This window comes from Micropterus salmoides, unplaced genomic scaffold, assembly GCF_014851395.1.
Source record: "Micropterus salmoides isolate LMB-PRFRI ecotype aquatic unplaced genomic scaffold, ASM1485139v1 Ms_hic_scaffold_16, whole genome shotgun sequence".
NCBI classification, from domain to species: Eukaryota; Metazoa; Chordata; class Actinopteri; order Centrarchiformes; family Centrarchidae; genus Micropterus; species Micropterus salmoides.
In genome coordinates, this window is record NW_024040707.1 from 9,454,427 (window position 1) to 9,569,540 (window position 115,114).

The 115,114-nt window shown below is 39.5% G+C and overlaps 10 protein-coding genes and 1 non-coding gene across 17 annotated transcripts; 4 read left to right on the forward strand and 7 right to left on the reverse strand.

Annotated features, from left to right (window-relative positions):
* Window positions 1–7,267: 7,267 nt before the first annotated feature.
* LOC119905954 (pancreatic progenitor cell differentiation and proliferation factor A-like) lies at window positions 7,268–9,414 on the reverse strand. The gene is given in 6 exon segments (XM_038723389.1): window positions 7,268–7,732; window positions 7,834–7,927; window positions 8,012–8,067; window positions 8,069–8,090; window positions 8,263–8,365; window positions 9,198–9,414. Coding segments are annotated over 5 exon segments (330 nt in total). The 5' UTR covers window positions 8,318–8,365; window positions 9,198–9,414; the 3' UTR covers window positions 7,268–7,629.
* Window positions 9,415–9,893: 479 nt separating this feature from the next.
* On the forward strand, window positions 9,894–9,965 carry trnae-cuc. The gene has a single exon. It is a non-coding gene; the product is annotated as a tRNA-Glu (tRNA).
* Window positions 9,966–10,624: 659 nt separating this feature from the next.
* LOC119906194 (tumor protein D54-like) lies at window positions 10,625–14,942 on the reverse strand. 4 transcript variants are annotated; one of them, XR_005444941.1, is made up of 10 exons: window positions 14,788–14,942; window positions 14,102–14,217; window positions 13,854–14,002; window positions 13,574–13,621; window positions 13,097–13,198; window positions 12,448–12,450; window positions 12,296–12,322; window positions 11,379–11,424; window positions 11,192–11,240; window positions 10,625–11,102 (listed from the first exon to the last, which is right to left on the reverse strand). XR_005444941.1 is itself a non-coding variant. In XM_038723747.1 (10 exons), exons 1-10 carry the CDS (start codon window positions 14,798–14,800, stop codon window positions 11,025–11,027), a joined length of 621 nt encoding a protein of 206 aa, XP_038579675.1. In that variant the 5' UTR covers window positions 14,801–14,942; the 3' UTR covers window positions 10,625–11,024. The 4 variants fall into 4 exon arrangements, 2 of the variants coding, with proteins under 2 accessions (XP_038579675.1, XP_038579676.1); XM_038723747.1 differs by having other exon boundaries at window positions 11,389–11,424; XR_005444942.1 differs by lacking the exon at window positions 12,448–12,450.
* A 2,472-nt stretch (window positions 14,943–17,414) lies between these two features.
* On the reverse strand, window positions 17,415–21,785 carry LOC119905997 (dnaJ homolog subfamily C member 5-like). Of its 2 annotated transcripts, none has more exons than XM_038723456.1 (5): window positions 21,635–21,785; window positions 20,637–20,765; window positions 20,325–20,538; window positions 20,034–20,205; window positions 17,415–19,924 (listed from the first exon to the last, which is right to left on the reverse strand). In XM_038723456.1, the coding sequence occupies exons 2-5, from the start codon at window positions 20,744–20,746 to the stop codon at window positions 19,821–19,823; spliced, it is 600 nt and encodes a 199-aa protein (XP_038579384.1). In that variant the 5' UTR covers window positions 20,747–20,765; window positions 21,635–21,785; the 3' UTR covers window positions 17,415–19,820. The 2 variants fall into 2 exon arrangements, with proteins under 2 accessions (XP_038579384.1, XP_038579383.1); XM_038723455.1 differs by having other exon boundaries at window positions 17,415–19,927.
* Window positions 21,786–25,192: 3,407 nt separating this feature from the next.
* On the forward strand, window positions 25,193–31,289 carry LOC119905998 (glucose-induced degradation protein 8-B homolog). The gene is made up of 5 exons (XM_038723457.1): window positions 25,193–25,368; window positions 25,684–25,811; window positions 25,919–26,115; window positions 26,976–27,173; window positions 30,148–31,289. The coding sequence occupies exons 2-5, from the start codon at window positions 25,691–25,693 to the stop codon at window positions 30,319–30,321; spliced, it is 690 nt and encodes a 229-aa protein (XP_038579385.1). The 5' UTR covers window positions 25,193–25,368; window positions 25,684–25,690; the 3' UTR covers window positions 30,322–31,289.
* A 744-nt stretch (window positions 31,290–32,033) lies between these two features.
* LOC119904921 (solute carrier family 17 member 9-like) lies at window positions 32,034–43,385 on the forward strand. The gene is made up of 13 exons (XM_038721542.1): window positions 32,034–32,179; window positions 34,628–34,825; window positions 34,965–35,104; window positions 35,609–35,708; window positions 35,801–35,925; window positions 36,685–36,781; window positions 36,884–36,980; window positions 37,154–37,241; window positions 37,345–37,379; window positions 37,862–37,977; window positions 41,247–41,302; window positions 41,400–41,429; window positions 41,584–43,385. The coding sequence occupies exons 1-13, from the start codon at window positions 32,073–32,075 to the stop codon at window positions 41,754–41,756; spliced, it is 1,362 nt and encodes a 453-aa protein (XP_038577470.1). The 5' UTR covers window positions 32,034–32,072; the 3' UTR covers window positions 41,757–43,385.
* A 3,691-nt stretch (window positions 43,386–47,076) lies between these two features.
* LOC119905700 (YTH domain-containing family protein 1-like) lies at window positions 47,077–54,137 on the reverse strand. Of its 2 annotated transcripts, XM_038722974.1 has the most exons (7): window positions 53,768–54,137; window positions 53,385–53,412; window positions 53,131–53,251; window positions 52,644–52,738; window positions 50,904–52,547; window positions 49,767–49,811; window positions 47,077–48,593 (listed from the first exon to the last, which is right to left on the reverse strand). In XM_038722974.1, exons 5-7 carry the CDS (start codon window positions 52,527–52,529, stop codon window positions 48,579–48,581), a joined length of 1,686 nt encoding a protein of 561 aa, XP_038578902.1. In that variant the 5' UTR covers window positions 52,530–52,547; window positions 52,644–52,738; window positions 53,131–53,251; window positions 53,385–53,412; window positions 53,768–54,137; the 3' UTR covers window positions 47,077–48,578. The 2 variants fall into 2 exon arrangements, with proteins under 2 accessions (XP_038578902.1, XP_038578901.1); XM_038722973.1 differs by lacking the exon at window positions 53,131–53,251.
* A 325-nt stretch (window positions 54,138–54,462) lies between these two features.
* Window positions 54,463–61,280, reverse strand: LOC119905702 (sodium/potassium-transporting ATPase subunit beta-1-interacting protein 3-like). The gene is made up of 7 exons (XM_038722975.1): window positions 61,021–61,280; window positions 59,879–60,016; window positions 58,698–58,778; window positions 57,086–57,283; window positions 55,333–55,393; window positions 55,062–55,129; window positions 54,463–54,953 (listed from the first exon to the last, which is right to left on the reverse strand). Exons 1-6 carry the CDS (start codon window positions 61,072–61,074, stop codon window positions 55,077–55,079), a joined length of 585 nt encoding a protein of 194 aa, XP_038578903.1. The 5' UTR covers window positions 61,075–61,280; the 3' UTR covers window positions 54,463–54,953; window positions 55,062–55,076.
* Window positions 61,281–63,552: 2,272 nt separating this feature from the next.
* On the forward strand, window positions 63,553–77,607 carry si:dkey-70p6.1 (uncharacterized protein LOC570575 homolog). 2 transcript variants are annotated; one of them, XM_038721536.1, is made up of 7 exons: window positions 63,553–63,961; window positions 69,537–69,764; window positions 70,900–70,957; window positions 71,132–71,210; window positions 72,270–72,817; window positions 75,276–75,413; window positions 76,231–77,607. In XM_038721536.1, the coding sequence occupies exons 2-7, from the start codon at window positions 69,631–69,633 to the stop codon at window positions 76,768–76,770; spliced, it is 1,497 nt and encodes a 498-aa protein (XP_038577464.1). In that variant the 5' UTR covers window positions 63,553–63,961; window positions 69,537–69,630; the 3' UTR covers window positions 76,771–77,607. The 2 variants fall into 2 exon arrangements, with proteins under 2 accessions (XP_038577464.1, XP_038577466.1); XM_038721538.1 differs by having other exon boundaries at window positions 63,554–63,961; window positions 72,354–72,817.
* A 2,042-nt stretch (window positions 77,608–79,649) lies between these two features.
* Window positions 79,650–92,631, reverse strand: uckl1a (uridine-cytidine kinase 1-like 1a). Its single transcript, XM_038721812.1, has 15 exons — window positions 92,567–92,631; window positions 89,961–90,148; window positions 89,623–89,729; window positions 88,325–88,495; window positions 87,464–87,535; window positions 87,128–87,317; window positions 86,944–87,005; window positions 85,213–85,229; window positions 84,861–84,959; window positions 84,680–84,773; window positions 83,540–83,602; window positions 83,317–83,439; window positions 82,954–83,061; window positions 82,549–82,705; window positions 79,650–81,910 (listed from the first exon to the last, which is right to left on the reverse strand). The coding sequence occupies exons 1-15, from the start codon at window positions 92,629–92,631 to the stop codon at window positions 81,831–81,833; spliced, it is 1,596 nt and encodes a 531-aa protein (XP_038577740.1). The 3' UTR covers window positions 79,650–81,830.
* A 2,998-nt stretch (window positions 92,632–95,629) lies between these two features.
* Window positions 95,630–109,267, reverse strand: samd10a (sterile alpha motif domain containing 10a). The gene is made up of 5 exons (XM_038723694.1): window positions 108,898–109,267; window positions 107,050–107,231; window positions 96,515–96,683; window positions 96,275–96,415; window positions 95,630–96,017 (listed from the first exon to the last, which is right to left on the reverse strand). Exons 1-5 carry the CDS (start codon window positions 108,908–108,910, stop codon window positions 95,995–95,997), a joined length of 528 nt encoding a protein of 175 aa, XP_038579622.1. The 5' UTR covers window positions 108,911–109,267; the 3' UTR covers window positions 95,630–95,994.
* Window positions 109,268–115,114: the final 5,847 nt, after the last annotated feature.

A 115,114-nucleotide genomic window follows, 5' to 3' on the forward strand; every position in this document is an offset into this window, starting at 1 on the left:
GAGTGAAGATCTTTGTCCACAAGAGGGCAGCCGAGCCACAGAAAGTTGTGGGAGAAAGCTTAGATGTAGGTGTGGTGCAGAGGTCACAGACTGTAGACACACACAGTAATTTAAGTTAGTAGTGAATAATAAATGAATATAATAAATGACACAATTACAATGCTCTCCTTGTTATCTGAATAAAAAAGGCTGATCATTAGAAGGCTCATTTTTCTCCACTCACTATCTGCAAAAGCTTTATAGTGAGCTAAACACACTTCTGATAAAGGTTGAAGACAGCAGTTGGCCTTTGAGGTTTTTACAGGAAATGACTGTGAAACTGTTAAAAAACACTAAGTGGACAACAAATTCAATGATAGTGATTACAAATTAGAAAACAATGAGATTCCATTCACAAGAGCTGGACTAAATGTTGTGTAAAATCAGTTACTGTAACAAGGAAACACCTTCACAAAAGTATAGCCTGTCAAAGCAGATACACTGAGTTTCATGGCAGGAAAAAGCAAAGTAACATCGGTGAAAGACTTAACAATAAGTCCACATGTATAACACAGTAAGTAACTAGTAAATGTACATACACAGTCCATAAGAGTGAATGTAAAAAGAGTAAAATACACAACAGTAAATCAACAGAATACTGTATTAGCAACACATTAGCCTCAAATAGCTAGTAGGCTATAATGGTTTGCTTGGTTAGCAGTAAACTGTTCATACTTTCCACCTACAGATAATACTCCAACAAGGACATTTGGAGAGTTGATTATATAAATCAATATTTGTTTGGTTACAGATCTGACAAAATGGTAGATGTAACTGCTGTGGAACCAACTGAAACCAACTGACAGTGACAAGCTAACATTATATATTATACATTATATAACCTTTACCATGTTTACCATTAGTATAGCAGCTGAGGCTGATGGGAAGACCTAAAACCAAACCGGGTGGACATGAATATCTGAACCAATTTTCATAGCAATCCAGCCAGAAGTTGTGGCGACATTGCACTCCAAACCATAAATGTCAACTTATTACATTACATTTATTGACTTACAATTACTATTTATGTCAGAGGTCACATGCTTATGGTGGCACAGACGGCATAGGTTAGTCAGATGATGCAAAGTCAGCTGGATTCATACTCTGGAAACCAGAATCATATCTAAACTCTGTTATTTCACTGCAATCCAGTTTATAGTTATTATTTCATTATTTCAGTCTTGACCAAAGTTGTGGACCAACTGACCACCCCATACTTAAAATGACAAATGTCATTTACAATTTCTATAAATACATAATATACATTTAAAAAAAACTTATTTCAGCATGTCCCATGTGCACTCTATTGTTGGCTCTACTTAGGTTAAAGCAAACCTAGATTAAACGTGTAGTTCTGATGCATGTTCTTCCAGTCTCTTCTAGTCTACTCTAGACTAGCCTGACCTAATTTCACATGGTTTTTTATTTCAGACTTGAAATGGAGTAGTGAGGTTATCAAATATTTTGGCTCGGCTGATTTAGGTCTGGCAAGTTTTGAGTGGTTTCGCAACCTCATGTGAAAATGGACGCTGTGTTCCATCAGACTAAAGTCAATATTTCCGTATAGTAAAAACACAACAAGAAAGACCTTGTTATTTTGTTATCTTGCATTGAAAATGTTACTTAAGTAAAGGTACGCATTATTAGCTAAATGTAGGCAAAGTATCGAAAGTAAAATGCAGAAATTTGATAACCCAAACATGATCTTTTCCTAAACCTAACCCAGTAGTTTTGTTGCCTAAACCTAACCAAATTGTGACGTTTCACAACATTTACCACATGCCATTTCCTGTAAACCACTAGTTGCATATTTATTCTTGCTAACTTGACTGCAGAGCCCTACACCTACAAAACGCTAATAGATACCCAGGGTGTTAAAAAGCGATGCCAAGGGGTCTTGACCAGACGCCCTGGGATAAGAATGGGTTGATTATAATTACTGATGGATTACTGTGTGTGTGTGTGTAGCATTTTAGGTTGAGGTGGAGATCATTTAACAATTTTACATACTGTTGGGTAGTGTAATCAATAATGCATGCATAATATTTCATGAGAAGTTTACAAAACATAAGAAGTTTTTAAATCCTTTACTTGAATTAAGACTACCACAATGTGATAATAATAAACTTCAAGTAAATTTCCTGCAATCAAAATGTTCAAGTCTTACAAAAGATAAGCAAAATGTACTTTAAAGGCTGTAAATGTGTAGTTTTCAGTGGCCTCTAGTGGTGAGGTTTCAGATTGCAACCACTAACACTTTTCTCGAACTATTGAGCGAGCACTCGGCATTGGCCAAAACACATTACAAGATACAGCATCACAAAAAATGAAACTCAGGTACACTCCCACTGCAACATTGCAGTAATACACTCACCGGCCACTTTATCAGGTACACCTGTTCAATAGCTTGTTAAGAGAAATAGCTAATCAGCCCTGCATGGCAGCAACTCAATACATTTAGGCATGTAGACATGGTCAAGACAGCTTGCTGAAGTTCAAACCAAGAATCAGAATGAGGAAGAAAGGGGATTTCAGTGACTTTGAATGTGGCATGGTTGTTGGTGCCAGACAGGCTGGTCTGAGTATTTCAGAATCTGCTGATCGACTAGGATTTTCACGCACAACCATCTCTCGGGTTTACAGAGAATGGTCCGGAAAGAGAAAATATCCAGTGAGCGCTTGTCCACTAAGAACAGAAAACTGAGGCTAAAATTTGCAAGTAAGTATTGTTGCTGACCATGTCCATCACTTTATGACCACAGTGTACCCATCTTCTGATGGCTACTTCCAGCAGGATAATGCACCACGTCACAAAGCTCAGATCATCTCAAACTGGTTCCTTGAACATGACAGTGAGTTCACTGTACTCCAGTGGGCTCCACAGTCACCAGTCACACCTTTGGGATGTGGTGGAACGGGAGATTCGCATCATGGATGTGCAGCAATTGCGTGATGCTATCATGTCAATATGGACCAAAGTCTCTGAGGAATGTTTCCAAGACCTTGTTGAAAGTCTGCCAAGAAGAATTAAGGCAGTTCTGAAGGCAAAACGGGGTCCAACCCGGTACTAGCAAAGTGTACCTAATAAAGTGGGTGTATTTTTATCAGCTTCATGCTGAACCGGGGTGGTGATGGGGCAGTGGATAAGATGCCTACCTTTGGTGTGAGAGACCTGGCTTCAATCCCCCACTGTGACACGTCTACCAACGTGTCCCTGAGTTAACCCCTAGTTACTCCAGAGGTGTGTGACTTCTGACATAATTAGCAATTGTAAGTCGCTCTGGATAAAAAAGCATCAGCTAAATGAATAAGTGTAAGAGACATAGTTAAATTTACTTGATGATGATGATAATGAAAGCGGTTAGTGAGCTACACTACAGTCAGACTGTAGTAAGTAACATTAGTGTAACTTTCTAAATGGGTCTTCCGCTGTATCCTGCACTGTTATATTGCATTATTGTATATTATGTGGGTCACGTAAGTTACGGCGACTGAGACCAGCGAAGAAGCTGTGTACCTGAGTATTGGCAGTATAAGCAAGAAGCAAAGCAAGGAGCAAATGCAAAAAGTCTGACTCGATTCCTTCACATACAATGTAGAACAGTGGCTGTTCCAAGGGACAGAGAAAACAGGCCTGTGGTTCATTTTAACATCAAGTTATGTGATGTCATTCAAAATCTGCAGATAACCCCTTTAAGTATCAAAAGTTAGGTAAGTAAGTAGGCCTACTCATTACAAAGAAAATGAGTATATTATATTATAATATATGATATTATTGAATCATTATTACTGATGCATTAATGTGTGAGAAGCATTTTAATGTTGTAGCTGGTCGCGACGCAACTCATTTGAACTGATTTATTGTCTGGTGGGCATTTCATCTAATCAATAATAAAACATCATATTGGATAGGCTGATCATGATTATTCTGCACACATGTATACATAATAATTTTGTTAATAATAACCACCCCTGCCTTTTTTCATATGCTGCTAAGCAAGCATATTCATTGCTTCAACTTTCAACTTGACTTTGGGTTGTCGAGTTTATAAGTGGAACTGCACTTGCATTTATTTGCATTATCCTCCTTCTTAAAATCACAAACTTGATCCACACAAGAAACACTAATAAACAACTGTGACCTGCAGAGATTACTGATCATGGTGGGACAGCGTGAAACTTTTTGTGTTGACACGGAAAGTCCCCCAGTGTCACGTGGACTCAAGCTTAGTGGTTCACGTTCTCTGCTCGTGCTGCTGATCAAATATCGACCTAAAACAGGATGTCACCTGAGCCCCTGCAGACTGTCTGAACCCATTTATCCCCCTAAGACAAACATATAAAATTATACATAGATGCACCATGTTTGCTAATACTAAGAATTGGATGTATTGTTCCTCTCTTATCTGTGCAGTTTGAACTTGTATGTTTTGTGGAAGTCCAGGGTTGGAGTCTTAGGCAGCACTGAGGCCAGAAACCTTTGCCCCAGATTCCCTATTTATCTTTAAGCTAATTGGTGACCAGGAGAGCTCTGTGTGGCCGACATTTTCCACTGACTATAAGTGATGACAGCGGATCAGGTTTTAAAAAAAACCATCTGACCCAGGAATAGAGTTTCACTAAGCATCACAAAGAAATATGACTCAGGGTAAATTTATTTAAATCTTTAACGAACTGTCACCCCCATGTCTCATTCATAGTGACGTCAATACAGTATGTTTTGATGTAACTGTCCAGCAATATACCTAGAAGTTTGTTTTGTTGAACTTTCTCTGTGGGCACATCCTTCAGATGCAACTTTATGAGTAAAGTCAGTGAAGCAGAACCAAAGAGATGTTTTTTATTATTCTTTGTTGTCAAAACCTGGCGCCTATGTTGCCCACAGTGCAACTCATGTGCTGACAGTTTAGTGAGGGATTTGGGTGTGTTGTGCTAGTAGCACCTAATGTAGCATTGAGCTGCAGGCCTCAAGTAAGGCCAGGCAGCAGGCGACAGAGGTCTGGTAAGCTCACTTCTTTCTAACACAAAACCCCCTGATATTTGTAGTCTTCAGCCCTGCTGACTCATGTGACATCACTTGAGGCAACTTATTAGACTTTGCGCAGCTCTCCCTGGAGCCACAAAAGGCTTAATGGAACTTTTTGCATAAAGGCTTTCAGGCCTTCAGATGATCTGTATTGCTTTTAAATAATGTAAACTCCTGGAGATCAACTTTTCTCATTTATTAAATCTTTTGTTTGGGGATGTAACTCTTTAATGTGTATGTGGCACCTTTTCAGGACAATCCATCCATCCATCCATCATCAACCGCTTATCCTACGTACAGGGTTGCAGGGCTTTTCAGGACAATGATAAATTAATTTATTTTAGTTCAGTTATAAACTTCTGGACTTTAAGGGCTCCTACATTACATCATGTTTTCTGCCCGTGTTCAGATCCCTCATATCTGTGTTCTCTGATATGTCGAGAAAAAAGTCGTAATCTTCTTATCTGATCAGGCAGAAATCTCACCACAAATCCACACAAATGTTAACTTCAGCACCTCTGATAAAGTGCAGCTCACAGTCCCAAACAGAAAAAGTTTGTGCCTCAGTTTTTACATTGCAAAACGTAAAAGCGGTGGTAGCTTGCCTGATATCAGACCCAAGGTAGGCAAGGTAGTAAATTAAATGCCTGGGCCTTGCACTAGGTACCCTATTTTCTTACATGAAAAATAGCTAACCCTTATGAATCCTGCTCCTTTCTGCAGGATTTTACATTTGTTTGTTTGTTTTTTTCCCTCTAGTGCTTTTTTTGGCCATTGCATCTGTACATTCTGGGATTTGTCCTTCACGTTGTTGAACTTTGTACAGAGTAACCCAATGTGTTGTTGGAAATAATAAAAAAAGAAGTGCATGATGGGAGACTCCCATGCCAGTGAAGTGACACATGAGTGTTTGTACTTGGCCGGGATCACAGGACATGTTTAGACCCCGACACGTTTCCTGAATTAGTGCAGCTTTGTAGGGACAGATCCTGTACTTTCTGAATGGGTAGAGATGCTTGAAATTCTGAAAACATGAATCATATCTTTGGTGTTTTAAATGCCAAAATGTTTGTCCCCAGTATGAGGCTCTAAATGCTCCACATATAGCTCTGGAACAGTTTGACTGATGTGTTTGAACAGGATGATTATCTTCAGTCTATTTTTAGATGTGCAGTGTGCACATTGCAAAATGTTCCCTACACATTGATTTCAAAGAAAAGTAATTTCAGAGAACCAGACATTTATTGATCCTTCTAGCAGTTAAAAGTACCAAATGTCATTGCAGTAATTAGAATATTTTAAGGTAAAATAATCCTAAGAAATGGTGCTAAATTATATGAAACCTTCAAGAGATTGTTTTCATTGATGATTTATGGCTCTGGGTTTGGAAACCTGGCCCTACTACAGTAATATTTGGTGAATCAACATATTTTTCTCCACTTATTTTTCTTTAAAGTAGTTAGTCACAAACTGTTGCTACAACACGCATAAAAGATTGCAGGGGAGAATTACATGCTCTCACCTTGAAGTATAACATGAATAGACTGAATCTTTTCCAACTGTGTGCTATGGCATTAAAACATTACTTTTAAAGGCGTGTAAGATTTAATGGCCGCAGTGCACTGCTTTATTTTAATGCCCTGCAGTTGTTATGGAAGCATGTGTGACAAACTCTGCAGCAGGTCTGTGCTAGCAGAAACTGGTAACTTACCAGTGATCTGCTTTCAGAAATGTGTTACATAAATGTTAGGGTCAGCTATCTTCAGCTGCTGTTCCCTGATTCATTTATACATTTGTAGAACTGAATATAACATATGTTTCAATGTATTTGCTCAATGAAGGCCATATAATTGTCCTGACCTTTTCCAAAAGTTGTTGACCCACATTCAAGCTCAGGTGAGACATTATGTAAGCTGTATTAACAACTGAATTAAGCGTTGCTGATCATAAGCTAAACAGATTAGGTCTGTTTGGTAAGTAGGCTGCGTGTGTTCCCTTACAGAGTTATAAAACAGCTGCTCTGCTGTGTGGATCACCTGAAGAGAGGTGACAAGCAATATACTGAAGATGTGAGGTTTATTAAAAACACACAACAGATAATGTCACATTGTTTTCCTAAATAATAACAAGTCTATGTTTCTTTTGGCAACCAGTCTATACAGTTTAAAACAGCTGTATGGAAACAATAAAATGTAAACCAAGTACTGACTTCAAGCATTTTATTTATTATCATCAACAACAGTATCAAGTCACAAGAAGAATAAAATGAAAAACTTTTTACATACTAGTTTTTTTTAAACTTTTGGTCATAATAAAAATATACTATACATAGGCAAATAGGAAAAGCAAACTCCATAGACTAAAGGTAACACACACCATCATCAGCACCACATCATCATCTCCGTCTCCAGTGACAGACTTATGTCCTGGAAGGCAAGCTGAGTGGTGAGGGAGGTGAGGGAGGCGTGGGAGGTGAGGGAGGTGAGGGAGGTGAGGGACAGGCGGCAGGATGGTGTGCCGGTGGCAGGGAATGGAGTCTAGGTGGAAGATGATGGATGTGTGGATTATTCAGACTTTCCATTTTCACTGCTTTCGCTGAGTTGTCTGTTCAAAACCATTTCCCTGGCGATGCAGGTCACCTGACCGTTGGCCACTGTGTAGGTTCCCCTGCAACACAGGAACAGGAGTGTTAGTTTCACCCCACAGAACAACAACATTGAAGGTAAATGCAGCTGGTAAACATTTTGTTCATATATTACGACACTCACTTTTGATTTTCAGAGCCGTTCTGCATGCCGGGATGGTTCGATTTTGCAAAGAAAAATGAAGTCCACCAGTGACCAGAATCTTGCCTTGGAAGTGCTGTGAAGAACAAAATGGATGTTAGAAAGAAGCTCAGATTGGTGCAGGGAGACCTCACTTTCCAAAATAAAACCTTTTTCTTACCTGGGTGGTGTGGAATGACCTCCCCTGTGTACTCGGCACTGCCACAGGAGCTGTTGGCTGGAGGCGGACCCCAGGCGTCCTGGAATAAAGATATAAAGACACTTCCTTTTAAAAAAATCCAAGGAGATCCTTTCAAAGACAGAAACTGACTTCAAAAGAGGAAAAATCGAGATAAACTATCAAAGGTGCCCATTTTTGAGATCCACTGAAATGACTACAGTCTATATGCATATAGGCCACTTCTGACTCACTTCTATAGTAATCATGGGTGGCGATGAGGGAGCCACTTGATGGAATTGCTGCCATTTTCTCCGACCTCAGGTGGAAAACCGCTCAAAGATGGAATATGATAACCTGGAGGAGAGACAGAGGACATTTCATGGTATTATTAGGCTGGAAATAAGCAGCTGTTTCTGAGAATCTGGTTTCATGTGACTCAAATAACCAGTCTGTGTGAGAGTATGCCCACATGTCCAGTTGAACTCAGATAGCTTAGTGCACGATCTGCAGGCATGACTGCATGGCAAAAGGTTATTGGTGTTAAGGTGTTCTTGCTGAAATATTGCTGGTAGACGTTCAAGCTACTACTGTGTTCTGCCAGGAAATAATGGATTGCTCTATTACATTGTTTGTAATGACAAAAACAAAATAATGACTACACTCAACCTTTTTGGTGCCTATGTTTTTGGCCTTGTATTCATATGGCAACAAAATAAACAAAGAATAAACATGTATTATTTGTGTTTGTATTTAATTATTCACATGTATTTCAGTAGAATTATGATATCAGCCTGGAGCCTGAGAACCAGTTAAGCTTAACACCAGGGGAGCAGCAGATGGCTTTGGAGCAGATTACACATGTCTAGATAAACTCAGCAGGTGACACCTAAAAAAACCTAACAATGGTTAGAGGGCAATTTGACTTATAACAAGAATTTACTGCATGTGCTTATACAGCAAGTGGACAGTCAAAATATTAAAATATTGACAACTGTGGGCAAAAGCATTCCAGCACAATTGTGAAAAAACTACCTTTGAATTTTATAATGAAGACAAGCGTTGACAGAAAGACACCTAATGGATTTGACTGTTGTAGTACACATTTTAAGGATGGCAACTGTCTTCAAAATATTAGAATAACTTTTTAAATAACAAAACCTTGACTTGTTGAATTATTTTGACCTACCTTTAAGGTGCGGCTGTAAGGTGCGGATGGCTTGAAGTAGAAGAGGTGTTAGTTGTTCCAATGGCCCATTTGTATATGAACTATCTGTGTTGACCCGTCTCGGTCAATTCGCTGCCGGTCTCGCTGACTCTGTGAAGAGACGATCGGCTTTTATAGCGTCTGCCCTCGGAGCGTGCCGCTGTGGCGCGGGGCGTAGACTGTGGCAGCTCAAGGACACAGAACGTGTTGTGGTCCTTTTCGGTGTTAGGACGAGAACTCGGTGACACGTGTCAAGAGGAGGTTTTAATTAATGACGGCAAAGGCTGATAAGGACGTGATCACACCTCCATGTTCGCCAGCTAACGTCAGAGAGCTGCCAGAGTTTTAGGAGTAAGTCGGGGACAAAATGTTTCAGGAACACCTACGTTTTTTTATCAGAGCAAAATAAAAATCTCTTTACATTCCTCTGGATTTTATGCATTTAACGTTTTTCTCCCGGCAAGTCGCAAAACCGTAACGTAGCCTAAGTTATAGCCTAACTACAAACACTTAAAGTTAATAGGCCTACTACTAATATCTTACATAGCACGTTTGAAGTCAGTTTGCTTTACAAAACAAAATAAAAAGACTTATATGAAGTAGAAAGTTTTACTTCATACATATATCAGTCGAACCGTCTAACTTTATAAAGATATGTATACTAACCCGAAGTATCTTTCCCTGGTGGTCTAGTGGTTAGGATTCGGCGCTCTCACCGCCGCGGCCCGGGTTCGATTCCCGGTCAGGGAACAGATATTTTTGTTCGAAATGTTTGGTTGTGGCTTCTTGGTCATTTTGATATGCCAAACACTTACGTAAGAAATAACAATAATAGTCTATCGGATGTCAGAAGTCACATGTAACCACGTTTGTTATGTTCATGTTCCACACTCATAATGTACATAATTTGTGTGCATAGATGTGCACATTTATATTTATGTATGTATATATGTAAATGTATACCTAATTTTATAAGATACTAAATATTTACTTTTCGCTTTTCTGTCGTCCTTTAGTGCTACTTTTATATACTTTGTTCTATTTTATGTTTTTATTCTATTCTAATTTAAATATATGAATATCTGTTTATACCTTTTCTGTGTGTGTAGTGTAGAGGGGGCTACAACTGAATTTCATTGCTCAGTCCTGTATTGTATTGTAATGAAAATAAAGCTGAAATCTGAACCTAATGGTTTTTTTTTTATAAAGTTATAGTCCCTCATAAGGCCTAGGAGATCTCCATGGATTTTTTCAGCTTCCACCTTTTGATTTCAGTAAAAACTGATCAAGTATATAGTAGTAGGGCCACTTGCATCTACTGTCCACCTAGTAAAACAACACTGAAAATACATTTAAAGCCTCTAGCGCCACCCAAAGGCTTGATATGAACTGAGGCCACCACTGAAACATTTTCTCTGAGAACAGTAGGAAATTTAATTAAGAACACAAATCTGAGTAAATAAAGGTATGTAACCATCAATGACAAGAGATAACATAGCATTAGTACAAAAATACTTAATGTTAGTGATATTCTGTTTTGTACATTTGTCAATGGGTTTCACATTCAAATAAAATTACATGTATCCAACATGCAGAAATATAACATTTAAAAATTAAAATACTTTTTTTAAATTGAAGTTTGAAATAATATTCTATTGCAAATTTTATACATTCTATTAGTCATATTGTTTTAATACAGCAGTTAGAAATAACAGTGGACAGATGCACACACAGGAGCAATATAACATTCTTTCATAACTTTACAAGGTATGAAAAATAATTAATTGTGATATGTTCAAAGGGTCCATCTCATGTGCTGTGGCCTGAGGATCTTCTTTCAAACCCAGAGGTGTCTCCATTACTTGACAGATTGCCAGTCACCTTGTCCTGTGTGACCCAAGCAGTAAATAAATGATCAATACTCATATACAAAGTACTGGAAGAACACTGTGTGCCTGCGGCTTTGACAAACTCACCTTCACGTTGCCGACCATTTCCTCCAAAGACTTGAATGTAGAGGAATGTCTGCAGAGAAACGTGACAACAAATTACACTGCTGCTTTTTTCCCCCTGTAAGTCAAATCAAACTGAACTCCAACTAGTTGAAAGACATAAATACAACACTAAGTAGTAAATATAAGAAATGCAGTGACAAACACTCACTGTGTTTTACCTCATAGCCGGCACACTCATGGTGTGGCTCAGGGTGCTGGGCAAGACAGGATGAAAAGGGGATTTGAGCATTATACAGATACAGAATCAAAAAAAAGCACAAAAATATAATCCTTTAATTTGCTCTAAAGTTTATATATATATTGTGTAGGGCTGTAACTAATGATTATCTTCATTATTGATTAATCTGTCAATTTTTTGTCTTTATTGTTTAATTTCATTTAGGGCTGAAAACTTTTGAAAAAATATGTAATTACGATTATATTGCGATACGATTTGCAATATTATAGGGGATTATGGTTTGATTTTTGAGGGGGTTGGTAGCCTGTAGGTATTTTTACACACTTTTCACCTTTAACAAATATTGCACCTCCTGCGATATGAAAATTGCTGTAGAACATAAAATTTTAATGAATTGTTTAATAAAATTTCTATTAATTGTTCAGGCCTTATTTCAATGTGTTTTGTATGAACAAAAAATATACATGTTTGATTTTAAAGCTTTTAAAACTGAGAAAAGTTATTATTTTTCCTTGATAATTAATTTGATACAATTGATTAATCCATTGTTAAAATAGTTGACATTATTGGCAATTAACTAATCAATTAATCGACTAATTAGACTAATATGGTTATTATACCATAGTCATGTGAAGTGGATGATCTTCTAACAGATACCACAGCTGTACAAAGATGAAACTCACTTTAAAGTCTTTTTATATACAGTCTATGTTTAAAGTCACTATATTGTTCTTGTCACTCATGTTCTGGTCAGGACACACACACACACACACACACACACACACACACACACACACACACACACACACACACTGGGGCTCATTCAGCACCGTCTTCGGACCATTCAGCTTCACAACAACGGGCTCAGTTCAGCTCACAGATCTTACCGTGGTGGGCTCGGGAGAGGCAGAGCTCTGTTGGGACAAAGACAGACAACGTCACACCAGCTTCTGTTTCCACATGGATGAGAACAACAGACTTATCAGCTACTGCTGCCGATGTCCAGCTGTACTAGTGTGATTGGATTATCGTTGCTTACCGGCTACAAAAAAACACAAGACAGGAGGTGCTTCATAGTGATACTCAAGTGAATCAGTGGTAGATAGTAACTAAATACATTTACTTAAGTACAAGTGATATATGATGTATTTTTATAGATTAAGTAAATAAAATTAGCCACACCTTTACTAGCTGCAACAAAAAAATTACCCTTACACATTAATGCATCTGTAATTATAATCCATTAATAGAATATTATTCTGAAATGGGCCATTCTGTACTGAGTACAGTTTTATAATATTCTTTTGTCTGAGAATATGTGTTAAATGTATTAGATTGAGATATGGAACCTGCCAACCTGTAACAGTAACTTCAGTTTGCATTTTAAAGCATCTTTCTGACATGTTGCCCCCTAGTTGTGATTCTCTGTTGGTCTCCTGCCTATCCATCTGCCTGTCTGAATTAGACAAAGACAGCTTTCTTTTTCCTACCAGTCACCTCAATGGAAGCTTCTGCGCTATAACCATGAAGAGTTTGGTGTTTTTATTACCAAATGTATTTCACAGACAAAAAACCCTAATATTTCAAGCTAATTTCTTCTGCTAAGTTTGGTTTGTTATGACTAAATAATGATCAGTTTTTTAAAAACTTTTTCTATTCAGAAATTAGGAGGGAGGAGCCAGGCCTACCTCATCTCTGCCAGTCTCCTGGTGAGGGCCACGCCCATATTGGACAGTGCAGAGGACGTCACCTGGCCTGCATGAGAGAGACTCTCCCGTGTCCTGACATATCTACAGGTAAAAAGAAGCAGTAGAAGTCAGAACCTGAATGGGGGGAAGTCTCCTGTTTGCTGTTTGTCACACACAGAGAGCACAAATGTATAAATCCACACACACAACAGAAAATAAACAGTTAACAAACTATTCGTCAAATGCTTCAGGCTAGTCCTGCAGTTGTCTGTTAATACTACGGCTCCTTGTGCTAAGTCGGCTGTAAGGCTATTACCAGGCCATCAATCCTATTTGACCTGGAAAATCCCATCACTTGTTTCTAAGAAGAGATCCCCCTTTGAAAAGCACAAAAACATAGGGATACCCCTGCTCATTGAAATGCAGAACAAATGTTTATTAATAGGATATGATGCAAACATGGTGACCAACACTCACACGCTGGAGTGGCTGATGTCCTCCAAAGTGGCAGAGGCTGTGAGGTATCTAAAACAAGAGCAGAACATGCACAAGTTGGCAGATTACTCAGGCTTAAGAGAGAGACCACGACAGTCATTAGTGCACTTTCCACGCATTTATGTAACCATGACACACAATGATGATGCGCGGCAAATGTTCTGCCAGTGGAGATGTTAGTGTCTTCCATCCAACAGACCAACTATTTAATGTAACAATGACACGTAGAAACCTATACTACCAGTCTAAACATGCAACTTACGGGCCCGAGGTCTGGATGTCTTGCCAGCCTTTGGACAGGTTCTGTTTGATGTTACTGAGAGGACTCATACCCAGCTGCCTCCTGATGTCCGAAGCATATTTTTCTTTGACCAGAAGCACCTGCCGCAAGGTCTGAATTTCATCCTCCATCTATGTGGGAGAAAAACAAAAAGGGTTTCATCAGTGTCAACATTTTAAACATATTTACTTTTTCTGTTTTGTGCGAATAATCCACAGAAGCTGCATCACCTTTGCAAGTTCAATTCGTAGACTCTCTAAGTCCTCCTCGGTTAGATCTGAGGCTGAGCATCCATTATCTGTTATCCTTGTGGAGAGGTTATTGAATGATGGAGCCCCACCAAAACCTTCCAAAGAAGCAGGGGTGAATAAATATTTGATAGAAACAAAATATTAGATAGATAGATAGGTAGATAGATAGATGCACCCTTAAATTCCAGTATGTTTGTGTGTTAATTTGAATATAAATATAATTTTTAGATATGTTCATAAATTCAGTATTCCCTCCGAAACTTTCCAAAGAGGCGTTATTAGAAAATATTAGATATAGTCTTAAATATTAAATAGATAAAGTATGTAACTAAGGCAAGGCATATAACTGTTGCATAAGATATATGTTCGGTTAACATTAGGTATAAGTTTCGAATAAACTCCAGTAATTATGCCAACAGATAACAGTATCGTCGGTTTTATGTTTCATTACAGAGTGAATAACGTTGCACACAATCGGAGCTGTCCTGAGTCCTGAACTCAGCTGGCTAACAGCTAGCTAACGTTACCTGTTGCTCACGGAGCTAACGTTAGCCAGCGTCGACCAATAACGGCAGCATAAACACGATAAACACGTTAGCTGCCGACTAAAACTACCCAAGATATATGTGGAAATGAATTGTAAAACCAATGTGAGGTGGTCTTACCTGGTCGGTCCATTGCTGCCACTTTCACCTTAGAGTGTAACGTTAGCTAGCTAGTTGTGCCCTCCAGTCCCCATCCAGTCAACTGAAGTCAGAGACGAGCAGCAGGCAGACTCTAGCAGCACAGTCAGGATCTCTGTCATAGGGACTGGTGTTGTTTACACTCACACACACACACACACACACACACACACACACACACACACACACACACACACACACACACACACTGAAGCACCATCACCACCAAAATAAAACTAAAGAATGTTCTTTATTTATTTAACCAGACTTTCCTTATAAGGGTTTGAACGTTTTCTTGCACAATATTTTCATCAATATATTTCTGATAATAAGTTATGAATATTATACTATCTTCAAGATTAAATATAGGGTTCAGCTAATTGTTCTTTATAATATCCAATTACATGCATGTGATCCCAAGAATACTTAAAAGTAGTAATACCACAGTAGACAAATACACTGCCATAGATATACTGTACTGTAGTATTATACAGACATAATGGCTCTTTTCACTGTTACACTATAATATATCATAGTAATGGATTGTTCTCACCAGTGCATTATATGTTAGTGACACTAATTTTAACTACTATTTTCCTTTATTGTATATACTGTTGGGAAGTTTAATCTAAAGGCTAAAAATGATTTTATCAGATGAGTATATAGTTTGAATGTAATTAATTTTGTTTGCATGTTAATCTGAATAATTGCTAGTGATTAGCTGTCAAGTAAATGTAGTGATGTGAAAGATGTGAAATTACTTCCCAAGGGGAGAACAAAATCCTCATAACACTCCTAAGACATTATGTGTTGAAAAGTCAGATATGTTTGACAAATAATGTTAGTATACACAATGTGGACTTTTAAGTGGGCGTAAGATGTTAGAGGCAACACATTAAAATTAGACAGTCTGTGGTAGTGTCTAATGGAAACGAAATAGCTGATAACATATTTTAATATTACCAAGGAAATCTATTCCTATAGACTTAAAATCTGAATGGTTTATGTAAAGCACCTGTAATGTTGGTTATACAAGCTTTTCTTTGAACTGAAGCTGTAGTAGCGTCATACAGAAAGGCATCTGGATTCACAGAGAAAGGAGTAAAACAAAATGCCATTTGAATTGTTTTAATGTTGTAAATTCCCATTTATAACTAACATCCCACAATGAGATGGTAAAATGGCTTGTCTCCATCTGCTGGCAAAACTTGACACCACACTGCAATGATGAGTCTCTAGAAATGAACAAAAAGTTGGCTTTTTTTAGTTTTCTGTTGCCATTGCATTAACCAGGGTCCCTGATACATTCCATCATGTTACATTGAGATAAACAACAAAGCAGCAGTAAATCGAGACATTATGTAAATGTAGGATGATTATTTAGGAATGTGTGTGTAGCCCAGTACTTGGTTTACTTACATTCCTGTGTATTTGAAACCTTTGACAGTGAATAGATTATCAGTTGCATTCTGCCAAATGATATAAATGAGAATGAATGCAATGTAAAAAATATAGATTACAATATTTCTAATTGTAAAAAGTGCTGAATTCTGACCACAACTAAAAGTTATACATACACCGCAATTAAAGTTCTGGGGAATAGAAACAATTTCACCCTTTCTCAGAGGTGGAGGGTCCGTGTACATTGAGGCACACTGGTTTCACACTCTTAACACATTGGAGCCTTTTGGCTTAATTAAGATGTTTCCTCTAATTTATTACACTTGATGGATGCATACTTGTACTTTTTACACTTCTAACTTTGTAACTTTAAGATACATCTGCGTTCTTTTATTTCTGATGTGATTATACTGTACAGGGTGTGGCACTTGGATGTTGGCTATGGCAAGTCCCAGCCTTGGATCCATTATGCAATAGATTTGAAATCCTGTTCAACCAAATATTGAATGACAATTGTATACTCTCCTAGGTTGACAATACATGTGTTTGCCTTATGTCTGTGCCCATTTTGACTCTGATGCAAGGCACAGTAGTGTTGAAATGTCTTTCTCGTTTGCACAAGCTAATTAAGTTATTTATTACCCCGGCCTTTCTGTGTGGAGTTTGCATGTTCTCCCCGTGTCTGCGTGGGTTCTCTCCGGGTGCTCCGGCTTCCTCCCACTATCCAAAGACATGCGGACTACGTTAATTGGTGACCCTAAATAGTCCTTAGGTGTGAGTGTGAGCGTGAGTGGCCCTGCGATGGACTGGCGACCTGTCCAGGGTGTACCCTGCCTTTTGCCCGATGTCAGCTGGGATTAGCTCCAGCCCCCCGTGACCCTGTGTGCAGGATAAGCGGTTGATGATGGATGGATGGATGGATGGATGAATTGTGTTATATCGTTGTAATTTGATTACTTAATTATTATGTTGCGAATTGTTTAATATTTGTTTTAAATCCATGGCAGACTGGGTTGTATGTTTATGTGCAAATGTGCATGCCCCATGCTTCTTGCCACCAATGTGCATGTCTTTTGTCTTACTTTGTATGTAATTTTGTGTTGAACTCATGTCAGATCTGAACCTTCTCCAAACTGTATAAACTGAGAGTGTTACACGAACTACGCCATGTAGTTATTATCCTCACATGAAATACCTTGAGAAAGACACATTGTTCAGGAACATTTATTCAACAACAGCAAATCAGATCAATGATCCACTTGTTTTCCTCCACACACACAATTACCATGCTACAACATAAACGTTAAGGTTTATACTTTATATGGGACAAGTGTATGTACAAGCGACCTTAACCATTAAACCATTCCTTGCTAAATTTAATGGTTACATTACAACACCATACCAGTTGAAATTATAGCCAATCATCATTTGAAACATGACAAAGTATGAAATAAATAAAATTCCCAAAAATGCATCATATAACCATTTCACTATAGTTACACTATATACTATGTTGTCTTTTTATGGAGTCATTTCCTGATCATTGATCCATTATAGTTTTTTTAAACACACAGTGCATTCAACTTAGAACAATTTACAGTAGCATTTTTCAGTATCTCAATGAAAAAGCCATGACAGGAACACCTATGCTTCATCAAGGGTTACAGGAAACATCATACAAGGGCCACAGAGGTCAACATCCATACCATTAATAGCAGAGGGTGGGCAACAGGGGCTCACCAATTGTAAACCATTGAAACACATAATCAGTGGTAAAGATGTTCATGGCAATTTATGGCAATTTGCAAATGTGTGGCAATGTTTGCAAATTCAGTAGTATGAAAAATCTAGAGTAATTTTACTAGGAGCTGCCTGTAGCACTGGTTCACAGAAGATATGCCTTATAAGCTTCTTACTCTACATGGATTCAAAAAAGTCAACAATGATAAACGATCACAGCATTGGACAAGATGTCAGAGTCATCAGACTTCAGTTCAAAACACAAGGACTAAAAACATAATGGAAGTCATATTCCTCCCTATCTAAAATATTCTCACGTGGATGTCAGTTTTATTTCCCAGCTATGACGAGTGTAACATGTTTTTCTACATCACATTAACTACTTAACATATTCAAGACAGCTCAGAGTTAAAAACATGTCACCCTCTGAACCAGGGCTGCTGCTGCTGCTGCTAGAGGTCTGATTTTTCCACCTATAAACAGCTCTGATCAGAGCCAGCTGCATTACCTGGAGCTCCTTGGCTTCATATAGCACAAGATCAATAAGTAAACAAAAAAACTGCAATAATTGGACGAAATTAATATCTTTCAGCCTCAATTGGTATAAACAAACAAACAAATAAAAAAGAGCAGACAGCAGAAATTCATCATATTATACCAGTAACCTCGATGCTTTACCATATTAAAATAAAATGTCCTCCACTAATGAAAAACTACAATTGTCAATTATGAATATTCCTTTAAAAGTATAGTTTTTTAATCTATGAATTCAATTTTAACATTTTTTATTAAATCTGATGTAACTCCTGACATGAAAAAAAAAATTAAAACAATGTTTGGCTGAAAACAACACATCAACATAAAATCATAACATCATAACTAATCCACTAGGGCTGAAACGTGCCACAAGAGATGCATAATGCAAGAAATTATCAACCAACGTAAAAGTTACCTTGACAATAACTGTCACGATGATGTGTTCAGCGCTGGAGGAAAAACAGGAAGAATGGACTGAAATAAAGCTGAGGCAGAGGAATGAAAAGCCAATTCTAATTAATAACTAAGGTAGAAATGTCACGTCAGCAGGCATTCATGAAGTAAAGTCTGCAAATAAAGCTTTGTGCCTTAACAACCTCAACAACAAGTCATGTTAAAAACACTCAGGGGAGCACACTAAAGATACACAAACACAGTGCCAAAGATGTTCTGTAGGTCTGATGACGGCAGGTGGCATTTTCAACAAAAATAGAATTGATTGCAAACAAGAAGTAAAATCTGCTCTTTAATGATGGCACTGACCACCTCTGCAAATAAACACACCTCTCTAACCAGCACCTCCCTGAGCCATGGCTCTCCTTTCCTTTAGCATAAAATATCACGTAAACTTTACCCCAATCTTCTCCTCCTCCCCCTCCTTGTGAATTGTCCTCATTTGAACATATTGCACATACATATGCACTCACTTTATGAGTATTGCAAAGTAAAAATGCAGCTAAAGATAAAATAAAATTTGGAGACCATGTTTTATAAACAGTGCATGCTACACCATGATGCAAAATATGGGAGAGGGAAAGTATGGCAGGCGACATGTGTGGTTAAAGGCCAAGAAATACAAAAGAAGAAATAAAAAGGAAACAATTTAGTTGTTTCTCTTTTCTTCTCGTACTGGGGGAAATAAGTTGTGGACCAATCAGGGAGGGGTGTAAGGGGTGTGATGTTATTAGTTCCTTTCATGGGCCATGCTTACTAGTCCCTCTCCTCCGCATTAGTTGTCTTTCGGTAATGGAAAGATGGATTGCCCCTTTCTTTCATCTCACTGAAGTGGAGCAGGGAAGCAGGCAGGACCGCAGGCCAGGATTGATGGGAACGGAGGGTTAGTTAAAGCCGGTGTCAGTGTGGTAGGAGTAGTGCCCATCCGATGTTAACTGGGTTGTCTCTGTTGCTGATGGTTGCAGCATTATAGGGTCACCCCCAGCCTCTGCTTGACAAACAGAAACAACATATTTCAGTGTTTGCATTGAGCCCCCCTCCCTCCTCCTGTTAGTAACCCTAATATTCAAAATGGGACTCAGGTGATTCAGTCTCACCTCTCTCGTCAGATTGCAGCTGAGCCTCCAGGTCCTCAGGGGACACGTAAAATTCCTGTTCCTGTCCTTCCCGAGGCCGTGGTTTACATTTTCCACAGCAGCAGTTACAGCAGCAACACAGGCAGCAACAGAAGTAGCAGCCGGTGGCCAGGCCGCAGAATACAAACAGAGCCTGCAGGCAAGCAGCGGAAGTGAGCAGTCAGTGTGTGAGCACAAAATAAGAAAAGTATAACCAATAAAAATGAATCACAGAGCAAACAGTAATGGGCCTAAGCCGTATCTCAGTCTTACCTTTGCCCACCAGCTTGAAAGGACAAAGTAAGTGTTGACATTCTCCTCTCCAAACTGCTCAGCTACATATAGTCCCAGAGAACCATACTTGTCATAAATATTACGTTTTGTGGGGTCATTCAGAATCGCATGGGCGTTGTTGATCTCCTTGAACTTATCGGATGCCTCTGGATTGTCAGGATTCTTGTCAGGGTGGAACTTCAACGCCAGTTTCCTGTGTAGAAAGTAGGCAAAAAACGAAACGAGAGACACTAAAATAAAAACAAGCAGTGGTCTGTGCTGATTACGTCAGGTAAGAGAGGGAAGCCTCACCTGTAAGATCTCTTAATGTCATCCGTCGTGGCCACCTTCTCAACTCCCAACACGTGGTAGAGAGACTCACCAGCGGTGGACAGAGAGCGCTGCCTCTGTTGCTCAGTCATGATGCCTCACGTCCACAAGCTGGGCACAGAAACAGAAAACTAAACGCACTGCTTGGGGCTGTATGCAATGTCAAACCTAGGGAACCAGACCTGCTTTAGACCTGCTTTATTAAGACAGCCTGTTTATCATGATATACATCTGTTAAAAAAGGCCTTTAACTAAAGAGAGGCCTGTGTGATTGAAGCCTCCTGACTGCAGGCAACAGCTGGGCTGTCTAGATTAAATGTCCTGCACAAGCTATACGTGGAAACACACAGCTGTGTTTGAAATATAGGGAAAATAAGTTAACAAGCGACGGGGGCAACACACTGGATTTCTTATATTTTGCTGCTCTAATTCAATTTCTACAATTTTTCAGTGAAATTGGCATCAATGATGTCAATAACAGCCTACTGTATCTGTGACATCTTGGACTACTGACTGTCTCTGCTGCTGTAAATCAGTAACTGACATCCATACAATTAACCATGCTGCAAGAGAAAAAAGATAAAGCCATTCCTAAGAATATAGCTGGTTCCAAATGGGTGTCATCATGACATAAATGAATAGCCACTGGTACATTTGAAGCCTTACAGCTCAATTTAATATTTTTTACCAAAAACGGTCTGTTCTGACAAGCAGGGTGTCAAATTTCCCTCTGATGCGAATCGCATCCCGTTGTTAATGTGTCTATAAGAAGGATTAGATTCTGTGATTTCGATGCTAGGAGCATAATCTACGTGCAAGCATCCTCATCAGCACTGCTATAGCGCACAGCATCCATGTTGGTTTGCTTCCTGGCCTGTACTTCATGCAAGGCAGGGATGTATCGTCAGCAGTAATTTTCAAGGGCGAGGGGCAGTTTTTCGAGGAAAAATAAAAGATCGAAATGCACGTTACAGGCTCACCTTTCAGTCGGCTCTGATGCGCTGCAAAACGAACGATCCCAGGAGGATATAATTTTAGACAGTGTAGCGTGACTATGGCTGCATCTCGCACGTACCCGGACCCTCTCTGGCTCCCACTACGCAACCATGGACAGCTGCAGCAGTACGCAGGCTCCGCCCCCAAACACCCCTTGGCGACCCGACGTGCGCGTGCACAAACGGACTGGGATGATGGGGAGAGGATGCTGGTCCTGGATGCAGAGGCGCGCACCTATTACACCGTCAAGCACGGCAGGAAGAAAGCAACGTTTTGCTTATACAGTCACAGAAACTGTCACATGGTTATTTAAGACCACTTCAGTGATTAGAGGACTAAAAGCAAAAGTCCCACATTATGGGAAATATCCTTATTCGCTTTCTGTTGGAGAGTAATTAGACAAGAAGATAAATACTACCCACAACCATCTAATTAAAGCGCTATGTTTTACATATTTTCTATAATCTGTAAACAAACTGAACTCAAAGTGGGTATGTGTGTCAAACTATATCTTGGCCCTGAGAAATAGTCCAGCACATCACTGCCCATAAAGACCAATTAACAGCTTACATTTTTTAACAACTAAACAAACAAGGTGAACTTTAGAGATAGAGACTTTGTTGCCATTTGACAGAGCCAGGCATTTCCCTGTTTCTAGTCTTTATGCTAGGCTAACCAGCTTAAGATTTACTGTCACTGACATTAGAGTCTTATCAATTTTCTGATTTAACTTTCCACCAGAAAGGGAATAAGTGTATGTTGAAGTGTTCTATATGTTGGGTTTCTAGTCTTTTGCCAAATGCATGACTGCCTAACTGATTTTACACATGACCTCTGCATTAGGGCTTGAGAGATAATATTTTTAACATTTCCATTTAGCTGCTTTGGTTTCAGTGTCCTGGTATTGGTACGGTGCATGTTGGCTCACTGTCACTTTCATGGCTTAAGGGGACACTTGAAGACAACATATCTAAGGCCTGCGCTGATTACAGAATACAGAAGATATGCCTACATGAAATTGAGACCAACAATGGAATCAACCACATTCCTTCACCAGTTGAATGTTGCCTGTCCTAAAAGAGGATGTGCTAATTTGAGATGTGGAAGCGATTCAAGCCACAGTTATTGCCACCGAAAGGAAACATGGAATCCTAAGTGATGTCGTCTGTGCGTGTTCCCACAGAAACAAATCTTTTCTCTGTATAATACTGGGCGGATGATTCAATCCTGACATCAACCATCTGTGTGTCTAATGTTTCAGCTGTTGTCAAACACCTGACCAACTCTTTGGGACAATCTATATACAGTCTACGCAATCTACGAACTGGGGTGTCATGTCTGGATAATCCACAGAGAAAGCAGGGCAGATCCCTCGGGGCCATGAGCCATCCAGGGGCCCCCAAAAGACACTATTTTGTTCCTTAAACCAAACAGAGAATAATTAATATGCAATAGCTAAGGTTATACCACAGCCACCACAGCCATGATTAAGTTTTATTAGTTCCATGTGTTTATTTCCCTGCAATATCAAATGTCTGCCATGAAAAATCAATATTGCTATTATTTATTCATAGGGCAATTATAATCCCCCACTTCTGCTAGACTCCACTGACATATAGGTAAGAAACCCTCACACTGTCATAACTCCCATACTCCCACACATATTACATTATTTATTTTAACTCCTCCTTTAAGCACACAAACTTTGGTTTAACAGTATATTTATGTAACATTTTAATGAAGGATTGAACATCATTCTTCCAAAAGATAGATCCATCACAGACCTACAGCTAAAGTTTCCTTTAAATTAACTGTAACCACAATGTCATTCTCTAACCTTACCTTTTGTCATCTGTGATGATTTCCGTGGCTGAATCATAATCATTTTATTAAGTGTTTGTGGTTGTAATATTAATTTCAGACACAAGAGGCTGAAGTGCATCACTACTCAATGTTCTAAATGGGACTAAAAGCATGTTTTCTTTCAGATGAAGAGCCGATTAAAATACATTTCAAGCAAAAAGAAGAATATGACAGTAATGTTACGTAACTAGCAAATACACAACATATGTAACCTACATTATGTTTAGAGTGTATGGAGAAATTAAAACTTAAAACATGAATGATTTTAGTCCTGTTTAAAACAGGGGGTTGTGGCACATGTCAGCCTCTTAAGGCTGAAGTGAGTATTACAACAACAAACACATGATCCTGACAAAAAACTATTTTCACCTGCCAAAACCTTCTTTTTTTTAACCTGTTTTCAAAGATGGAAAAAAAGTAACATTTTTTTTTTTTTTACATGTTTCACAGGGAAAGATCTCAAAATCTGTGAGAAATCAATTTAGATCAGACTTTGAAAATGGATCCAGATTTGTTTTTTCACACTGTTTTCTTAGGGCTGTAAGACAGTATATTAGGGACATTATAGATAAATTTATCACTTTAATCTCAGAGAATATTTGTTTTCAAGTTTAGTACTTGAATTTCAGAAATCCTTTCTCTAAATAATGCCCTCTCCCTGCCTTTCTAATTTATTTGTTACCTATGACTTATAATATATATAACATAATACGCCTTCGTACTATTTACATCCTCATCAAACCATTCCCTGAACCCTCATGACCTGCATGGAAGCATCTGGATTTGTTACTCATATCACAATGAAACTTCCCAAGCTAAATGGATACCTACACAAATACAAGCTTTTTTGAATTACAATTTTATGTATTTTTTTATTTTTAATATGCAAATGAGCAAGTACCTCATTAAATGTGTGCTGATTTGCATATCACAAATCCATTTTCCAGCATATTGGTAGGGGTCAGATGGATCTTTTTTATTTATTGTGATAATATACCAAAAGGCCAAACATTTACAGAATGCTTTATCAAAATATAATTTTTTCATGGATTGATTCAAAATATACCAGTCATGTGGATTATGGACTATTTCCCCCCACGTTTACAGATAAAATACTGCATAAAATGAGTATGATAAAAGATATTTAAAAAAATTTCTGGCTCGCTATAAGACCTAAGAAATAGTGTGTAAAATCATGATAGATATGTGATATATGAAGTAGCCAACATTGTGCTCTAGAAAACAAGCATTCAAATGATATATTATTCAATATGGACAGTTTTAAAAAGACCACTTGAACTTTTACATGGAAAATGAAAATTAACAAATATGCATTTTAAGCGGCCTGCGGTTAACAGACTGGGTATAACAGGCAAATAATAATGCTTAAATGTATATTATTCCAGATTGTTTATGTATTTTACGAAAGTAGGCCCTATGGTAATAATAGTTGCAAAATGGAATCTGAAAATTCACAGATTAAAGCAAAATTATGATTTTGGACAATGGTGTCTCGTCTTAACTTAACAGATATATAATATCGATAAACTATATTAAAAAAAATCTATCAGATTGGATTTCACCGATTCGCTGCACTGACTGTTGTTCCTCGGCAACCGTGATGTCACCGTCGTCGTCCAATCGAAGAGCTCGTAGGACTGACTGACCTATCGCGAGATTATCACATTAGCTTGGTTAGTTAGCTAGCCGCGAAAAGCTTGAGCTTGACTGTGTACCCGCAGTTTTACAGTTTTATTCTTCTTAACGCACAGAGAGGGCTTCGCATTTTTGTTTGATTATTGATTCTCACACCTGTAAGAAAGGATAATCGCCGCCCGGACCTTGTGTTTGCACGGTAAGTTGAGTAAACAGTCTGCTAACTAGCCATGGCTGTTGCCCTGAAGGAAATGGGTTTGTTTTGGAAGCCTCGAAGAATTTCCAAATGATTTTTTATCAGTGATAGCAGGCGCTCAAACGCTATTCAAGTACATACATATCGTGTCTATTGTTTTGATATTAATTTGTAATTTTTGTCAGTAGCGTTTGTTTTCCTTATTTTCGCTTAATCCTTAATATCGGTCTCTGTGCGGCTGTAACGTTCATGTAGGTACAAACTGTGACCAAGCTGTGTCAGTCTTGCTCACATTTCGCTGTATTTCCAAAAATCCAGAATCCCAATGATGAGTTATGCTGAAAAGCCAGAAGACATCACAAAAGAAGAGTGGATGGACAAATTAAACAATGTTCATATACAGAGGGCGGACATGAATCGGCTCATTATGAACTACCTGGTGACAGGTGAGGCATGCAGCTTGACCACAGTGATTGTGAGCTTAAAACGACTTGTGCAAGTCAAAAGACATTATTCATAACTATCCTGCTGTATCTCTTTCACATGTTCCAAGAGGGATTCAAAGAGGCTGCGGAGAAGTTTCGGATGGAGTCTGGGATCGAGCCAAGTGTGGACCTGGACTCCTTGGATGAAAGGATAAAGATTAGAGAGATGATCCTGAAGGGACAGATTCAGGAAGCTATTGCACTCATCAACAGCCTACACCCAGAGCTGCTTGACACCAATCGATACTTATATTTTCATCTGCAGGTACATTTACATATACCTTTGTAATCGCTGTCAGTAGTTCTGATTTTTAGTATGCGCCACTGTGAACTGGAAAGTAGCTGGAACCAAATTATGCAGATCATGTTAGTTGTAGACAGCGGATGTTAGCCTCAGATTTATGGGGTGAACTTCACAGACTTTAGAAATGAACAATAACAAATCTTTTCTTAACAGCAGTGAGAATAAGGCACAGAAACACTATTGAAGTGTAGTGAAAGTTAGGGCTGGGCAATAATACAATAATCATAATGATCCTGATATAATTTTCCTCAATAACAGTATAGCAAATGTTCAATAAATGTTTGATTTTATTCATTTGAATCATGAATGAATAAGCACTTAATTTTTTTATCCAGATATTTTTTGCTGAGGGACAAGGGACTTAAAAAATATTTTACTAATGTATATTTGTTGAAAAAAGATTTTATAATTGTTTTGAATGTTCTACCTCAGATTTTTTAAGTGATCAACTGTTTAGCATCAAGTGTTTTTCATGTTCTGACCATAAAAAATAGTTAAAAACCACAATTAACCGTCTTGTTTGTTCAACTTTCACTCAGGTGCAAAAATCAGCTAAATTAACGTGATAATTATCGATATAGGCTGAAATAACAATTTTTTTGTCATGATAACAGTTTTTGACCACATTGCCCAGCCTAAGTGAGAACTGTTAAAATGTGAATAAACATTTAACCCCCTCCCTAACCAGAATGTAAAACCTGTACCTGATGAAATTATGTTCTTTGTTATCTTTCGGTCTGGTTAAATAGGAAAATATTGTGATACTGGATAAAGCTTGATTTTCAACATTCACTGCTTGTACTTCATTTCCGCTTTTGCAGCAGCAACATTTGATTGAGTTAATCAGGCTAAGGGAGACTGAGTCAGCGCTGGAGTTTGCCCAGACACAGCTGGCCGAGCAAGGGGAGGAGAGCCGCGAGTGTCTGACAGAGATGGAGAGAACACTAGCCCTTCTGGCCTTTGACAACCCAGAAGAGTCGCCCTTTGGAGACCTGCTCAACATGATGCAGCGGCAAAAGGTAGATGCTAGCCTGATGACCAGACTGAACTGTTATTTCGTTTCACTTCACTGTTTCATCTCGTGATTTGAATCACGGAAAAAATGAGAGACGTGGGAGGCAATTTTAGGGAGCTTTCACACCTGAAGTTCAGTACATTTGGAAAAAAAGTCACGTTTTATCCTCTGTAATATTATAAAATGTTTCTCTCCCCTATTTGTATCCTAGGTCCTGTGTCTTTTTAGTTCTGGTCTGTGTCATGTTCACAGTAACTTTTTACATATAAACCCAAAAGCTGTAACCATGATGTTTTATCAGCAGTTTTGTTTGCAAATTGACCACATGTGGTCATTATGACAGAGACGGGACAGAAAAGAAGCATCTTGTACAGCAACACTATCGGGGATATTATTGTGGGATCGTTATTTAAAACACTTTTTAATGGAATTGATGAACTACTATAGTACACAGAACAGGATACAAGCAGTGGTGTTTCTTTCTATTGCTGATCTGAGAAAATCCCCGCCTTCACATGCTGATGTCACTACATGTTGTTGTGTTTATTATAAAATTGCTTCCTGAACAGTTCAGCAAATTATTTAATAGTACATTATCTTTTGAAATAATCAAAAAAAATCACCAATCTACTGTGAAAATACAAAGCTGATTGAGACAAGGGATGGGTATTGTTGTGATTTTATTAATACTACTAGTAGTATTGATACTCCTTTCTTTTTCATTACAAAATAATTGCTTTTAAAAAATGTTATTAAAAAATAATACATTCAGAACAGGGTAAGAATTGAATATTTTAAATATAACGGTTGTTTCTAGAGCAGCAACAGTAATCTTTACAATAGCAAAGTCATTATATAAACTAGGGCTGCTTGATTATGGAAAAAATCCTAATCACGATTATTTGGGATGATTACTAATTGACTTAGGAAACTTCATGCATTTGTTGAACTCTGTTAATATAGGCCTATGCATTGCCCCCCAAATCCCAAATTGCCCATTAAATATAACATAGTAATCCAACATTATTTACTTTAAACAGCGTTTTAGAGGAAAGAAGATGACAGCAACGCAGTGTTTGCCCTAGGTTGACTTCTTAGGGTGAGCGGTTGGGCTGCCGAGGTGTTCCATGTGTGGGTGGGCTTAGTAGTGTTAATTTTGTCAGTCGTTGTAAAATTTAGTCTTAGTCCTGTGTCAAATGTCCTTGTTAGTTTTTGTCATATTTAGTCCACTGTATACTTTTTTTTTTTTTTTAAATCAAGTTTTAGTTTACTAAAAGTCTGGAAATTTTAGTCATTAACCATCATTTTAGTCTTTTCTATCTCATTAGTGTAATTTTGAGTAATATTTTGGTCAATCTGCTCTAACCAATCATTTTTGTCTTTATTTCACTTTATTTCACATAGATAATGTTTTGTAAAATTTGAATGTTAGCTTTGTTCTCTTTTTTATTGCAAAGGAGACATTAACTTACTTCAATTGCCAGGTGGTTAGCCTTGATATGCTGTTTCATGTTCGTAGTGTTTTTAAAAAAAATCACTGAATGATCACTGTTCAAGTGAAAATTTAGAAGGAGAAAATATGACCAGTAATATTTTGTCTCCTCATCATACAGAAAGAAAGAGATTTTATTAATGTTTTTATTTTATGAATTACATTTTAGTCTCGTCATTTTTTGGGAACAATATTGCATGTTAAGATAGTCACAGTCAGTGTTTAAGTACATTGTCACCGTCTCGTCATCGTCTTGTTTTAGTCACGGAAAAAAAGGTCGTTGACAAATATATTTCGTTTAGTTTCGTCTGATGAAAGTAACACTAGGGCTTAGCAGGTGACAGGTTAACTTCTTAATTAGACAACAGTTAACTGTTGTGTTCTGTCGGGAGATGCAGTGACTTAAACCAATGGTGAGGAAGAAAGTATAAATTATATGTGATTCGTTAAGCCATGAGTAGAAGAAAAGTCTTAAGTGTAAAATTTCGGATGTTTACTAAGAAGTTATAGTAGTTATAATCCCCGGTCATCTTGGCTTGAGCTGAACTAAACTTCAGCCTGGCTGAATGAGTTTGGGTGTTTAGGGAACGACCGCTGTAGAGCATCACTGCGAAACGGAATGTGGCGCAGTCATTGTTTTATCTCTTTTCACTTGTTTTCGTAATCATTTGAAGCCAAAATTGTAATTGAAAATTAAATTTGATTAATTTCCCTGATATAAACTCAGTATCTCACTGGAAACCAGAATAAATAATTTTCCTGACATCAAAATACTGAGGGAAGTTTAGAAAGAATGAAAAACAGTCAGTATCAGTCCTTCTTCCTGTGGCTGGTTTGTCTCAGCCAGCAGCAAACTAAGCAAATCAGACTAGATACAGCCAGTTTTTGTTTAACCTTGCACAGCGATCGAGCTGTGCTTGTGTAAAACATATTGGTGGTGGATGAGAGACTGCAGACCGAGCAGATTAAAATATCGCTGTTTACATGTTGATGCTTGTTGAACAAGTGTTTAGGCTTTTTACCTGCAAAGGTTTTATTGCACGTACTTACAGTAACGAGCGTAGTTGTTGTCAACTCAAATAATATTGGAGTTATCTTCACTTGACCTGGTTCACTTCACTGTCTCCACCGTGGCTTCTCCGACTTTGCTCTGTGTGTGTGTGTGTGTGTGTGTGTGTGTGTGTGTGGGGTAGTGCCAATAAAAGAACCTTTAATGTTGGAGCAAGACCCTCCCTCTCAGTGTTGTTCAATCTGCACTAGAGATCAATTGACAACTTTTACACCAGACTGGACCAAATGGGCAAAAGCACAAGGGTTTGAACTGAAACCAAACCGGTTAAGAGTGAAAGCACCCTTAGTGGAAACAGGCTTCTAAATTTTTGCTTGTTGTTGAGGTGTTTCAGACTGTGTGTCCACATCAAGAATCAGAGTGAATGTAGGCGATGAATGATTAAATATTAAATTAGTTTATTTCATTTATGCATAGGTATGGAGCGAGGTGAACCAAGCTGTGCTGGACTATGAAAACAGGGAGTCAACGCCCAAACTGGCTAAACTCCTGAAGTTACTGCTGTGGGCGCAGAATGAGCTGGACCAGAAGAAGGTGAAATATCCCAAAATGACTGACCTTAGCACGGGCACCATTGAGGACCCCAAGTGAACATAACAGACAACCACCTTCCATGTCCCCTTAATTTATAATCAGTCAGTGACTGTGTGACAACCAGGTAACATATATGTATAAACAAATGCTACGTTGTTTTTTTTTTTTTTTTTTTTTTTTTTTCATGTTTCATTCATGAGAGTTAAGACTTAACTCATTGTGCAAACTGTAAATTGCTGTATTTGCAAATCGACAGATAAATACTAATCCTGGATTTTTAGATAGATCTCGGAGACAACAAAAAATTAAAATTGCTGTTTTATATTTTTCCTTTCTTAAGCCTAAGCCAGTTGTATTATTTATTGTGACCATTTTCCCCACCAAGACTTCATTTAGCCAGAAAGGGAGATAGTGGTATGAAAAAGTATTAATACTTTGCCGTGTGTGGAGTCAAAAGCTAAGCTCCCCTAAACCAAGAGGAGTTTGACTGTAAAGGTGTAATCTTTGAAACGCGATTGCCCTTTTTTCAGTGACGATATGTTTGGGTTGAGTGCACACACTGCAAGAAATAGGTTTTTAAATTATACATTTAATACACAAAATGCGAGTATTTTTCAATTAAATGGCAAGATACACTTTATTAATGCAATGGACTTTTAATTGATGTAATATTTTATGATTTCATTTTGTATTGTTTGCAGATTTGCTATAGAATCAGCAACTTGCTTTCTTCGCCTTGAAATCTGATTGTACCTTTTACAATACGTCTACGGGATGAACTGCCCTGCAAAATTATAATTTCACAAGTGCGTTTGAGAGGATGAAATATGTCCTGACTGACGGGTTGAAATCAGAGATGGCTTTCTGACTGAGTTTAGCCCCTCAAGGCCTTTTCTAAGCTACAGTATGCTCCGCCCTCAGCATGCGCCATGTGGTTATGTTTGTTTTGATGTTACAAAGCGTTGCAGTTAGGATCATGTTCTGCAAATCCCATTGATGCTTGAAAAAAAAAAATAAAAAAATCAGATCCTTCGGTCAAGAAATGCTAATAAATGGTGGGGCCAATTACAACAACTTTGAAAATTTAAAATCTTTTCATACTGGAATGAATTCTTTTGTTAATTGGCTTTGTTTTGGTAATAAATAACAATGATCAACAGCGACATTTAGAATCTGAACAGGCCTCACTGTTCATTTAGTCACTTTTAAAGCTGTTAGTATTTTTACTTTAACTGCATGCAAGTGTATCTTCTTTTTTTTAAATGGGAAAAGGCACTTGTGCTTGTTTGGTTTGTTTATATATATATATATATATATATATATATAAACTTGCTGCTAGTTGTCCATCCTTAATTTCTTTTAAGGTTGTCTTTATAAATATTGGCTTTGACGAATACTGAGTCCCAGAGAGCTCACATCCCTTTTATTATTCAACATTTTTAAGATCAGATTTGCAATTATTAAAATAAACAAAACTTTTGTGAACCATACAAGAGTTGTTATTCCATTTTCTGAGTTGAGTGTGCAAGTATGCAGATTTTATGGGCTGATGATGGTTTTAAAAACCAAATTCTTGAAACAACAAATACACTCTCTCTCACTCTGTTATTTATAGAGGCAATATGTAAATTTTGTACCCTGTAAAAGGTCAATCTTGCTAAACACAAGCCGGTGCAAATTTTTTGTAGTTTTGTTCAAACAAGTTTTACCTGTTTGGCCCCTCTACTTGAGGAAGTGAGATATAGCTGAAGCACCTCTGAGTGCCAGAGAGTTGCACTGATCACGGAGAAGACACCACTGTTGTCTGAATGGCTGAAAAGCACACATCAGGAGATAGGAATGGCTTGGATCCTAAGGTTTACACAGCCACAAATTCTACTGAAGAAGAGCAAGAAGACCAAAACCTGTGGCCCAGGTAAGAGTGCACAAGATTTTAGATTTAAAGTTTAGTTTATAGGCTGCACTGTCCTGCAGTTCCTAAAAAGTGTTGTGTTAATGTTTAACAACATATTGCCTTCTTATCATCACAGTCTAGGGGTGGCTGGATATGGGTAATAAACAGGATTAGGCTACTGTGGATAGATCAGGATAATTTAACATAATTACTCATGGATTTAGGAAACATCATGCATTTGTTGAACCTTTAAAATCTAATGTTTAATGTTTTTTAAATTATTATATAGATATTGCCCCAAAAATCCTAAATATCCCATCAGGTCAAGTATAGTAGCCTAATCCAACATTATCAACTTTAAACGGCATGTTAGAGCAGAGGAAAACAGCAATGCAGTGTTTCCCCCCAGGTGGACTGCTTGGGGGCGTATTGGGCTTGTGTGTGGAGGTGGGGTTTTAGCAGGTGACAGATAAACGACTTAGGTTGACATCAAGTCGTTACGAATTGAGCCGTGGTGTTCTGTCAGGAGATGCAGGGACTTTAAACAAATAATAGTATAAATAATATGTAATTTGTTAACCTATGCTTAGAGGAAAAAGTGTAAAGCTATTCTGCCCTAGGCTTAAGATAGTAATGTTGACTAACAAATTATAATAAGCCTAGTTAGCTAACCCACGTCATCTTTGCTCGAGTTAAAGATGCCACAGCCTGGAGTGTGAGTTTGGGCTTTTAGGCAGTGTGTGAACGATACCGTGGCTTTCAGGGGAGCTGGTGATTAAGGCTTATATTAATGGGTGTGGTGGGAGTAAGAAAGGGTGTTGGGCCGAAACCAAAAGGGGCAAGCGAGGAGCGACGAGAGGCTGTTTTCACGCAACCTATACCTAACCTATAATGAAGTAGAATGGAGTGAAGTTTATGATGTTGCACCACCAGGATTCGAAGGCGCGACGACAAGAATAGTATGCAGGCCGTGCATCAGTATCTTTTATTACAGTGAATTAGGTAAGTTTATTTGCAGCATTTACAATAATTATATTATTTGAAGGTCTACAGCAAATTAGTGATGAAATACCCACATGCATGAGTTTACTCATGATGATGAAGATGATCAGAAAAATGGAAATGCACTGCATAAATAGCATATTGTCAATAGCCTATTTTAGAGACCCCTCCAAAATTTCACAAATCACTCTTATAGGGGAGCAGGTGGCCTATAAGAGGAACCAATGTCTCCATGGCTCTTCTGTAGTTCGCACCCTGCTTTAAATGAAGACAAGACAAAACGAGAGCATCATTGAAACGCAATGCGACGCAATAATCGTTTTACCTCGATTATATTATTTCACTGATTTTGGCACAAACAATTCCCACTTACAAAACTGCTAATTCCATTGAAAATGAATAACATTTTCTTATTTAAAACAACCAGGGTTGATTATCTCAGGGTCTTCTGCATATTAGTTTATTAAGTTAAGTTAAGTATGTTTTTGTCACCACTGTCAGATGTCAACACCATCAGGTTTCATGTTAGACGGTGGTAACACATATGGTGTTGACAGAAACATCCAAATCATTCACAAAGGAGGCTTGAATACTATGTATGATCATAATAAATAGTAACATGGCTTGTAATGTTTCACTGACATCTATTTATACTACATCATTTCCCCTTTGTTTCTTCAACACATACTGTAGTTCTACAGTATTTTCTTACTATAATGCAATGTCTAAAAACATAAATTGTTCTTCTTAAGAAATTTCTCCTAATACACCCGACAGAACAGTTTGGGCTGACATACACCGCAAAAGAGAAGGACCAATTAATAGGCTACTGCCACCACCATCAGCTCTGTGTCACCACCGTCAGATGGATCTTTCTTTGTTTTAAATTTATATGGTACAATCTGTTACTACAATGCAGTTGATTTATTAAAGTCATGGTCACTGAAATTAAAAATGTGTTTTTTATGCCCCAAATTGTTATTTTGTATACTTAATGCTAATGAGAATGTAACGGACCACCGTCACTATGGTTGAGCATGCGCTGTGACAGCCATACCAACTAGCTCTGGCTCTTTGACGTTGTGGTCAAGTTCCATGTTTGGTACCGGGTACCAAATCCGGGTGGGGTGACTGCCCTTTCCGTCACAGAGAACATTGCATGATGTATAAGTTTGTAATAGAGTTCATGTGAAATAGTATAACAAAAGTTAATATTCAACATTTAATAACATATATGTACCTATGGTGTAGAAACAATGATTTTAAAGCTCTAAATCATTATAAGACTAACTGCAAACAGTTGTAAGGATGTATTTTCCTGGTTCACAGAGCAGCTAGCATGGCTGACTCTCCTTCTTCTTCTTGTTTTATTAACATTGACTACTCACCTGGTTACTGCTCTGTTGTTAGTTACAGTTATTTTGATCCATGTCATTAAGCAGAAACTGTTTCCCTTCATGCTCACAGACCTCTGTCTCAAAAATGGACCCTGACGCTGTTTATGGGCACCTGCCTCCTCTACTGTGCCAGGATGGCAATGCCAATCTGTGCAGTGTCAATGGCAACCTCTTTTCACTGGAGCAAGATCGATTCTGGCCTGGTTCTGGGTGGTTTCTTCTGGGGTTACTGTTTGACACAGATCCTGGGAGGACACACCAGTGACAAGTAAGCAGTTCAAATAGTCAAACAGAATAGCATGACTTCACACGGCTCTCCTTAAACAATGAGCTAGAAATTTCAAGGGAATATTTATTGTTGAATTAGGTTTAGAGTTTCAGGATTTAACTGTTTGTTCTTATATTAGAGTGGGAGGAGAGCGTGTCCTGTTCATATCTGCGGCCTCGTGGGCTCTGATCACAGCTGGCACTCCTCTTCTGGCCCAGATAGGCTCTCACACCCTCGCTCTCATGACTATGGCCAGGTTCCTTATGGGACTACTGCAGGGTGAGTATTGAACCAGTGACATTTCTATTCATATAAGCACTTAGAGGATTGGTTCAACATTTTGGGAAATACCCTTGTTCACTTTCTTGCAAAGAGTTAGATGAGAAGATGGTCACTACTCTCATGTCTGTACAATAAATATGAAGCCACAACTGGCAGCCGCTTAGTTTGCTTAGCATAAAGACTGGACACACAGGGAAAAAGCTAGCCTAGCTTTCTCCAAAGGTAACAAATCCACCTACCAACACCAACAGCTCACTAATTAACAGACACGAGAGCTTTTTAACAAAACCATGCTAGCTGTTTCCTCCGTTTCCAGTCCTTATGCTAAGCTAAGCTAACCAGCTGCTGGCTTTACATTTTTCATGTCATATATAGTGTGCAGACATGAAAGTCCAAACTATTTCTTTAAATAAATGTGCCAGTGCTGCAGGAAATATAAATGCATTCAATTTACCAACGGTGACTGATTACATGAATACTGTGTCTTATAATGCCTTACAGGCATTTTTTTCCCATCTTTGGCCAGCCTTTGCTCACAGCGTGTAGTGGAAGAACAGAGAGGGTTTATAATGAGCACCATGCACAGTGGTAGCTATCTTGGGTATGTTTCTCACACACACACCAATTCACAGATAAACACACGCTCTATCTCTGACAATACCTTTTTAATTTTGCTTTTTGTTGCTCTCTCAGAACATTGTTAGCTGGTGGGATGGGGTCCCTGATGCTGGACCTGTACGGCTGGGAAAGCATGTTCTACAGTATTGGTATCTTGTCCGGACTCTGGGCACTCTTTGTTTGGCTGTTTTTCTTAAAAGGTACAGTAACTACACCAGTCAGTCATGTATCGCTGAATAATGAAGTGACCATAGGTTGTCACTTTGCTGTCCTAAATGAAAAGTACAGCTAAATGACCGTGCCTCTGCTTTTAGCCACACTAGCGGCATAGGCCCACCACTTCAGTCCACACTGTATTTGTGGATGGATAGCCACGCTATTTTGTACAGTTATGGTCCCAAGAGGATGAATCCAATGACTTTGGACTTTTTTTTATCTAATCAGTTTATCAAGTGAAATACTTCAAGATACATTGCCACAAAATTTGGCACAGACATTCATGGTCCCCAGGGATGAAACCTATTCACTTTGGTGATCCCCTGACATTTCCTCTAGTGCCAACATGAGGTTGACACTTCTGGTTTTGAGTGAAATGTTTGAACAACTCTTGGATGGTTTACACATTCATGTTCCCCTCAGATCATATTGATGACCCCTTAGCTTTCTGTCCAATACTTTGATTTATGACCAAATACCTGCAAAACTAATGACATTCCCATCTGCCCCAGCTTTGTGTTTAGAGCTAATTAACAAATGTTGGCATGCTAACACGCTAAACTAAGATGGTGACCATGCTAAACAACATATCTGCTAAACATCAGCATGTTAGCATTGTCATTTTGAGCAGCTGAAGTCACAGAGCTGCTAGTGTGGCTGTGGACTCTTATTTGTACTGTGTTGCTAAATGATAAACACTGTGACATACAACAGTCTAATATAATAAACAATGTGTGGTTCAGGTTACGTTGCTCCCAAGCGGAAAGAAACAAGCAAAGACTCACAATGGAGTTTGTCAAGAACACGCTGGCAGAGTCTTTTGAAGAAGCCACCTATCTGGTACAGCTGTTCTTTAATCCTTCACCGTTTATCACTACATGGTTATTTGAGTTTTCAGCCTAACCCTACCTTTCTCTCTGTCTTTGTAATTTTCTTCCTAAGGGCCATGGTGTTTGCTCACATGTGCATATGCAGCACAAACTACACTTTATTGTCATGGTTGCCAACATACTTTAAAGAATCATTTCCACATGCCAAGGTATTTGTTTTCACCACTATATGTTAGCCAATAAACAGAACAGCTTAACTGTAACCTAGATTGTTCCATGTTGACACTTCAGGCTTTACACACATTCATGTCACTACCACATTGTTTAAATTCCGTAAGAAGACTGGTCAGTTTTTCCCCTGTCAACATGTCTATTTTTGCAGGAATGTGTATATAATGTAACTCCATGGCTAGTTGCAATTCCATCAGCATTTGGTGGAGGATATGTTTCAGATTTTCTTATCAGACAAGGTAACAAACAAGTCATTTTTCTTTTATTGTGGTATCTTTTTTTAGGTTAGTTACTATACTTGTTGAACTGATGTTAAAAATTATGTTTATTTTTTTTCTGTAGGATATCGTGTAGCGTCCGTTAGAAAGATAATGCAGGTAAGTGTGGAAAAACACGTTGTGATTGTACAATCATTCAGTGTGCACCATAGTTGTGTGATTAGAGAACAAGTGTGTTGTCTGTGTGGTGAAAGGTTTGTCCTGTCTAGCTGGTGGGGTGTTCATGTTGGAATTTTTCAAACATGTAATTACAGGCCTTAAAGTTCCCCCAGGGAAAAATATGTACAAGTACAGTGAACCATTGTTACATTTTGAGCTATGTTAAATGTATTCCTTTTGTAAGAAATAAATTAAAAAACAAAGTCATGTATGGTTCATGTATTGACTTATAGATTAATGATGTAAACAAACTGAATCAAACACTTGACTAAGTTTTTATACCCTTATTGGTCTGAATGAATACTAATCTCAATCTAATTGAGAGTGATAGTAAGTCCTGTGTTGTGAATACTACTTGCTATTTACTTTTAGATTGTGGACTGTGCCTTTTGTAAACATCTCATATGTCTTTCCATCCTCAGTTCTTTGCCATGGGTGTATCGAGTATTTTTATTATGCCTCTGTCTGGAGCGGTCACATTTACTTCTGCCGTGATTTGCGTCTCTGGTACCATCGGTTTGTCAACCTTCACCAGCAGGTATGTTAGATTATTAAAATGAGTTTGCCTGTGTGTTTAAACTGTTTAAACAACCTCAAGTATTGTTATGAAAGAAAGATGTGTGTGTGAAATTAAGCTAAGTCAATATTTAAAGGATAATACAGACATTATTTTATATTTCTGTTATTGCCAGTGTTTGAAGAAGTGAAATACCGCTATGGTAAAAATACTCTTAAAAAAGTCTTACAATGAAGATTTCATACGTACAACAGTATTAACAGCACAATGTACTTATGTATTAATAATTTCAGATAGTGTTTTAGATTAGAATATTATTACTGATGCTTTAATACGTAAGCAGCATTTTAATGTTTCAACTGATTGACGTGGAACTACTTTAAATACTGTTGGATATTTTAATCTATACATTAAAATACAGTATGTATATTTTATGAATTGATCCCATGTTTTATTTGTAAAATCTTAATCTGTAAAGTAACTTGTAGCTATAGCTGTCAGATAAATGTAGTGGAGTAAAATGTACAATATTTCCCTTCCCAAAAAGAAGTAGAAAGTAGCATAAAATTGAAATACTCAAGTAAATCCTAACCCAAAAAGCACCTGAGTAAATGTACTTAGTTACTTTCCACCACTGTTATTCATCAAATTCCAATCAAAAGACCAAAACTAATAATGCATTACTCCGTCTCTCAATACTTTCTGACTTCCCTACCCTCAATTCAACTTTTTTTATACAGAACTTTGCACACAGCACAAATGATTCAAAGTGCTTTACAGTAGAACAAAAAGAAAGGAGACAGGCATAAAAAAAACAATGTTGAAACCAGTACAATTGTGGTGGTGTACTTAAGCCTTCAGTGCCCTGCTCACGCTTTGCTTCTGGCACATGGCTCACCTACAGTGGGTACGGAAAGTATTCAGACCCCTTTAAATTTTTCACTCTTTGTTTCATTGCAGCCATTTTCCAAAAATCAAAAAAGTTCATTTTATTTCTCAGTAATGTACACTCAGCACCCCATCTTGACAGAAAAAAACAGAAATGTAGAAATTTTTGCAAATTTATTAAAAAAGAAAAACTGAAATATCACATGGTCATAAGTATTCAGACCCTTTGCCGTGACACTCATATTTAACTCAGGTGCTGTCTATTTCTTCTGATCATCCTTGAGATGGTTCTACACCTTCATTTGAGTCCAGCTGTGTTTGATTATACTGATTGGACTTGATTAGGAAAGCCACACACCTGTCTATATAAGACCTTACAGCTCACAGTGCATGTCAGAGCAAATGAGAATCATGAGGTCAAAGGAACTGCCTGAAGAGCTCAGAGACAGAATTGTGGCAAGGCACAGATCTGGCCAAGGTTACAAAAAAATTTCTGCTGCAGTTAAGGTTCCTAAGAGCACAGTGGCCTCCATAATCCTCAAAAGGAAGACGTTTGGGACGACCAGAACCCTTCCTAGAGCTGGCCGTCCGGCCAAACTGAGCTATCGGGGGAGAAGAGCCTTGGTGAGAGAGGTAAAGAAGAACCCAAAGGTCACTGTGGCTGAGCTCCAGAGATGCAGTCGGGAGATGGGAGAAAGTTGTAGTAAGTCAACCATCACTGCAGCAATCCACCAGTCGGGGCTTTATGGCAGAGTGGCCCGACGGAAGCCTCTCCTCCGTGCAAGACACATGAAAGCCCGCATGGAGTTTGCTAAAAAACACCTGAAGGACTCCAAGATGGTGATAAATAAGATCCTCTGGTCTGATGAGACCGAGATAGAACTTTTTGGCCTTAATTCTAAGCGGTATGTGTGGAGAAAACCAGGCACTGCTCATCACCTGTCCAATACAGTCTCAACAGTGAAGCATGGTGGTGGCAGCATCATGCTGTGGGGGTGTTTTTCAGCTGCAGGGACAGGACGACTGGTTGCAATCGAGGGAAAGATGAATGCGGCCAAGTACAGGGATATCCTGGACGAAAACCTTTTCCAGAGTGCTCTGGACCTCAGACTGGGCCGAAGGTTTACCTTCCAACAAGACAATGACCCTAAGCACACCGTTAAAATAACGAAGGAGTGGCTTCACAACAACTCCGTGGCTGTTCTTGAATGGCCCAGCCAGAGCCCTGACTTAAACCCAATTGAGCATCTCTGGAGAGACCTGAAAATGGCTGTCCACCAACGTTTACCATCCAACCTGACAGAACTGGAGAGGATCTGCAAGGAGGAATGGCAGAGGATACCCAAATCCAGATGTGAAAAACTTGTTGCATCTTTCCCAAAACGACTCATGGCTGTATTAGATCAAAAGGGTGCTTCTACTAAATACTGAGCAAAGGGTCTGAATACTTATGACCATGTGATATTTCAGTTTTTCTTTTTTAATAAATTTGCAAATATTTCTACATTTCTGTTTTTTTTTCTGTCAAGATGGGGTGCTGAGTGTACATTACTGAGAAATAAAATGAACTTTTTTGATTTTTGGAAAATGGCTGCAATGAAACAAAGAGTGAAAAATTTAAAGGGGTCTGAATACTTTCCGTACCCACTGTAAAAGCTATGCTGTCACTCACACCACCTCCTGCCCCGTCGTACACCACCTGTAGGCTCTGAGTCTACCTTCCCTCAGGTTGTATGTGAGTAATGTGGCTCTGAGCTTTGCGCTTCTTTGTGGAGAGTGAAGAGGTCAGAGCCTAGACAGAAAACGTTTAATGCTGTACATATTATACATTCACATATAATCGTGAATGTGAGCCATGTGAGTTTTCTTTTTAAAAACTGGTTCTTACTGAAGATGTATTTAAAAATACATAAATATCTAGGATCATCTTATTTATTTTATATTATAATTTTTAACATTACTCAAGCAGTAATAAATAGTGTTTATGCAGGGGACTGTTTTCAGCTGAGGATTAATACACATTTGGTGCTCTAGTAAGTATTTAGCAGGATAGTGCGTGTAGGATCGACTCAAAATAAACCACAATGCCCTTATTGTAATGAAGAAACATGTCACCCAATGCAACAGTGGGGCTCACTGATGAATAGGTTTTTTTGACCACAATCAAAAGATATATCAGGCTTTGGATACACGGATAACACTTGTCAGAAGGATTTACTTATTTTTTGTTTTGGTCTTTTCATTGGATGTACTGATAATAATACAAAGATAGAATTTCACCAGACTTATTCTTTATTTCCGGTCATATATGGTATAGTGTTGTGAATGAGTAATTCAGAGTTTTCCTGATTGGATGTGCTGTAGATTTAGCTGATTATGTAATGAGTCTCACTGTGTTTCAGTGGAGTGTCTGTGAATGTCCAGGATCTCACCCCATCATGTGCCGGTGCCATCTATGGTAAGTTTGTAGCAGCCCACATTTCAGTGTCATAAAACTGTGCTAATCTTAGTATTTGTAGATGTGACATTTAATCAGTGTTTCTTTTCTGCAACAGGTTTCATGAATATGTTGGGTGCTTTTATGGGTATGTTTCCAAAATGTTTATTAATTTAAATGTTTTATATAGGAACTGTATGTACTTACTAACTATTATATCTGGTACATGAAAAAGTAAATTCTCCGTTGTTACTACTGATCTCAGATTATCTCTCTTGTCATTTTCCCTGGTGCGTGAACAGGACTGGTGTTGGTCTCCGTGTCAGGTTACCTGATTGAGGTCACGCTGTCGTGGGCCACGGTGTTCTCCCTCATCACTTTAGTAAATGCCACCGGCCTTGGGATTTTTGTCATCTTTGGAGATGTTCGTCGGGTTGACCAGGATGATAACAGCCAGCCAATAATTGTGATTTGACCCAGACATTTTGTTGCAAATACCAGTCTGTATCTGATTTGTGAGACTGGACATTGCATGTAAATGTCTATCCAGATTTGATCACAATTTGTCAAAATGAGAGTTAATTTTTATTTATTCTTATTTAAATTGGCTGCAGAAAAAAAAACACACTGTACAGTATAGTGTACAGTATATATAGAAATGACTGAAGTGTTGGAGGGTATGAAGATGTTTTCTTTGTCATTGCTCTGACAAAGGATTCACAATTTTGCTGAAGTATTTGGAAATACTGCAGATCAGATTGCCTCTCTTGAAAATGAAGGTACCACCTTTTTTTGTTTTTGTGCAGTTGTCTCTCTGGATACACTGTCTGCTAAATGTGACTGCATTGTACAAATGTTTATGACTATTCATATTTAATGTAGAAAGTGTAATTTCCACAAAAATGTTTACATTAACAATAGCTACATGCAACATGCAAGCTGCTGGTGACTAAATCTAAAAACATGGAACATGTTAAGACAACAATATAGCCAAACTCTTATCAGGGCAAATTGAGATCTTCACCAAAGATATTTAAAATGAGCTCTGGTATATGTATTTATAATGAAAATAATATAAATATTTATTGAACTCTTTTAGAAAGTGTTTTTTGTGGCATTGTACAGTTTGGCTTTTGTAAACTGTCAAACTTTTGTACATACGTTTTTGATTCATCTAAATGTTAATGACATGGTTTATTCCCAAAAAGACTCTTTTTGACAGAAAATGTTTGTGTTTTTTTATGTGTGTTGCTTTAATCGAGTGAAATGTTTAAAATAATGAATTTGATTGTATTGATCCACCAAACTGTAGTTCAATCTGCTAAAAGCTGTCATCCATGTTTCTTAAAATTTCTTAATTTCCATTGAGTACTCTTAGATAACACTGGAAATCCATGGCACAAATAATTTATTGGTGTAGAAATACAACAGCCCTGAGATGGACTGGTGACCTGTCTGGGGTGTGCCCCGCCTTTTGCCCGATGTTGACTGGGTTTGGCTCCAGGATAAGCGGTTGACGATGAATGGATGGAGAAATACAACACATTACCAAGGAGTATGAACCACAAACCCATCATTTCCCATATAGCTGCATGTACTGTACATACAGAGATCACATTTGCTAAGAAGGAGATGTAGTAAAAAACTAAATAATGTTAAGGAATTACCAAATCATCAATACATGACATATGTACATTACTTGTACAAATAAAAAGAAATGAAAATTAGACATAACTTATAAAAAATCCCTTCCCCTTACCAAGTTAACAATAATTTACTTCCATTATTTTAGACTCTCAGACCATTTACACTGCCCTCTTTTTTGTTAACTTTGAGAGTCCAGTCAAACAAGTTCATACAATATCAATAACAGGGCAAAATACTGAATTAGACTAAAATATTATTCAAATATTTTTTATTATCTGAATAGCGTCCTCCACCGGCACCTGAACATCGGAGTGCTGGTTTACTGTAAAATAAATAACCTGAGTTAGGTCTTTCAAAAGGAGCAAATGCAATCATAAGTTATTCCTCTGCTAACAAATGTGATGAGGAAGGTTGAAACTCCTCAAACAGCAGCGTTATTATCAAGGTGGAGGTCACATTCATACAATGCAAACATGATACAGCAGAAACCTCCGGGTTTACTTTGGGGTATGTGGCCCACTGTATATACGCAGCAGTGTTTCTCCCACTTCCCACTCTACCCATAGACTTTACATTGTAATGATGTCACAGATTTTAAAAACACTTTTCTCTAGTTTTACCATTATAGTTTTACCGTTAGTTTTTATGCTCCATATATCTGGAACAAACTCCCAGAAAACTGCACTGCTGGAACTGTCAGTTCTTCTAAATCAAGACTTAAGACTTTTCTTTTTACCACTTCCTTTAATTAGATCAAATATAAGGCTGTGGATTAATGTTGTGCACATCACTGTGACTTTTACTGTCCTGTTTTACCCTGTTTCTATTTCCTATTTAACTCTTTAAACTGTATTTTACTCTGTTTTATTTTCTATTTCACCCTTTTAAAAATTATAATTGAATGTGGTTTTTTCTCAATATCCCTTTGTTGCTTTTATATTTTATGTAAAGCACTTTGAATTGCCTTGTTGTTGAAATGTGCTATACAAATAAACTTGCCTTGCCTTATAAAACCCCCATGGACCAAAAAATCCTAATAATATTTATAATCGACCATGTTTACAGTTTGAGTTGTTCTGTGAACAGTTTTACAGATGTTTCTTTTATAATGGTGGCCTCTGGGGAAAATGTTTTTTCAGGCGCAGGGGAATTTTTTGCTGCAATACATCAATGAAAAGAGAAGTTGCCATATTTGGACGACCATAATTTAGTGGATGAACATCATGCTGTATTGAAGAAGACTTAAAACTAGCAATTGAGACCAGAAAGTCATTAGGAAAGTGTTTACTGAGGTAATAAATCAGGTGAGCAATTGGGTCATTTTGTCATACACTTCCACAGAATGGGACTTATTTTTGCAACCAGTGTAGCCCCCTGCTGGCCATTAGAAAGAATGCAGGTTTAAGGCACTTCAGCAATGGCTTCACTTTTCAGACTCAGAGGTTCCCATTTGAGCAGAACCACAGATATTGTATTTTTTATTCCACACATATTCCTTCCCTGTCCTGGCGCCTACGTTATGTTACCCACAGCATCAAGCTGCTTGCATCAAGCAGAGGTGAGCTACAGAGGTCACTTCTTTCCAACTGCACACCTCCAGATTTTTTTCATTCTCAAACTTAGTCTTAAGCCCCAACACGTGTTGACTCAGGTGACATCACTTTATCAGATCTTGAGCAGCTTTCTCTGGAGACACAAAGGGATTTATACAACTTTTTCACACATGCAGTAGAGCTCCCCAAGACCTGTGCCTGAGTTCCCCTTTAAGGAGGACATCTTCCACTATTACAATAGTTTTTGCACAGAAATAATGCAATGGGGGAATCCCAAGTTAATAACAGAGGAGGAAGAAGTTATCCTACTTAAGTAAAAGTAACAATATTACAGTTCAAATGTTACTTAATAAAAGTAAATACTTTACTTACTAAAAGTACATTCTTAAAGTACTAAAAGTAAACATACTCATCATGCAGAATGGCTAATTTGAGAATAATGTGTATTATGTTATTGCATTATAGTTATTGATGCATTCATGTGTTCATCACTTTAATGCTGCAGTTGTTAAAGGTGGATCTTAATTTAATTACTTTATATACTGCTGGGTAGCTTGTGAATTTTCCCTCAGAGATCAATAAAGTCTATTTCTAACCTATAATAATACATCAGAAAGTATTTGTTGATTATATGTTGCATTATTAATCAACTAAATGTAGTAGTAGAAAGTAGGCTAGCAGAAAAATACATCACCTCAAAATAGTACCTAAGAGCAGTATTTGAGTAAATATAGGCTACTTAGTTCCTTTCCACCACAACTTAATGACCTATTGAGATTAAATTAGATGAGAAGGAGGCTGGCTCCTGTGCAGTGGAAAATGTCGGAGGGTCCGGTTTCAGCACCCCGGTCAGCGCATCTTGCAGCCAGCAGTCTTTTTCCGTCTGCAGAGATGAAAGAAAGTGCAATCTATAAACATGCTCTGCCAGGTAGGGGCAGCACTCAACGTTTGATAGCGAGGAGTGGATCCACGTCATGACGTTACTCAGCCTATGAGGAGCGGGGCATGAAAGCCGCACACAAATCAGGACGGGGGGCGCTTTTGATGTAGAGAAATGTTTAATATTAAAAAAAAATACCCCAAACAAACCGACGAATAGAAAGTCTGTTAGGTAACTTAACCTGAAGGGGTACTGGAGTGAAGCGCGTCTGGCACAAAGCCTGACTGGACATCATCAGCGGGCCTGTCAGTGTCTGCCTGCCTCAACCGATGCCAGCACTGTGGACGGTATTGTGTGGCCTGCTTTACCTCCATTTCTTTAAATCATATAGGCCTATCGCAGGGGAATTTTCCACTGAGGAGAATCTGCCCTGAAAATAATCAGCTGGTGTGTTGCGGAATGAAGGCACGCAGCTGCTGCACGCACTGGAGCTGGACTGAAGGAATTGGACAGTTAATTATGGCGTGACAAAAGGAGCTTCAGTAAATGGTTACCAACAAGGACAAGAAGAAGAAGCTTATTGTCTTATGTTCCATTTGCGTTAGAGTCTTTTTTTATTGGTGCAAAATACACATCTGAGGGCATTTTAAATAGGCCTAGCCTTGCACTGCGTTTATGGCGCGCAGGCCTATCGAGTCATTTATGTTTTGTGTGTTTCATCTTGTGACGGTCAAATGCTCATAAAGCTTCAACTTTCCTCGGTAAGGGACACGGATTGCCGCTCCTCGTGTTCACGGCGGACCTTGATTTATTAGCCATACAATTAAGGCACGCGGTGAATGCCAAGAGAGGAATCACACTCTCCAGCGTCCTGCATCATTTATGAAGATGGAGAGATTTAAACATCTGCAGACAGAGAGAGAGAGAGAGAGAGAGAGAGAGAGAGAGTACACCTGTCTGTGCTCAGGAACAAAGACTGCCTGTTTTCTTACCGCTCAGGACCAAAACATGACCAAACTATGTTGTTTTTCCTGCAGATTTTGTAATGTTTCCTTAAAGATTACAGTAAGACTGTCGCATAAATCACTGCTTCCGCATTTACAGAACTCTATATGGATAGATTGTGAAGGAGCTCCGCTCATTTGTAAAACTAGAATTCACATTTTGGAAAAAATGTAGCTGCAACTAGGCCTAATTATTGTATAGCCTATAGCCTTGATTTATTAATAGTCAGCATATAGTCCCAGGTTCCAGTTTACTGGGTCCAAGGTAATGAATAGAACTGAAAGGATTCGTCGATTAACCAATCTGTCAAACACACAAAATAACTTACAACAATTTTGATGAACAATTCATAGCTTCAGTCATTTTTTAAACAAAAATGCTCACAAGTTTCAGATTCCAGCTGCTAAAAATAGGAGGATTTGCTGCTATTCGTTCTCACAGGCCTATATCAAAGATAATAGTAGGCTATAGTCTGATTTTATATATATATATATATACATACATATACACAAATTTTGTACTTGAGTATTTCTATTTTATGTATTGTACTTTTTAGTCCACTACATTTGTCTAATAGCTTTACTTCTCAGATTTTCAGAAAATTACCAGTGGACAGATGTTATAAATCAAGGGAGTTGTATTGTACAAACTGTATTATTAAAATTGATCAACGGCATAAAATCATTCAGTCATAAAAAAAACTCCACAGATAACAGATAAGTATATCTTTAATAATGAGCATGTTCAAATCTAAGAATGTGATGGTGACCTCTGATACAATGAATATTTAATTCAGGGATGACTTAAAACTTTTTTTTGCATAAAATTTCTATATTCCAATACCAGTAATATAACTCTGATTGCTCCACAGTCATACTCCCTCTCTTTTCTTTCACTCTTGCATACACACAATACAGCAAGCATAAAAACAAAAGTCACAAACATATACCATATAGGCTAGTTAGTCTCTCGGTTTTCATACACTTGACAATAAATCAGTTAAGTATAATGCTACAGTTAAACATTTTGAGGCGATCTCAGTTAGAAATGCCAGTACATTAAAGCTTACATTTTTCTGAGGATGGCGTGGACAGGTTATAGCAATGAAAATGATGAGAATGTCAAGATTATAATTTTGTTAAGAAAGAACAAGAAACGAACAAACAAAAAAGTGACAAGCCTGGCTTGAATTTTTAAAAGCAGCAAGCATGCTACATTTCCTCCAGAATTTCGTAAACAGAGACCTCTGTTGGAACAGCAGGGAACGGAGGGAAATAAAAGTCACTGTAACAGTATATTTGTATTTCCATTATATTTGTATTTCCATTCTTTAAATAAAAAAAAAGAGAGGGACCACCTTTAAGACCGTTTAAGATCTCTACACATCTTTTCCCTGAATCTCTAGCTGAACATTTTGAGGTACAGTTCTGGGGGTGGGGGAAAAAAAAACAAACAAAAAAAACAACACATTTCATTTATACTAGTGCTGAAAAGAAATGTTAAGGCTCCACTCTGGAAGAGACACAATCCCACATTTTCTCCACTTTAATGCTAAATTTAAATCAGTTGTAAGCCAGGTGTGATACATCATTCAAAATATTTTTTCTAACATTTATGCTTTCTAATGTCACAACCTTGCACGATTAAGTCTACGCATACAGAAACTTTCAGTGTACACATTCCTCCACCAAAGTAAGACACCCCTCACATGAAAAAAAAGGGGGCATTAAAGAAGTTATTTTTCTTCTTCTCATAATATAAAACACAACTGGCCACACAAAGATAGCAGACATTTGTCAATAAAGTGTTGTTCACTCGTTAAGATTAACCAATACAAGCACTTAACATTTCTCCAACACACAAACCACAAAGTGAACAGTCACTGAATATCAGCAGCATGTTGTCAAGAGATTTTTCAAAAACAGACGTGCAGATATTTGTTACTTATATTTAGTTAAGAATGCAAGTTCCGGGGTAGCAATAGAGATTTATAAGGCTAAAAAATACAGAAAAAACAAGAAAAAAAAATATTATTGAAGCGACTCAACTGGTGGAACTAGCTTTATCCCTGCACGCATCTCAAAGACTGGGAACCAGGAGCAATGTGGGTCAAAGTCAACAAAATTAAATAGAAAAAAATATTAGTTTTCAATCTCTTTATGTCCTTGTGTTTTCTTTTTAAATCTAAATTTTGTCGACAGCCGTCTTCTGTTTACTTCTGGCGATCCTGAAAAAGACGAGGAATAAAAAAAACATTAATAATTCAAGAAATTATTAGGCAGATAATATCACATCGCATCAGGGCAGATTATCATTAATCGGTTTTCAGTGGAATTACATTGTGATAATCTGACCATAGTATTTTCACTTTTATCTAAATCAGTGGTTCTCAAACTTTTTCTGTCACGCCCCCCACTTTAGAAGCCAAAAGAAGCTGAAGCCTTTCTGAGTACAGCAAAATTGGATTAAATTATTATCATTAACAACACAGGCAATTCAAATAAAACAAAATATTCAGGTTAGCGAAAAAGCTTTCCTTGCATCAGAGCCCTTTTTTTTTTTGTTTATGCCACCACATGAATCACATTATGTCTGCTCAACATCCATGCCCCCGCTGCAGTGGCACTATGTCCCCCAGTTTGAGAACCACTGGTCTAACTGAATGATTATGAGAAATTAATAGACCAACAAGAGAAGATTGTGATGTTCTTTTACACTTAGGAGTTTTTTTCTGGTGTTATAATAACAGTAACAGTGGAAGTTAAAGGTGCGGTATGCGATTCTAATTCACGTTCCCCTAGCTGTCCATTCTGTGTGCGAGCTGAAAGGGAAACTAACAAAAGTGGCTCAGATCGAGCTCCACAACGCTATTCCAGCCACGACGTGTGTTAAATGACTTGCCCACAGTCATACCCACAGCGGAATTCTAGTTTAGCAAGACATGCTGTTGTGATGTTGGCTATAGTAGCAGGAGAGTTGTGAGTATCACTGTGTTGAGCTGGTGTTCTTGGTCTGGTGCCGTCTCATCCTCTCATGTAAGCTTTGCAGCAGCAACTGTAGCGAGTTTGCTAACCCACAACCTAGCTAACGTTAGTTACACTACTTTCTTTGCTCTACATCATGTTATTTGTCATGGTTTTGGATTTCTCCAGAATCGCATACCCCACCTTTAAATGAATTTAATATCAATTTGATTACTTAATAAATGTGATTTGCATACCTTTGTCATACAGTTACATATGAACATCAACAAAATTGTTGGAATAAATATTCTCATCTTATCCAGCCCTAACACAGAGACAGAGACAGAGAGAGACAGAGACACAGAAAGAGAGAGAGACAGAAACAGAGAGAGAGAGAGACAGAAACAGAGAGAGAGAGAGAGGATAACAGACTTTACCTGATCAATTCGGGGTCGGCTCTGTATTGAGGCAGGCTCGTAGCTCTGTTAAAAAAAAAAAAAACCATTCACATTAATAACCAATGCAAAACAAATAAAGAATGAATGAAAACCAGCTTACAAATATGGGACTGCACAATATTATAGTATATTATTAGGAAGCAAGGCGGACATTTTTATTTTTGCTTTTTTTTCTTTCTTACCGTACACTAATATTTTATTTCAACCTTCTCTTCTAACATTCATTACATACTTTTTAAAAAGCATGGCTTTCATGTTTGCTGTGGTTCATAAATGTATGTTTCACCACATGGAGAAGACAGCATCAGGGTATCACAGTCAGACAGGAAGATAAAACAGCACCAAAATACACCTGGATAATGAGCCTCAGAATGATGTAAGTGGTTTAATTATGACAAACAAAGAGACAACTAATTGCATATTAGGCAACATCATCAGATCTAAATGCACATTTATTTTTATTATTTGGAATCTGCCGTTGGGCGAAAATATTTCAGCCCCTCAGAAGTTTATCAGTCATAAAGTCATAAATCACTAATTGTACTTCTAATGTCAAATCAACGATCTCTTAAGGTACTGAATGTTTAAATTGGGGTATGACATCTTTTTTGTTATTATTTCTTTATTGACTTTTTGAACAAGTATACTCAAAGGTGGATGCATAACAGTTCTCTTGAATATACCACGTTAAAAGGGCTGTACTACCATCATGCTGGGGAACATAATCTTGCAGTAGATAAGACACATGCCTTTGGTGTGAGAGATCTGGGTTCAATTCCCCACTGTGACTTATCCACCAATGTGTCCCTGAGCAAGACACTTAACCCCCACTTGCTCCAGAGGCGTGCGACCTCAAACATATATAGCAATTGTAAGTCGCTTTGGATAAAAGCGTCAGCTAAATGAATAAATGTAATGTACAACTTAAGTAGTATTCTCTTATTTTGGAAAACAATCTTCGTCAAGGGGAGGGTCAAAGAACATATAAATTATACTGGGGATGATCTTGTTTTAAAAAAAAAACATGTTTCTCTCTCACCCCAGTAAATTCCTTACAGTCTGTAAACATACTTACTCCTTTGATTTAAATGTATTAAGTCTGAAGGAAATACCTACCTTTTTCACCACCTCCTCCTCCTCCTGCTTCTTCTCATAGTGGGAAAAGTCATCAAAGATGGAGGTGGTGTGTTTGTACTGGGCGATAATCTTGAGCACCTGCTTTGCCTTTTCCAGAGGAACCTCTTGAGTGTCACGTGAGTTGGTGACTGGCTTGTTGTCATTGTTCTCCAGGCGGATGTGGCGCAGCTGGCTATTTGGCACGTCCTTTACAAACAACCAGTTCACATCAAACTTGCCCTTCCACTTGTCCTGCGCCCAAACGCCAGCGCTGGTGCCGTAGTCCACAGGGGAGCGCATTTCGGCCACACCGCAGAAATGGCCGCTGCCGTTGACACTGAACAACAAGTAGACGGGACCTTTAGCGTTCATAGCTCTGAAGGCTGAGTCCAAACGTTTGTTGCCGTGCTCCGTGCTGCACCAGATGGAGTACTTGATGGAGCGGTGGATGTCGTCCTCAGAGTAACTCTTGATGATAAACACGCGACCGTTTTTCAGGTTCCAGTCAAACTCCTTGGGGTTGTAGCTGTGGGCTGCTCGCAGCTTCTCCAGCACAGGGTGGGACTCTGACCCCGGCTCTGGAGGCACAACCCCGCACACTCCACCTCCGTTACCAACACCACCGCCATTAGAGGAGCCGCTGCTGTCCAAACTTCCACCACCGTAGCACAAGTTGCGGTTGCGTGGTGCTACCCAACGGGTCTGAGGCGTTGGAGCAGAGTTGTGGTTCTGATAAGACTGTGGATGAGGAGGTGGAGGACCCTGCATGGTCATCTGCTGCACGAGGGACTGGGCAGACTGTAGGGATTGCTGAAGGGGGGGTAGGAGACTGGGAGCATGGGAGTGAAGCTGGGGCTGGTGCTGCTGGTGGTGATGGTGGTGGTGGTGGGGGGTTAAAGGAGGGACCATCTTGGTAGCAGTCCCTTTATTATCCCACGTATCAATGTCCATGTTGTGTTTAATGGGGGGTGGAGGCATAGGTCCTCCAGCTATAGGTGGGCCAGGTTTGATCTTGGTCTTTTGTTGCTGCAGCTTGGCAGGTTTACTAGCAATAGCGGCCCACGATGCAGGTTTTGGTGGGGGCATACCAATTGTGGAATTGTTGCCCGTAGCAACAGCTGCAGCTACACTGCCTCCGCCACCAATCACAGAGCCTGCGCTCTTCACACCGGAGCCACTTCCTGTCACATCCCCACCTATTTTTAGGCCCAGCATGCCCTGCTCTAGGCTGTTCATACCTGGAGCCTTGCTCAGGGTGTCACTGTGGAAACCCGTCTGTCCATCAGGGATTAAGGTGCCTCCTAGAGAGCTGGGGGGGTAGCTGTAACTCCCCCCATAGGCTGAGCTCTGAGTCTGCTGGCCCTGAGAACCACTGGTGCCCCAGGCTGAGAAAGCCGGGTTCTCTGGGAAAAAGTTAAACCTGTGAGGATAGATACTGCTGCTGAGCCCACCTGGCTGTCCAAACACTGTGTCGTGCATGAAGTGATGGTCTCCATTGCTGAGGGGGGCATAGGGCGTCAGGTAGGGAATTGGGGGGTCCCCTCCTGTTGACCAAGGAGCCTCACTGAGCGGGTAAGGAAATCCAATGGAGGGGGCATAGTAGCTGGACAAGTAAGGGTCTGTCATCGATTGATAGCTGTTATTCTACAAACAAACAGAATTAAGATAATTTGTTAGGGCGATAATTCAAAAAATAATAATTTTAGTGCCACAAGAGACAACTCCATTTGTGTTTCCTACCTGATTTGACTGGTTGGTGAGATAAGGCTCAAAATCATTGTCATGGACTGTATCCTTCTGGTGGAGGGAGCCATTCTGCACTGAAACTGGAAAGGCTGCAATAAAATCAAACTGTTGTCAAAGCTGGAACATCCGAATGTACACATACATCCAAACAACCTGATCTATTGTGAAGCCTAAAACATCTGCATTGTACAAGTTGGAATTACAACATCACAGATTTCCCATATTGTCACCTTACCTAAATTGAAGTCACACAAAAAACAGTGTTCACTAAAAAATGAGACCAAAATGTCTTCTGCAGTAGTGATAATAACTTTTTTCTAACATATAATAGCATGACAGACATGAATGAAGTCAAAAGAATAAAAAAAAAAAAGAAACAACATGAATGATATTTTATGTTGTATAGTGATTTAAAATAGATTATCTTGTCTGCCACAGAGTGCTGCTCTGCTGGATAACCGTAACCTTTAGAGGAGCTAACCTTTTGAAATGTGCAAGGTGTTTTCCACTGATAAACTGAAGTATGCTCATTACTGCAAACAGCGATGACGTAAACAATGGAGTGAAATATGTAAGATGCAAACACTATTGTTGGAGTTTCCCTGTTGACAAAAGAGTCAGTGATGTGAGGTATCAGGTGACAGTTGTGCACAATGAAAAACAGTCTGCTAAACAGGTCTTACATCTTCAGACACAGGAAGTCATTTGGAAGTTCAGGAGACATTTATCTCTTACCTTTGCTTGCATCTTGTCCTTTCGATGTCTTAGTGGTCACATTAAAAAGGAGGAATGCGTGAAAGAAGAAATAAAGAAAAGCTTGCATGGGTCTCCAATGTTATTCAAAGCATCACACGTTATCATAGCTGCACATATTTAGACGTCTCTGAAAACCTGGCTGACACATGCAGTAAACATTAAAAATTAAAAAAGGTGGTCCAGGCCTTTGGTTACCAGCAGAGACCAGATTTCTAGCTCTCCTCCCCTCTCAGTTGGCTAACTAGCTGACTAGCTGCCAATGGTGGCATCGTCTTCAGAGTGGGATGCACACACACCACCGCACCTCTCACCTCTCTCTGAGGGATAAAAACCTGAAGAATAGCGTTTCTCCCGCTGCTTACCTGAGGGTCAATACTAGCGGCAGACATCATTCATCCACCAGGTGTTGTTTTAAGACAGAAGCCCTGATAATATTTTTGGAGGTGCACAAACTCCGCTGTGTGGACAGGCTAATAGCTGGAGAAGCTGTTTCACTACGTGAGTTTGCTAACAGTTAAACACAGCGGCTGTTAGCCGGTTAGCCTCTGTGCTCAGCGCGGACAGTTTGCTCGCTGTAGCCCTGCTGCCACTCCGCGCTGCCCTGTCGACATTAATCCAGCGGGGCTTCAATCCGCTCCGACCCCCTCGCCGTTAAATTAAAATCCAACCAGCCTTGGTGGCCCTGATCACTTGCCCCAATGGCAGCTTCATCCGGGGTCTGCGGGGCGGAAATGACGTCGGTCACGTAAGCGACGCGTCGCCACGGCTACCCAACGGTGCTGTGGCTACCTAGCAGCTGCTAACTGGTTGTGCCCATGTTAACGTTACATTTATGATTAAAAACACGGTTTTCTTATTAATTAAGGGTTTTAAAACGTATATAAGAACAACCCGCAGCCTGTAAAACTGAGTTAGTGCAACATTTTTGCTTCTAAGAACGGCAACTTATCATTAGTAATGTTAAGGAGCCATCCAGAGCTGATAGAAGGCAGATAACGTTACCTGGTCTTGTACCATTTTTAATAATACAGAAATGTGTGCAACACCCTATTACAAGCTATATTGTGTAGACGTGGTTTATTTCACTGAATAATATCATACACTATACACGTTTTCTAACTGCAATGAGTGACACACATTAATAATTTATTTTACAAAACATCAGAAAGAATCTGCTACTTATTTACATCTTTCAAATCACTTTTCTTTTGTATTAGAGAGCTTAATATGTAGGGATTTCTATCTCTTTGGCACACACACGCACACACATACAGAGGTAGATTTACATGGACATTTACTGAATTTGATGCCTGAAGACAAACATGAGTAGGTCTACACTTTTTATACAGTACTGTATTGTGGAAATTCCCCTCTTGACTCAGGAAAGTGTGTGCAGTTTGTGCATAGTGAGGGTCAACATCTGTGACCGATGTTTTAATTGATAATCAGGCAAAAAAATTAGACAATGACGGTCTTTACAGTTGTCTCCTTGTCTGCGCGTCTCCTTCCCAGCCTTTTCTCCACTGTTTTTTTGTGGTTATTTATAATCTAAGCAGAAATATAGAAAAAAATACATCAGGTGTTAATAAGATGGGAAATGAAATAGACAGCATGTGTGCAAATAAGAGGTAATGGAAATCATGCCATTAAACCTACCTGCAGGTCTTTACACTAGATCAACTGAGAGGGTTTCAATGGATGATGAAATTCACCAATGAAATTAACTAAAATAAGTGGGGAAAGAACAACATAAATAAATAATACAAAGCAAATCAACTTCAGTGCAAAAAATGGAATGGCAAATGTTTTCGAAAGCTTTCTTTCATACTTTAAGGGGATGAAAATACATAAAATGTATTTTAAATGAATAATGTATGTCAAATAAGTTATATTTCACAAAGTTTTCATTGATCAGGTGCATACTTACAGCTGTCTTCCTCGTCTGACAAATTGCTGACGATGTAGCAGGCATAAACAAATCCCAGGAGCTAAGAAAATGAACACAAAAAAGTAAAAAAGGGTAATTCATTGTCCTCAACAAGTGAACAGAAATATTCTCTTGACAGTGATATGAAAGATTTTATAGGAAACACAGAATTAAATTTAGCTGCTTTGTTAAAGAGGTGGTATTATGCTTTTTGGCTTTTTCCCTCTCCTTACCGTTCCTTTATTGAGTTAGCTCTCTTTTTTGTGCATGTAACAGGTTTGCAAAGTGAAAGTCCAAAGTCCAGCCCAAAGGGAGTTCCCATCTCCCACAGAAAGCTCTGCTCTGAACCGCTTGAAAACAGCTCGTTTGTAGTCCAGCCCTTCACTTCCTTTACTTGTGACGTCACAAACGCGTCATAAAGCTTGCGAAGCGGCTAACGAGGGTCAGGCACGGCCTCAAACCAAGCTAGACTGAGCGGAGGCCCTTTGGTCGACTTGCCTTTGTTTGGTTTTCCATTGTAGAAATGTTTTTTTCATATCACCTCACCTCCGTCGAGGTTCCAAGCAAGCTGAGGGATACTAAAATGTAACGTGAAAACATGACAGATTGCTGATTGGTCAGAGAGAATATTCACTATATTTTATTATATATTTTACAGTTTTTGTATGTAATTTCATCACTAAATCCACTTCTGAGAAGTTTTGAGGTGAGAAATCAGCTGTGTAAACTTCGAATATTGACAGTTTTAGGAGAAGTGATGGCGGAACAAAAATGTGTTTGAATATTTTTGGAGTTGAGGAGCTCAGCAAGTGGCTGCGGGGGAAGCCTGTGCCCACCCGCGGGAGGAACGTTAAAATTGTTTGGCCAATTTTTATGTAAAATTGATGATGATTTTTGTAGTGGTTTCTGGTAAGATGTGGAACAATGATGTTGTGTGGTTGTGGACTTGTGAGTAACTTGTACCATCTGCTAGGTTACGGTCGCAGTCTCAAGCGGCTTTGATTTGGATCACACTACCTTGTTTCTTACGACCCACCCTTCTCTGCTTCTGATTGGCTAGTAGTCCTTACCTGGGAACTGCGCATGTGCAACTCCCAACTAAGATTTTGTACAAGTAAGATGCATCACTCTGTAGCTCAAGAGCAGAGCGTACAACACATAGGGTGAAAAGAGAAGCTGCAGCAATGTGCAGTATGAGAAAAATATGGTGTTTTTTGAAAATTAAACCATGTAAACCTGTTCTGGTTCAACCCCTAATTAAGATTTTGAACCTTAAAATGAGCATAATACTTTAATGTTATTAGTAACACCTCTGCTTTTCCTATATGATAAGTCAAAATGTCTGCTGTGTGTGCAGAGCTACAGTCTCACATGTGCAGCGAGATAAAACTCATATCAAAATGGAAAGTGCATTGATTTTAAATATGTACTGTTTTATTAAGCAAGTCACAGGCTGTGTAATTAATCAATAGCAAAGTCACTACATCAGGTTGGTGATGGTGATGAATGACTGAATCAGGGATCTTCTTACAGTAACATGACCACAACCATGAACAAAACATTTACCAAATGTTAACTAGACTAATTGACCATAACCCTAAAAAATCGGTGCCTACTTTTACAGTGTGGTATTAGTACGTTTGCCTAAGTAAAGGATCTGCATACTTCCTCTACTATGGGTATGGGACACAAAACTAATGTGTTGAATGAGTTACACAGTAAAGTGTGACATCCAACAGTCAGAGAGACTCACTGATAGGAGGAGCTGGACGATGCAGTGCAAGATTTCTATGTACTGGTATTCCAGCCAGCAGCTCAGCACTGTGGTCAGCTCCGGGTTCTGCTGGTTCTGCCACCCAGAGGAGGGAAGGCCCTTGCTCTCACACCCCGGCCCCTTGTCCTTCCACCATGAGCGATGCGACGACACTCCCAGGGAGAGTGTATCGCTGTCCTACAGTGACCAAACAGACAGATGAGATGTTGAAACATCATCAGCATTGAAAAACATCCTCTTCTCCTCTCGCTGTGTGCCCACATAGTGAAAAAGAAACAAAAATACAAAAAGCAATAAAACAGAATAAAAAGACAAGGCAAACATAGAAACAATAAAAACAACAATAAGTGACAAAATATGTCGTTTGTCAATGCCTCCCACAACGACACATATGAGCATTTCCTGTACCAGTCCAGCCACTGGCATACCAGACCTTCACTACGTTACGGAAGTCACATTACTTCTCTTAAAACCTGACTTCCTCCGTTGCTATGGTCATAAGGTCACTAGAGGTCACAGTTACAATAAATGTAAATATGGATCATAATAACGTGCTTGAACAAACAACCTATATGGTTGTTTTTCTGGTGTGGACAGGCCATAATCAAAAGATAGGCAGAAAATAGCAATAACATTTATTTAAAATGAATACAGTGACCGATCACACAGAATTTGAAGAGATCGGTCGCTGAAATGTTCTTTTAGTGAATACCATTTTGATCCAGAAGAAGGAACTTTCAGTATAAACATCTAAATTGTAAAAATGTTTCATTCCAAATTTTAGTACAGACAAAGGAGCTTAAACCATAATAGTTATTCTCCCAAGTCGTGCAAAGTTACGTCTTAGAAAATTACTAAAGAAGGTAGAAGGCAATTATGTAATTCACACAACAGATTCATACCTATGGTGGTATAGTTATTTAAGTTTAATACTTCACACATGAGTCCAGTGAGAAAGATAAAAAAGATGGATCTTATTGTGAAGTCAAGCTATTGGTTCGGTAAGTTCTCTGGTAGTAAGAGACCAAACAGAGACAAAGAAGACAATTGAATGAATGAATAACTTATAAATGACTTGATTCATTTATAAGTAAATATTAAAATATAATGACAGATGTAAAAAACTACTTCCAGACTATCAGTAAAGACTAGAATTTAAAGTAACTATTTAAATTCCTGAATGTTGTATTTGTGATGCAAAGACTTATTATTTGTATTTTTACTTTGATTAATGAGAAATTAATCAATTCCAGAATATTTGAACTTCCTTTGTTTTATGTAAATTATTCAACTAATCAGTTCATTATTTTAACTGTTTAGGAGTTTTCTCTTCTAAAACACTACTAAGTTGTGTCTGTATATAAAAATATATAAAATCAATAAAGACCAATTCAATTTATTTAGCAATGCAGGTAGGAGAAATAAACAAGCTACTGTCACTTCATAACACAAAACATGTTTTACCTGAGAACAGTAAGGTGTGCTATCATGTGACTGGTCTCTTGAGACATGCATAGGTTTGAACACTGTATTTAGGAGCTGAAGCTGCATGGGTCTCTAATTATCTGACTCTTACGTGACCATTACTTACCTTTGAAAGCCCTCCCAGATCCAAGTAATGGCAGCTAACAAAGACATTCCAGCCAACCCACAACAACGTCCACAGCAGGTACTGAGAAGACAAAAACATTATAAAGAAAATTACAACATGGTCGCAGTGTAGCACATAGGGCTCCTCTCTTTTCTCACAAATGTCCTAATTCTGAATGATACAAGTGCATAAAGTCACTGGTTCCCAAGATAAATCTGAAGCGAACGAAGAATGGAAGAGAAAGAAAGGCAAATATTCCATAAAAATGTATGTGTAGTTTGTATGCCTTACTTTTATCTAAATTTTTAAGATTTTTTCCCCCTTGTAAAAATACTGGATACTATCACTACTTCAAGCCTCCAAAAATCATTCAAATGACTCAATCAGAATCAAACAATCTCATCTGTCGCTGGGTTTTATTATTATTATTATTTTAATATAAGGTGTTGATAGAGATTGTCATGTGGATGGTGACAGTGATGGTATTATTATTTTAGTTTTTTTTTTTTCATTCTTTATGTAATAAGAAGATTGATACCACTCTCACGTCTGTGGGATAAATATTAAGCTACTGCCAAGAGACATTAGCTTAGCTTAGCATAAAGACCGGAAACAGGGGGAAACAGCTAGCCTGACTCTCTCCCGAGCTGACAAAATGACAAAAATTAGGAAGTCTAAAGCTTATTAGCACATTATATATTGTTTGTTTAATCTGTACAAAAACCGAAGAGTAGAACTTTGATTTTTTATGTGAGTTAAAATTGGGGATTAGTAACTTCCTGGAGTCTTCGCTGGCTGACAGGAGGGGCCGGGGCTAGCAGGTTAGCATGCCAACTTCAGTAGATATGTCTGCAACACAATACATGGATGTCTTTGACATGAGCGGTTTACTTCCTCACATTCTGTTGATAAATATTTTTGAATGTTTTAAACTTAAATTCAGGCCATATTTTACACATAAATGGACAGATACAGTGAGTATCAATAGATAGAGTGATAGAGTGTTTATCAGATACAGAGTGGTATCAATCTTCTCATCTAACTTGTGTATTTCACAAAATGTTGAACTATTCCTAACAAGCCGAGAAAGGCTGGAAACCACATTCAGTAATTAGAATAATTGGTATTCAGTGCTTTAAGAGGACCGTTTTGGAAGCTCATAAGGAAATCAGTTTCCTCACCATAATAACATAGCGTGATCTGTACTGGATGACACCAAACAGGCCCAGGATGACCACAATGATGTGAAAGAAGTTGATCATGATGGGAGCCCACTGGTAGCCAAGGAAGTCAAACACCTGCCTCTCCAGCGCAGTTATCTGGAGGGGTCAACAGGAGCAGAAACTGAGTTTAGAAACCCTGGCTGCAATGATGACATATAAAAGACACTCACTTTGTCACACCAGTCGGTGTCAGGTGAGGCTTGTTGCCCTGGGTTATTAGACCGCAATCTCTTGCTTGTGCATCCCACAGGGTTGTATTTTTTTTGTTCTCATAAGTTGTCAAGGCAACTGAGCCATGGGGGACAAAGCATGCTGGGGAAAGGATGGTTATAGTGTTATGTTCTTTGAGGTCAGGGATCCCTGTCAGTCTTGAAGGGGGGGGGCAGGGGGGGAAACATGGAGGAGGACAAAGTGGGTGCAGTCATTCATTATGGTGGTTGTAGTGGTGGGCAGTCATTGCTTATCAAAAGCACATGAAACTACAAGCATATTATTAACATAGTTCACAAAAAATATATGTCTATTAGGGCTGCAACTATCAATTCAACAAATATCAACCAATCTGCCAACTGTTGTCAATAAAATAGAAGAAAGAATAGTAGTAGAAGATGCCAGTCATAAATTACCAGAGCCCAAGGTCTTCAAATTCCTTGTTTTGTCTGAACAATAGTCAAAAACTCAAAAGATATTCACTTTACTTTGAGAGAACACCAAGAAAATCTGCAGCATGTCTTACATTTCCTTTCAGTTGATGTAGAAACATGAATTAATAATGGCAATGTGAATGGAAGGTCATCAACACCAAAGAACAAGAATTTAAGTTGGTTTTGGTGATTGTTAAACTAATTGTAGCCAATAGTATAAATGTTGAATTTTATATTGTCAGAAGCACCAACAAAGAAACTTTTTTGTAATAAATAACAAGTACTTTAAGGTAGGCTATTTAATTAATTTTAAAAAGTAGCTTTTGTTCACAATTTATTGTAATTTTCATCAGTTTAAGTTGCTTGTATCACCAGAGGGGAAAATATAGCTGCTGTCCTGATGTGTAAGTAGATGTGTTTGTGATGAAGCATCTGTGAGACAGAAAAACATCTTACCAACTGCAAACAACACAGGAGGATCAGCATGCATCGCGCCGAGCAGCAACCCATCTTCTTCCTCTCTGCTCCCGCTGGGTCCGATGATGATGATGATGAGGAGGAGGAGGAGGATGTGGATAACAATGAAGCGACTGGATTTTAAAATTGCTCAAACACAAGGGACGAACTTGCGAAGCTTTAGATCCATTGCCAGACGTGCGAGGAAGCGCACAGTGCACTTTACCTCATGAGGAAAACACGTAGGCTGGCCCTGTGTGGAAACTAAGGAGAAGGGGGAGGGTATGCTGTATGAGAGGCGATTAATGCCACAGTGAAGGACACAATCAGCCTCAGGATGCTCTGAGGCTTTTTTTATGGACAATAATGTTTGTGATGTTCAGTGAAATTCCAGGAGCTGTTGTAAGGGGCTATACAGTTGTTTTTAATGAAATTAATCACTTTTTATTGCCTGTGTGTGAAGGGGTTGTAATCTCAAATAAAAACGATCAACTTGTCAGGTTTTGCAGCTTGATAAGCTGCACACACAGGCATGTATGCACAAAAACAACAACAAAGGTTTATATAATACTGAGCAGTTGCTAACATTATCTGGTGCAAAGTACTACAATGTTAGTTTTATGGCTTTTCACATTACTTCACCTTAAATAAATTATTGTAATCCATCGTCAACCACTTATCCTGCGTACAGGGCTGGAGCCTATACCAGCTGACATTGGGCGAAAGGCGGGGTACACCCTGGACAGGTCGCCATTCCTTCGCAGTGCCACATACAGACAAATAACCACTCATACTCATATTCACACCTCAGGACAATTTGGGGGACACCAATTAACCTAGCCTGCCTGTCTTTGGATGATGGGAGGAAGCCGGAGCACCTGGAGAGAACCCACACGGACACGGGGAGAACATGCAAACTCCACACAGGGGCAACCAGCAACCTTCTTGCTGTGAGGCAACAGTGCTAACCACCGCACCACCGCGCCGCCCCAATAATAATGATGATAATAATAAATGACACCCTCTATTGGCCAGCTGCCCTTGGTCAGAAATCCTGTTATAGGCTTATTGCCACGTTCCAGACCAGTCGATACTGGGAAATTTCCAAGTTGAAATATCCAACTTCTGACCTCAAATGTTTCAGGTGTATGGTGGTGCATGACACCAAATGTAAACAATAAACATGGCTGACCATGACAAACTTATGTGTCAAAAATCCTCAGCAGTGCACTCGGTGTTAATTAAAAGGATGGTCATTATATTAAAAACAAGTGATAAATATACGTTACTCGTTAACTGTGTGTCCTTCTAGATACATCAGTTGGTAGGGTAAAGTTGTAGGCTATATTTCCAAATGTTTTCACATTTCTGGGCATTTTTAAAATTTTCCTCAAGAACTTTTGGGTAGAAAGATGACTTTCAGAGACTGTTTACTATAAGCTACCTAATAACAATGACAAAATACTTCTACATCAATTTACATGCAGAACAAGTTTTACTATTTGATGCTATTATGTATTATTTTAATTTAATATTTTACTTTGCCTTTTAGTTTATGGTTTACTATTTACAATGTGTTCTTCCATGGGAGCTGCCATTGGTTTGTGACGTCATTCGCCTGCTGCTCATGAAGTCGGGTTTTTCTAGTTGGAAGTCGGAAAAATTTCCCCAGTTCCCAGTAGCCTGGAACGCAGCATTAATTTTGTTACCGATCTTCTGTCTCCCATATAGGCTAATGCTTCTGTTTCTCACGCACCGTGGCACGGAATGACCTTCATACAGCAACACCGTCTTCTTCACCCTGATAGGTAGTTGCTCCTCTTCAGTGCTCTTAAGAGCCAGTAGGTGGTGGTAGAGTGGTGGAGGTATGCTCTAAAGGTGTGTGAGAGTGGCAAGGTTGCAACAAGCAAAGAGCAGGACTTTACTGGAATACATTTAAAATATGCTGTAGATAAATAAAAACTAAATAATGATATTAATATTTCTCAACTCACCTGTATTTGGGCCAACTGTCATTAAAGTGGAAAAGGCAAACGTGTAATATGGAGTCAAACCGGGTTATTAGAGGCTCCTGCAGGGGTCATGAACTTGTTGTGAAGCTTATATTGATCCATTTCCATATAAACTCACTCCCACATTTCAAGAGATCAATAAAGGCACCAACACAGCAACAGTTAGACCTGTTTCTTTGACTAACTCAAGCCAGTATGAGTACTATATCATAACTGTCTCATACATCAACTAGCCTAGGCCTATATGTTTCAGAAAATCAGACAACAATTTCAACGGATCAATTTCACTTTATATTCCTAAAAGTAACCTATAATTTAGACCATGAGTGTTCAAATTGCAGTAGCCCACAGACTCTAAATTGCCCCCTATTTGGCTCTGAAATTAACCAGAGCCTCGTGCACCTTTAGCAGGGACTGAGAAATCCTCATAAACGGGAATCATCCCATTCATTAGACGCAACACCCGCAATTTCCAGTCCTTCCACGAGAGGACGCTAGAATCGAAAGACAAATTTAAAAATTGGGGGGTCTCCAGCTCTGACTGTGTCACATGGAAGCACAGTAGCTGAGCCGAGTGGATGCGAGTACAGATGGAGGGGGCTTGAGGTACTGTGGGGGAGAAACCTGGCACTTGGAGATAATATTGGAGATACAGCGGCGGCGGCGGCGGCGGCGGCAGATAGGCAGGTCAGACACTTCCCAGCCTTCCTTCTGGCTGGGGAGCAGAGGAGCGCGGACGGGGCGCACAAGGGGGTCAGCGGGCGCTCGGAGGATGTCACATGCAATATGCTGCATTCGTGTTTTGTGAAGCCCAAGAAAGCCCAGTTATCGCCGTTGATTGATTATGTTCGCGGAGAGCGCCTGGTCCGAGTGGAAGCAGAAGGAAGCGACCAGGGTTGATGCTGCGCCTTCCAAAATCTCTGAGCTGAGTGAGTACAGGGGTGCTATAGCGCAATGCTCTGTGCCCGTGGCTATGTGACAGGCTGGAGGGAGGGTGGGGAGGTGGGTCATTCATATGTGCCTATAGATTCAGCTCGATAAGCTGCACACACAGTCGGCGCACAGCATCTTTTATTCATCCAAGATATGTAGCCAATACCGTTTTGCATGTTTTCCTTTGTACTCGCCCTGTTTTCTCTCTCTCTCTTCTTCTATCTCCACTGGTCATACATTTAACACACAGACACGTGTGCACCCACCTCAGCGTTACTGCATTGCCCTTTTGCGATTTAAGCCCCAAATAACGGATTCATCAGACAACTTCGTTGTGAATTAGTATGGGGAAGGCGCAGGGAGCTTCCAATCACGCGTTTCTTCTGCGTAACATCCCTGCCGACTGTGAAGCATAAAGATAATTAACGATAGACCTTCCGTTAACGTTTGTACCCCCCACCCCCTCTCCACCTTTCTCCCTCCTTCACTCATAAACAGGGGGGTGTGGGGAACTGGCTTTGTCGTGTAAGTTGCCAGCTGACCTCGGGGACACCACGTCTTTTAACCATTCTCACTTTGATCTGGAAATGAATCGGAAACGCTTTGATGATTACAGAAGAAAAGGAGGAAAGAATCTCTGGCGCTACAGGCTTAACAAAAAAAAACATGATAAAAGCAGACTGCATCAGCCTGAAATTCTTCATTTTCTGTGACCATTCCCCCCCCCGCCTCAAATCACACCCTGCATGCTTCTACTGTCTCAGCCGGCATCATTTGAAACCTGTTGTCACCAGCATCACTGCAGTTTGAGGTGTCAGAGCCCAGAGGCGCGGCGAGCCGGGCAAGCCGAACCGTCAACCATGGTGTGTGACTGATGCCTGCCGAGTGGGTGCCATCATGAGCCAACATACATACCCACCTCCCCTGTTACACATAAGCCCCTCATGGAGGATTTCTTTATTGTACATAACAGGCCCCCAGTGGAAAAAACATGATGCTGAATTCCCCTTTTAACTTTCAGCATCTCTGATGTTGTTCCGCCGTTTCAAGGTCCCCCCACTCTGTCAAAGCTGCTGGAAAGGATGTGAATCATGTGATCACAAGTCATTATAATTATTCTTTCATTTGCTGTGGATAATGTCAGGCGGTTTGTATCATAGGCAGCGTTGCCACAGATAAAGACAGAGCCTCAGCTTTTCTTCCTCACAGGGGCATGGTTAATCGTTGTTGCAAGCAAACATTTGACCTAATTCACATTCTCACACAATAGCAGTCTCCTCTCTCACCCCCCATCTCTCTCTCTCTCACACACACACACACATACTCACTCACACACACTGCTGTTATTTGTGTCACACAGAGGGTGAGGGGTTTTTTTTGCTCCACATGAACTCCCAGGTGGTTTATCAAAACCTGAGCAGATTCGGGAGAGGCGACTGCTGGCTGGGTTTGTGGAAAGGAGCTCCAGTATTATTAATAATGAACACACATGTAAATGCAATGCTTGTTCCTAGAAAATTAAAGGCCTACTGGTATTTATTGCAACAGCATGGGCTAAATGTGTTCCCACAAAATGCATTTTAAAGGGGATTACACCACAATTGCTTGCTTGAATTTATGGCCTCTTCAGGTGCCTCCAGCAGAAAACATGTGTTTTATTGTCTGAAAAAGTTAGAGTATGATCATTTGTTTTGTTTAAAAAGAAGTAGAAGAAAATATGATCTGATGATTTGATTGGCCAGTTGTGTCACCAATCATGTTTCACACTTTCTTTAAAGACATTTAATTGTTGAGATTAGATCCAAGTCAACAGGTGATGTGTTTTTTATCAATTATTCAGTCATCAATAGCACTGCAGCTAAAGGCTAATTTTCTTGATTAATCGATTTTGGTATAGAACACCAGAGAACAGTGAAAAATCTCCTAAGGCTTTGTTTTCAAATGTCTTAAATTGTTTGTTGGTGTTGTTTTTAATAAAAAACATCATCCATTCTCTAGATCCAGCTTCTCCAATGTGAGGATTTTTCTCTGTTTTATGTATTTGTTAACTGGATCAATCAGTCAACAATAAGAAGATGCGTTTTTTCACTATTATTGTTTATAGACTTATTGATTCATCGATTAACCATGGAAATTAACAGATTTATCAGTAATTTTTTTTTTATTTTTTAGCAATATAGCTTGAAAAATTACGTAAACAACTAATCGATCATCAAATAGCAATCGACTAATCAGTTAGTTGAACTAATTGTTACAGCTCTGCGGTCATCCACGTTGTGGCGGTTGAGACCCAAACTTACATCCATTCATTCATGTGTCTTATAGAGCTGCAATGATTAGTTAATCAACAGAAAAAGTATCTGCACCTATTTGATAGTTTTACTTCATTTTCAAAGTAAAAATGATCAAACATTCCTCAGTTACAGCTTGTCGTTCGTGAGGATTCATTGCTTTTCTTTGTCTCATGTGATGGCAAATTCAGTATTTTTAGTATTTCGGCCTGTTTTGATGACATTTGCCTTGGGCTTTCGGAAACTGTGACATTTTTCATGGCTCTCTGGTGTTTTATGGAACAAAACATTAATTGAAAAAGTATTTGGCAGATTAATCAATGATAAAAACAATCATTAGCCGTCCTAGTCTCCTGTTTGTCCACTGATTCAAGAAGAGAAAATAATATACAAGGAATAAAGGGAAATCTATATGTTTTTTCTATTCAGAAAAATAATCTAAGCTCAGAGGTCCACTTGATAGTTTTTAGAGCTTTCAAATGCATTTTATAGTGTTTATTTGCTGATATTTTGATGCACTTACTGTTCCCTAGGGATTATTTATATAATTATTACTTTAAAAAAATTTACAGTACAATACATGGGATTTAGTGAAGAAACCAGATATTAATGATTGATGATGTTCCAGTTTCCTTGACACATAAGGCCCCTTCTTAGTGTAAATAGCCTTCTGGTCTGTGATACATGGTCAGGGCAACACCTGGAAAATCTGCACCTGCAGTTTGTAACAAGCACACCAAGCTCCACAAGCAAGGGGGGTGGGGGGCCCCTCTGTGGCCGAGGGAGTGGGGGCTTTGTTTAGCAGAAAAGCAGCCAGGGGAGGGCCATTTCTTGCTCTTGCTCTGAGCGCTACGTCCAATTGGTTGGCTCTGACGAGGCAGCTCTAGGGCCAGAGATTACACTGCAGTGCTGAGGCGTCACTCTGGCTGAACACCGCAGCCGGAGGCAGGGGGATAGCGGCAGAAAAGAATGGGTGGGGAGGTGTGGACACACTCAGTGAGACAGGGAAGGGAAGGGAAGGGGAGGAGAGCTGGGAACCTTTTTGGGAAATGTGACAGCATCTTCTTATCATCTACTTTCAGCGTATTCAAACACCTGCCACAGGACTCCCACACACATCTTCCTCCCCTCCTCTCTCTCCTTTCTATTCCTCCACACCTATACCTTTCCCCTTTCTTCTCTCTCATTACCTTCTCCATCTCTACTCCTCGGCTCTGTTGTCAAATCAGCACAGATATAATTACACTGACACTGTAAATTAGATGATTGTTGCGTCATAGGTGCAAATGGTTCTTTAAAACAATCATATTATAGAACATATTAATAGAAATTATAGTGGGGATAATGTCAATGAGGAAACAAGGCAGTTCCTCTCTGGTCAGGATGCCCTGAACTTAAAAAGAAAACTACAAGGAGCGTGCAAAGAACCTGCGAGACATCCGTGGGTGAAATGTGGTGCAAATTGGATTTCATGCTGAGAAGAGTTGGGTTTATGGCTGGATCTGCTAAAAGAAATGCAAATTACCAAAGTCTGCAAAACTTTTACCACGTAGAGAGCCTGATAAACTTCTGTCTCTATGCTGTCTGTTCTAATAGAAAAGCAGATACATAAAGTACATAAGTAATGTCTGTCAAATAATATGCTCACTGTCATAGTGAAGAAGAAACAGTCACAAAGAACAAAATAAAAAATCAGGGAAGACAATTCCACATGGATAAAACGTCAACATTAAAAAGGGGCAGTGAATTGTACTGTGCGGACCAGTGATATTGCAGCTATAGAAGACCACGCCCTCTACCAAGAAAAAAACAAACTACAATATGGGTTATTTGCATAACTTTAGTGAGGTTTATCTAGCAATTTGTTACTAAAACATAATGAAGCCCTAATTAAGTTCAACCAAATTACAAAGTCACGGATCAATGATTTTAGAGAAGAGGAAACATACCAGCAATTCACGTTTTGGATGTTTAATTTTTTTTAAACTTTATTAGGCCTCCTAGCTTTACAGATCTCTACTGTGAAGCTAAAACGAGACTATTTGAGCAGATCACTATGTTGGCTTCAGAAATGCCCACTCATGTTGTGATTTCTCCTGAAAAACAGCAAGGTATCCAAGCCTCTGGCAGGCTGTCAGAGAAGATGTACATTGTACGCCAGGCTACAGACAAATTGTTAAAGTAATTGGACTGTGAAGATTAAATTCTGTCTGGAAGGAAAGGATCTATGTAGAATCCAATACTAAAGTCCGTTGTTCAAGGATTTGATCATCAGTGAGGAGGATTGAGGAAGAGATTGTCTAAAAGTACAAGATCCATTATAGACTGTTGTGTTTGAAAGAAAATCTGTAGTTGTAAACTGAATAAATATATGAGAGTACATGTACAGACAGTTAGGTATTATCATCCCGAAACTTCAGTTCAGCAAGACTTTGGACAAAACTAGGCGGTTTATTTTCCCGCAATCTGCCATTCAGTCTTGTTGTTGCTGATGGACAAGTGACAAACACACATGAAAACACAGTCACAGTAGACAGATGGCACGATTTGACAGAGATTAGAACAGGCTTTTTGCTTGGTCTTTTTGTTACGGCTCTGTGTTTGTATTGTTTACTTCAAACATATTACACTGCCAAATGTGAAATTGTCTGGCAAGCAGCAAGAAGTAGAGGAGAAGCAAGAAAGATGTTTCTTTTCTGCTCTCTCTGCTTTCATACTTGTCTCCTTAAGTGTTTCAGGTTACTCTGCCTGCTGGCATGTTCAGCTTTGCCATGACTCATCGTATCTTCTCAATATATATGTTTGTTTGTGTTTGAATGGTTAAAAACATAGGAAATTTGTAATTACCCATATGCATCCGAGCTGCTTCCTGAAAAACAGATTAGCAGTAGATTCTGAGGGAATACAGTTCAGATATAGAATTTGTTTCTGGTTTATTTCAGTTTGTTGAATATATGTATGATTGCTGGATTACTTTAAGTACTAGCTCACTTTTCAATCTAACTGAAAATCTTTGCCGGTGAGCAGGTATGTCTATGTGACACACAAAGTACCATAATCCCTCAAACAAGGTTAAGCAGAAGCACATGCCGGAGGCGTAATGTCTGTTCCCTTCACTGCTTCAGCGCTGGACGGGACTTCTAACTCTTCAAACTGCCGCTTTCCTTCTGCTTTTTGCAGTGTGAATAGTTTAACTTCTGGTTCTGCTGCTTTGTTAACCTCCTAAATAAAGGTTAGATAATTTTGTAATTAAGCACCACTCTGTGCCTTCTCACTGCAGATCCCAGTGAGACTGTGGCACTTCCCTGCGTGCATGAATTGTAAGGGCGTGAGTGTGAGTGTGTGTGAGAGCAAGTGAGCGCCAGCGCTCCCACATGGCCTCCATGCAGGACGGGCTGAACTTCACGGCTCCTCCCTACGGCAAGGTCCTGCTGCTGGGTGCTATCGCTGCTGCCTCAGCCTTTGTTGTCACGATCCTCATCGTGGTGCTCTGCGTGGGCTGCCAGAGGTGAGAGCAGGCACTGTGCACGCACGTATGACCACACACACACTGATACACACGTGTGCTCATTTGCATTTGCAGAACACTTTGAATATTTACACACACCAGTGGTGGAATAGGTAATCAGGTCTTTACTTAAATAAAGTTAACAATACAAATAAGTGAAAATACTTCATTACAAAGTCCTGCATTCGAAATCTTACTTAAGTAGAAGTACAGAAATATTGTCAGCAAAATGTACTTTAAATATCTAAAGTAATGGTCCTGCAGTACAACGTTGCCTGTGATTGATGTATTATTATAGAGAACTTTATTAGACTGTTAATATTGATGCATCTGTACAGTTTATGCATGCATTTTACTGTTGTAGCTGGTTGATGTGGAGCTAGTTTACCTAAGATACATACATCAGTTTGGTAGTTTAGCCCAGTGGGTCCCAACCTACGGATTGAGCCCCTCCAAAGAGCCACAACATAAGTCTGAGGGGTCATGAGATGATTAATGGGAGAGGAAAGAAGAAAACTTTCAGATAGACCAACATTTATTTGTTTGTTATTTGTACTTTTCACTAATCTTTGATTTTATTTAATTTTTTTGAAATATTGGATCATTTAACCTTCTGATGTTTTACCATTAAGTTCAGACGAGAAATCACCCATAGACATTTGAAATGTGACAAGGGGCCCCCACTAGACACTGATTTTTCAAAAGAGGTGACAACACAAAAAGGCCAGAACAACTGGTTTAACCCATAACAACTAATTGTATTTTATAAGCTTATCATATTACTATTTTAAATGTAAAATATTAATCTGGAAAATAACCTCTATCTATAACTGTAAAATGAATGTAGTGAGAAAAAAGTATATTTCCCTCTGAATTGTAGTGGAGTAGAATTATAATGTAGCAAAAATTGGAAATACTCAAGTAAAGTATCTCAAAATTGTACTTAAGGACAGTACGTGAGTAAATGTACTTCATTACTGTCCACCACTGGCAGGCCCACACACGTGCACAGTCATTAGATGACTCATACACACATGGACTGTGACTCAAACTCTGCACATGCACACATTCACAAAGAAGTGCATCACAGTAGTAAGTGTCAACCTGTGTGACATAGCGGTTGTGTTCACCACAGGAAAGGGAAGACACACAATGTTCCTGGCGAGGGTGGAAAACACCGTCTCATGGACATGGTAGGTATCAAGAAACATGCTCCTCCATGTTCTTTTTTTGTTTTTTTGTGTTGCAGCAGAGGTAGCTGAAGCAACTCAATTCACCAGGGAACAATATCATTCAGAGGACATCTCTTCAGTCTTAATTAGTGTTTAACTGGCCCTGTGTGTGTGTGCGTGTGTGTGTGTTGTCAGGGTATACTCAGGCAGTCGAAGCTCCGGTCCATCAGTAAATCAGACACTGAGATGAACAAGATGACCTGCAATGGCAAAAGTGAGTGCATCTTTCACATACAAATTCTGACCTGTGTGTTCTGTAAATAGTACCTCCGTGTTGTTTGGTGAAAACCTTGTTTCTCCTAAAAGTCAACTCTTCTGGAACTAAACAATCTGGTGTTGTTTTAGCTGCATGACAAAGCACTTTTGGCATCGCTGCCAGAGAATTTGGGGGGAATTTTCTGAGCCGCAGGGGTTGAAAATTGTTCTCAACCACTTGAGCATGAGATTTTTCATCTTATATGAGAGCATAATAAAACAGAGACAGTCGAGATACAAAGTTTTCACCCAACAGAATCAACGTGGTGTGTGAAATGGAAAAATGGAAAATCAATTGGAATATTTAGCAGCAGATCAATAGTGTGACAAGTAAATGCGTCAATGGAACAATCATCCACAGATAAATCGAACTGTAACATGTTCTGATCTGTCTGGTTTAGCTTTATCCTCATTAATTAATGCCAGGCTAGAGTCCTGTAATAAAGCAAATAAATATTTAGGTATATGTTTAACATTTGCACCGATCTTTGATCAGTTCTTTTGTCCACATGCTCAGTATCTGATCCGGCCCTAAATTCATGCAAAACCTTCTGTAAATCTGTAATCAAATTTAAGTACACTTTAGAAGAGAAATTTACCCTAAAACAGAATTCACCTTACATTTACAGCTTAGTCTTATTCCACTGGACTGTTCAATCTTGATTTGTGAACACGCATCTCTCTCTCTCAAAGACAGAAATCAGAGAGCCAAGACAAGTCCTGGAGCTCCATCACTGACAGTCAACAGGGAACTATGTTTGTGGGCACTGTGACAGTAGCCTGAGAGGGTTTGAAGAAATATAAGCATATGTCCTACTTCATTTTTGTCCTGCTTCCACTGCAGTGGAATAAAGTCAATTTGGATGCATTTTCTCAAACATCTACGTCAGCTCCCAGTTTACTGTCTGCGCCAGATTTTCCTGTTACCAGTGAGAGATTTATTCATGTTCGAAATGTTTGCTGAACTGTCCAGTGCATGAGGAGTAAACGTATGTGAATTCTGTTTTATGGTGGACAGAGGCATCTAAAGAGAAACGTCCAGCAAGCATGGACCTTCTACTGCTGCTCAGCCGCCGGTCTAACTCTGATCTCCGTTCTCAAGGCAGGCAGCTTCCTCAGATCCCCTCTGGGACTGGAGAGGAGGGAGAGCACACTTACTCTGAGGTGGGCCGACGCTCCTCCACCACACGTACCGACGATGCCCTCTACGCCATGGTAGGCAGGGCCGGGCAGACAGACACTCCAGCCCCTCCGGCAGTCCCCGCAAACACTCCGGCGCCCCCGGACCCAGACGGGGATGTGGAAGGAGGGCTGCCTGAACCTGAGGCCCAGGTCATGTCTCCCCCTCATCCTCAGGAGACGGCCGAGTATGCCTGTGTCAGGAAGCTGAGGAAGGCCGACAAGGCACCACAAAAGAGGGACAGTGGGACGGATATGGGGGTGCCTCCAGCGCCACCTCCACGACACGCTCCGCCATCACATCCTGCTCCTCCTCCACCACACCCCCACAGCACAAAGTTGCCCCGTAGAAACGTGGACGCCTTCAACGTCCCGGCATTCCCAAAGGTTGGTGGAGGAACTTTTTTTGTATCTGATGATTTAAAAGAGTTCATATAATGTTTTGAAGTTCATACAATGGAACAGTAGTTAGACAAGGATAAGGGACACTTAGTAATAGCTTTGTCCGGAACATGAGATTCAGTTCTCATTAAGTGGACCTTATGTTAAGATTGTTTAAGGAAAAAAGTTCTTATACAGGGTGAATTTGGTTTTAACATTGTGCCATTTAGGATATAAGCAAGTAATTATTAACCTTTAAAACACATCATTTCAGGTGATGGAGCATTGACAGATTTTTTTTTGAGATGTGGGCTTGAATTAGATTTTTTTTATATGTTTCTTAAATGTGACATAATTCCCACATAAATAACACGTAATAAGTCTCTCATAATGTTGATGATCTTGTACAGGATTCTGTTTTATGGGCTGAGGGAGGTCAGCAAGTGATGACTGGAGAGGGAGAGAAGGTTTAGAGCTAAGGTGGGTCGCTAGTGGTTTTGCAGAGGTCTGACTGGAGCAGGTAATGAGATCATACAAAGCAGATTAAGACTGAGTCGATGCCTTGTACACTGAGGGTCATTGATTTTTAGGGTAAAATTGTCAATTTATTTATCCAGGCTATTGGCTTGATGGATGGCCATTCAGAATGATTAACTGGATGTGTTGTGATAGTTTAATACAGACATTCATGCTCCTCAGAGGAAAAGTCCTACTGGCTTTGGTGATGCCCTGACTCTTCCAATAGCGCCATCATGAGGTTCACATTTGTGTTTTTTAGTAAAATATCTTCGCAACCATGGGATCGATTGTTATGAAATGTGTTCCTCCGCTTAGGGTGAATTGCTAATAACTTTGGTGATCCTCAAGCTTTTCATCTATTGCCATTATCAGGTCCAATTTTTAATAGTCCAAGACTTTGGTTTATGACTAAACTCCTGCAAAATGAATGCTTCATCAGCCTGAGCTGTAGTTGGTCGTGTACTTGTGGTTAGTGCTATTTAGCAAACATGCCAACACATCAAACTGAGATGGGGAACATGGTAAACAATATAACTGTTAAACATCAGCATGTTAGCATTATCACTATGATAAAGCTATGATCTCTATTCTGGTGTTAGCGTTTAGCTAAGTAGAGTCTCACAGAGCTGCAAACATGGCTGTAGACTCAAAAAAACAAAAAAATACAAGGCTGCGTTGTTTCTGGTACAAGTGAGATGTAAAATACAATCCTTAAAGTCCACTTTGAGTAACAGATCCGTTTAAGGTCTTATTTTTTTAATCTGTGGTTGGGACAATTACCTGGTAAGCAGTAAAAATATAGCGTTCATATTACAATGCACACTTTGATTGGCCACTGCAGAACCATACCAGATGTCACTTTTAGTCAAGTTCAGCCAGGTTCAGCTTTTTTGCTGGACGACCCTGTGTTTTTTGCTGTTGACGTCACGCTGGCACCCCCTCTGCATCGGCGGACTGGCCTCTAGAGTCGGTCTGAAGGCGGCCTTAGTCTTGTTTAAACACACATACAGTGGTGTAAAAAGTCTCTGAGATCTTTGTTCTGATTGTCATGCTCAGATTTTTTTTGCTTCCTGCACTGACATGTGTTACAAATAACTTTGCGATGATTGCTTAATTCTGTAGTTCTTTGTCAGCATCAGTATGATATATTCAAATGCAGTTTCTAGTCCAGGTGCAGCAAGCAGGAGCTGGAGAGTATTTCTGTCAGATTTCCTGTTGATGCTGCAGAGGATCCACACAGTTGTAATTGTGCCAGTGTTGCAGTTTTCTCTGCACTTGGCTACATCATGCATGGTGTTGTGATATGTTAGCACTTCTGTAGACATTTCTTTGAAGTCCAGGCTGTGAGCTGTGTTTATTTGTTGAAGAGTTCTTAGTGATAGTGGGGTATTTCTGCTCTCAGCAGTGTCACCTCCTCCATATGTTCGCAGCAGCAGGAGTGTAGGCAGACGGTCTGATTTTACTGTGGATATAAAGCTTTGTGCTCCCCTCTAGGTGACAGTGGGAGACCATTTGCTGCCCTGTGTGAGGTCAGCAAGGTTGCGCTTTCTGCTGTGACCTGAGTTCAGTAGCACGCACAGTTCACAGGGCTTACATGTGTACGCAGTCTGCTCGCAGGGCTGTTCGCCACTGATTTTCTTGTGGATGATGCAACATGTTGAAATTGAGTCATCCAGAATATAAGCACATGGTTCCTCACCATACAAGCTCCACCTTCCAGGGAAAATCTTTTCAATACTGTATGAAATCCATCCAATACATTTCTAATGCCTGCTCCAACTGTGCTACAACACTTTTGCATGTTTAAAGTGGCTAATTTGTCTTTTATGAACCCCATTGGGTCGGTTTTCAGAATGCAGTTTTTATATTCACAAATACTCAAAGAAGACACGCATGATCATGGGAGAAGCTCTGCCCCAAATGTAATTTCTTGTTCTGTTGACAGGAAGTGATGTTTATGGGCAACGGAGAGCAGTATATCTGGAAGCCTCCAGAGGATGAAGAGATGCTCATGCACCAAAATAAAGCCCTGGGACCGTTGGGTGCTCACACAGTGGAGAATATACAACCGTCTGCTGCTGTGGTGAGCGAGGACTCTTCAGTCTGTGCATCAGCCTATCTGTTAAATTACTGTGTAGAAGCTCTCCTTTCCCAGTGTTCCCCTTAAATGTACCATTAGATTTAATATTAACTTTAATATTAGACAAAACATTTTTACACATTATTTTACAGTATCCAGTAATTCACTCACTTATTTTGCTCTTAAATTGATTTAATTCAGTCCCAGTTTGTGCCTCTCATGTACTGAATTGCCAGTGCATTTTTTAGTCATAGAGCTAAGCATCTCTTTCTGAAGAATAAATACCTGGCAGTTTTTTTTATACTAAGAAGGTCGTTTGTATATTTGTTCTGAAGGTATTTCAAGAATACTCAAAGACTCCTTTAACCCTCTGGATGAAAAAAAATCCAACAACAAATCAGTCTGCTGCACAATAAAAAAAGATTTTGAACGCATTTTCCAAACTACAACTCTATTTCATAATTCAAATAAATGGAAAGGAGATATGTCCTTTCTGGCTACCTTGGCACAATAACTTCCTAGTGACTCTGCCTGGCAACCTCAGGTGACAATAAGCACTTAACTCCCCATTAAACCACAAGTTGTCATTTACACTTCAGTTGTACAGATTAAACAAACAGCATTAATTAGTGAGCTTTAAAGGTGCTGTTAGGAAGATTTTGTCACCTTTGGACAGCGCCAGGCTAGCTGTGTCCCTGTTTCCAGTCTTTATGCTAAGCAAACTCCAGCTTCATATTTAATGTACCTATATGAGAGTGAAATTGATAATTTAACCCTTGCTTCAGTACAGCAGCTTCAGTAATGTGTTGTTTGACTGCAGGTGGCTGAGATGTACTCGAAGGTGTGTAAACCAGGAAAGAAGAAGAGAGCTGTGCCGGGGTCTCCCCCAGCAAATCCTGGCTTCCGGACCTTGGGTCGTGGTGACCGGGACCGAGACCGGGATGGGGGGTTTAGTGTAGTGGTCAAACCCCAGACGTGGGCCCTTCAGGAGGGGAAAGCAGTTGGAGGGCCCCTTGACGACCACTGCTATGAGTCCATCGGGACAGAGGAGTGTGATCCAGCCTACGAGAACATGGAAGGTGGAGGAGCCTGGAAGCGAGAGAGGCCCCCCAACACGTGTGCCACCCTGCGGCCGAGGAGGAAGAAAGCCCAGCAGCCCTTGCAGCAGCAACAGCCCCCTCCACCGCCGCCGACACAGCAGACCCCCAAGTTACAGCACCTGCCTGCCAAAGCCCTGCTGCTGCCGGGGGAGAACCTGTACGAGAGCATCGGTGACCTGAAGCAGGGCTCCGCCACCTCCAGCACCACCACCATCTTCACTTTCAACGACGGCATGGAGATGTATGTAACAGGGCTCTGAGGCGGCGGCTGCACTGTGACCCCTATCCTTCCAACACAAGGAGCTGAGCCAACACCATGAGGAGTGACGGCTGAGCCCCTGTCATGCTCACCCACACATACTGTTTACATTCAAGTCATAACATCATGCCTTTCACAGGCTCTGGAGGCCTTGGGGCAAAAATGTTGATCTGTTATGACCTGGGCTGAATACAAAGTCCAATCTATAAACCTTATAAGGAATCCAAAGGTAGAGAATAATAAATGAGCACAAGACCATTGCAGAGCAATCTGTACAGTAGGTAACAGTAGCACTTCTATTTTACTGATACATATGTGCAAAGCACAATAAAGTAAAAAGCCTAAATTCTTCCTTAATTTTAGCGGGTAAAAATAGTTGTTGACCTGGTCCTAGCAGGACTCCTATTTGGGGAAAAGGCACAGCATTGTGTGGAATCTTTTGGTAGCACTTAGTCTGTCATGAACAGGCCTTCCCTGTAGTTAGTCAAGATGTGATTCAGGACGGAATTTAAATGATATAAAGGAATGAATTACTTAATCAAAAAACTTGAAAGCTCAGGGACCAAGAGAATCAATTATGAGAGTATTATAACAAAAACTGCACACATTTTGCATTCCTCCTAAAAGCTTCGACTAATTTAGACCATCATCGTATTTGAAAATCGACCAGATAGTTCCCTCCGTCTTGTTTTGTTTCATCTTACACGGACTGACCACTGTCTCCACTGCCGTCTGTAAATTAAGTGTTTTACTTTGTTGATCCTGTTTCTGCACTTTGCCTGCTACAAGTTGCATGCTAAAAAAAGTTAAAAAAAAATAAAAAAAATATCAAGCACTGTCATGTGGTACCGCTATATGAATGTTTTTTTTCTATTGTTGTTGGTTGTTTATTTCTTTTTAGTGTGTTGCTTTATTCCTCTGTAGAGCTCAAAGCCAGTTAGATTAAGGATGTCTTTGGCTAGGTAGGACATCCTTTGCCTGTCACACAGAGTACAGGTGAAGCAAGACTTAAGAGAACTGTTCGAGTCCTAAAAGTGGAGACAGTCCACTCACCACCATCACCCCCCCCCCCCCCCTCTGCTCAGTCCTCACTTATATCTGTGGACCGTTCATCTACATAGTCCCTGCCTTGTGGTCATAATGAATCTGCTTGGGTTTCACCATAGTGCAGCTTGGAAAGCTACAGTAGAACTGATGTGTACTAGCAAACGTCATGTTTCATCATCACTCCATCTCCTCTCTGTTATCAGTGTTAAAAATATTGCAGAAATGACAAAAATGTGAAGCAAATGGTTCGCTAAGCAGCAGAGTATCACCCCGAGGATAACACGCTCAAAATTACATCCACAATCCGGGACAGTAATGATGATTTCATTTGACCAAATATCCCCAGCAAACAATGTGATTATACTGTATGTTGATGCAATGTGTATGTACATTACAAAAGAGAAAGAATAATAAATATATCATCAGTGTCAAGAAATCTATCTTTTTCTATTATGTTTAATTGTGTTTTGGAATGACTTATCTTGTGACACAAACTGCAAAAACAGCTGCAATGTAAATCTTCAGTGTATTCTGTTTGTTGTTTTTGAAGCCATGAAGCTACGGTGTGTTCTTGGAAAGCCCAGCTAAGTTAAATGTGGCAGCTACTGTTGTGTGTTTGCTATTCAGACTACAGGGTCTTGTACTCAGAAGCGTGTAATTAAGTGCTAAGTGCAAAAGATTGTAATGTTTTATATCAAGATTACTATTCATGAAATGTCAGTCAAGTTTATACTTTTGTAATAAAGTGGCACTTTAAAGAAAAGATGTTTTATCTCATAGTGTCAGTTATTAAAATTGAGAGAAAGCAGAATTTGCTGAGTGATGCTGATGAAGACCTTTTCTAAGGCCTTAATATCACCAAGAGTTCACTTTGCCATCTACTACAGACGGATCAAGGACTCTTTTTTTGTATTTAATCCCTTTTCTTCTGTTCTCAAAAGCTGCCTGTAGATTCATGTCTTCAGTGCAACCAAAGGAAATCTTAACATACCTGTGCACTTGTATTGTTAGGGTCAAATTATTTAAAAAATGTGTAATATTTTCATGTTTTATCTTACATCTAAAGCTTGCTTCTTCTACTGTCCCTTGCTTCTTTTGTGTACAATCTTACAACCTCATTCCACATGGAGTATGAGTGTGTACGTGCGTGTGTGTGCCTGAGTAGCCTTCCCATGTTTTTTTTATCTGTGTGAATGTCTGTGTGCACGTGCACATGTGCCTGAGTAGCGGGGTCCGAGTCTGAGTAGCTGTGTGTGTGTGTGTGTGTGTGTGTGTGTGTGTGGGTGGGGGGGGAGAAAAAAAAAATAGGTCACCCCCTTAAAACAAAAAGCTTGCAGTCAACATCGCAACCGTCTGCTGAATTTTCATTGGTGGGCTAGTCTCCATGGTAACAGGTTAACCTTGAGGCAGTAGTCACATGGGCGAGCGAGTCTTCTGCTGTCTTGGAGAATACAGCGTGCGTCGTATGACATCCGTGATCACAGTGTCACACGCTTGGTGAGGAGCTATTGCACAAAAAAAAAAATAAAACACACAACCCCTGAAACAAACGTGCAGGAGATGCTGTAGGTGTGAAGATGATCCAACATTCACAGCTTATGTGATGTGTTAACCTCACTGTGAGGAGTATGAATGGCTGAATAAACACATGAATGAGACTGCCAGATTCATTGAAGGTACATGACGGTGAAAAGACACAGGATAATACCGAGCATAAGGTCACAAACTGGCTGGGGAATCATATTTTTATCAAGTGGTGTCTCATAACAAGGAGCACGAGGTGGGTTCATGTTTGTAGTAAACAGTGTGAACACAACAGGGAGGGAAAAGTAGGAGGCTCGAGGTTTTTTATTGCTCATTTTGTAAACCCTGAAATCACATAAATATCATTATCTTGCATGTTTATAACTGAGCATTAACATGCTACATTCTGCACAAGATCAAATCAGTAAAATCATGAACCACAAGGATGTTTTCATTAATGCAAAACTATCTTTTGTGATGTCAAATCTCAACATATTTTAAGTTGTATGATGAAAGTGATTCAGAGTCTGTATGCATTCTTCTGTAGTGTAAGGAGATCTCAAAGGGACACACTATAAATCACAGTGTGAGAAGCTAAATGTGAGCTATACTGACCCCGGCAGGCATTAAGGTGCATCACAGGGAGGGCCGGGCGGCCTGTATCTGAACCCTGAGAATCAGAGGACCATGGAAAATATTCACAAGTGAGCATGTGACCGTGGGTGACATCGCACTTATGATCTGAGCCACATCTGGTCGATCAGTCCAGACACATAATGAAAACATGTCCATTTCCAGCAGAAATAGAAAGAGGCAGTGAGAACTTAAAATCTCCAAGATGATGAATACCCTGAATTTAAGATTTATTATATACTAAGCATTTTACACCTACTGTGAATGTGTAAACATACAAGATTTCGGTTCACTTGAATAGTTCCCCTTTGCGATATACAGTATGTGAAATTATATACACTTTCTACTACTACCCTACTAGATGTGAGTTTTCTCACATACCATATATAAAAATGTCTTACTAGAGAAGCGTAAAGTGTAAATAAATTTATATCAGAGCATATTGTTGAGCAAGTTGCACCAGCTGTTCATAAATTCAAAATTAGCCTAGTTATAATTAGCCCCAATTTGTGCCTCTCATGTATGAGCATTACATTTGAGTCACAGGGATATTGGTTGGATTTTCTTGTCTTGAAGGTATTTCCAGACACTTAACAATGTAATTTCCAGCTACCCAGAGAGTAAAAACACACAACTTGAGAAACAGGTTAAAAAAATTTTTTTTTGCAGAGCACATATAATATATAGTCTACGATTCTGGAAATACTGCCAGATTATTCAAAGATCGCCAGGTATTTGATTTTTAGAAAATCTGCTGCTACCTCTGTGATTCGACTGTAATGCTAATACACAAGAGGCACAAACTGTAGCTAAATTAACGTTTACTAAGTGGAGATTTATCAGTTACTAAATTAAAATGGGTTGCACCATTTGTTACGTATAGATTAGTTACTACATAGTTACACCTACTTACTGCCAGGTGAACTGTAGCATAGCTAACTGAACCAACTGACAAAACTAAAATTAGGTTGCTAATATGAGCCATTCAGATGAGGAATAAAAAAGTTAATAGGTTTTGGACAACACGTCTGACCTGACACTTATTCAAAATGTTGTTTAATAATAATGGACACTAGATTTTAACATATGTTTCACAAAAATAACGGAGTATACCCTTAAAAAACAAAATATTGCGCTAATAAGGTCAGTTGGGTTTGCGTAATCGAAAATTTACCACTCTAAGCTCCATAAATACTACTAACTCTGAAACACATATTTCTCCATATTTGCAGATATATATAAAACAATATCATACCTACATTTACAAATGATTGAATGTTAATAGATGGATTTCCCCCCTAAAAGTTATTATAGTTATCTTTTTAGCGTTATTCTGCGGATGGCAATTTTGGTCTATCAGTTGTTTATCCACCATTTTGGTCCAGACTTAAATATCTCTTATATCTATATCTATATTATATCTCAACAATTAGTGGATGCGCTGCCATTAAAATGTTGTAAATATCTATGGTGCTCAGAGGATGAATTCTAATGACTACTGGTTCAGTTTTAATGGTGCAACCCATTGTAGTTTGGCACTAGTAACTTCACGAACAGCTGACACAATCCTGGATCAAATCATTTAGTATATAATAATATTGTTATTGCATTATTGTACCTCAAAGGTTATGGCACTGTTTCACCTCTGTGACACATCTGTATGAAAACATTAAAGATGAACATACTCAGTTGTAAATAGAACAAAATTTCCCTCATCCTTACAACTTGACCCAGACTCATCTGTTGTATAAGAGTATAAAGGTTCATGTACAGTACACAAAAAAATTGTAGTTTAGTTTTTTTTAGTTTTCACAAAGTGTTTGTATTTTCTTTCACAGAGGCTCACAGATGTGTGTGTCAGTATGACGGCTCCTCCGGATCCTCATCACTCCAGGTGTCGGACCCATCTGTCCCAAAGTACCGGTCCCCAAAGTCACCTGAAAACAAACAACAACAAAATATCAGTGGGTTATGGGCTGAAGGAAATCATGAAAAAACACAGCATGAATACACAGTAAAACTAAATGGCTGCAAAGGTTGGAAGATTTGGAAAAAAGACTGATGGTTTTCTAAAATTATGTTTTATGATTGAGTCACAAATAGCGATTAATTAATGGGTCGAACATAAAAACACTGAAGATGCATTTTACTATATAAAAGTAGTGTTAATTTATGTAATTAATTATATTTACAGACAAGAGACTTTTCTATCTAATATGAATACTGTGTAGTTTAGTTACAGTGGTGATCGAGAGCAGTGCTTGAAGTGACACAAGCATAAAATTAGAATCTGCTGGGACATGAAATGAAATCTACCAACTTGAAAGGGAAATGTTTATCTTTTAACTTCTGCAAAGACCATGGACATTTCTATTCCCTGTGGAATCTAAAATCATGCACCCATAACTATGGACTTTGAAAACATCATCTGAAATGCTGTAAAGTTATCATTTTTGTACATCATCATTCAAGCTCTTCTCTGAGACACTCAAAACGGACAAATAACTTTGGACAGATGCCTTCTGATTTTACATTACAGTTACAGAAAGAGGGGTATGTGCATGTGATTTCTTACCAATACCAGGAATTACATGTAATAAATCGTCCAGACTCTTGTCCACAGCTGTGGTGATAATTTTGACCTTCGGGAAGGCGTAGGCCACAGACTGCACCCCAAGCTCTGCCATCAACAGCGACACCAAGACAATTTTATCCTCCTGCACCTCGTGATCCTGCTCAGCCACACACAACACAGCAACAGTCAATGCATGATCATCATCAGAAGGATAATTAGTAAGTTGAAAGAAAAGAAAATATATGATATTTCTCTTCCCAGAAATGATGCTAATCAAGCCTCACAGGGACGAAAAAAAAACTTCCAATCAATAACACACATAAGACATAAAACACGCAACTGACCAAGAGGAGGGGTTCCTATCTTACATCTTACTGAAGAGTAATGATGTTAATCTTCACCCACCAATAGGACTCGTACTGCCATCATGGCAGCAGCGCCAGTGGAGACTGTGCTGTCCATTAGGATGACATGATCTTCACTGATGTCTTTGGGCAGGCGCAGGTAATGCAGCTGGTGAGGCCAGAGAGGAGGAGACAGGTTACCATGGTTACAAACGCAGGAAGGGTAGTTACCACGGAGACACACATCATGTGGAAGAAGGAGAAAAAAAAAGAAAAACACAATCAAAACATTGTCATCTTTTGTTTGATGAGATTTCTGAGACACCATCTAATATTATGTCAGGTCTCAGAAAATGTAGCACAGGCATCTCAAAGACGTTGATGGGAATGGCATTTTTTTTACTAAATGACAAATTTTTTCTACCTCTGGTTCGCCTGAGTCAAGGTTGGTCTGGATGAGGATCTTGCCGATGCGGACGTCCTTGCACACGGCCCTCAGCGCAGGCTCCATGGTCTCTCCTGCCCGCAGGACCGACACACCAGTGATCTGTGGAGACAAGGCAGTGGAGCAAGTGTGATGACAGAAACCCTGCGGACACACTTGACTGGAAGTTAACAAGATCTTGTAAAAGAAGAGCATCACTCACCCCTTTCCCGTTGTAACTGCGGCCCTCATACTCTTGGCCCTGTGGAGTCTGAACTACGCACGGCTGTTAGAAGATACAGAAGAGAAAAAAAACCTCCCATAGATGCAGATACAAGAAAAGTGCTAATATATTGTTTTAGTATGTATGTATATATAGGACTTTGTCTTGTGAATGTATGAGGCATTTCATAATACACTATATACGTAATGTATTGCTGCAACAAAATTCAGTTTGTTTGCTTTGGCAACTTCACCAAAAATGACATAGACTTTACTTTGATACCGACAATTTTCCAAAGAATTTTTATTTGATACCTTCTAGGAATCCACTGGTTTTGGTTGATGTCAGTATGGTATTAAAATCAACTTGCAGAGACTTGAACTTCACTTGAGACACCCCAGGCAATCCATCACAGTGTGCATTCAGTCAGCATTTTTTTTCCAGGTACATTGTTGAGAGCTGTTTTAAAAACTCTTTCCTGTTGGTACATTCAAACTATGACAACTGATGACTAAATACTTGAGAAACAATAAGCAAACATTGATATAGGGAAAAAGATAACTTGAAGAAGTAGTGAAGTTGTTTGACGGTTGGCACCAAAGGTTTTCAAAAAAGTTCCTGTTTTCAGCTTCATAACCATTAAACAATAATTATAATAAGTTGTGTGATTATTGTTTGTAATGATTATAATTATCAATTACTAGTTATTATCATTTTCAAACTATATCGGCAGAAACTAAAACTGAAAGCTGCCTGGAAAATATAGAAGCATATAAATATTCAAAAAACATACTTGGCATGTAAAGCAGGCAATGAAAAAGTAAAACATAAATTATTTCTATATAAAAGGTAGTTTATTTTAAAGAATTGAGACTACTATCCACCTGTTGGGGCAATATATTTCAAATAGCTTTTTCTCTGAAAACAGTTTCCTGCTTGATGACAGTGAAAGTAAAGCAGGCTAAAACCAAAACAGCACACTAAAAGATGCAAGGGGAACTGCAGATTTGGTAATAATTCTCTGTGGGTTCGTCAATGCGAGCAACCCCTTCCACATAAAGGTAGTCATGTGATCCACTATTGATTCGAACATCGATTATATCCAGTTAAATATTCACTAAGTAGGTAAAGTTTACCCACCTGAGACGGTAGAAACGTTAGTGCGTGTTCTATGAGAAGCCGCATTAATCTCTTAGAGTAGAAGATAAACTCATCTCGGCTGGTTTCTTTATTCCTGCATTGCAGAAAAAGAAAAAGGTTTTAAAACTCACTCTCACAATGTTACAAGGACTCAAAGTCATACTGGAGCACAGGTCTATACCTAATGATGGTGTGCAGGCCTTTGACCTGCGGCGTACTCTCCAACACACTGAGCGTCTGGGGCAGCGGCTGAGTCTGCTGAGCAGAGGCGAGGAGCGCCCTGAGAGCAAGTAAAGGTTGTTCAGATCAAAAGGTTTCTCTGTGCTATTCTGCTACACTAAGGAGAAATGAAGCAGTCTGGCCTTAAGACGGCAGAGAGTTATCATTAAGACCTAGTCACTAAACACAGAAGGACAGAAACAGAGAGAGAGAGAGTAAAGGGTCAGACTATACACAGCACTGATACAAAATCTCTAATAACAGTAACTGGACCAAAGCTAGTGAAGGTAAAGTCAAAACACATATCAGCGTACCTGACACTGAGCTCACGCTGCATTAAGAGAGGATTAAGAGAAAGACAATAAAATGAGGTAAAAAAGCAGATACTGAGAAGACTTCCCCAAACTGTCACTCAGTTTGGCTCACTGATGTGTGGGGGCAGGTTCTGATAGCCGGTTCTAATTTGGACCTGGTTCCAAGAAGGTAAGAAGCAAAAAAAAATCCCTTATTGAATCTTTCATTAATAATCTTTCTAAGATAGTTTGCCTCTTTCCGACACTACAGGCTTCTGCTAAGATAAAAAAAGGTCACATATACAAACATGTGCCACACAGGTGTTAACAAAACTGACTGACGGACTGCCTTAGCTGACTCGCTCGAACGTACAGATACACTTTAAAGTCAATGAAACAACTGCAAAATGCAATATCTGCAGGACGATACAGCAATGAGGAGAACGTCCCTGCTTCAATATTTATCTACCGTCCACCATATTAAAGTAACTAGATTGCAAGTGCCTTCATCATGTCAAGTGTTAATTGTTAAAACATTTTTGCTATTTTTTTATTAACTTGAGAAGGACAAGTGGTCTGCTTCAACTTGCTGCCAGTGTTACATTGTATTCTGTGTACTGTCAGATTCTTTGACCTGTAGCAGTGCAAAAACCTTTTTTACCTTCAGGTAACGTTAAGTGCATCAGGCATGCAGAAAAAACTAAATAAATAAATTAATGTCCGAGCATTGATAGAATATGTGGTGAAAGCCCTACACCCTTTTAGTATGGTGCAGCACTCTTCTACCTAAACTCCATAATACGAGCTTACGTTCCTTCTTGGCCACTACGCTCCTCCAACGAACGCCGTCTAGCTCTGCCATCCCTACACACAAAGCAATCTCAGTCCCTCTTCTCGTCTGTGATACCACGATGGTGGAACGTGCTACCACATGCCATCAGAGCAGGCGCGTCCCTCTCTAACTTCAAGAAGCTCTTGAAAACTCATCTCCTCCGAGAACACTTTCTATTATAACACCTCTAACTCCTAACCTCTAACATGCACTTCCTGTGCTCTTCTTCTTCTATCCCCTTACAATTATCTTGTATTATAGCACTTTTTTTGTTAACTCTTACTTCTTTCCCTAGGTATTTACCCCATTGATGCCATGCGTGCTATTAGCTGTTACTAGTATTTATTTATGCTCTTATTAGTATGTATTGTCTGTTGTAGATCTTGTGCGGTACTGATGGTTTGTTGATGCTTGTATGTTGTTACTCAAATGTAAGTCGCTGTGGATAAAAGCGTCTGCCAAATGAGTAAATGTAATGTAATGTGATACTGAGTTAAATAAAAACAGAACATTAGTGTCTCCATTCTCCATCAAAAAAACAACCTATAATGATTCGATAAGGGATTCAAAAGGATTCAAATTTGATAAAATGCCATTGAACCCCATTCCTACTCAGGTATTCAACAATGGAGCTCTACCGCACAGAGAAATTAGCTTTGGCTAAATAGAGAATTTCATTATTGTGATTTGCTGACAATAAGAAGAATATAGACAAGCACCTGACTTATCCTTTAGCTCTGCTTTCCAAAGTGAGATGAATAAAAGTCTGAAAGTTTGTGATTTGAGAAGTTCTGATTTAATTTAAGCTTGAAGCAAGTTATTGTACAAGCAGAGGGTCTCTCTTTCGGCCTGTATGATACAGCTTTCAGACACATGGTGGCGCCACTCTCTTATGTACAGTCAGTCTTTTGACTACTCACCTCCTCGAGTTGGCTGTGAACATGTTGGACTATCAGATCAATGGCCACCATATTCCCCCCACCTTGGAAGAACAAAACAAGAGACCAGTGCAGCTGGAGATGTTGTTCTCTGTAGCACAGTCAACAATATGTCAAAATGTTGGAGATGAAGCTGTTTAGTAATGATGTGATCTGGCTGTCTCACCTCTTGGCACAACAATATCAGCCAGTCTCATGGTTGGCTCAATGTACTGCTCAAATGCTGGCTTCACAAACTTGTTGTATTGCTTGATGACACCTTCAATGTCCCGCCCGCGCTCTGTAATGTCCCTGCGGAGCCGGCGGACCAGCCGAATGTCTGAGTCTGTGTCCACAAAGATTTTCATATCCAGGAGCTGCAGGTGGGAAATGCAAACACCCCTGAACGGTTCAATTATATTCACTTCAGCAAAGCAGCTGCTCAAACAGAACCTGGTGATGACTGCTTTACTTCACTCAAGAATTCTTCAAAAAGAAAAAGAAAGAAAACATATTTCTTTACCTGAAGGAGCTCTTTGTCTGCAAAAGACATAATTCCTTCAAATATGATTACACTGGCCCCATACACATTTTTCTGCATAAAGGGAGAGAGAAAACCAAGACTCTTCAAAGCAGAAAACTTCTTCATGAACAGTCAGTTCAACTTTTGTAAGATTAAATTTGCAGAATGTTACTTTGAGTATTTTTTGTTTTGAAATAACAATATTTTATTTAAGTCTATAATATATTTTCAGCTTTAAAAAACTGCAACTGCTTCCTTAGTGTCTTCTACTTTCTTCTTTCCAAAATTACAGGATGCATATTTAATCTTTCTGTAGAAACTCAACAACTTGCCTGTAATAAAACACAGACTATAAAGCATGGACATAGTGTCCATGACGTCACCCACAGGCTTCTGAAGAGCCGTAGTGAAGCTCAATATGCTTGCCTCTCGGGCGGCTCTGGCCTTTGCCATCTTGGCAGAGCCTGCTTTGGTTAATCCAAAATTGGGCAAAGAGGTGGAGCTGAGTTGGGCTGAAGGAAGCCTGGTTGCTGAACCACCTAGTGGCTACTGACCTGAGAGAGCACCCACCTGTCACTCAAAGTGGCCACACCCTGCAAAACTTTAAGCCTTTAATATGATTCAAACAGCTAAGTCATCTGAAATTTCACAGATGTCTTGAACAGGAAAATTTGCTACAGAGACCAAAATAGTTTTTTGTACCAGGCTGTAAACATGTTTATTTCTGCTATAATGTTGGACATTTTAACATGTGGGTCTGTGGAGATTAACTCACTTTTGAAGCCAACCTCAAGTGGCCATTTGATGAGTGGCTTAATTTTTCCACCACAGAGGTTGCTGCTTGGGTAAAACACAACTCACCCAGTCTTTCTGTCGTCCGTGTGTGGTGAAATCGTACACTGGGATCTTCACACTCTTGCCCTGCTTCAACTTTCGCAGGGTGGCAACCAGCAGCTGAAAGTCAAATGCCCCCGGATGATCAAAGTTGTAGTCGTTACTTGCTGCCAAAGCCTGCTCCTCAGGAGATAAAACCTGTGAAACACAGATTAACATTCACAGCATGTCACTCATAAAGCATGTTTGAAGAATTTAAAGGACTGTTTTGACGTTTTGGTATAGCATGCTTATTTAGTTTGTTGCAGAGTTAGATGAGAATATTCAGAACATTCTCACGTCTGAACACAAAATATGAAGCTAAAGGTGGGAGTTTAAGCTTAGCTTAGCACAAAGACTTTAAACATGGGGAAATAGCTAGCCTGGCTCTGTCCAGCGCATGCCATCGAACTGTTAAGTACTCAGGATGATCAGTTTTTTATATAACATTAGTAGGTCATCTTGTTTTAATTATGGATGACTGATCAGGATGACAATGGCTGGATGTATTCTAGATTTTATGTTGTAATGTCACTGTGCATAATGTGAGCAGACATTTAAATATGTTGTTAAATATTTTGTCATATGTTTTAATGTTTTATGTTCAAATCGTGTTCTGTGTTATCCCTCGGGGACAATAAAGTTAAACCGAGGCTTTTATGTCCTGTCATATCATTAGATCATAAACAGTTAGGGAGACAAATCTCAAACAAACTTTACTGTGGTTTCTTGCGATGGTTCTCAAATGTTTTCAAGGACCCATAAAGTGACACAATATAGACCACAGACACCCATTTATATTATCTCTGATAGGATTACAGAAAGTGTAAGAAACCCATGACCAAAATAGTCATACAGTCATTGTGTTACATATGGATGGGATTATAGTCAAAATAAGTTATTCCACTTTTTGCTGAGGACCACCTCGAACACTTTTCACACTTGAAAACCACTGGTTCATTGGACAAGATACAGTATTAAAGAATAGTGTGATAAGCTCTTCCCCCTTTCAGGTGTGTGCATAATGAAAGTCAATATAACATGATTATTTTAAAGTTATTATTAAGTGAAAGTACTACGTGTTGTTTGTCTGCGTTACCCCCTTACACCTATCTGTAATCACGTAGCAAGTTTTCCATTGATATCCTTTGTGTACAAAATATGCAAACTGTAATTTGCGGGCTGCAATCTGAAGCGTCACCACCAAGAGGTTATTAAATCCAAACTGTGACAGCCATATAGTGACAACCAAATAAAATTAGACTAAGACTGTGTGACTCTCTCACCTTGTAGAAAGAATCCATAGACAACAGCACAACCCACGGCACATCCAGAGCCTCAATGATCTTATTGGCCACGGTGGTCTTCCCTGAGGCGCTTCCCCCACACAACCCTGCAGATCCACACAGCATTTCAATGGCCCATTATGTGTGTTTTTCAGAGTGTGTCTAATGTTGTCTAGTGGTATGCATGTGCGATAGCAGCAAAGTGTTTTATGGGTATAATAAGACAGAACTGGACAAAAAGGACAGGTTCTGCAGCTCAAAACCACAATTTTGCACCAAGGAAGTGAATTAAGAGAAAAGACGGGGGGAGTAAAAAACATCATCTGCGAGTGTCATACCAATGACAAAGGCCTCTTTTGACTGCGCTCCGTGCTCGTCATACCAGGGAGGTCGGCCGGCGGTGTAGATGGTGCGTGTGCCTGTGCGGAGCAGAGGAGGTTCAGTTTTACTCAGTGAGGTAGTGCTCTTCCGGCGAGGGGCTCCGGTAGGGGGCAGGAGCCGGTCCAACGAGTCCTCCCCGCTCCCACTGCAAAACAGCAGACATAGCAGGGCAAGTTACAGCATGAACACAAAGGTTCATTGCCAGGTGTACATTGCAATCTGTGTGGCGAAGACAATGTAAAAGAGATGCCTTACTTTCATTTTAACAACACAACTGTAAGTGCTTTTTGTAACCTACCAATTTTAGTTTGATAACACATATGCTACTTACATATTTTGTACATGAAATACAGGTGTTAGAGGCTACAACACATTTAGAGTACAAACCACAGACTGTATAAAAACCCATTTAAAAAACATTTAGTATGTTGGCCATGAGTTTTGAGAATTTGATCTGAAATCAAGGTTCACTTACAAGCTCTTTTCAGAGCTTTTAAACATCTCTCACAGTTTTCATTAGCCGAAGGATGTCTCAGCCATCCAGGTCATAGTTATCCAAAGAAGGTTAAAGTCAAGGGCAACTGGATTGGAAGATTAAAGTCCAGTTGCCCTTGACTTTAACCTTCTTTGGGTTTGCCGATGGAGCTTCGTCGGTACTGCACTGAGCAAATCCACCGATGAAGGCCATAAGATCATTTTTTTAAACAAACTTTATTGAAATTCCAAAAAGATAACAGAGAACAAGTGGCATGTTGAGCTTTGATTCAGATTTTAAATACAAATAAATGTAGTGGCGTACAAATTAGAGCTTAAACGATTAGTTGAAATGACTTTTACTGTTGATTAACTGTAAGTAATTTTTCAAGCAAACATTTTCCAGTTCCAACAACTGAATTGTGAGTAGTTGTTGCTTTCTTCATCTTATGGGATAGTTGGTCGAACAAAACAAGCAATCTGATGGATTGTTTCCAATATTTTCTCACATTTTTTAGATCAAACTATTCATTTATAAATAATATGCACATTTATAAATAATAAAAATAATCATTAGTTGCTGGAAAAGTAATTTTTTAAAGTTAAGTTAAAGTTTTAAGTTAAAAAAAATAGGTCCTCACGTCTTCCTAAAACTGACATATTACATCGTTATTAATTTTTTAGAAGTAGAGGATGATGGGTAGGCGAAGCAGGAGCCATGAATCAAGCTTCTAGATAAGAGTGGCAAAAGCATTTGAGTATGTTGTATAAAATCAGCATGACAGGGGTCATAATCATGTAAGAACAAGTACACAAGAAAACATATGATTCTTATATTTTAAATATGTGTTTATATACCGGAAGGAAGTACATTTAAGCAAAAAATAGATGTATTTAAAATAAAGACATGTAACATATTTCTGGAGAGATGCATTTTCAAATTGGCCAAAAACAAGTACTTAACTGTAAATCTGACTTACTTCATGACACTTTATACTTCTCCTACGCTACTACATTTCAGAAGGAAATTATGTACTTCTTACTCCACTATAGTTATGTGACAGCTGTTATTTTACAAATTAAGATTTTACATACAAAACATAAGAACTTTTAAAATATGATGCATTTAAAAAAAACCAATATTGTTTAAACAATTTGTCAATAATCAAACAATTAATCAAAGACTGTCTTGATAACTGATATATTATTTAGCAAAAACGCCAAACATTTAGCGGTTTCAGCATCTCTCAATCGTAACGATTTGCAGTTTTTCGTCATCCTAAATTACAGAAAACTGATTAACTTGAGTTTTGGACTGTTGATTGGACAAAAGGCGACATGAAGGTGTAACTTTGAGCTGTGAGTAATTGTGACAGGCATTTCTCACTATTTTCTTACATTTAACAGCAAACAAGAAAATGATTGATCAAGAAAATAATCAGAAGATTAAACGATAATGAATATGATAATTCGTTGAAGCCGTATACTAAAAAAATTTAAAATTGGCTCCACCACAACCAACTACAAAAGCAAAATACTCTTTCACTTAGGTAAAGTATCTGAATACTTCCTCCAATACTGCCTAGATTGTGTTAATGCTACTGTTTGATTCTCTGACCGACTCATCACATCTTAGATCACTGTAATTAAGATTAGGCTCTCACTATGGAACACTTGAAGGTCAGCTTAGCTTTTGCGTCACACTCTTTGATCCCATTGGCAGTAATTAGAAATCAAATGAGTAATTGAGTTTGTTTCTTATGTAATGCACAGCTACATGCACACAAACTGTAAAGAAGAGAGGACTCATTAATGTTTCGCATATTCAACCGATGCGGTTTCAAATGTTTGTTCAGTAATGACACTCCACAGGCAAACCGCTGAGACAGAGTACAAATATAACACACCAAAATCCCTGCAAACTAACCCAGATCCCCACACTTACTCTGACCTCTCAACAACCCCTGTTTAGAGACTATTTATAGCTCATACACACATCCATGGTGTCTTTGAGAGCTTTGTGAGGGAGAAAACTTACATCCTGCCGGGAACTGAAAGAAAGAAAACCACACAAACAGTCAGATCATACCTGCGGTCAGACCTCAGGGACCAACAGCCGGAGATTCTGGCTCCTGTGCAGTCCAGCAGAGTCATATCTGCTTCAGACGATAACCTGCTGCCCTCCAGCTCCCCAAAACAATAGGCCCTCAACAGAGCAACACGGGGCGAATTCGTAAAGGTGTGTAACTTACAGATCTGTTTCTAGTCTGCTTTTACTTAACCCATTCACACAAATGTATCTGTGCAGAACTCTCCATGCTACTGTCCATGTGTCCTCCTTTCTCTGTGTGTCTGTGTGACAGACACTAAGAGGATCACAGTAGCACTGGCAGCAAAGAGCTGTGTGGCTGGTATTAATAGAGGCACCTAAAGCAGGACGGGAGGGACATCTTCTGCTGATCCTTCCTCTTGGTTCACTGATCTGATCCACAGAAACACTACAGGGGCAGCCACACTGAAATATATCTTTTAGGACATAATAGGACATGTATGTGGGAAAATAGTGAAATATGTCCATCACAGTTTTCCAGAGCACAAGATGAAGTCTTCAAAGGCCTTGTTTAGTCTGACTAACAGTCCACAACTCAAATATATTCAGATTACAATGATATACAACAAGGAAAAGCTGGAAGCAATTAATAATTTCAACAACACTAAAAGCATAGTCTTTTTCTGGTCATTAGAGCTTTTACCAGCATGGCCCTCATACAACACTTTACTTTACTATACTTTATTTGTCTTCTATTCAAGCAAATCAAGTTATTTATTTATATAGCACCAAAACACACATTTCCTCATATGGGTGTCTGTGTCCTTACACCCTTGGTTCAGATGAGGTAAAACATCCTGTCTTATGCATAAGACAGGAATAACAACAAGGGTGTCACTTTGTGTTGAAAAGTGGCGGGGACATAGGGCCTCAGATTAGGGGTGTGAAGAGACACTTAGCTCGCGAGACATCACGATACGTGATAATAGGTTCACGAGACCAATTCAAAAAGATCCTTAAACAGTGTTTTAAAGATATGAATGCCGCGATATATGAGCTGGGGGACCTCCCCCCTGGAAATTTTAATCATTAAACACTTCATTTCCTGCATTCTGGTGAAAGTTTCTGCACCAATTTATGGTTGAAGTGTTTTTATTTATATAAAAGGAAACACAAAATTCAGGTAGCACATGACATTTCAAAATCTATAAATATAAAAAATATAATGCAGTGCAGCTCACGGCAGTCTGTGTTGCTTTCAGATCTGTTTCTCCTGTAGATCAACTTTTCTCATGTAATATCATCCTTGCTGACCCAACACATATGTAGGCATGATTAAGTCTTTCCTCTTCTTTTGTCATGTTCACAGGGAGAGAACGGAAAACTTGGCCAAAAAGAAACTGTGAGAAGAAGTTGTTAAAGTTAATGATTGGTGCATGCATATTTTTGGGTAATTTTATTATCAGTAGCTTTTTTTTTTTTTTTTTTAGCTATTACTATTTTTGGACAATGCACATATATTTTAATTGCATTGCATGTTTTCTTAAAGCGCAAATAAACCTTTTTAAAGGCATTTTCATTTGTTATTTAACAGCAAGCTATATTTCAGAACGTTTTTTAACAAATGACAAAATCAGCCATTTCAAAAAGTGGTGGGGACATGTCCCCAGTTTAAATGATACCTATGAATAACAATAGTAAAATGACAATACATTTGGAGAAGTAGGCCATTAAGGTAATTTACTTATGTTAAAGTAGCAATACCCCATTATACAAATAGGCTACACCATTACAAGTAAAAGTCCTACAGTAAAAATGTTACTTATGTAAAAGTTAATACAGTACAGTAGTAAATATTGATTTAAGTATTATAAGTACTCATTATGCATTATACAGTTGTGAAAGAAGTTTTCAAATATACCCTATTACTTAAGTAAAGGAGCATTACTACAGTGTAGAAATACTCCTGATAAGTAGAAGTCAAGCTAATTCAAGTATTAGCATCAAAACATACTTAAGTTGCAATAGTAAAAGTACTCATTAGGGAGAATGGTACAATTCAGACTAATAAATATTATTCGACAATAATTACCTACACATTAACTATCAAGTGCAGTACTTATGTACAGTTTTGAACTAGCATAGTTCAAATAAGCTTCATCTGACCGAATACAATATTAAAGTGTAAACACTTACGTAGGCCTACTTTAACTTAAGTCAAAGTCTACCTCCTAATGTTTTTTGTGCAGTATTGCTACTTTTACTTAAGTAAATTTACTTGCCGACACTGCCTATTTGCAGCTGGTCAATATTATGTTTAGAAGAAGATTAAAAGGGTGAAAATGTTTATATAGCCTAGTTTGAGTTCTTGCATTCTTTTAAACAGTCATGGCCTATATTTTTTGAAGGCTCTATCAAAAAACAGAATAATATTGAAAAAACTCCATTGTCACTGTGAGCACCACAAACTAGACAAAGATACATATGCTTAAAAGTGTATGATAAGTATATTTTAGGGATATTCTAGTGGTTTCTCATCGCGCCTGTGACGCACGACTGTGTCAACATGCAGCTCAGCTTCTTCTGAGGAGCTCCGTGTTTCCAACGCATCGGATGAATCCACAGCTACCATCCTTTCACTAGTACAAGTCATTAATACATTCCAACACAGACAGGTTTTAATTCAATAATACTAACATTACAGACGAAACAAGTCAGATATATTTGCTGTTTGGGGGAGAAGATCAGGGGAGTCAGTGTGGTTAGCGTTACATTACAGGATGGACGATGCTACGGACTAAATAAAAATCCCATGAATAATTTCGGTACAGGGAATTAAAACACAGGTAAAAAAAATACTCATAGCGCCATGTACCTGTCTGAGCGGGATGACATTATTTTCCCGCACTCCGTTTCCAGCTGGTTCTTGCGACCTCGGAGCCGGGATCGGCTGGTTAAAGCCATGGATGGATTCTCGCAACCGTGCTGTGGGATTATGGGTAATGTAGTTTATTGTCTCGTGCTTCCTCAGCTTATCTTGTCAAGGCTAATGCAAAGAATCCTGACCTTTAAGTTGCCATTTGTTAAAAACAACAACAACAAAATAAAAACCCACTGAGATGTTTTTTTAATTTATTTCTTTTTTTTCCTGACATTAAAAAAGTTTCAGAGAGAGAGAGAAAGAGGTAGAGACAGTAAGAGAGAAATAGCTAATAATTAATCAAAGAAAATTGACCAAACAGATTGTCATGGAGCTTCTTCATCACAGTTCATAGTCAATCCATAAAGATTATGTCTGTTCATCGTGCAGATGCAGGGAATGAAAAGCTGCCAACTTCCAGTCAACAACACAGTTCTGGATACTGCTTCTTGCTGGCTGCATTTACTCTACAGGTCTGATTCACATTTGAGTTTATTTGAGTAAATATCCCATGATTCCACAGCATCCACGTCTTCAGGCAACCTGGCTATGATATGTTTCCAAAAGAACCTGTGAAAGACAGAAATGCTGATTGAGTGAACAATATTGAATGTTAGTGCTTTCTCAATGACCACATGGTGTAGGCAATGAGAAATGAAGGGATTTGTAGTTGTGTGTAGAGTTCAGATAAATGGGTGTTTTAAGCAATTGAGAAAAACTGTAATATGAAGCTACTGCCATCAGCCGAGACTCCAGAAGTTACTGGTACAGGTCTCAGAAGGTCTTGAGAATGAAGTGGTAAAAAATAAAAACACACAAGCCCTCACCTCTGCTGAGCAGCTGCAGGTTGCGTCCTTCCTCCTGCACCTGAAGCTGCAGCACCTGTTGCAGCAACTCCTGCCGAAGTGTCTCTTGCACCAGTCCCATCCTCTCCAGCTTTTCCCCATTCAGACGCAACAACGCGCGACCTGGAAAGCAGAGAGCTCAAAAATCAATTTTGCCTTTATTTTGGAATTCTTTTATCCACCTTCCATTGTTATGTCTTTGGATGATCTTAGCAGTGTGACCTGTGATGGCGTGGTGGGAGAACACCTCCACGTAGGTTAGGTAGTTGTGTGGACAGTGTTTCTTCAGCCATTTACAAACATCTTGTTGTGACCAGAGCACGACGGGGCGGATCAGGCTTGGCTGTGTTGGGCTTGTGTGATATATCCCATAACTGTCACTGGAACGGTACTGCAGCCAGACAGACAGGAAGACATACAGATAAATACAGAGATGGACATGTAGTTGAGGAAGAATCGAACATTTTGGGAAATGTGCTTATCTGCTCTCCTACTGAGAGTTAGATGAGAAGATAGATACCAATCCCTCGTTGATAGAGCAGTCACTCAAGACTGCAAGACCAGGCAGACCAATCTGTGCACTGCCTGGATTGACTACAAGAAAGCCTACGACTCAATGCCACATACATGGATACTGGAATGCTTGGAAATATACAAGATCAACAGGACATTAATAGCCTTCATCAACAACTCAATGGGGCTGTGGAAAACAAGTCTGGAAGCCAACTCAAAACCAATTGCACAAGTCACCATCAAGTGCGGCATAACCAAGGTGATGCATTATCCCGCTGCTGTTCTGCATAGGCCTGAACCCCCTCAGCCAGATCATCACAAAGACTGGCTACGGATACCGGTTCTGAAGTGGAACAACCATCAGTCACCTCCTCTACATGGATGACATCAAGCTGTTTACCAGAAATGATCGAGACATCGACTCACTGATCCACACTACCAGGATCTACAGCAACGACATTGGAATGTCGTTCGGACTGGACAAGTGTGGTCGCATGGTATCAAAAAGAGGGAAAATGATCAGAACCGAGGGGGCTGAACTACCAGAAGGCCACATTGCAGATGTTCAGGACAGCTACAAATACCTTGGGGTGCCGCAGGCTAACGGAAACCATGAGGTGGCAGCAAGGAAGTCTGCCACAGCCAAATACCTACAGAGAGTAAGGCAGGTCCTGAAAAGTCAGCTGAATAGGAAAAACAAGATCCGAGCCATCAACACATAATAATATAATAATTATAATCTTTATTTGTAGAGCACTTTTCAAAAACAAGTTACAAAGTGCTTTAACAAGTGTAAAGACAATAATACCCAAAAAAAACAATAATACAGAAACAAAACAAGATAAAAGCAAGAAAACATTGAAAAGACTAAAATACACGTTTAAGATAAATATAAAATAAGTAAAACAGAATAAAATAAAAGGGATAAAATAAAGTTAAATAAGATCGGGAAAGGCTCTCCTATAAAAGTATGTTTTAAGAAGGGACTTAAAAGAGTTCACTGACTCAGCTGACCTGATTTCCTCGGGCAGGCTGTTCCAGAGCCTCGGGGCCCTGACAGCAAACGCTCTGTCCCCTTTAGTTTTCAGTCGAGACTCTGGAACAGACAGCAGACCTCTGCCCGAGGATCTCAAGGTACGTGCTGGTGTGTATGGGACTAAAAGGTCAGAAATATAACAAGGCGAGAGGCCATGACGAGCTTTAAAAGTGATCAATAAAATTTTAAAGTCAATTCTCAAACATACTGGGAGCCAGTGTAGTGAAGCTAAAATAGGAGTAATGTGTTCATATTTCTTTGTTCTGGTTAAAAGCCTGGCAGCTGAGTTCTGGACAGTCTGGAGTCAATCAGTAGATTTTTGGGTTAAACAAGTGAAAAGGCTGTTGCAATAATCCAGGCGTGATGAGATGAAGGCGTGTAAAATGGTCTCGGTGTCCTTAAAAGTTAACATAGATCGAATTTTTGCTATATTTCTAAGTTGATAAAAACATGATTGAACAAGCTTTGTGGTGTGCTGCTCGAAATTTAAATTACTATCAAACCAGACACCAAGGTTCTTTTCAACAGGCTTAATGTGATTTACTAGGGAACCAACAGATGGCAGTATTTGTTTTGCCATGAAAACTTCCAGCTGAGGCACAAGGAGGGGCTGGGTTTACCAGCTGATCCACAGTGTTTATGTGTAGTAATGTGTTCAGAAAAATAATGTGTTCTCGCATCCTTAACCATGTTATTGTAGTTAATTAATAAATCCTTCAGACTGAGGTAATGGACTTGGAGACTGGATTATTTCCATCTGCGCTCTGCTTTCCTGTATTCCCTTTTTAGGCTGTGAATGCTGTCATTTATCCAGGGATGCTTACTAGCTTTAGATGTAGGCCTAACCTTTAGAGCAGCAGTAATATTTAGTGACGACAAGCAGATATGATTGAAGTGATCGACCAGATTGTTGGTGTTGGAATCAGACAGGTGTTGGCTTTGGCTCTGAAAGAATGTGCAAAACTTTGAAACACTTTGTTCATTAAAGATGCGAGAACACACAGAGCTTGGTGAGGCAGCATGAGTAACAGGCGAATCACAGCTAAAAACAATACATCTGTGGTCAGATATGGTCATGTCCACTAATTCCACAGAGGAAATGCTGACACCCAGGGTAAAAACCAAGTCCAGTGTATGACCACGGTTTTGACATGTTGTTTGAAGTTAAAAGAAGTGGCCATATTTAAAAAGTCAGTTGCATTAACATTGGTGGGGTCATCAACATGAATATTAAAATCGCCACAAAGAACAATTCTGTCATAATTTAAAACCAGAGTAGATAAAAATTCAGGAAGTTCTCATAAAAATCCTCCAGGCGGTTTTGGGGGGCGATAAATTAGAACAAATATGATAGGTTTAAGAGTGAGAACTTCAAAGGAGTTCAATTCATCACAGCGTACTTGATGACATTTTAAATTTTTCCTATACACGCTCACTAGCCCACCACCACGACCACTGACACTCGGTTGACTAAAACAATCATATTGAGGCGGACACAGTTCAGCTAGCTGGCTATAGTCATTCATTTGCAACCATGATTCAGTTAAAAACATAAAATCTAGATTTGCAGAGAAGATAAAATCATTTAAGATAAAAGTCTTACTTGACAGAGATCTCACATTGAAGAGAGCCATTTTAAATGAGTTTGTTCTGGAGCTGGAGTTGGTGCAGTTGACAGGAATAGAAGTCTGTGGAACAGCGCTGGGAGCAGACGGATTTACATGCCAGCAGGTGGAGACAGTTGTTAGTGGCAGTGAGGCAGAGATCTGTTCAGTGACCGGTGGTGTGTCCAGGTGTGCTGCATGAATGATTAGTCATTCACGTAAGTCATGTGTGTGAGCAGCTAACATTTCTGAGCCCCGTTTGTTTGGGTGAAGTCCGTCTTTCTTAAAAAGAGACATTCTTTGCCAGAAAATATTAAAGTTATCGACATAACACACACGATGAGCCCTGCAGGCGGACTGGAGCCAGTCGTGGAGGCCAAGGAGTCTACTGAAGCAGCCAGCACCGCGACCAACTGTGGGAATGGGACCAGAGATAAGAACGGACTTTCCACACTGCTTTAAAAAGTTAAAAAGACGGTTAAAATCTGATTTTGTCAGCTCAGACTGCTGAAGAGCTGTGTCATTTGTTCGGTTGTGGGGTTCCAGAGCAGGACTGAGCAGAATCTGCTTCAACACTGCGTACGGACTGAGGATGGAGTGTGTGAGCTGCCGAGTGTTATGTTAGAGTAGCAGTAACAGACCTGAGAGTAGGACTACCCAACAGTGCAAGGTAGTGACGGCCTCCGGAGCGTCTGAGCACAGCCTCCTTCAGGATCCTACTTCGGGAAGCGGAGGTTTTTGACTGGGATGACGGCCGCCGATCAGGCCCAGCGGCAGACCAGCAGCCCAGCCGATCACCGTTTGCCGCCAGTGCAGGAGATGTAGTAGGTGGAGGAGATGCAACAGGTTCGGCAGGCACTATCCGCTGAAAGGGATCCATATCAGGGAGACTCGAAGCTGCAGGTGCATCCATTGGATGGACCGGAGTGCCGTCAGACAGGGCTGTATAGCGGTTGGAGAGGCCGATGTACGGAGGAGAGGCAGCCAAGCCTCTCTTGCAGCCACGGACCACCACTTCAGCCCAGGATGACTGATGCTTCGGAGTCGAGCAGGAGGAAAACCTTGGAAGGGTAGAGGGGTCCCATAGCACAGTGTCCTGGATGTTAGCGGTTGTTGCGCTAAGAGTTAGAGAGGGCAGAGTTATCTCCGCTAGCATAGTCACCGCTTTGTTGTGGTCAGTAGCGTTGATGGCGTTTTTACGGTCATCTAGCTTAAAATCCATGTCGGATGACTAAAATCCTTAACCCACGTAAAACTCAAGTTAAAAACTCAAGTTAAATAAAAAGGATATAAAAAATGTAACGAAAAAGTGTGGATTAAAACTGGATAAGAGTCCGGTTTAAGACGGAGCTTCCGACAGGTGGCTACAGACGTCAACGCATGCGAAGAGTACAGATTACATATACCCTGCCAGTCATCAGATACCACGCTGGTATAATAAACTGGCCAAAGGAGGAGATAGAGGCCACTGACATCAACACAAGGAAGCTCCTCACAATGCATGGAGGGTTTCACCCCAAATCCAGCACCCTGAAACTGTACACCAAGCATAGCAAGGGAGGCCGAGGGCTAGTGAGTGTCAAGACCACTGTCCAGGATGAAACAACAAAGATCCAGGAGTACATCAGGAAGATGGCTCCCAAAGATGAAGGATTTAGTGAATACCTCAGGCAGCAGAAACCCGAGGATGAGGACAAGGAAGACGAAGAACCTTCATGGAGAGACAAGCCGCTGCACGACATGTACCACAGATAAATAGACAAAGTGGTTGATATCAGGAAATCCTACCAATGGCTGGAAAAGGCTGGACTGAAGGACAGCACAGAAGCACTAATCATTGTGGCACAAGAACAGGCACTCAGTACAAGATCAATAGAGGCTGGGCTCTACCACACCAGGCAGGACCCCAGGTGCAGTGATAGATGTGGCAATCCCAAATGACAGCAACATCAAGAAGAAGGAACACGAGAAGCTTGAGAAATACCAAGGGCTGAAAGAGGAGCTAGAAAAGATGTGGAAAGAAAGAGCAACAGTGGTGCCAGTGGTAATCGCAGCACTGGGGGCTGTGAACCCCAAACTGGGAGAGTGGCTATAGCAGAATCCAGGTACAACATCAGAGGTCTCTGTCCAGAAGAGTGCAGTCCTAGGAACAGCTAAGATACTGTGCATGTGTGTGTGTATGTATGTGTATGTATGTGTGTATATATATATAACAAATGAAAGGGTGAAGGTCAGCTGATCTGTGTACCTGTGCGTTGTACGTGAGTCCGTGAGACATTACTATTGTTAGTGTCAGCTGTGTCTGGGGTGTCATTAGCTAGCTGGGAGACTGCAACACGGTGCATTCTTTCAGATCACGCCGTGTTCTAAATGCATTGCATACCCAACCCTAGTGGCTTCATATTTATCCTACAGACACTCGAGTGGTATCAATCTTCTAATCCAACTCTCAACAAGAAAATGTAACTTGATGGAACTGAGCTCAACAAGACAACACGGAAACTGGCTAGTTGAGCAACCACTTGATTCTGTGTTGTTTTGGGAGGAGGAATGATGGATTCTGTGCTTTATTGTCTGGCTAGAAACAGAAACAGAACTCAGTCATAGTTATACTCGCTACACTTTACAGTAGAATTTCAATAAGTCACACTAACATGTTTCATTTGTGCTGATTGCTGAGTTTAAAAACCTACCTCAGAATCACACACTACAAACTATGTTACAAAAGCAAATAGGCGTATTTCCTCTCCCAGTTTGATGTTTGTTCCAGTCAGACCACTGACTCCAAACCTGCCACTGTGGCATCAAACACCCCACATCCAACTCTCTCTGCAAATGCTGCTGCTCAGTCAAAAACCTGCTGTGAAGCTCACAAGCTGAACATTCAGTTTCAAACATAAAAACATAGTACAAATGCACATAGATGGGCGTATACCGTACATGAAGAACTGACAAGATTAGCCCTCTATAAAGTGCAATAACAGGTTTTCAAACTCATGAAAGCACACAGGGATGATCATGACCCTGTGTGCATGCACATCAAACACTCTGCAAAGATGCTTCTAAGTTGTATACACGCAGCTGCAACAAAGAGAAAGACAGTGTGTGATCATGAGATCCAGCTCTTTAATCTCAAAGTTGTACAGGATGTAAGACTGGGGAAGACTAATCAAACTGGGCCTTTGATCAGTCAATTGGTTTTAAAAATTCAGCAGCTTCAGCGTTTCGCCAACTCAAGATTTTCTCAGATGCAGGAAAGTGGTGCTTTAAAAAAGAGTCAGTGGGGCAAAATGTGTGCTGGAGGTGGAGAGTAGAGGGATGTATTTCTGATGAAGATAAACATTTTAATAAATATATGTATGAGTACGTTCCAGCTAAGAAATAAACATTTCATACAAAACATTATTACTGTTAATTCATGTGTATTTATCTTCTGAGGCTAATGTTTCATTATTGTGCATTTTACGTTGTAGCAAGTGTCCATTACATGATCTGACGAAACACCCAGAGCCTCAAAATATATCCTTATGTGGTTTAAAATTTAACCTAATTACTGAGTTACTTCAGTATAAAAATCTATTAACACAAAAATCTATTAACATACTTTTAGAAGTTAAACAATAATCCATCTGATTTTGTTGGTTAAAGCATTAGTCTTATTGCCTTTGATTACTGTTGAATATTAAGGTCCAACAACAAAAAGCAATTTAAAAAGGTTAAGCTTAACACAGAGCACAAAGCAGCTCCTATGGCACTTTATGCCTGTCCCGACAGCACCGCGCGCCGCCTCCACGCCGGTCTCTGCCGTTCTTCCCGGATTTGCACAATGAGTTGTCCCTACGTCCCCAAGGTGCCGTCCAGTATGGCAGGGTCTAAGGTGCTGCAGGCATTTCATCTCCCACCTCATGTGACGGCGGAGGACGGGAGACTTCATCTAGGTCCTCCCAGTGGAGGAAAGCAGACCAGTTGCTGGTGTGTTTTGGGTCCCCCAAGGCTGGGCTCCCCGCTTCTAAACACACTATCAGCAACTGGATAGTTCAGGCTCTTTCCCTGGCCTATCAGGTGCGCAGTTTGCCTACACCTATGGCCGTGAAGGCCCACTCTACTAGAGGCATGGCAGCCTCTAGGGTCCTCCTCTCAGGGGCTTCTCTTCGGGATGTGTGTGAGGCAGCTGGCTAACCCTAACCATACCACCAATTTTGAGAACATCAGGTACAAACTTGATGTAGCCTAAAGCTCTGTCCTGTACAGACTGATTCAATAATTTTTCAGTTTTCAGATGAGTCTGAAAAAGTGGTTGTTATGAAAAGAAAAGAAGGTGGTGACTGTGGAGGAGCCTAGATTAGTAAAGCAAAAGTGATGCAAACTAGCCCTTTTAAGCTAATGAGACGTTTCTTTTTGGATTTTAATGTGCAAATAAAATGCACCTCAGAAGGGAGGTGGTTTCTCATGTTCCCTATTTTTTATATTAATATCTAAACAGATAAATGTCAACAGCTATAAAATGAAGACACAAAAGGCAAACATGAACAACTGTGTCTATAATGATTCTGAGGTCATATTAACAGGGTTTTAGGGGGTGATGCCCAAAACATGCTGTGCCATAAATGTCTGTGGAGAGCATCATAATCAACCAAATTACTTTCCCCAAATCTAATGGTTATAGTTCCTCCCCACTAGACTGATCTTTGGGTTTTGGTTATTTATTATCTGCTCTAGCTTTTCCAACTACTTGTTCAGAGATATGGTAAATATAATTGCCCAAGATGATGTGAAATTACATTTGTCACTGGAAAATACCCCCCACCCCCCAACCATGACTACCACAACCACCACCAAAACATTCATCTAAAGCTCAAAAAAAATGGGAAAACACTCAAATTTCAAGCTATTCTAATGTGCATCACATGCTCATGGAGCAATGCTGCTGACACATGTTGTGTTGGGGTTTTATATTCAGACAAAAATTTTGCTTCACCTCCGCTGTTACAACTCCATCCTAGGGGAATCAGAACTAAAACAGCAGATACTTTATGGAAACCTTTTCAGACAAACATGATTATATTTGTTGTTAATTGTTCATCTTTGTTGTTGTATATTTTTATATTGTGAATTTATATATTTATGTACACAATACTCTCTTCCGTTGCAATACATCTGCACAAAACAAACCCGGAATAATCATGTAAATATCTGCGACGTTGTTCTTTCTCTGCAAATAGTTGTATTATTTTTCTCTATTCCTTTTATTATTGTTACATAACTTACTTTGTCTATTCCATATTTATATATTTCTACATTTATTTATGACAACTGTGTATTTGTCTACTTGTAGCACCCTCTCACCAAAGCAAATTCCTCGTATGTGTAAAATACTACTTGGCAATAAAGCTTCTTCTGATTCTGTAAGTTGCTTTACTGATTATCGAGATAATATTATGTAGAACTATCTATAGTACTAGTACTACTACTGAGTGGTTGTGATGTTTTATGTTATGTTTTGTATTTATAATCTGTATTGCTTCTTGCGTCTTTTTGTGGGTTAGGATGTCAGAAATTATGTGGGCCCCAGGAAGAGTAGCTACTGTTGTTGTCACAGTAAATATAAATAATGGGGATCCACAGTAAATAACAAACAAACAAAAAAAAAGACACATTCAGAGTAGCAAGTTTGAATTGAGTATTTTTCTGCCTCCAGACTGACTGACTTCAAATCCACCATGGTCCTTTTAACTCTGCTTTTATCTTTATACTCTCTTTACTTTCTTTATACACTTTAAAGTGTTATGAAAGCAGTTTTGTCCCCAAACTCCCATTTCTCCTAGGGCTGCAAGTAATGATTTCTATTACTAAGTAATCTCTTAAAATCAGTGAAATGTTTTGCCATTACAATTTCCTGAAGCAAAAGGTAAAAAAAACACGTAACTTGTTTTATCTGATGTGTCTAAAATCCCCAAATATTCAGTTTTGTTTTATCAAGTAAGGGAAATAAAAGCAAATCCTCACTATTTAGAAGCTGGAATTAAAAATGTTTGGCATTTGTGCTTGAAAAATTATAGATGATCAAAATAATTACCAGTAATTTTTTTTCAACAATTACTGAATGTATTGTGTTGTTCCATGTCTACAGGGTTGAAACGTAAAATATGCAGGTAGATGACAAAGTCTCAAACCAACTTGTGCCGTATACTACTGAGCAGTCAGTGACTGCAGAGTGGACAATAGCACAATGTGTAAAAAAGTAAATAAAACTAACTAATAAAACTAAAAAACTGCACTTTGGAAGAAGTAAGAATACTGTTCACATGTTCCAGTGCAGCACATCTTCCAAACACACAACACTGATTAAGTTCATGTTCCTCAAGACAAAAATAAACCAACCACTACATTATGTGCATCAAAGAGGATTTCAGCAAACAAACAACACATTGTATACAACTCTGTTATCAGCCCAGCCCAGTTCTATGTTTGCAGCTTTAGCTTCAGCTCATTACAGCTTTTAAAGAGACTTCTATGGGGCGAAGACAAAGGCATGGGCTTTCTGACTTGTAACCAAGGGCTTTAAATGAGGCCAGTTCACAGCACAAATGGATCGTCTGGGCAGTGACTGGGTGAGCAGACACTGCTGCATCAGATAATGAAACGTATATCAGCTAACAAACTTTAAACTGGTACAGAATGGCTACTGGAAGTGGTTCTGACGACGTTTCACATAAAGAGATCTATAAAAAAAGGCTTTGCATACTGTTTATTACCCTGCAACAACAATCACAGACAATTTAACATCAAGCATTCAGTATCAAACTAAATTCTGTTTCTGTCTGTCAACAGACAATGTTGCTGCAGCATAGCAAGTGTGTGTTGGAGGACATGTGCTATTTAAAACCAGGCTAAAAGGCTGTTAGAGCCCGCCAACCCGCCAGGGAGAGAGCAACTTCCATTCTCTGCTAACAAAGTGCCCATTTGCAACAATGGATGGTGACTGGCTACATTTGTCAGACTATGATTTCTTTTTCTTTCAGCTTTTTCTGCACAGAAATCTGAGAGAAGAGTTACTGAACAGCAGTGAGGAACGTTTCCATGTACACTCATGTAGATAAGACAGGGAAAATATTTAAGATATAATCTAATTTCTTGCTATTGTTAGGGGGGTATGATAATCTCTTATTTAAACATATGATGGCGCCACTACAGTTGATATGAAATGTAATAAGTATTAAATTAAAAATTATCGAGGAGCAATCCAAGTTAATATTTATACAAACCCAATGCATGTACTTGTGCATATTTTTCAGATTTTCAATAAAAGGATTTGTGCATTCTTTTAGAAACAGTTCTAGTTAGCTGTATAGCTGGTTAACTGCCATGTGTGCCAAGTTATATTACAAACAACTTTTACTGCCAACACACACAGCTATTGCACCAATCATATCACCAAACATGAACAATGTCAGTCAGTAATTACAATTTTCATCAATATTTTAAGCACTACTAAACAGAAATAACTACATCTCCTTGATCTTGGAGACCCAGGTATCACATGACATCAGTTCATGATTCAGGTGTGCTGTTTGAGATATTGAAGTCATGTAAGTGTTCAGTACCTGCAGAGCCTCTGTGCCGGGCTGCTGAAGCAACTTCACTGTCCTGCCTCCTGCTGTTTTCTGTCCACGCCCGTCATGCCAGGTTAGGTTCCCACCTGTCCGTCGACTCAGCTGGTGCTTGAAGTCCTCAGGCAGAGCCCTGTACTCCACAGCAGGCCTGCAAAAACTGAAACTGGATGCAGCTGGAGCGATAAAAGCAGGTATGATGGAGGAGGTATTGATTAAAAGGAGGCTTAATGATTAGACAGCTGGGTCTGCACGTAACCACTGACATTTTAAAAACAGCATGAGAGGCACTCTACAAAAAAGTCCCCCACTTTCCCTGACTTGAAGACAAAAGCCAGAGTTGAACCTACCAGGATACCTTGTCATTCAGATTATCTCATACCTGCTCATACCTGTTCTAGTGACACTGAGCAGGCATGAGGCAACATTTAAAAGTTATCTGAGCCTGGACAAGCTCCTCTCTAATGTACAGAAATCAGTGTTCAGGTAGCACTATTACTTTGTGCAGAGCATAAATGTCGGAGCTGTGAGACAAGCCACTTTCTCATCATTAGGAGGAGGCCTGTAGGCAGACATCCAAACCCACTCAACAGCAGGTGGCTTTCCAACATCTAGTAATTAAAGAAAGCGTAGCGCTACAGTAAACACGCTGTTACTGGCACAGATCCTGGCAGAAAGCCACAGGTCATTACTGATTCATGTGGCAGATTGGAAGAATTTTCTTACGTGTTTGAAGCTATGTGTGCAGCTGTGTTTGTGTGTGTGCGTATTTCAGTATCTTGAAGTGACTGAGAGAATTAGAAAAGCGGACAGAACGGGGGGGAGGGGGACAAGGGTTTGAGGAGATGAAAGAGCATCTTTTGGGTTTTCTAGCTCTGTGCCTCTCCTTTCTGTCAATCAACATTTCATGCCGAGAACGCAGCAAAGCCAAGTCCCACAATCATCAAGGCGAACCAGCAGCATGAGATGAATAAAACTCTGTAAGCTATGCAATTTTTGTTTCTTTGAGGTGGAACTCCAAGACTGCGTATGTATGAACTCTCTTTCACAGTGCTATTACTCCCCCAGGCTGCTGCTGTAAACACAAATGTGCCCCTTTCCCGGATTAAAGATAATTAAGACCACTTGTCAGACTGAGGTTTTTTTTCTTCCTTTAGTTTTGCTTGTTTATGGGAAGGAAAAAGTCCTCATTAACTAACACATATAAATTTTCAGCACCGGAGAGGAAAACTCTTTCATGAACAAAAATCTTACTAAACATGCTGTGAAGCATTTGCCTGCCTGCAAGATGTTTCATCTGGCATTTTGATACGCTACACCAATTTTCACTAGGCTTGTCATTCCGAATAAAATAACAGATGCAAATCACATACAAAACACACATAATTCGTAGCTGCTCAATTAAACTTAAACTGAGTCTGTGCACAAACTGACCAGCACAACAGTCAGACTGCTGATGGTCCCTGCACGGATGGTCACTGCTGGTGCGCTGTCCGTTTCAGCACCAAGTCACTGACCCTTAGCAGACCACCCTGCATCCTCTGTACATTCAGCCCTGAGTTTAACTTGGTGTTGTTCTTGCTTCCTAAGGTCTTAGGTGGATGTAATGTAGTAGTTGGAGTTTTGTAAAATAATGTAATGTTTTGACCTCATACTGTAAGCTATGTAGCCTACTTTCACATGATAAATAATAAAGTGAGAGTAGGCTACGCGACCAATAATACACCCGGCAAACTGGTCTCGCAAGTATGTGGTTTAAGTTATAGTTTCCATCGAATAGATGCTATTTCAAAGAAAATGCCGACGAATTTATCGAAATGTAGCCCGCAAAGAGGAACCTACCGTCCACAGCCATGGTGTTTCCGTCCGTAATGGCTCTAGTTAAAGTATCCCATCGTCTCCGGTCACCGACACACAGGCTGCGGGGTCCTGCGCCCTCCTCTCCTCCTGCGCCTCTCGGCGTTGTGTTTACCGATAAAAGTTTCACTGAGGTCTGGCAGGAGGAATGACGCAACACCTCACCTCAAGGCTGACTGGGAAAATGCCTTCCGACGGTGTCATTCGCTGCAAGTTGTTGAAGACAAGAAAGGAATGTCCCCGAGCAGCCGGCTGACTGGTTGCGCTGGCTCAGGCGGGCGCAAGCGTTGTGCACGCTTCGCGTATTTGTGTGTGTTTTTTAATGTGCCGTGAGAATCAGACGCGCGGGTTTTTCTCAAGAGCCTGCATGAGCAGAGTGAGCTCAAAGTGCAGCCCCGGGCCCTGTAATTAACGCAGCCAGTAGAGACTCTGAAAAACAGCCGGATGAAAAGGCTTCTCATCACTGCAGCATCCAACTTTAGGAATTCCCCTTTGCCTTTTCTTAAAGAAAGGGAGCTCTGTGCGCGCCTGTGGGCAGTGGGCCCTATCTGTGATGGACCCTCTATGTGGGGTTTGTCCAGAAGAGCTGCAGGATTATCTAGGCAGATATCAGAGAGCACCGCTCTTGCTGCCACCTGCCCACTTACTTTAGTGGTCACCATAGACTGTATATAAAAAGGTGGTCACATATCTTAAAGTAAAAAGATAACTGTGGATTTATGAGCTTATGAGCATCACAGAACCAAACATAATCACAAACAATCATTCAAAAAAGCATGAAATTGTGTCCTTTTCCTTTTTTGCAATATATAACCTTTTTATTAAATCCCACTAAAATAAAAGGGACAGAGGAAAGCACATTTAAAAAAGACTCAAAGTGGTTCTGGGAGCATGAGTGAAATATGGGGCCAAGAGGGACTATATACAGTTTCATCGTTGCATAAAAAGATGGTGTGGAAGAAAAAGGGAGGGGGAAAAGGCATTCCAAGAAGAAAGGGGGGCAGTGTGTCCCTGTTGGCTCCCATTAATAAATAATTCCCACTTTTGCCATTTAGCATAATAATCATGACCTCTATTTAACTGACCTCTATTTACAAGAAAGAAATTCATATGCTGCTATTCGTGCCAACCTGAGCGATCCAGTCATCAAAAATGGGGACAAGATAGCTTTCCATATATTGATAATCCTTTTATGCCTCATCATCAATACTGTCTGAATCCACATGAGGGACATGTCTAAGTATGGAAGGATCTCCCAGTACAGATAAGGCACATATATAAACATAGAAATATTTCAAAAAAGAGGGCAAACTGAATTTTGTTTATTCACTGCTACAAATCTCATTAGCGCTCCGGGGAGTAGCTGAGGGATTACCCCTGAAGGGTCTGGACTGAAATACATTTTCTCTATATTCATAAATATCTCATACTTTTACATCAGGCTGCTCTGGTTTTTGAAACATTTGAGATCTGGTTGAAATCTACAAAACAGCAAACAAAAATCTGACGCTGCAGCTATTTGTGTTATCAACCTAGAACCAGCAGAAGAAAAACAGATTTTTTTCTGTACAGACTAAAACATGATTTCTCTCCTGAGACAGATTTTGGCAGTGGACTGTAGTGGTGAAAGTGTGATGATGAAAGCTGATTAGAGAGATCAAGATAGCACAAGTCAAAACATTAAACAGGGTTGTGCCTGGCACAGAAGTGAATTTGCGCAGGTGTTTTATTGTGCACTGACGGATAGACACAGATGTCTGTCACAGGGCATCTCCATACTTTCTGTGTACAAGATTAATGACCTTGATTTCTGAATCCCAAATGAAAAAATGTTTTCAAAAACATTTAAATTACATACATACATACATACATATAAATAAACAAATAATTCTATTAGTCTGATTTAAAATGCAGATCACAGTTGCACATGGTGTGCTGCCCCCCAGTGGAGTCTAGACTGATTCTAATGCAAATAAAGCTGTGGAAATTGTCATTGTGAGATTTCAAATATTTAACACAATTTAAAGACTGAAAACACAAATATGCTATTCTTCAATCTGCCTCAGATTAAATTAAATACCTCACTTCTCAAGGTTCAAGGCTATAGTTTGACATCTTGGAAAATATGCTTATTCACTTCCCTGCCAAGTTAGATGACAAGACCGATAGCACCAGTGGTGGAGGAAGTATTATTTACTTAAGTAAACGTAGCAATAATAAAGTGACAAAGTACTCTGTCACAAGTTAAAGTCCTGCATTCTAAATACTTGTATTATCATGTACATATGAATGTACATATTATCAGAAAACAGTACTTAAAGTATCTAAAGTAAAAGTACTCATTATAGTGTGAGTGTCATTGTTTGTTATTATACGTTAGTGATTTTTTACTAACAATGCATCTGTGTTTAAGCAGCATTTTCATGGTCGAGCTAACTGACATAGTACAAATTTGTAGTTTATTAATCAATAACAAAATTTGGGGTGGGGATTTTTGGAAATCTCACGATTTGATTCTGATTCTTGGAGTGACAATATCCCAACGGCCTCATTGGCTCCAGTCCATTTTTGAAAACAGTGGTCACAGAATTACATGGTAGAGTTTCCCAGTTACACCACAAACTGCACATAGGATTGTAAACCCAGTTGACTAGTGTGAGTTTAACTGGCAGGGTTTGGGTATGAGTAGTTTCTGCAGTTGTTTCTGAGGACACTGAGACTGGAGCATTGGAGCTCCTCTTAAACTTTAAGCATGGACACATTTGGCCTGGTTAACGCGCTGAAAGATAAAAGGGGGCGCTTGAATTAATAGTTTCCACAGGAGAGAACATCAAAGAGACTCAAATATTAATAGTATACATTTGAGGTTTATACTCAGCAGCTGCCTTTTGTTTTAATGTTTAACAAAGGAATTATTTTTATCACTTACTTTTATGGTCATTCCAGAGTGATCCAGACAGTCCTGCCCAGCATATTACTTTCAGTCGGAACATTAAAAATCGTACTATAACACATGGCCAGAAGAGTTAATAGTTCCTTATTTAGCAATAACTTCAAGGTTATTGCTTTTTAATAGCTGTTGATAAGTACAAAGTCAGAGCATTTGTATGAGAGAGGGTAGAAATTGAGGTGGCAGTTTCTTCTCTTAACATTTAAACCAGTCAGTTAGCACTAGGGGGCAGTCTCACTCTGTGTACAAAGAGACTCTGAACTCTATGTTGGTGACAAGCAATATTTGGCCATTGTTCATTATCATGTTTACAAAGCAAAACTACTTAAACACATTCCATACTGCATTCATTAAAAAGCAACCCAAAGTTATCACTCCAAATGACGTAAAGACTACTGAAAATATATTGCATTATAAGATGTATTATTTTGTCTTCTGAGTATCTTTGATATTTTAAAGATAAACCAACATTCTTTTACAATCCGTAATGTCACCTCTTGTTCAAAGTGATGTTTTTTGGTTTGCTACACTGTTCACTATAATGGCAACTGCAACTGATGTAACACTATGGTAACCCCATTATATTGTTGTTGTTTGTTTTAGGCCTTGAAATCAGTGGTGGGATGTAACTAAGCTACATTTACTCAAGTGCTGTACGTAAGTAATACCCATAGACTGTATATAAAAACCTTAACCTCACCTTAAGTACCTCAAAATTGTACTTCCACTTAATGCTACTTATACTTAATACATATATATATATATATATATATATATATATATATATATATATATATATATATATGTGTGTGTGTGTGTGTGTGTGTGTATATATACATATATATACATATACATACATACATACATACATATATATATATATATACTGGCACCACTGTTGCTCTTACTTTCCACAGCTTTTCTAGCTCCTCTTTCAGCCCTTGGTATTTCTCAAGCTTCTCATGTCCCTTCTTCTTGATGTTGCTGTCGCTTGGGATTGCCACATCTATCACTGCAGCCTTCTTCTGCTGTTTGTCGATCAACTCGATGTCTGGTTGGGTAGCCATCGCCAGTTTGTCAGTCTGGATCTTGAAGTCCCACAGGATCTTAGCTCGATCATTCTCAACTACCTTAGGAGGTGTCTTCCATTTTGACCTTGGGACTTCCAGCCCATACTCATGGCAGATGTTCCTGTACACAGCTACCTGGTTATGGCCATGTACGCACTTCCTGCCTGCATCTTCTACCCTGCTGTTATGTGCTGGACTGTCTCAGGGGCATCCTTGCACAGTCTGCACCTGCCTGGTGTGGTAGACCCCAGCCTCTATTGATCTTGTACTGTGTGTCTGTTCTTGTGCTGCCATGATTAGTGCTTCTGTGCTGTCCTTTAGTCCAGCCTTTTTCAGCCACTGGTAGGATTTCTTGATATCAGCCACTTCTTCTATTTGTCTGTGGTCAGTAGCCTCTATCTCTATCTATTTTCCCTCTTTTTGATACCATGCGACCACACTTGTCCAGTCCGAACGACATTCCAATGTTGTTGCTGTAGATCCTGGTAGTGTGGATCAGTGAGTCGATGTCTCGATCATTTCTGGCATACAGCTTAATGTCATCCATGTAGAGGAGGTGACTGATGGTTGTTCCACTTCAGAACCGGTATCCGTAGCCAGTCTTTGTGATGATCTGGCTGAGGGGGTTCAGGCCTATGCAGAACAGCAGCGGGGATAGTGCATCACCTTGTTATATGCCGCACTTGATGGTGACTTGTGCAATTGGCTTTGAGTTGGCTTCCAATCTTGTTTTCCACAGCCCCATTGAGTTGTTGATGAAGGCTATTAGTGTCCTGTTGATCTTGTACATTTCCAAGCATTCCAGTATCCATGTATGTGGCATTGAGTCGTAGGCTTTCTTGTAGTCAATCCAGGCGGTGCACAGATTGGTCTGCCTGGTCTTGCAGTCTTGAGTGACTGCTCTATCGACCAGTAGCTGGTGTTTGGCTCCCCTGGCATTACTGCTCATTCCCTTCTGGGCCCTGTCCATGTATTGAGCCATGTGCCTACTCATCTTAGCCGCTATGATGCCTGACAGGAGCTTTCATGTTGTGCAGAGGTAGGTTATTGGCCGGAATTTGGATGGGATCGTTCCCTTCTGTGGATCCTTCATGATCAGGACTGTCTGTCCTTGGGTTAACCATTCTGGGTGGGTCCCATTCATCATTAATATACAGATTAAATCAGATTATTAATACAAAATAAACTAATATATTTTTTATATAATATAATTATTTTAGGTTGAGCATGTGTGTGTGAGATTGTGTGTGTGTGCCTATGTGTTGGCCGTGTCCAGATGTGCACACACTGCCATGAGAGTCTGCCAACAGCAAACACTCTGAACTTCTTTGCTAATGTGTGAAGTGTGCTGTGACCTCTCGCTCCCCATGTGGCCACAAAATTCGGTTAGTTCAGGCAAACAAGTGTCTTATTTAATTAATAAATTGTTAAGGTGGTGACGCCTCAGAATTCATTATTTTTCACAAGTACCAAAAGAAAAAATAATCGTAAATATACCAACCAAGATTAAAGTTAAAACAGTACAATCTTATATAAAGTGCTAAAAAAGACTTGTAACTGTGGGTGCACCGACACAGGAAACAAGGTCCAGGTTTGTGAAGTGTTGGGACCAATTACTCTTGTTTGTTCTTTTACATGACTGTGAACATACAAGAGCAGATATAGGCCACTCTAAAACAAAAAGTGCTGAAAATTAGACACGACTTGAACCAGTTTCTAAACCTGCATTTCCAACATTTCCTCTTAAACTCTCCAACAGTTAACCAGATGAATAAAAACTGCGCTGACTATTCTCTAATGTTCACGAATTAACACATGTCAGGTTACAACTCTTGATAAATTAGCATGTAATATTCAGAAACTTAAGTTGACAAGAAATAAGTGAAGAGGATTTGGGTCATAGTTTTCAGAATAAGGTTTTAATCAGACTCATATTATTGGTTAGGTTGACTTCAGGGCATGAAGAAACTATAAATACTATATATTCTCTTTGGCTAATGCTCAAACTCATCTGTTAGTCCACACAAGTTAAAACAAATGCTGAAAATGACTTGCAAATATTGTAAGAGCCAGTCCTCTTGGGAAAACACTGCTAAATCCACACAGTCCAGAAACGCTCCAACTTTGTTGAAAACCAAAGACACAAAGAAATTTACATGCCAGCTCAGAATTTGGACCACTG

Coding starts and splice junctions, on each gene's coding strand:
- LOC119905997 (XM_038723455.1), bottom strand. CDS start 20,746: ATGACTGAGCAACAGAGGCAGCGCTCTCTGTCCACCGCTGGTGAGTCT. Junction 20,539..20,636: donor GACATTAAGAGATCTTACAG/GTGAGGCTTCCC, acceptor CTTTCTACACAG/GAAACTGGCGTTGAAGTTCC. Junction 19,928..20,033: donor GCTGCAATCTGACGAGAGAG/GTGAGACTGAAT, acceptor CTGTTTGTCAAG/CAGAGGCTGGGGGTGACCCT.
- LOC119906194 (XM_038723747.1), bottom strand. Junction 13,622..13,853: donor GACATCCAGACCTCGGGCCC/GTAAGTTGCATG, acceptor CTCTTGTTTTAG/ATACCTCACAGCCTCTGCCA. Junction 11,425..12,295: donor CCTCTCCCGAGCCCACCACG/GTAAGATCTGTG, acceptor TGTCTTGCCCAG/CACCCTGAGCCACACCATGA.
- LOC119904921 (XM_038721542.1), top strand. CDS start 32,073: ATGGCTGAAAAGCACACATCAGGAGATAGGAATGGCTTGGATCCTAAG. Junction 34,826..34,964: donor GGAGGACACACCAGTGACAA/GTAAGCAGTTCA, acceptor TTCTTATATTAG/AGTGGGAGGAGAGCGTGTCC. Junction 35,709..35,800: donor CACAGTGGTAGCTATCTTGG/GTATGTTTCTCA, acceptor TTGCTCTCTCAG/AACATTGTTAGCTGGTGGGA.
- LOC119905702 (XM_038722975.1), bottom strand. CDS start 61,074: ATGGGTTGCTGCTCGGCGCGATGCATGCTGATCCTCCTGTGTTGTTTG. Junction 60,017..61,020: donor TCCTGTGTTGTTTGCAGTTG/GTAAGATGTTTT, acceptor TGACCCCTCCAG/ATAACTGCGCTGGAGAGGCA. Junction 58,779..59,878: donor GATCACGCTATGTTATTATG/GTGAGGAAACTG, acceptor TTGTCTTCTCAG/TACCTGCTGTGGACGTTGTT.
- LOC119905998 (XM_038723457.1), top strand. CDS start 25,691: ATGATGAGTTATGCTGAAAAGCCAGAAGACATCACAAAAGAAGAGTGG. Junction 26,116..26,975: donor ACTTATATTTTCATCTGCAG/GTACATTTACAT, acceptor CCGCTTTTGCAG/CAGCAACATTTGATTGAGTT. Junction 27,174..30,147: donor ACATGATGCAGCGGCAAAAG/GTAGATGCTAGC, acceptor ATTTATGCATAG/GTATGGAGCGAGGTGAACCA.
- uckl1a (XM_038721812.1), bottom strand. CDS start 92,631: ATGACTCTGCTGGACTGCACAGGAGCCAGAATCTCCGGCTGTTGGTCC. Junction 89,730..89,960: donor AAAAGAGGCCTTTGTCATTG/GTATGACACTCG, acceptor GTGGATCTGCAG/GGTTGTGTGGGGGAAGCGCC. Junction 87,318..87,463: donor CAGACAAAGAGCTCCTTCAG/GTAAAGAAATAT, acceptor TCCCACCTGCAG/CTCCTGGATATGAAAATCTT.
- si:dkey-70p6.1 (XM_038721536.1), top strand. CDS start 69,631: ATGGCCTCCATGCAGGACGGGCTGAACTTCACGGCTCCTCCCTACGGC. Junction 70,958..71,131: donor AACACCGTCTCATGGACATG/GTAGGTATCAAG, acceptor GTGTGTTGTCAG/GGTATACTCAGGCAGTCGAA. Junction 75,414..76,230: donor TACAACCGTCTGCTGCTGTG/GTGAGCGAGGAC, acceptor GTTTGACTGCAG/GTGGCTGAGATGTACTCGAA.
- samd10a (XM_038723694.1), bottom strand. Junction 96,684..107,049: donor CCGGCACAGAGGCTCTGCAG/GTACTGAACACT, acceptor GTCTGGCTGCAG/TACCGTTCCAGTGACAGTTA. Junction 96,416..96,514: donor CTCCCACCACGCCATCACAG/GTCACACTGCTA, acceptor TCTGCTTTCCAG/GTCGCGCGTTGTTGCGTCTG.
- LOC119905700 (XM_038722973.1), bottom strand. CDS start 53,797: ATGATGTCTGCCGCTAGTATTGACCCTCAG. Junction 52,739..53,384: donor AGGACAAGATGCAAGCAAAG/GTAAGAGATAAA, acceptor ATTTTATTGCAG/CCTTTCCAGTTTCAGTGCAG. Junction 52,548..52,643: donor TCACCAACCAGTCAAATCAG/GTAGGAAACACA, acceptor GTTTGTTTGTAG/AATAACAGCTATCAATCGAT.